This window comes from Tenrec ecaudatus, chromosome 4 (assembly GCF_050624435.1).
Source record: "Tenrec ecaudatus isolate mTenEca1 chromosome 4, mTenEca1.hap1, whole genome shotgun sequence".
Lineage (NCBI taxonomy): Eukaryota > Metazoa > Chordata > Mammalia > Afrosoricida > Tenrecidae > Tenrec > Tenrec ecaudatus.
The window spans coordinates 154,960,992-155,105,170 of record NC_134533.1 but is presented as its reverse complement, the minus strand read 5'-3'; the positions used below and the strand labels follow the sequence as shown (position 1 = coordinate 155,105,170).

The 144,179-nt window shown below is 43.0% G+C and overlaps 1 protein-coding gene, 1 non-coding gene and 2 pseudogenes across 2 annotated transcripts; 2 read left to right on the top strand and 2 right to left on the bottom strand.

Moving 5' to 3' along the window:
* Positions 1-31,609: 31,609 nt before the first annotated feature.
* On the bottom strand, positions 31,610-143,716 carry LOC142445281 (uncharacterized). The gene is made up of 8 exons (XM_075546959.1): positions 143,542-143,716; positions 119,115-119,196; positions 99,057-99,134; positions 96,921-97,124; positions 83,757-83,850; positions 66,474-66,638; positions 62,020-62,319; positions 31,610-36,228 (listed from the first exon to the last, which is right to left on the bottom strand). The coding sequence occupies exons 1-8, from the start codon at positions 143,660-143,662 to the stop codon at positions 35,821-35,823; spliced, it is 1,452 nt and encodes a 483-aa protein (XP_075403074.1). The 5' UTR covers positions 143,663-143,716; the 3' UTR covers positions 31,610-35,820.
* LOC142444584 (tetraspanin-17-like) lies at positions 64,705-66,014 on the top strand (annotated as a pseudogene).
* Positions 99,297-99,430, top strand: LOC142447650 (small nucleolar RNA SNORA42/SNORA80 family). Its single transcript, XR_012784315.1, has one exon. It is a non-coding gene; the product is annotated as a small nucleolar RNA SNORA42/SNORA80 family (small nucleolar RNA).
* On the bottom strand, positions 124,339-125,937 carry LOC142444580 (large ribosomal subunit protein eL42-like; annotated as a pseudogene).
* Positions 143,717-144,179: the final 463 nt, after the last annotated feature.

Sequence of the window (144,179 nt, the reverse complement as noted above, 5' to 3'; positions counted from 1 at the left end):
ACCCTGAGAGGAGTGAGAGGTTTCATGTACTTGGGGGAGGGTAGCAGTCCCTACACACCAGATATATAGGTTTTGGGTGTGAGTGCACGAGTCTGTGTGCATACGGTGGCGTTAGTGTGTGTGTATGTACGTACTTCAGTTAATTGGAAACTCGGAGGGACTCTGCTGATGCAGTGACGGGCTTTCAACCTCAACACTCTCAGCAGTTGGCCTGGCCTGGTCCCTTGTCGGGCTGCCCCGGCAAGTCCTAGGACGTTTGACGCCGTCCCTAGCTCCTCGTGGCATCCCTCCCCGAAAGCTGGAACAACCAAAATTGTCTCCAGACATGGCCAGTCTGCCCTGCGGGCTGAATCTCCTCTGGCTGCGAATCCCAGAGGGAGATGGTTCCTGAAAAAGGCCATGAGGAAGTAGGAAGGAGCAGGCTACCTCACCCAATGAGGTGCCTCCCCACCAACACCAAACCAAATGCACTGCCATCGGGCCCCTGCTGATTCATAGCGACCTGCTGTGGGTTTCCAAGGCAGTAACTGTCCAGAAAGCCCAGTCTTTCTCCCGAGGTGGCTTTGAACTGCCGACCATATATATCGCAGCCAGACTGGTAATCATGACACCACCATGGATCTTTAATCTGCATTCCAATACATCAGCACAAGGCAGCTATGGAGACCTCCATCCAACTCACTCAGCCTGATGGAGGCTGTCGCTGGGCCTGCTGATCCAAGTGCAGGCTTTCTGTTTGGCGAGTATGTTGGAGCGGTGAGGGCTCCCCGCCTTAACCTGCTAAGCACACACATCTCCAAGCAGTTGTAGTCTGGGAGGCAGCAAGGGCACAGTAGGTGCAGGTGTTCAGGGGCGACCCCAGTGTCTGCAGGCCCTGCAGGCTGGGCCGACAGTCCCCCGGGAGCAGCCCGAGCAGCTGTGATGAAGTGCATTTGCTCCAGCGGGGCAAACGGTGTTCGAAAAAGCCACGGACCTAATTTTTCGTGGAAGCGATGACACTGTCCTGCGCGGTGTCCCAGTGACCACCACAGACTCCCAGCCCACGGGCGGCCTAGGGGAAACGTGAGATAGTTTTCCTTCCTCACAGAGGCAGTGAGAGATGGATTTCCGAGGCTGTGACTGAGGCATTACTCATTAATGACTACACAGGGACGTTCACGTCTCCTGTCACGCACTGGCGAGGGAAACTGGAGCTGTTATGTAAGGCGCTGGAGGGGGGCCCCCCCAGGACTCCCTCTTCACCACAGCATCAACCTGCCACTCTCGGGGGCCTCTGAATCATGGGGATGAAAGGCCCGTGGCTTGGAACAGAGCATCACAGGCAGAGAAGCGAGCATGACAAGGCCGACAGGCTGCCTCTGCGGCTCCTGCTGAGTGGCGGTGTGGTGGGGGGTTCTGCCTGCCCCTGTGACCGCCACCTGGCTGCTCCCAGGTTGTACTCTCTGTCAGCTCAATCAGAACTGGGGGACCACCTGGTGCCTCTGGTAAGAAAAGCAGTCCCGTGGCAGCCAGCGGGAGGTTGACCCCCAGCTCTCCTCTCTACCCGCAGGAAGGGGTCTCTCCGGTGGGAAAGTGGCTGGACTGCCGTTCCACCAGGAGCTGACCGTCCCCACAAGGACAGGAATGACCACGTTCGCTCTGACGCACAGGAACCGGAGGAGTGTCTTGTGTCGATCCTGTCCTTCCAAGGGCAAAGCGGAGGCATCCTGGTGCCATGGTGGCTGCCAACCCCAGGGCAGCGGCTGGAGCCCAGCAGCCTGCTGAGGGAGGACGGGGAGACTGACGGCTGCCGTTGTCTCAGCAATGCTAGGGAGCAGTTCTACTTGGTCCTATGGGGCCACTACGAACCGCATGCCCTTGGTGGCAGGGGGGAGCTGGGGAGGGCCAATCGACCAAGAGCAGCACCCAAAGAAACAGGCACCGGCCGGAGTAGCCACTTGAGTCTGTCACTGATGGCCACCTGGACTGCAGGAGGGTTTCCATCTTCTTGGACCTCAGCTTCCCCATGGATATATGCCACAGGCCGCCGTCCCTGTGGCAGCTACCGTAGAGTGTGGAGCAGAGCGCTGGTTACAAGGGCTGCTCTTGGCGTGGGGTCAGAGGTCAACCGGCTCCCCGTTGTCCGCATGCATGTGCATCTTCCTGGGGACGGTGGCGCTCCCCTGGGTTCTCAAAAGGCACACTCACTCTTCAAAGATTCAGAACCATCGGTTTAAATAATATACGTGAAAGTAATGTATAACTGTACACACCCAAAAGTTAACATTCAACTCTAAGCACCTCAAAATCATCAGCCCCAGGCATTCTTTGGTTGTTGTTTTAAGGAGAAAGGGGCCCCGAGGAATTCCTACTACGTGCTCAGGGCTGTGTGAGGCACACAGAGAAAGCAAAATTCTTGGCCTCCTGGAGCCGCGGAGAGGTTTTCAGACAGACACAAACAAATGAAAAGCTGAAAAGACAGCTTCGATCTAGACAACACTGAGAATCCATAAGACTCTAAGTGCCCCTTGAAATTCACGGAGCGAGCCTCACTTCCGGCTGCAGGTAGCTGAGGCTTGGGTGTCCCAACCAGGGTGAGACCCAGGATAGGGAAGGGCAGAGAAGGTCACTGTGGGGGCTGAATGGCCAGAGGAAGCGCTGGTGGCCAAGCTTGTCTCGTCTGAACCCCTTCTGATCAGCAGTGGAGAGTCGGTTCCCAGGGGCGCCAGTCGGTTCCAGGCGTACTTCCAGACGCGAGGGCCTGTTTGTAGTCCTTCAGTCTTAGCTTGACATAAGGCCAAGCCGCTCCCCAGGGAAGCCGCGTGGTGAGATCAGAGGCTGCTCAGGACTGCAGTTTCTTTTCCTTTTTTCATAAATCATTTTATTGGGGACTCTTACAGCTCTTATAATAATCCATACATCCATTGTATCAAGCACATGTGTACATATGTCACCATCATAATTTCCAAAACATTTTCTTTCTGTTTGAGCCCTTGGTAGCAGCTCCTCTTTTTCCCCTTCTCCTCCCCCCACCCCCACCCTTGTGACCTCCTTGGTAATTTATAAATTATTATTATTTTCATATTTTACACCATCTGCTGTCTCCCTTCACCCACGTTTCTGTTGTTGGTCCACCTTGGGGGGGGTGCGATACATAGATCATTGTGATTGGTCCCCCTTTCTCCCCTTTCCCCCTCCATCTTCCCCCCTACTCTTGTGTTATCACTACTCCCATTATTGTTTGTGAGGGGTTAATCTGTCCTAGATTCTGTATGTAGAGAGCTCTTCTCTATACCAGTGTACATGCTCCAGTCTAGCCGTCTTTTTAAGGTAGAACTGGGGTCATGATAGTTGGGGAGCATTAAAGAACTAGAGGAATGTTGTGTTGTATCAGTGCTATACTGCACCCTGGCTGGCTTGTCCCTTCCTTGTGACCCTTCATTGAGGGGATGTCCAGTTGGCTACAGATGGGCTTTGGGTCTCCACTTGTTCTCATCGATATGATGGTTTGTTTTGGGTCTTCTGATACCTGATACTGGATCCTGTCGGCACCTTGTGATCACACAGGCTGGTGTGTGTCTTCCCTGTGGGCTTTGTTGCTTCCCCTATAGATGGCCACTGGTTTAACCTAAAGCCTTTAGCAGGACTGGTATTTTCGTCCTTAGGAATGAATTATGGTGAGTCACCTATTTCGAGCAGGAAGCTCTCCACTCTGGTCATAACTCTGCTTCTGCAGCGTTAGCAGAACCCCACAACCAGAACTAAGTTATCCCAGAGAAGACTCAACAGACTAAGCCATTAGAAAATGAGGGGGAAATGGGGCAAACCTTAGGATAATTCAATAATTATGATTGGGGTGCTCGTCATGGGAAGCATCAGAACTCTGTGACTGTCTCCATGCTGATTGCATGATTAGCAGTTTTAAGATTCTGCCTGTGGTGGGGTCCGTAGTCTCTTCTGTCCTGAGAGCCCCTCAGGTCCAGAGACCCTGGCTCTGCTGGCCGACTGACACCAACGTCCTTCCCCAACTCAGCAAACATTCTTGGGCAAATGACTTTCTCCAAGTCTCTGGAAGTCTTGGGATCTTGCCATGGTGCTGTGAATATAAAGATGCTACCTTTTTAGGGTTGTTGTTAAGAATTCACTCTTGAAGACGGCGATTGAGTCTGGCCACCAATGTAGGACCACCTTGTAACCCTGCACCTACTTACTAGGGGAGCAGTTAATCAGTTATAGGCCTGATTACAAACCCCAAACCAAACGCACTGCCTTCAAGTAGATATCGACTTATAGCAAGTCTATAGGACAGAGTAGAGCTGCCCCTGTGGACTTCTGAGACTGTAACTCTTTTTAGGCATGTTGTTGTTATGTGCTATCAAGTCAGTTCTGGCGCATAGGGTCCCTCTGCACAGCAGAATGAAACACTGCCTGGTCCTGCACCGTCCTCCCAGCAGGTCCTATGCCTGAGCCCATTGCTGCGGCCACTGCGCCCATCCACCCTGTTGAGGGTCTCCCCCTTTTTCACTGCCCCACACTCTTTACCAAACAGGTCAGTCTGGGGGATTAGTCTCTCCGGGCAACATGTCCAAATTACGCAACATCACGTCTTGCCATGCATGCTTTGAAGGAGCTTTCTGGTCATATTTCTTCCAAGACTTATCAGTTTGTCCTTTCAGCAGTCCCTGGTACTTGCACTCTCTTTCTCCAGCACCACAGTTCAAGTGCACTGATTCTTCCTCGTTCTTCCTTGTTCAATGGCCAGCGTTCACATACGCACGGGGCCATGGAAAGCGCCGTGGCTCGGTCAGGCACCCCTTGGTTCTCAAAGTCACATCCTTGCCTTTCAACCCTCCAAAGAGGTCTGTGCAGCAGATTCACCTGATACCATTGGTCACTTGACCTCTTGACTGCTGCTTCTCTCAGCCTTGATCGTGGATCAAAGCAAGACAAGAATCCTTGACAGCTTCAACCTATCTCCTTTTAGCACGACGTTACTTGTTGGTCTGGTGGTGAGTCTCCTCTCCATCAGGTCATAATCCGCAATGAAGGCTGTAATCCTACTTCATCAGCAAGTGCTTCCAGTCCTCCTTTCTCTCGGCAAAGCAAGGTTGGTTGTGCCATCTACATCTTGCAGGTTGTTAATAAGATTACCACATTCTGAGGCCACATTCTTCTTCACGCAGGCATAGAAAGCCACATCTTTCCCTCTAGGGATGCCTGGTGGTTTCGAACGATTGGCCTTGTGGTTAGGAGTCCAACATGTAGCCTACCATGCCACCATAGTAATCCTCCTGATTACTTTAAGGGACCTTATTGATAAGTCAAACCGCTGTATGTCATGATGGCTCTCCTAGGAAGACAGCGAGGAAGATCTGAGACCACAGCTCCTGGCCTCTTTCCAGAAGGAATGCCTCCTGGCATCTGCATTTCCTGGCCATCCTTCTTTTCCCGTGGGCGCCTCCTCCCGTTTACGGTCTCCCCCATCTTAGGATGTATGCAGTCCTGGTGGCACAGTGGTTAAGCACTCAGCTGCTAACCAATGGGTAGTGGTAGCCCCCGCCAGCTGTTGCTAGGGAGCAAGGTGAGGCAGCTTGCTTCCCAAGAGATTCACAGCCTTGGAAACCCAGTGGGGGCAATTCTACTCTGTCCTACAGTGTCACCAAGAGTTGTAATCGACTGAATGGTAGTGAGCGTCAACAGTTTTCTTCTCCTAAGAGAGCCCGCCCTGACTCTGTGACTCCTCTTGTTCCCCAAGTGAAATGTGGCCTGGGTCACTTTGTTTCTGTCCCTGACATGTACCGTTGCATTTTCATCCCGTCCATCTGGTCACCCATCACTTCCTGGCCAACCAATGGGCCGCCTGAGGGGCTCTCCTCTCCTATTCCCAGGCACCAGGGTAATCTGCGGGGGTAAACCGTCTCATCCACTGGGAAGGGGATGAGAAGTCATTCACCCAGGAGGGGAAGGGAGTCCCTGAGAGGCACAAATGGTTAAGTGCTTGATAGGCACTAAAGGTTGGTGATTCGAGTCCATCTAGAGGGTCCTAGGAAGAAAGGCCTGGCATCTGTTTCTGGAAGGTCACAGCCTCGAAGACCCTTTGGAGCAGTTCTGTCTGGCATCTGTGATCCTGCTGTGAGTCGGGATTGGCCCAATGGAAACTGGTGTGTTAGTCCGGGTAGACTAGAGAAACAAAGGCAAAGATACTCAAATGTGTCTAAGAAAGAGCTTTAAACACAAGAGCAATTGAACATCGAGAAAACATCCCAGCCCAGTCCAGATCAAGTCCATAAGTCTGATCTTAGCCCACATGTCCAGTAGCAGTCTATAAAGTCCTCTTCAGACTCACGAAATGCATGCAATGAAGCCAAATGCAAGAAGATCACAGGTCAGTGGGTGGGGAGTCTTGTGGATCCAGTGGCTTTGGAAACATCTCAGCGCTGGCAGGGGTCTCGACGGGGCTTCTCTGGCTCCAGAGGTCTGGCTCCATTAGCTTCTCTCCATGTGTTTTCTCCACAGGGATGTCTTGCAGGGAGTGAGCCTAGAGACAGTGTCTCCCGCCTCCAAGGAGGAAGACAGGATCGCACAGAATTCTCAGGAGCAGGCCATGCTCACACAGAGGCCTCATTGACTATGACCTGATTGACAAGCTAGACTCCACCCCTTCACTCTTAATCTTCTCAAACTTACAAATGATTATATAACTGCCACACTGGTTAGGAGGGAGTGACAGGCTGGGTGATATCCTAAAGGGGAGATTTCTCAGGGAGAGAAACTTCGCCTTGTCCTGGTCTGTTTTCAGGATCCCTCTTAGACCAGGCTCCAGGCTATGGTTTCTGTCGGCTTTGCTCTCTGGAGCCAGGCTCAGCAGCCTGAGACGGGGTCTCCGGTCAAGCAGAGACTTTGGCTTTGCATCAGGACTCCTTCCAGGCCACTTGCTCCCCAGTTGCTTTCAATCAGCCAAAGCCTGGATGTCGGGAAGAGGAGAGGGTAGCAAGGAGACCAAGTGCCAGCAAGATTGTTTATGTCAATTATTTATTCAAACCCGCCTCCAGCATGATGCCTCCCACATTGTAGACTGTTTAGAGTTTCTCCTTTGCACCGAACTTCAACGCTCCGTGGGTCTAATTTCATTTCCTCAAAAGTCTACGTTGATGGGGGCAGTGGAGGGGGGGGGGCATTGAGAGGAGGCAAGAGTGCCATATGGTAAATGAATTTGGGTTCAGGGAAGATTGAGTTTATGCTAATGTACCACTCCACCAGGTAGCATGCATGGTAAGCAGTTTCTAGTCTTGTCTGGCCGCGCCTGAGTTTCCCTCTGGGAATGACTTCTCCCCCAAATGGGAAGCTGTTGGTCAAGGTAGCTACCTTCCCTTGGCCCATGGGCAGACATGCAGATCACAGGAGGTCAGTCAGAGCCTCCTTCCTTGGAAGCATTTTGGTTTTATGCAAACATCGAAACCAGTTGGACTTCATTTGTTATTCACATGTATGCCCCTTGGTGACCTAGATAACCCAAATGACCCTGCTGACCCAGGTCACCCTGCTGACCCCACTGATGAGTTTCTGTGTCATCCAGCCTCGAGGAGGCTGCTCTACCTCCTGCCTTTGAAGTCATCCAGATTGGTGGGCCTTTCTGAGTCCTGGGTTCCAGTTCTGCCATCAGGAGCCTGTTGCTTGGGCCATGCATTTCTTTTCTCTTTAGATTATCCCAGGCCAGTGTCTGGTGCTCACCACCCAAGAGCCCCTGACACCACAATTAACTCGGGCTTCTGAAACTCTTTTAAGACACACCTGGTTTCAGAATGTTGCCCCAAGCCGTACTAGAATCAATGAAGTCTTTCCATTTACTCTGGACTCTGCTGCAATAATTTCCTTGAATCCCTTGACTTAGCTGACGTTAGCCCATGCTGGCCACTAGTTGAATGTGGTTTATAATCTGACACCCTGCCTCCACCCTGAACTGTCGGGAACGAGTCGGGAACGAGTTGGCTACGCACACAACAAACACTCCTCAAACACATGGGTGCGGAATGTTAGGCAGCCCAACCCTTCTACAGGTCAAGTTGAGTCTAACCGCGCAACAGTAGAATTAGGAACGGCTAGAAAACCTTTTCATATTATTAATCCAACCACTCCAGGACTTTATCCCAAGAAAATGATCAAAGAAGCACAAAGAACTGTAAGGATAGCTGTTACAACATTGTCTCGTGGTATCAAAAAATTGCCAACAACCTAAATGTCAGTAGCAGGGGAGTGAATAAATAACCAGTGGTATATTATACAATGATACAAGATGAACACGTTCAGAATTATGCTTCTGTAGCAGAGGGGAATCCTGGTACCCTCGTGCGTGGTGGGAGTGAGAGAGGAGGGGCAAACCAACCAGTCTGTACGGAGGAATCTCGATTAGTTTCATTCAAATTAGGAAGGATTGCATGGACCTGTCCACAGCGATGTCCTCCTGAGGAAGTGTGCATGTTGGTTTAGTGGCTGCCGGAGCCTGATGGTGTGGTGGGTTACACGGGCTGCTGCTAATGGAACCGTCAGCAATCAGGAGCCACCGGTCACTCAGCCAGAGAAAGACAAGGCTTTCAGCTCCCTTTAAATATTCTACTTTAAAGATCGAAAGTCTGGGAAACCCAAAAGTTTGGGAAACCCTGTTCTACAGGGCTGCTACGAATGGGAACTGACTCGATGGCAGTGAGCTCGGCTCTGTTTTGTGTCACTATGAGTTGAAAGGACCCGGTGGCAATGAGTTCGGGGTAGCGAGTCCGTGGAAATGCAGGAGACTCTCAGTAGATGGATTGACATTGTAGTTGCAACAGTGGCTCAAACACACAGATGACCTATGCAGATGGAGCAGGACCTGGCAAGGCTTCTTGCTGTTCCCGTGGAAATAGAGTGGGACAGGGTCTAGGCTCCTCTGATGAGGTCAGAGAGGGACATTACCATTAGCATTGGCTCTTGGCTGATTCCTATACAGAGGAAGTCCCTCCAGCCTCTTTCCTCCTTCATCAATTCTAACAGTACCTGTCCTTCCCAAGGCATTCACTGCCTCTCTGCTGGGCCAACAGCTCATTGCGATAGCCACACAGATCTCACAGACAATACCCATGATTATGGGGTTGATTGGGGAAGTTAATAGGTTACAGTTCAAGATCATAAATACTCAGGATACAGTTCTTCAGGTCAGGACCGCCTCAATTATGCCCACAGGCATGTCTGTCTCTGATTGTCCACTTCTCAGCCATGCAGTCCCTGGTCTCTGTCTTGCTCAGGCAATCTTATCAGGCTTCTCTAGCGCTGCCAATGAATGCCCAAAAGGTGCCCACTCCAAAAGTGAGCCTCCTGCCCAAAGACACTCAGCTTTACCTGCTTCGTGGGCCAGGAAGCCAACCACTCTCTTTGGGTCTGGCTCTCGGGCCTGCTGCTGCTCCGCTCAGTCCTCACATATCACAGCTCATTGGCTGAATCAAAGGGGTTCTGCGCTGGGCCCTTGGGGTCTTGTTGATGGCAGTGAGATCCCCTGTTCCTGCTTCTGAGGTGGCTCATTTTAAACACACTAAACGGGGAAACTATCCAACCCCCATGCTAGAATACCATGCACTCTATATGCACGGTCCCCTCTAGTCATTTGGTGTGAGTTACAAAGACTGTGACCAGAAGAGCCACAATTTACGGTACCATACCACAACGACACATCAGTCCCCACAGCAACTAACAACAATAACAGGAAGTCTTATGAAAGCAGGCACTAGGTCCCATTTTAAGGTTGCACCCACTTCCTCGTCCTGGTGCAGGCATAGAGCTTGCTTGGTGAAATAGTGAATGAGTCTCTATAGTTGCCATGGGTCAGACGGTAAAGACAAGCCCAACAATACAGTTTCGTGCATAGGTTTCTTGAAGTCCTATTCATGCCTTCAAAATCTTAGTGGCAGTTTTATCGTAGGCAAATATTTTCTGTTCCTTCTATGGAGAGGTGTCCTCTGTATTCCCCTCCTGTTCAATATATGTGAGTCTGAGACCGCTTTGACCAATAAGCACAGTGGAAATGATACTATGTGACGTCCAAGGCTAAACTATGAAAGGCTATCATGGTTCCTGCCTTCTACTGAAGTGCCCAAACACCATGTAAGAAGTCACCGATTCTGACGCTGCCATGTCAGAGAGGCTGTAGGAAGGTGTCTGGTTGATCTGTCCAGCTGAGTCCGTCTTTCAGCCAGGGTTGGGGGTGAAGAAGCCGTATTGGGAGTGAATACTCCATTCTCAGTCATTTCAGCCCTGTGTCACGTAATGAATTTCCAACCCTTTGAGATGTCCCAGATGAGGCCCAGACAGCACAGAGCACAGACCAGCTGCCCTGACTGTGTCCAGTCTGGACTCCTGAGCCACAGAATCCACCAGCATTATAAGACGCCTGTTCTAGGTCCCTGAGGTCGGAGAGATTTGTTGGGCAGCAATAGATACTAAACTGTCCTCATATGTTCCTTTTTTCTTTTCTGTTTTTTTCCCTCTAACATTTTCTTGATCTTCTCTGCCCTTCCCACAGTCTCAACTCCCAGATGAACTCTTGTTCCTCGATGTTTCTCTTTATACGTCTATCTGAGTTCGGACTGGTCTTTCTCCGTGAGGTGCTAGTTTCTTCAGGGAAACAACTCTCTTTTGTATTTCCAGAGCGGCGTTTGGTCCACTGACTCTCATTGAGGACTCCTTTATTCCTTTTAATTTAAAGGATCCCTGGTGGCGATGTCAGGTAAGCGCTGGGCTAACCTCAGGGTCCATGGTTCAAACCCATCAGCTGCTCTACAGGAGAAAGATGAGGCTGTGTGCTCCCAGAAAGATCTACAGTCTCGGCAGCCCTACATAGACTTTCTGTGAGTTGGCATTGACTCCCTGGCACGGGTGGGTTGTTGGGGGAATCCTTTGAAGGAGTCCTGAGGGGGGGATGATTATCTGTTAAACAAAAGGGCAGCAGAGGAAGGAAAAACCCAGTGCTTTGTCCCATAAAAAATTACAACCTGGGAAACGACAGGAGTGTTCTTCTCCTTCACGTAGGACCAGTACCAGCTGGAACCACCTTAATGGTACCTGACAGCAACACCCCTCTTGCTGTGTGCGCAAAGCACAGGGGGCAGGAAATGGACGGAGAAGCCACACTGGGTGTGTACTTCAGGCTTTTGATGGGACTCTGGTAAGCTCTCGAATTCCAGGCTGCAGCTTGATGTCCACGGATGGGCAGTTACCCATAAACAATCCCCAGGGATGCAGTGCTTCTGTCTCTGTATGCATGTCCTGTAGTTACGGGTGTCAGTGAAAAGAAGCAATAGATGCCATCATCCAACTTCTATCCATAAACATGGTCATGGAAGTCAAGTCTGGGCCCATGCTTTTCTTGCTTGATTGCCCTTTTATGCCATGGCCTGCTTGGGTGATGGAAGGAGGCCCAACAGGGCAGCAAAACAGGAGGTTGCTCATTGAAAGGCTGGTGGCTGGAACCCACCAGTCACTGTCTGCAAGAAAGACGTGAGAGTCTATCAGGAAGATGGCAGCCGTGGAAACTCTATGGGGCAGGTCTATTCTCCCGTAGGGCTCCTGTGCGGTGGGGTTGCCTGGAAAGCAATGGGTTTTCAGTGACTGATAGAAATCTGCAACAGTTTGCCCCTCTCCCTAGCTAACAGCAAGGCATGGTGCATGGGGGCTTTCATTTGGTTGTGCGTGTGTACCCAAGGCGACCTCAACCTAATTCTCAAGGCCATTGTCAGTCCACAGCACGGTGCTGTCTGCACAGCGGTGCGCAACATGTCACCTGTGTCCGAGAGGGTGCTCTTCAGTCACCACCCCATTCGTTTACGGAGGCCAAAGAGAGAACATCCACAAAGGGCTTTGGGAGAGAAGTTGCTAGAAGCAATCAGACAGTGGTTTAAAGATTTGCAGGGATGCCAGAGCCTAGGGTGGCTACGCATGGCTCCTTATATTTCTTCTTCTGAAAGGAAATTCTAGGCATTTCTCTACCCCCGTCACCCCACCACCCCCACCGCCAAATTAGTTTTTTTTTATCATCCAAGCTAGAGAGAAAGAGTGAGATCAAGTCTTCTGAGCGGATGCGTGTAAGCCTGTTTGTGGACAACAGTTGCTGAAGAAGGTATGGGGCAAATATGCAAGGCCACACACTTGCCCTTTGGGACTCAGATGAAAGTGCTCCCATCTTGCAAGGGTGGCCCTTCTTCTGGCTGGCCTTTGTCATGCCACCTCACTGTCACACCTGCCCTCTCCCTACCCCCTCCCGCCCTTTCAGCACTTCAGGAATGAGAAAGCAGTTCTTGCTCTGATTCATGCCTTCGCTACTGCGTGTTCCACACCCGGCGCTCAGCCCCTGTTCCCACACGATCACCCCCTGCCACGGCGGAATGTCCTAGCATGACCAAGTCCTTTCTGTGAAAATGCACGCTAACATACATTTATCTGCCAGTTGAAACTGGTGACGACTTCTGTTCCAGTCTCTAAGACGGCTTCATCTGTGCGCAGCACTGTAAAGCTCTCAAGACTGTATCCTTCTGGAATCGCCTGATGGTGGGAAGAGATTCAATTTGCTCAGGGTCCTAGCTTTTGACACAAAGACAAAGACCCTCTCCTGTGCTATACGTCACAAGCAATACTTCACTTAAAAAAAGCCTCTTGGGATCCTGGGGTCCAGCTAGCGAGCACGAACCCAAGTTTTGCTTCCTTTAATAACTGCAGCATGGTCCCTCCGTTACTGCACTTCAGAAAAGGGTCATTACCATCTTCATGAGTCAGGTGCATCGCCTAGCACCTGTTAGAAAATTAAAACATATTTTCCCTGTGTCACCTTATGAAGGGAGGCCCGTTGTTTCCACTCGGCTGCCTGTGTTCACTCATTTGCCGAGAGGCTTCGTGATCATGGAAAACAATGGCGAGCGACATTTCCAAATGTCAGGACGTAAAGATAGCAACATGAACTTGACAGACTCTGATCGCTATTCTTTGAAAACAGTTCGCACATTAATAAAGGCCTGTCAGTTTCTCCAGGCCACAGGGCGGGGCAGCCGAGGTAGATAGTTCAGAATTGTTTTTGAAACACCAACCCTCGGTAATTCCACTTAAGCAGCAGCTACGGAATTCAGTCAGCCACTTTGAACACCAGTCCCTGGTGAAGGACATCATTCCCGGGAAAGTCCAAGGGCAGCAAAAATTGAGGAAGACCCTCAAGGAGATGGATTGACCCCGTGGCTGCGACAATGGGCTCACGCCCGGAGCAGCTGTGACCGGCATTGTTTCATTCTGTGCATAAGGTCGCTGTGGGTCAGCAACGGCTCGATGGCACCCACACAACGGCCACGGCCATAGAAGGAGGTTCCATGTGCTCGGAGATCCTGGCTCGCAGGGATCTCTGTGGTCCTGAGACTGTAACTCTTCACAGGAGTAGAAATCTTTGTCTTTCTTCCTCGGAGGATCTGGTGGTTTAAAATGCTGGACTGTGCAGGTATCAGTCCAATGTGTAACTCCCTAGGCCACCAAGGCGCCGGGGGATAAAAATTTAAAGAATGGATTTTTAAGAAAGTCAAATTGATGTCATGACATAAAGACTTTACAGCCCAGGGTGTGATTAACAAAACTAAACTTCACACACTCTATTTTTTCCTTAGTGCTGTAGGCCGGAATGCTCTGTTCAGATGACAAATCCTGGTTTGATCCAAACACCAAAAAAAAAAAAAAAAAACCACCCCAAAGCAAAACAGTATTATTACCAACTCACCATTCTTTGCTAGTGACTTCAAAGGGTGTGTCTATGTAAAACAAACTTGAACTTGACTTTGATGAAGGAGCCATCGTGCACCCTATCAGGGTATACAGTGGGCCAAGTCCTGCTGAGGGGCATATCCTGTTCATCTTCGGCCTTCAGCACGTACTCGGAGGGAGAAGAACACACAGAGAAAGTGGCAAGTGTGTGATCCCCCTGATGCAAGGCCCATCTCTCCCTGGAGTCCCTACGTAGCGCAAATGGCAAAGGGCTGAGCTCGAGTCCAAAAGTTGGTGGCTTCACATGGAAGAAGCACACCAACCTGTGTGATCGCAAGGTGTCCATAGGATCAGGGATCAGGCATCAAAGACCCAGAACAAAAAATCAGGTCATCGTGAATGAGGGGAAGTACAGGGTGGAGACCCAAAACCCATCTGTAGGCAACTTACAGAAGGCTCTCAGGGAGGAAACGAGCCAGTCAGGGTGCAGTGTAGCAACAATGAAACATACAACTTTCCTCCAGTTCTTTAATGCTTCTTTCTCCCCACCCCGCTACCCCACTATCATGATCCCAAGTCTACCTTACAAATCCAGGCAGACCAGAGTATGTACACGGGTACAGATAACAGCTGGGAACACAGGGAATCCAGGACAGATAAACCCCTCAGGACTAATAATGAGAGTAGCCATACCAGGAGGGGAAGGGGAAGGTGGGGGGAGATGGGAGGAACCGATCACAGGATCTACATATAACCCCTTCCCTGGGGGACAGACAACAGAAAAGTGGGTGAAGGGAGATGTCGGACAGTGTAAGACGTGACAAAATAATAATAATTTATAAATTATCAAGGGACCATGAGGGAAAGAGGGGAGGGGAGGGGTAAAAATGAGAAGCTGATACCAAGGGCTCATAGTAGAAAGAAAATGTTTTGAGAATGATGATGGCAACAAATGTACAAATGTGCTTGACATACAATGGATGACTGTGTGGAGTGTGATAAGAGTTGTACAAGCCCCCAGTAAAATGATTAAAAATAATAATAAATAAATAAGTGGGCAGCTTGAACCCCTGCGGGCCCTTGGAGGGCAGGCTGCTGATCGGCTTCTGAAGGTCACAGCTTTCAGAACAGCGGGCAGCGGATCTTCTCTGTGCATGGGAGCTTGTCCTGCGTCAGCACGGACCCCATGGCAACAGATCTGGATTTTTTTGTTTTTAAAATCTAGGCTTTGGGGATTAAAGTTTTTTGCTCTTGCAATGAAATAATAGTCTTCTTCCTTTCCTGGAGCCAAGGGCCAGTACAGAATGAAATGGTAGCAAATGGCTTCAATAGGCAGGGTGTCATTTCTATATTTTTACATTAATTTATATTATATTTGTTTATTATATATATTAATTTGTTATATTAATTTTTATTATATTTATAATTTTAAAGAAAACTTTGCATTTCTTTGTAAGAGAATTGTGAGTTCAATTGCTTGGCGGTGACACAGTGTGCGTGGTGCTCCTGGGGCTCACGCGGACGGTGCTGGGAGTGGCTCAGGCGCTGTTTGCAGCAGGCTGCCAGCGCGGCGTCATTGACTCGGGCAGGTGGTTTCTGCAGAGCAGCATGGCTCCATCGTCCTTGCAAAAGTCAGTGGTTGGCGTAAGGAAGTTAAGGTCTGCTGGATGGACGAACAAGGTTATGAAGATAGCAAGATATGAAGAGGAGAGGGCAAGCATTTTACTTAAAGTCAGTACTACCTTTCCAGGCTCCTTGGATACAGCCATGCTAGTTCTGCTCTGCTACAGATGACAGTGGTCTGACGAATGGAGCATCACAATACATGTCCCAGAGGCGGGTTGCCCACAAAACCACCTCAAAACTTGGTTTGACATTGAGCGCTGTATCAGTTGGCTTCTCCTGGCAGCAGAGGACGAGAGGAAGTTGGTAGTCTTATGTTATTTAAAGAAAGGACTGGTACTTAACTCGTACCTTCATAAGCACAAACGTGGAGTAAAAATTGAAGACAAAATTAATAAAGGAAAGAAACAGGATGGATGAAACGCAGAAAAGGAAATAACAATGTTGAAGTTTGGGTACCTCGGGGAATCAGACACAAGAAAGAATGACAAAGAAATGCGGTATCTTGGGGGAGATTCCTAGAGAAGGTAAAGGGCAGAGGGAGCAGGAACCAGAGTAGGCAGGAGGCAGATCTGATCCTTGTGAAAGAGGCAGGAAGGCAGGTTGGGTGGTCAGAGCCCAGGGAGGTGCCCCCTCTCTCAGCAAGTCTCAGTTGGCTCAACAGGATGCTCCCAGGCTTGAATTACCCGTGGATTAGCCCTGCACTGGCCAGAGGACAGATCTGGCATCACGCCCACCCCTGCCACTGGTACGTGTCTTCCAGGGAAGCACAGGATCCCTGCCTGGACTCGCAGGCTGATCCTGAAGGTAAACTGCTGTTGGCTTGAAGGGAGATTTCAGCACACTGAGATGGGTCCCAGTCTATGCCGTGTGCTGCCCAGATCCAGCTATGAGGCCCGGGTTAGTGATCCAGTGCTGAGCAACCACACAAAGGAAAAAGGAAAGCCCTGGCTGCCGAGTTGGCTCTGCTCATGGGGACTCTAGATTTAGGCAAGAGAGCTGGCATTGATTCTCCGCTTCCAAGATTTGCACTGCCTGGCCTTTGGTTTGGGTCCCTGCAGATCACCCGCCTTTGCTGCTACCTCGGAAAGGTCTTTCAGAAGTGCTTTGATAGAGTAGGGGTTTATTGGCTGTAATCTGGGTGGAAGCAGATTACCAGATCTTTCAGGACCCTGGTGTAACCAACGACCTCTCTCTCCCCAGATTTATCCGCTTAAAGTACCATCATTCGTTGTCCCACAGTGTTTCTAAGAGCGGGGAATCCAAGGTAGCTTGGCTGCTTGGCTGTTTCAAGGTTCAGTTTGAGGATGCAGTCAAGCTGTTGGTCAGTCACGCTGAAGTCGCCGCAAGACTCTCGTGGGACTGGAGTCTGCTTCGGGGCTCGCTTGGGTAGGTGCTGGCACGTTTCAGTTGATTGTTGGCTTTGGCCAGAGGCCTTGCTCTTCTTCACCTGGGTTTCCTGCTGACACGCCTGAGCTTCCCCAGGACCATGAGCAAACTCTCAGATGGTCTGAAAGCGAGCAGGTGGGAGACACACCGAGAGAATGAAAGGCAGAAGTCACAGTCTGCTATAAGATGACCCATCACTTCTGTCATATTCTGTTGGGCACACCCCTGGCCACACGATGGGAGGGTGTGAATATCAGGAGGGAGGGATCCTTGACCTTGGGCCATATCTTGGAAGCGGACAACCACCACCCTCGTGGACTTTGTCTTGAGGGGAAACTGAGGAAATCAGTTGTTGTTAGGTGCTGTTGAGTGGGTTAAGCCTGTGCACAACAGAACGAAACACCACCCAGGCCTTTGCCATGCTCAGCACTGTTGCTGTCTTTGAGCCCATTGTTGCAGCCACGGTGTCAATGAACCTCATCGAGGTCCCCCATCACTGCAATTAATCTCGGGGCTCACAGCTAGCCCTTCTTGTCTCCCCCCTCAACTATCCACTCTAAGTGTCCCCACCCTCAGTTATCACCTGTGCTGTCTGGGTGGTTGCCAGTCGGGTGTCTACTTTTCTTGCCTGATGCACCCAGGCACAGGAATTAAAAATGCCTGGGTGGCACGGGCAGCTTCTAATGTTATGGGGCCTCCTCAGAGCATTCCCTGTGTTAGGGGATCAGGCCTCGAGCAGAGACCAGAGTTGCAGAGACAAGAAGCAAACCTCGTCTGTGGGTCACTGAAGTGATGGTCAGTAGGGTCACTATGGTTGGCAGCCGTTGTTCCTAGACCCACGATTCCTCTAAATGCTGCGGTGCTAGATAAGTGCCCCTGCCGCAGAGCGTAGATAGGTGTCCCTGCCGCAGAGCGTAGATAGGTGTCCCTGCAGCAGCACGCAGAGTACATTCTGGAGGCGGGGCCCTTCGGTATAGAGAATAGATTCTGGCTCGTTGAAGTAGGAATGCTAAAGATGGACGCAGTGACAGCCACGGAAGGGCCCCAGATAGTGTAACAAACCGCTTCCAGAGGCACGACCGAGAAGCACAAAAGGAAGACTCTGCAGAGACCAGGACTCCAGGAAAAGCAGCGATTTCTGGAGAGGACAAAGCCAGCAGCCTTGCCCAGACCTGGAAACATTAAACTTTTTGTTTTATGACACACCGCTGTGTAGAAGGGCCAGTGGCATAGTGGTTATAAGCCGGGCTGCTCTCTGCAAGGTCAGCAGTTTGAACCCAACAGCTGCTCCACCCGTGGGAGAGAGACCAATGACGGCTTTGCTGGGTGGAGGGCAGGGCATCTCACCTGAAGATTTCTAGCTACATGTGGCTTTTCATGGATCGTACATCACCTGGACCTAAATAATCGAAAGTGAAGACTGTTAATCAAAGCACTCCCTGAATGTTTGTTTAGTCAAATAGGAAGGGCAGTGCAAATCCTGGAGGTGTGCAATCTCAGCCAGGCTTCAAAGGACTGCTACAGATGCATTCTGAGGAACATGCGTGCGTGTTGCTCACCCTGTGACACGCGGGAAATGAAGCGCTGTAAGATCTCCTCCCAACAACCCCCCGCCAAGAGGTGACAGAATTAGATCTACAATGATGATCAAACACAGAATATGAAATGTGCATGCTTGATTATCTTTAAGGAAAAGTTCGTGACCAAAGAGTAAGAGAATCTTTTTTAGTTAAGTCAAGAAGATTGAGAAAAACGGAATGATTTTTTTTCAGAAATGGAAAACAAAGCAGTGCAAACTAACTGCTATGGGAAGAAAAAGCAAGAGGCCAGGGGCTAAAAGGTCTGAACCGCAAGAAGAAATTGTGAACGAAGACAGCGATAAGCATGCGGATAAAGTAAATACTGACCACCTATCACAACAACAACAAATAATGTGCATTTTATAGGGTTAAAAAACATTGGCCAAATATAATATGAACTGGGAGAAGGTGACGCATTTTATTCTAAGGTTCTTGCTTTGTTTGGGCAGGGCATGGAGATATTAACTTCTTAAGACGAGGGTAACTGCTAAAATATCGACACAGAAATGATTACTTTCAAAGGAGCCCAAGAGATAGGGCTGAAGATAAGCGAACGAAGGAGAGGAAAGAAAATCAGTCCCGAAGTCGGCACAATGGGAATGGTGGAGGGGTGGGAACCAGACAAGTAGAAAACACTAAAAGTGAAGAAATGAATAAAAAAAAAAACCAGAGTCAATGATAAACTCATGATTACTTTCCCCCAAACAAATAAAATGATCATTTGTACACATTCTAAAATGATAGGTGCTGATTTCTATACTCTTCCTAACAATGAAAAATTAGTATAAAACTATAAATGGTCTTGGAGGGGAAAATTCACAAGAGCAGTATTAAGCTTCTGAGGACATTTATCTCAAAAATGGACCTTAATAGGCAGTTTTCAAGAACGTGCTCATGGCTGCTAAATTGAGAACACATTCTTTATTCTTGTGAATTTAGTCTATGGTTTCATTGGGCAACTTTTGAGTGGGATTGTGTGAGTTCTCTCTCTTGAGTTGCACCTGTGTTGATACTGATCTTCCTCTGTCCGTATGTGGAACTGCCTGCTTTTCCGAGGCTAGAGCTAGGACATCACACTGAATCAGACCATGCAGAACAGGAGCAGTGTATATTAACTCTCTGCTGTAAGTTGGCTGAAGACTGACAGAGCACCTCATGTTTCCATTCAACAATTCATACGCGTTTATTTCCTAACACCGATGGCAGTTCCCGCAATGTAACGTCACCTATCCGACTTCCTTCCCTCTTCTATTCCGCCTTCTTTTCTACCCCTTCCTGCCCCCTGCACTTTGACACCGGGCACGTGCACCTCCTTTGACCTCCAGTGGTTCAGGATGCTGAGGCTGAAGTGTCTCTCTCATATTCTTGTTCACACGTCGTCCTGTCTATTGCTAGGCTGACACTGAGCCACGGGGATGAGTTCATTTCTAGACCTGAACGATGGTCACGGGAATTCCTCCAGGCACTAGCCAACCAGTCAGGCTGGTCTTGGTGATGACTTCGAGCTTTGTTTCACGTTCCCCCCTTCTATCCAAGACCCTCTCCTGTGGTCCTTGCTCAGCGTGGTCAGCAGTGAGACAGCAGATTTTCAAAAATAGTGTACGTTTATGGTATTCTGCTTTTAAAGGATGCTAAATAGCTTCCCAAGGAGCCTTGAAGGTGTGGTGATTATTCCTTGGGCTGCTAACTTCAAGGCCAGGAGTTCAAAACCATCAGTGGTTCAGAGGGAGAAAGACTAGGCTTTCTATTCTTGTAAAGCGTTGGGTGGTCTGGGAACCCCATCGGGCAGTTCCATCCTGTCCTATAGGGTCACTCTGAGTCAGCATCAACTCAATGGCAGTGAGTCTGAGTGTGAATTGGAGAGAGCCTTCCAGAAGCTTTTTGGAAAGGGGGGAGGACCCCCCATACTGTGCCTTTCCTTTGTTATGTTTCCTCTTTCTACAGATTAAACGCCCACCCCCTTCTTCCTTGATTGCTTATCTTCAAATGAGATGATTATCTTTATGTCAACACACAGAACTCCATCCAGTTCCAGGACGGGAACTCTCTCAAACCTCCACTGGGGTGAGGTCCCATCCTTTCTCTGAGACACAACCGAAGGACACAGTGTCCAGTTCCCAGCCGATTGTGCCTCTTTGCCTAACTAGGCTTTGCCGCAGAGGAGCTGTGCGACTTTGGTCGAGTCACTTCACCTCTCCTGGCCTGGTTTCACCATCAGTAAATGGAAAAATACTACGTATTACTACCTCGTAGGACTCTGGTGAGGATTAAATGAAATCCAGTCAAGGCTCTGAACACAGGCCTGGCCCTTTGTAAGTAAAAAGATGAGCTACTTTACAGCAATAAAAGCCAGATGAGGCATAAACAATAAAAAGACAGGCAGCGTGTGAAGGAGCATTTCTTCGCTGTGATTGTGCGTCTGTCTGCTTCAGACCCTGGCAGCAGCAGGACAAGGGGAAGGAGGACTGTGAGCCACAGACTCTGTCGGGGGGGGGGGGGGGGGGGAGGGGACAAGGGGGCTTAACGAGGGCTTCGTTTGTTAAATTCTCTGTGACGAACATGACTGGAACTGCAAGCCGTTTCGTTGCTGTCATCTGATCCTTGTGGTCCACACACTCATGCACTTAGAGAGATTATGCTCGCTTTTTTCATTTGCTCCCTGCACATAGTACCTTAGCAGGCAGAGATGACCCTGTCTGATAGAGGTGTTTTTTTCTTGGGCTTTTAATGCTATGACTCATGACTCAGACCCAGCCGTTCCACAACATTGCAGTTTGCTTTGCTTATGTACGAAGTACTTTTGAAAAAGCTTTGGCAAATCATCTGTAATTTGATTCTCCACGTTGGCCAAGGATGAATTTCAGCAGCATACACTCTCATATGTGCAGAGCCTTCGTATTGCTGGTTTCAGTGTCAGGGCTCGTGTCCTAAATGCTTCCAGTGACAACTTCATAGGCACACTCTTACTGAGACACGCACGCTTCCCAGATACCCAGAGTGTCTGCCAGGAGCCGCTGCTCTCCAGGGGCCTGGGCCGCAGCTCACTGACTTCCTGGGGCGAGTGCTTGCAGTTGGTGCAGTGGATGCTCCTGGCTCCATTTCAATCAACAAACCTTCACGACCTGTCCGTCTAATTAAAAAAAAAAATGCTGTTTATGTTTCATCTGGCTTTTCAACTGTGATGTAGCTCAGCTTTGAATGATCAGAATCATTTATTCATAAGCTGCTGAAACTCAGTTATTAAGATACACCTAGTTCTAAATTTAATACCGTGAGCTTTAGCGTACAGATCTTTCCATTTAATTTCCGCATTTTCCTGGCATATGGTCTGGGTCATTTCCCCTGGCCACCTTTGGATGTCGTCTTAGCACTGAGGGGTCACCAGGCCTCCGACCCTCTAACTAAATGCAGGTTCACAGGAGCTCTTACGCTACCTTACTCACCCAGCTGGGATCGGGGTCTCCCTGCAGGCCCAAGTGGGGTGTTTCTCATTCTCAAAGGGACACTAATACCAAAGGCGTGGTGAAAGGGTGGTCTTCGCGGGCTTCGTGCTTACACCACCATTTGTGTTCCCTAGCATGAAAGCGATACCTAGAGTTCAGGTACTGAAGGGTCCCTGGCACTCAGAAACCTTCCTGATCAGATCCGAGGCCCAGGAGGCTCGCGCAGCCCTCTCCTGACAGCCTGCCCTCCTGGCGGGAACGCCTGGACATCGGAGCACAGGCTCTTTCTCAGATCTGAGTTCTGGAGGCCCAGCCCTGTAACCTCAGGTGCTCCTCCCAGGAGGTCTTACACACAGATGCAAGCTGAACTCTGTTCCACCTGCCTGTGGATTCAGGATCCTTTCCTAGGAGTACGGTAAGGAATGTGTCATTGTAAAGAATCCCTTTCCCGATTCTCGACTTCCACACAGTTTACCTGCCTTCTTCCATTTTGTAGGAAAGCTCATAGGGATTCCTGTATTTTTCTGCTTCACAAATATTAGTCTCAAAGTCCTAGAATGTGATATTTTGGCCTACACGGGAACTTTCAAAGTTCAAATACCAGCCAGAGTGCAACAATGGGTGGAAGACAAATTTAGATGAATGGTTTTCTTCCTTATGCTGGCTTTGTTAAAGTCGGCATTTGGGGTACAATTTTGTGAAAACAAAGCAAAAATGACATTGGTAAGAAATGTTGACTGTTACAAATGTCTCCTCATCCAATGCAATTACATCTAAGCAGCCTTTTCCAGTTCTTGTTATTTATCCCTGGGCTTCATAATTAGTTAGAAAAGAAGGCATGGTTACAGAGCCAAAGTAGTAAAGGTTAACATCACTAACTCTTGTAAATGTTATCCAAATGTTTTTAAGTTATCAGAAATGTCAAGGTATATTAGACAAGTTTTCTGATTTTAACAGGTGCTATTTGAAATCCTAATTATGACACAACAAAGCTTTATTTTATTTCATCTTAAAAGTGTTGAATAGTTTCTATTTCCTATTTAAGGAAACTGGCGGCATAGTGGTTATGCATTGGATTGTTAACTGCATGGTCCGCAGTTTGAAACCACCAGCAGCTCCCCAGAAGAAAGACGGGACTTTCTACTCCCGTGAAGAATTACCGTCGTGGAAACTCACAAGGGCAGTTCCACCCTGTCCTGCAGAGTCATCATGAGTCAGACAAACTGGATGGCACTGAGGTTTCTTTTTGTTTTTAAGGTTTATTATTATTAATAGTTGGGAAAACTTAAGGTTATCAGCTCCTGTTAAGATTTACAATTTCAGGGTGCAGTGTAGCAACGATGAAACATACAAATTGCCTCTAGTTCTTAAATGTTTCTCCACCCCCCACCCCCACTATCATGATCTCAATTCTACCTTATGAATCTGGCTAGACAAGAGCATGTACACTGGTACAGATAGGAACCAGAAACACACGGAATCCAGGACGGATGAACCCTTCAGGACCAGTGGTGAGAGTGGTGATGTCAGGAGGGTGGAGGGAAGGTGGGGTAGAAAGGGGGAACTAATTATAAGGATCTACATGTAACCTCCTCCGTGGGGGATGGAAAACAGAAAAGAGGGTGAAGGGAGACATCAGACAGCGTAAGATATGACAAAATAATAATTTATAAATAATCAAGGGTTCATGAGGGAAGGGGAAGCTGGGAGGGAGGGGAAAAATGAGGAGCTGATACCAAGGGCTCAAGTAGAAAGCAAATGTTTTGGGAATGATGAGGGCAACAAATGTACAAATGTGCCTGACATACAATGGATGTATGTGTGGATTGCGATGAGAGTTGTACGAACTCCCAATAAAATGATTAAAAACATATTTACAGTCTCGAATTCCTATACACTAGTGAGGTCCTTGTGAAGTGGCAAGGACTCAGTGGCCATGAATTGGGTTTTATTAATAAATGTAAATAAGAACAAATGAACAGACCATTTTGACTGTATCTTTCCTTTTAATTAAATGTCAAGGAAATATTAGGTGCTAATCCATCTCATCTGTGTCAATAAACTTTAACATTCAGAGTTCATAATATAAAAATGCTTCTTTATGGTGCTTTAAATAGTAGTGCACAGATAATAACTGTCAGTGTAACTCAGTCTATAATTTGGTTATATATATATTATTGTAAAATATAAAAATACAATTATAAAAATATCTTAAAATATCATTTATAGATGTAAGGATTTATTATACAATTGCTATCCTTACAGTGGTATCCTTTTAAACTATTTAAACTCAAAATTATATATTTTGGATGGCAACATAAAAATGTGCAAGAGGTGTATAGAAAATTGGGAGTAAACCAAAACATTGACTTAGAATTCTGGTGGGGACATGGGGTCAGGTCCTTACCGGAAAACTAGGTTGAAGCAAACGTGTGGATTCTTTTTACCCTAACCTTAGCAAAAGTCCACTCCCCTGTGACTATGTGTATATCACTTGGGAAAGAAAAACGCTAGTAGTGTTGAGGCCATTTTAGAGATCCCAGCCTACATCTCCAACCCGCCACTGAACAATCTAACATTGGGATGAAACCTTCAAAGAAATCTTGCTCTAAATCAGGAAGCTGAATTCCCCAGGAACTTAAGGTTCCAGATAGAGAATGACAGCTGTGGGGCTCATTCACTTTCCCCAAGCTGGAGACAGAAGGGAGCTCTTTAGATTAATGTGTGAGACCGTATTGGGATCACTTGGGGGAAGTGTAGATCTATCAGCAATGTTACCCAGGCCATTGTTACCTAGGGTAAAGCCAGATGTTCATATTTTTCAGAAAACAAACATATTGCTTGGGTTAAATCTTTTCCCACATAGCTTCTGAAAGTATTTAAAAAGGCATCATGATTATGAATCTTGGGTTTGAGTTATTATTAATGATAATAACTATTAATGACAGTTAAGTTATTATAGGTTAAAGAATGGCATTAATTAGCTTATATTAATATAAGTTAAATAACCTTATAGGTTAAATAATGGCATTAATTAGATTAATAAAGGTTTTCAAAACCTTTTTAATGGCAAATAAAATCAATCCCTTATTTTCTAAATAAAAAATGTTTTTCAAGAAGGTGGCCACCTGGTAGTATGATGAAGCAAGTAGACAATGGTCACAGGTAAGTAAACACAAGGCCCCACAGTGTTAAGGACAGGTTTTGAAATGGAGAATCTGCACCAGATATCCACTCCACAGCTGTCAGTTCTATCTTTAAAATATCCAGATCTAGATGTAGCACCCTACTTTGCGTATGTTTATAGGTAAGTGCTTACGAGCCACTTCCTGGAGACAGACATCCACCGCAGTTAATCCCAACTGACAGAGACCTGTGTCAGGTCTCTGTCATTTTCACAAGCACCAGCTGGCACATCTTTCTGTTTCTGAGTGACTGGTAGTTTCACACCACTGACCTGTTGGTTCACAGCCATGCATTTAAATCACAGGGCCTTAAACCACGGTTTCTCCAGGGGAATGATAGTGTAATCTTTCCTTTGTGGTACAAAAAAGTTACCTAAGCATTCTAGTTCACAAATTCCAAGAGGCAGCCTGTCTCTTGGTTGTCTTTTCAAGGTTGGTGTTGTGCCGGATGAGTAAAGTAAGTTCCTACAGAACCCAGAGGAGATATTGTAGATCGCACATTGATCCTTTCTGGATCAAAAACAAAACAAAAACTCACGGACTCATAGGGACCCTATAGGGCTGGGTAGAACTGCCCCTATGAATTTCTGAGGCTGCAACTCTTTACGGGCATAGAAACCCATCTTTCTCCTGCGGAGTAGCGGGTGGTTTTGAACTACTAACCTTGTGGATTGTAGCCCAACACAATCATTATGCCACTAGGGCTTAAAAGTAGACTGTTGGGAGTATGAAGTTTAAGATTACTCAGTCATTTGTAAATAATCAAAACCAACGTTGTTTCTATTGTTGGTTTTCCCCTTTCTTTTACTGGTAAGCAACACATCTCCGATTCTTTTCCATCTGGGGGAGTAAAATGCTAAGGTTTTATAAACTAGTATTTATCTCCATTAATTCATTCGTTTTCCTGGAGTAATAGGTTCACAACCAACTGGGGGAAAAACGTAGAATCTGTGAGGGCACTGGAGATGAGCTGTTCAATGGGGAAACAAATACGGGCGTGTGTCCCAGCACACCATTGCTTCTAGGTAGGAATTGAGCATGGCCAGGTTATCCCTGTCCAATACCAGTGCACAGATCTTACTTGTGGGTGTAAGAGGGCCAACACTAACTTTGTGAGCAGTGCTCTCATACGTTAACGTGCTTATGAATTATCTGAGGATCACATTAAAATCAAATTCCATTCAACAGGTTTGGTGTGAAGCCTGAGATTCTGCATCTTTAACAAGCTCCTGGCAGATGCCGATGCTCTTGGACCACAGTCTGAGCAGCAGAAACAGAACACTGACAACCCTGTGCCCGGTAAGAAATGAGATGCCTAGGCAGAGGATGGACGTCCAGGTGCAGAAACTATGTGAATGGGAAACCATTCGCTTAGAAGGGAACTGATTACCTCCTTCTGTAAAATTACAGGTCCAGGTTTAGAGTCCAGCAGGGCTCTTCAGGACTCCACAATTTACAGATTTTTGAGTTAACTTTCATTTTCATTTTGGCTGCTATCTCCTATATTTCCCCCCTCATAAATGGTTAGCAAAAATCAGAAAGAAGTTTCATAGCATGGGATTACTCACAAAGATCCCCAATTAGTTATGCTCCGCAGCTTTTAAGCCAGATGAGTTAATTTTTTTCAATTTCCACACTCTTCTTCCATAATTCTTAAGAACGCTGTTCAGTTTTGTACTTTAAATTTGATTTAAATTTGTTCTCTTATAAGAACGAAATCTATAGTTACCTGTTGCATGAATAAAAAACATAGATCTTATTATTTTACAGTCGCCCTGGTGGCATCGTGGTTACACTGCAAGGTCAGCAGTTCAAAACCACTGGCCAATCCATGGGAGACAGATGAGGATTTCTATTCCCAGAAACGCACAGTGGCAGTCCTGTCCTGTATGGTTGCTATAAGCCAGAATTGACTGATGGCCGTCGATTTACTTATTTCACATTTTTTCCAGAAAAACTATTTGTGAAAAAAGGGTGATATTTTAAATGGAATCAATCTCATAAAACGTCCCCCTGCTAAGACAGCAATGACTGCTAATGGTTGTTAACGGCAGCTGATTCCATTGCATCTTTGAATAGAGTTTGAACTGGCTGCCTCTTATTTACTCTCAATAGCAGCATTTTCACTCAGAAATTACATCGTCTTCCCTGGACTACTCTACTTACCTGGACATACCAACTGGGGGTCATCGCTGGTCTGTTCGCATCACAATCACTCCGATGCAGCAGTGATGGGCCATGGTCTCCACATTTCAACCAAGTGCGTGTCACAATTCCTGTCACAAGCCTGCAGTGGCCTCTTATTCAACATCCTCTCTCTTTGGGGTCAACTTATCTTTTCAGGTTCCTACAACATAACATCCCTTCATCAAGTCTTCTCTGTATGTCTCATCTCTCTCTCTCTCTCTCTCTCTCTCTCTCTCTCTCTCTCTCTCTCTCTCTCTCTCTCTCTCTCTCTCTCTCTCTCTCTCTCTCTCTCTCTGTGTGTGTATGTGTGTATTCCTCCTCCTCCTCCTCCTGGAATGCCTTCTTATCCATTCAAAATCTATTGGAGATGTCAGTTCTTGTTGGAAGTATTTCTTCATTCAAGCCAGGAGCTGAACTCATAATACATCACTCTTGATTCTTATCTCCTTAACCCCTCTGCCCTAGATAGTAGTTTCTTCATATACATCCTCTCTGCCTCTGACAATACAATTCCTGGGGATCTGATATATGTCTTAATTATCTTTGTAGTTCTAACAATGCTTTTTCAATTTTTCTCTATCTATTGAAGAAATGAGTTAATGGATAATATAGCTTTATTGTTAAGTGATGAATCAAGAGACTCAGAGACTGCAGATGTTTAAACCTTCTCTGTAAACTTTACTTATTTGGGGCAAATTGCTTAATTTTTGTGATTTTCTTTTCTCTCATGTAGTTATTTTTTGAAGTGAAGGGTGTCTTGTCCATTTTATATTCATGTAATGGGCACACAGCACCACGTGACACAAATGTGAGAAGGGGGAAGTTTTTGACTTATTGGGTCAGGGTAAATACTTTTGGAGGAGAAGTGTGTTCTGGATTTGACTACAGTGTTCCTATGAAATTATGTATGTGAAAAGATTATATAATTTAAGATTTCAAAGATTTAACATGATAACATTGACCTCGGAATTTATTACTATACAGGCTTAATACTTTCAAGAGGAAAAGTCAAATTTCTTCCTTAAGATACCATGGGGACCACCTCGGGAATAGCACCAGACTTGTCCTTCATGATTTAGAGACCATTCAGGTACACATAAAGCACACTGCTTCCTTAAAATAGGACAGTCCAATAGTCCATAATCATTATCAGAGCTATGAACTTTGGGCACACACCACATTGATTTCCTGTCCTCTATAAAAGCAGAGGTTAACAGTTTGGAATTTTCAGCTGCAGTTCATTAACTCTTTTTAGGACATTAGGTCCTAAAAGTGCAGTATTAGTATTTTATCTATCAGTGCAATATTTTAATAGTCCAAAAGAATTTTAAAAGACAAAGCTTAAGAAAATTTGTTTTATAATCAAGTTAGCTATAAGTGATTTGTGATATTACAAAAAAATTAGATTAATTTAACATTAAAAGACTTCAATCTTACATTTTAAAAAATATTAATGTCTTTCAGTTTCATTGCCAGAAATATAACCTTTAAGCAGTTCTGACCAACTATAAATATAGTAATTTGACTAGACATTTAAAAACTCCTTGAGAAAACTGTGGTAGCCATCTACATTTCCCATCTTTATCCACAAATACTAGTTTACATAGTAAAACAAAGCTTGTTATAAATCTTTAAGAAATATTTTCTTTGATATTATTTTCTCTTGACACATGTCAATCCTTCTACTGAGGCCATAGAAAGAGTCTACCTCTAGAAACATTACAATTGTTAGACTCAGTATCTATTATAAACACAGCATCTATTATATACCTGAATGCTGAAGAAAAAATGGATGCATAAGCAAATGTGGTGAAGAAAGCTGATGGTGCCCGGCTATCAAAAGATACAGTGTCTGGGGTCTTAAACAAGTGGCCATCTATCAGGGAAGCCTACATGTAAGTATACCAGCCTGTGTAATCATGAGGTGTCAATGGGATCAGTGATCATGTTGGGAAGGTTATTAGAACAAAGTGTTCTTGTGTTGAGGGAGTGCTTGAGTAGAAACCCAATGTCCATCTGCTACCTTAATACTTAACATTTAAATATATTCCTAGACCCGTATCCCTATCGTTCAGTATTAATATATTTACATATGTACCTGCCTATATTTGTCTTTTGCCTTGTAGTTCTTTCCTCTATTTCCTTTTACTTTCCTCCGGTCCCACAGTCATGTTCAGCCTTCATTTGGCTCTCAGTAATCCCTCTCGGTTACACTGCACGTGAGCAAACCCATAGCTTCTCACTCCCTGTCATCGAATCGATGTGGACTCATAGAGACCCCAGAGGACAGGGTAGAACTGCCCCTATGGGTTTCTGAGACTGTAACTCTTTCTGGCAGTAGAAAGCACTGCATTTCTCCTGCAGAGCAGCTGGTGGTTTCGAACTGCTGACCTAGCTCTTAAGAGCCTAACTTGTACTCCAGTGTTAGCACATAGTTTAGAGCCTGCACTACTCAAATGTACTGGGATGAAATAAATGTAAATATCAATTCTGTTCATTTATGGAATGACGTCTCTGTCATAGGGATTGATTCTAGAATTACTCATTGTATTGCCAGAATGTAACAACAAACTCAGAACCCAGGCTTTTACTGATAGTCTTTATGTCAATTTTTGAAAAGCTAATATGACTTTCTTTACAGATTTAAATACACTCATAATTTAGGAAAAAATCAATGTCCTTTTCATTTATTTAATCAATAAAAATTTTTATTGGGGCTCATAAAGCTCTTATCACAATCCGTACATACATCAATTGATCAAAGCACCCTTATACATTCATTGCACTCGTCATCCTCAAAATTCGCCTTCCACTTGGGTTCCTGGAATCAGCTTGGTTACCTTTTTTTCCCCCTCTCCCTCCCTCCCTGCTCCCCCCTTCCCCCTGGTCCCTTAATAGTTTATAAATAATTATTTTATCTTATCTTACACTGCCCGGCGTCTCCTCTCACCCACCTCCCCATTGCCCATCTCCCAGAGTGGAGGTTACACATAGATCTCCAAGATTGGTTCTCCCTTTCTACATCCTCTTCCATCCTGGTGTCACCACTCCCACTTCTGGTGTTGAGGGGTTCGTCCGTCCTAGATTCCGTGTTTCCAGATCCCCACTGCACCGCTGTACATCCTCTGGTATAACCAGGTCCACAAGGTAGAATTGGGGTCATGATAATTGGGAGGGAAGGAAGCGTTCAGGAACTAGAGGAAGGTTTTGAGTTTCATTGTTGCTACACTGAACCCTGAGTGACTCATCTCCTCCCCACTACCCCTTTGCAAGGATGTCCAGCTGTCTACAGATGGGCATTGGGTCCCCGTCACGCACTCGCCCCATTCACGGTGATGTGATTCCCACCCGCCACCCCCACCCCCGCCTTTGTTGTTTGAGACCTGGTCAATGACCTTTTCTGTCCCCAGATCTTCTCCAGGGAGGGTGGAAATTTCAAGACTGTGGAAAAGGCATTTGTAACCCGATAAAAAAAAAACTAGTTGCTGCAAAATACCTTCTCACGCCTTCACTGGTTTCGCCATCCACTTCATGCCGCGAGCGCTTGCAATCAAACCTCACGACAACAGATCGGCGAGAGAGGCAGCCCTGCCAAAGCGTGGCACGGAGAGCTGGCTTCATACGTGGTGATGATTTTACACGGGGCAACAATGGCCGTCGCTTATTGTAATAGGTATGCCTTTACTTTACAGGTACGTTAGAAACAAAGCGGCAGATAAGCCTCATTCGTGGCCACTGCTCTCTGGGCACATTGACACAATGAACTCCAGCACACTAATGATCATGAAGATGGCGCAGGACCGGAAAACGCTTTGTCGGTTACACACATGAGGAGGCTTCAAAGAGTTTGTGCAAACACGAATTGTATGGAAATAATGGAGTTTTCCCATGAACCCTGTGAAGCCCCCTCACAGTTCACGAGAGTCAAAACTGACTCAGTGACAAAGAACAATGGCAGATAAGAATGATGATGATAATTTGGATAAAATTTCATTTTCACATGGATTTAAATTTAGAGACCCTGTGAATTTAAAGAAAAATCTTAATATGATGGAGCTTCAAAAAAAATTCATGGACAAAGAGAATTTCTCCACAAATGTTTTGAAGTCCCCCCATATCGTGTAGATGCTATAGACAAAGACGATGGAGGAGGCTGAGGCCACCCTGGTAAGTGGGTATGCGGGGTAGAAAAGGTAGGGGTCAGGTGACAGCGGTTCTGGTTCTAGGTTCATCCCCACCTAGTAATACGGGCCTTCTCCTCGTCGGTAAAGAGGAGGCTGTGGGGCAGCCAGGGGCCCGCAGCACAGGCCTCCTTCTGGGAGGTTGTGCTCGCTGGTCAGAGGCCAGTACAAGAACCACTCATCTCAGGAAGATGACAGGCAGCATCCCAGAGTGAAACACAAGACGTGATCACCGAACAAGTCAGGGGAGTCAGCGGACCTTGCGTGCAATTTTTTTTAAATCACTTTATTGGCTTATACTTCACATATAATTTTTTAATTGTTCAACCATGCTAAGAGTGCAATTATCACCACAAGCAATTTCAGAACATTGTCTTCTTTCTTGGTCTCCTTCTGTTAGCTCACCATTTCCCCCCAGCCTCCCCGGCCATTCCCCCAGGTAATCACTCATCCAGGGACTATCTCTACCGATTTGCCAATCCTGGGTCTCACATACAGAAAATCATAGAAAACAAAAAGCAGAAGTGAGTAAACAAAAACCAACAACAATGACAAGGCAACCGCAGTTGAGAAGCAGGAAGTGCTAAAAGCTGAAACAACTTTAAAGTAGGCTAACAGGGAGATCAAATGAGAAAGTGTTACATTTTTAAAGATCATTTTATTAGGGGTCTTACTCTGATAACAATCTATACACCAATTGTATCAAGCATATTTGCACATGTGTTGCCAGCATCATTTTTCTAACCATTTACTTTCTATTTGAGCCCTTGGTATCAGCTCCTCTTTTCCCATCCTTCCCACACTCTCCGCGAGATTGGGAAAGCATTACGTTTTCTCCTCCCTCCCTCTGCCACAATCGACTTTATAGGATGCGCTCTCTCTGATAGCAAGGTATTCACATCCTTGGATTAGTTCAGAGACTAATCCACATGGGGACGCTGCAACTGGATGTGGGGCTTTTCCTGTCATCCATGTTGTTGCCAGGTGCCTTCCAGTTGGTTCCGATTCATACAGAGAAATGAAATGACACCCGGCCCTGCCCCATCCTCACACTTGTTCTTAAGTTTGAGCCCATTGTTGAAGCTACTGTGTCAACCCACCTTGTCCAGGGTCTTCCTCTGTCTTGTTGTCCCTCCACTTTAAAAAACCTGATGTCCTTGTCGAGGAACATGGTCAAAGGACGTGAGACCAAGTCTCCTCCTCCTGGCCTTGAAGGGGCATTCTGGTTGTACTTCTTCCAAGACAGACCTGTTGGTTCTTTTGGCAGTCCACGGCACTTTTAATCTTTTTCTCCAGCACCATCGTTCAAACGCATCGATTTTTCTTTCATTTTTCTTCTTCAGTGTATGACTTTCACATGCATATGAGACAATTGAAAATATCATGGCTTCGGTCAGGCACACCTCAGTCTTCAAAGCAACATCCTGGCTTTCCAATACCATAAAGAGGTCTTCTGCTGCAGATTTACCTAATGCAAAGTCATGTATTAGTCTGACAGGCATGGTTCTGCCTTGGTGAAGGACTGTTATGGAAAGTTTTGCCCTATCACCAACCTCCGTTGTTTGTATCATACATAGCCTTCTTCACACTAGGTATTCACAATTTACGCTCTCTTACCATCTCTTCCTTCTGATTTGGATTTTATTATTTGTAATCCTTGGATCACACGGGTTATTGTCCTTCTTCCACAAGGTCTTAGTTGACACCTCACTTAGATGGCTACTGGCTTGAAGACAAGCCTTTGGGACCCCAGACGTGATTCTATCTGATCACTGGGCACCATTGGTTTCTTTGCCACTCTTGCTGTACCACTTACAGCTTCAGTGATATCTTCACGAGGGCAAGTAGCAAGCATATCGTAAGAACTCCTGTTACTATTGTCCATGTCACAAGAATGAATTGTTCTTAGATAGGGGCTAGAATTAAATGTGATCCCCAAATCTCTTCATATATTTTTGCATGTCTTTATGCAGGTCTCTCGTACACTTTAGAGACATCATTATCACTTCATGATAAAGAACCTTTTAAAATTATTCCACAGAGGCATAAAATAATTCCATTTGTAGTGTCACTCATTTGGCCACTGATAGAGAATTTAAGACGCGATTGACAAAAGGAAACGATGCAAGTATTGGCTGGCTTCAGACCACAATGCATACATGGTCGACTCGTAAGATTAAAAGCTTAAGTGACTGGACACTATTTATACAAACAAGGGGTTGGTTGGTGATGGGCACACTTTTGATAACACTTATTCTCCACGCAGAACCACAACGACTAGACTGATACATGTCATAAGCAAGCAAGGAGGACATTAAAACAGCAAATATATGGCAATCCCAACCACCATTCCCTGGGCACCCTCAAAGCAAGAGAGCCGAACCAAAGTCCAACCACCGCCAATTCCATAACCCTGGGGTCGCAGACCTCTGTTCCTCCTCACAGTAGGGTGTTTCAGCCTTGTCCAAGGGACTAGTTTGGTTCATTAAACCTGCTACAGGTGAGGTTGAGGTAAAGGCTCGTTCACTTAGTGGAGTTTCCACATCAAATTCTTCTGGTGCGGCTATGAAGCACGCGGTGTACTTCCACAGGAGAATCTGAAGTCCAGCAATCGACGGCACACGCCTCGGTTACCAAAGGGTGGGCAGAAACTAGGTCAAAAGGGTCCAACTAGAAGCACAGTACTGGGCGTGTTCTCCCTTTGGGCTTTTTTTTTTTAAATATCATTTTAGTGGGGGCTTTTATAACAATCCATACATCCATTGAATCAAGCATATTTGTATATCTGTTGCCATCAATATTTTCTAAACATTCACTTTCTATTTGAGCCCTTGGTATTAGCTTCCCTTTGGGTTCTATATAAGTATTCATAAGCATTTTTTTCTGGCTGCTCCACCCACTTTATCCATCACTAGAAGTATATGTCCCGCTCCCCCATCTTGACTTGAATTTCCAGTAATTTTTGCTCTTATTACTCTTGTAGGGGTGTCTGCTGAATGGCAGCAACTGGCTGGTCTTCTCCCTCTCCCCCATCTTGAGAAACTGACCCCAGCGGAGATGAGGTCTTCTACCTGTTGAATCATTTTATAAAGGGGGTGAGATGGTCATTTTGTTGTTTTAGGTCAAAACCTTCTACTGGTGGATGAGACCAATCCTTTGAAATATTGGAGATATACTTGGTTTGGCTTAAGAACTTTATTATTTTCCCCCCAAGTATGCTTGGATTCTCTCATCAATAATGTCGCTAAACAGCGGAGGATTCTGTGTGCCAAATTTTATGCGTTTGTAACATTTTAATCTGACTGATGTCCATGATGCAGTCAGATGGAGGATTTAAGTAAAGTCTGTCTTAGAAGAAAAGTACACTTTTATTAGATGGAGAAAAAAATAGAAGAACAGTACTGTCAGGAAAAGAGCTGGGTTTGGAGAACTGGGCAGGGCCTGGATCTTTTAGATACAAAACAGCTGGTCTGGTTTTTCCTTTCCTCTGTTCACTCTGAAATAGAATTCATGTCAAACAGTTGCCCCACTTTCAAGGGTAATAAATTTGAATGCTAACCTCACTCTTTGTGCCTTTATTAAATTGACTTGAATCAGGAGGACACAAGTCCAAATCAAAGCCTACCTCCTAGAATCAAAAAGTATTCCATGAGCAAAATCAATATCCAGTGATATTTTCATGACCAAGCTCTTTGTCTTCTAAAATAATATGATAGGATGACAAAGGAATTAGGGTCACTTTTTCTAGTCTAGAAGGTCTCCAGACTCCCAAGATATGTCACCTTCCTGAAGACTAGCTGTCAGTCCTTTTGCTTGAGCCTGGAAGGGATTTGGAGAAAGCCATTCGCCTGTGAGGTGGGACAGAGAAGCTGCTGCTACTGCTGCTGCACACGCTACTGTGCAATGTTGAACTAGGCATTTTGGAAATGACCTAATTAAGGAGTAAATTATTTTATTTTTCCTTCATTTGGGATATTTATTATAACTCCATTCAACCTATGTAGCTAAACAAACAAATAAATGCCAACAAAACCAAAAACCAATCCAATCTTTTCTTCCCCCCCTTTTTTTTCTATTGTGGAAGCACATCTACTTGCTAGGGTGCAAGAGAATTTAAAAGACTCTGTCTGCGACGAAATTTGGCTGTGATCTCTGAAAGATCATGTTCATAGAGCACATCCAAGTATATGCAGGGCCAAATGCACAGACAATGTAGAATCCGACCTCTGGGCTAGTTAGCAACGACTTGATTCTTTGTTGCAATTTCAAAGGTCTGTAGGAAAAGCTAACCTCCACATTTTATATCTATATACTTGTTAAAAATACCTTAAAAGTGTCTCTTTAAAAGTACCTACAGAGATGCATTTCAACTCCCATTCTTGATCTGTGGTAGTAACTGGATCTTTGTCTCCCCAGTCACAAGGACTCGATGGCTTTCTGCAGAAGACTGTGCGGGCTGTGTGGACCTGCCTTGGCCTCCTGCCGTGGGGGTCACTCATTGCTGACTCATTCTCCTTCGAAGAATGGCCGCCAGTCTTTGCCGGGTGTCAGTCACTGACGATGCGCGGCCCCTAGGAGGATGTGGTTGAGGGAGAAGAGGCAAAGCGGTGCTGCTCATCCTTGGGGGCCTCTCTGGGGAAAGGGCGGGCTTGGCCATTTGTTGCAGGCAAGGGGGTTTGATGCCTTTTTCAGAGTTCGGTCTTGCTAGGCTCTTCTCTCCATGCTTACCGGCTGCTACTGCAGGGGAGGCCACGCGGCCCTGGCCGAGGGGACAGGGTGACAATGGTAACCTTCCGCTGAGCTTCGTAAGTTCCAGGAGCTGCTCTCTGGCAAGGCTCAGAGCCTCTGTCAGTTCAAAGCGCTCTTCACACTCTCTACGCACCGTTTCCTGAAGAAACGTGTTCTGAAAATAGAGCGGGGGGGAGGGGGGGGAGAGAATCAAAGCACCTTTTAGTTTAAACAGTGTAACAAACAGTCATTGGCAATATAAACTGAGAATTGAACTGTACTCTTTGATTGCTTCTGCAGTTACTGGACCACATGGGGCAGATAGGTCAGAAGTGCAAACCCTGTTTTAACCAAACATGTGGCTCAACCCTTTTCATGGCCAGAAGAGGAACCAAGAACCAGAGGGAATGACTGACTGCAAGGGTGGTGACCTCAAGTGGTGGCAGTGGGCTGAAACCCAGGTCTTCTAATGCACACACGCACACACACACACTTTCACCGAGTTGATGCCGACTCAATCTATAGGATGCAGCAGAACTGTCTCTCTGAGTTTCCAAGAATGGGCTGGTGGTTTCGAACTGCTGACCTTGTGGATTGGAGCCCAGCGAGTAACCACTACGGCTGCCACCTGGGCGCTCCATGACTTGCACACGTGGTGTTTAATGGTAAATGCCCTCTAGGCAACTAAGTGTACTTTCCTATGGTGCCTCTGAGTCTGGAGGGGCACCGAAATGAACACAACAGGTGAAATTGCTTAATTCAGAACTTGAAAGAATAATACATATGTCAGCTACAGTCTTTAAACCACAAAAATCAGACACTTTCTGTGATACTTTCCAAAAGGAATTTAAATCTATCCACTGTTTGTTATTCTGTAAGCTCTCTCCCAAAGGTAAAGAACTCTCTTCAGCAATCGCTGGCCAAGTTACTGGAATGACAGTGGATACAGCTCCAGGCTTCAAGAAGCTTGCAGTGTCATGAGTTTAAGCAGAGCTTCCTGTTACAGCCGAGTAGAATCTAGATACCAGGGTACAAACTATGGGTTTAACATGAAAAAGGATTCCTTTAACAGAAATATTAGAGGGCACCTGATAATTGAATCTCACTCAAAAGGGAAGTGAATAAACAAATTTAAGCTTCAAATGTGTGATTGGGTTTGAGATTATTAATGCTCCTTTACATTTTGAGAGTTTATTTTCTACTTGAGGGGCTACCCATCTTTTATCTATGGAGTTCATACTATATTAATTTTAGCCCCGTGGTAAGAAGTAGGTCTTGAGTTTTCTCAGTCTTGACATTTGTGTCGGTAGGATGAACAAACAAACAAAAGCAAGCAACCCCCAAGCAAGCAGAATATTTCTGGAAAGATGGTTGCTTGAGCAGGTCCGACATCCCCGCCCTCTTCAGTGAATATTCAAAAAGCCACCCAGAAGTCTGTAGTCACGCCTGTAAGCATCCTGAAAGTGTAGACCAAATATGGCAGAAAAGGAGCAACCAACCGAAACGAAACAAGGGCACATTTTACATCGTCGGGGATCTTTTTTCCACCCTCTGCGCCCTTCTTTCTCTCCCAGTGCAGGCACCAGGCAGCTGTAGAGGGGCCTTGAAGTAGACTTCAGATACTTAAACTGCTGTTTTATCAGAGACAAAGAAGCACATTAAATGACGATAGTCAATTCATTCAGAATATATGACAATTATAAATAGATATATATCTAACATCAGTGCCCCCAAATATTGAAAGCAAACACTGATAGAATTGGAGGCAGAAATAGAATTGGATACTTCAATACACTATTTTCAATATTAGTCTGAGAATCTAGAAAGATCAATAAAGGAAGGCAGTACTTAAATAACTTTATAAATCAGCTAGATCTAACACACATATAGAACACTCTGCCCAATGACAGCATTGTTAGAGAAGAAGATACATTCTTAGTATCAGGGATATTTTCCATCTTAAAACGCAAGCCCTAAAAAATCAAGAAGACAGAAACCTTGCAAAGTATCCTCTTCAATAACAATGGAATTACACCAGAATTAATAATAGAAGGACAATTAGAAATTACAGAATGTGGAAATCAACAAACGGGTCAGGGAAGAAATAAGATAAATCAGAAAACAGAAGTTGAATAAGAATGCGAACACAGTATACTAAAATTTATGGGCTGCAATGAAGGTGGTGCTCAGAGGAAAACTTCTAGTAGCAAATGCCCATTTTAAAAAAGAAGCGCGATCTCGCATCAGTAACCTCGCTTGACTACACGAGAGACTAGAAAACGAAGAGCAAACTATGCCTAAAGCTACCAGAAAGAAAATAACTAAAATGAGAACCCAAAACTCAAGTGCAAACCTCACTGAGTCAATTTCAACTCATGACAACCCTCTAGGACAGAGTAGAACTGCCCCTGTGCGTTCCCGAGTCTGTAAATCTTCACAGATATAGAGAGCCTCAGCTTTCTCCTGTGGAGCGGCGCGGGGTTTGAACTGTTGCCCTTGCCGTTAGAAGTCTAACACATAACCCACTATGCCACCGGGGCTCCTCAGTAAACAAAATACATGATATTAAATAGGAAAAAAGGAAAGACCCACATTATTACCCTAGTTGACAATATCCAACACCCCTTCATGGTAAAATGTTCTTTCATGGTCAAAAGTATGAATTGAAAGGAAATTTCTTTCTCCTTTTTTAATTAAATGGGCTTTTATAAATTATGAATTAGGTGGGGGTTTACATTTCAAATAATCACTTTGGATTCAACAATTTCAACTCCTTATTAAATTCCTCAATAGCTTACCCTCTAGCTGCCTTTGACTTCTCTCCCCCCTCTTGTGATTTACTATTTTCCCTGAAGGGATATTTCTTAACATGAGAAGGGCATTTATGAAAAAAACCACAGCCAACATCATGCTGAATGAAGAAAGACTGAGATCGTCCCCCCCCAAAGTTCCTGTTTTCATCAATATACTCAATATTGTACTGGAAGTCCTAGTCAAAAACAAGAAAAAGAAACAAAAGGAATAGAAATAGGAAAGAAGTAAGGCTATCTCTATTTGCATATGACATGAGTCTATATGTTGAAATCCATAAAGAATGTACAAAAAAGCTACTAGAGGTAATAAGTGATATCAGCCAAGTATTAGGGTAGACCAGGTTAATGCACAGACACCACACAGGATTCTATACTTCAGCAACACACAGTCTGGGGAAAGAAACACACCAAGAAGTACATGAGGCAAAGTCTTGCCATCTTCACTTATAACGATCATTCTGGTGGCACTTCTTCAAAGACAGACTTGTTATTTTTCTGGCGATCTATCCTACATTCAATATTTTTCACCAACGCCGAATTCAAGGACATAACTTTTTCTTTACCTTACTTATTCACTGTCTAGCTTTCACTTGCATACGAGCCGTTGATGGTCCTGACAGCTTTGCTCCATCCACATCATTAAGTTACGTTGAGGTGGCAGCTCTTCCTCAAATGTATTCTGAGTGCTTTCAAACCTGTGGGGCTCATCTTTCAGCACTGTAGCAGGCAATGCTCTGGTGCTGGCCAATTTTCTTAGAACGAGGCCACCAAGTACTTCTTTCTATTATGTCTTAGTCTGGAAGTTCCACCGAGACTGTCCACCATGGATGACCCTGCTGGTATTTAAAATACTGGGAGCATAGCTTCTGAATCAGTTACACACAAGCACCTCCTGTACACAGGGAGACAAGTGAGTGGTGCAATTACGACCAGAAAGTTATTCAATTCAGAATTTGATCATCCAAACAGAGGGCTATGGGGGAAATCTGGTTAGCCAGTCAACACAGTAGTTTTCTATAAAATGAACTGCATAGTATAGGCTACATATATTATTTATATACATACATTATCCACAAGCCACATTAAAACAAAAATGAGGTGTTAATCAGTTGCTTTCGGTTAATTGTTGTTTTTGAGGAGCGGAAGATCAAAGATGGTGAGTGGACTTTATTACCTGATTCTCTATATCTGACTGACTTGTTGAAAAGTCAGGAGAGGGCTGGCAGAGAAGACAGGAAGGTACCACATCGGTGTCATCTCATTTCGTGCTCCTAGCAACTACATTTGATGATGCAAGACACTGAAGGTCAGAGAGGTTATGTTAAGTTGCTGGGAACGGCCCTGCTCTGAATTGCTGGAGTCCTGCCTGCCACCAGAGCCCAGCTCCATGCTGCCTAGGCTTAAATGAATTGTCTGATTAGTACACGAACTACACAGAGTTAGTTGGTTCCTAAAACGCATGCTGCTGCCCATATTTTCTTAAATCCTGGCAATCTAAATTTTGTTGAGGGAGGCTCATGGGTCATGTTTCTTGTTTAGGCTAAGCTTGCAAAATGTGTTCAAGTGATGATGTTTAAGTGATTTTCAATCAATATAAAAATACCCTCGATTCAGAACATTATGAGAAAGAGTTCATTTGGTTATACTTTGTCAAAGGAGAAACAGACTGTAGTGAATAATGAGGCCAATCAATCGATGACCTGAATAATCGGCATGACAATATGAAAGGGTGAAGTAATGTGATGAGAAGGACTCACCTTAAAAAAAAAGTCAATTTACTAAAATTAAATTCAAGCCTCCAAGGAAAGGAATAGTCCTTTGCAGGAAAAGCATCCATAAAGCAAGCTGCTCAAAAGCTATCTCAAGCAAGTGACAGCCCACTAACGGAGAACATGAAAAGGCAGTGCAATGGGACCAAACGGGCGCTGCCTGCAGGTTGACCTCTTGAGGGAGCGGCTCTTGGTCTGGAACTCCCTGCTCTGAGCTCATCCTTCTTTCAGGATAAAGGATTCATTGTCTTTCTTCGATTAGTGCCCAAACTAGAATCCCCCTCTGCTCTAAAAAAGGAGCCAAAGTGAGGACTTCTGTTTTTGTCTCTGCCACAGATCCGATGCAACACTGGGGGAATCTTCTATCTGCTCGGCCACTGTCACCCCCTCCTCTAAAACCCTGACGTCACTCAGCTTTGCCCAACAAACGGTTCTTAGATCTCCTAACTCCCTCACCCGTGGGGAAGAAATAGAAATGGAGGGTGGTGGTGGTGGGTGGTGCCTGGCGAGAGGGGGCATGGATGTGGCCAGAAGCAGCAGGCATGTTAGTGGGAAATCGTTCTACGTGGAAAAGGATTGTCTACTCACACTTAGAGTGTTTTCAGCAACATTTCGTCCTTCTGGGCAAGAGGAAGGTTGGATTGTTGCAGACATTTAAAAGGTGCCTTCACTGAACAAAATGGAAACATTTTCTAGATAAAATATGTTCAGTGGGATTGACAAACATGGACAAACACGAGAAGAGTGCGGGAAGCTGTAGCATTTTAAGTTCTGGCTAAAATCTCCTTTGGCTACGTTCACGCACTCACCACCATCAAGTGGGTTCCAGCTCAGAGCAACCCTATCAGACTGACGGACGGAGTAGAACAGCCCCTGCGGCACTCCGAGGCTACACATCTCCGTGGGAGCAGAAAGCTTCATCGATCTCCAACCGATCGGCTGGTGAGTTTGAATTTACTACCCTGCAGTTAGCAGTCTGACATAGCCCCCACCACGCCATCGTGGATGGCAGGTAAACGGGAAATCAAAAGAGAAGGGCGGCCTGGCCAGGTGACAAAGGGGCAATGGGCCTTTCTAGGCATAGTGGGTAGGGAGAACAAATGGCAGGCAGTTAGCTGGGGAGAGGCCCAGCTGGGGCCACACCTGCTCTCGGGAAGGGGCGGGTCGACCAGGAATGAGATGGGGAGAAAGGAGCAGGGCCAGATCAAGCAGCGCTGTGGGGACTTAATTCTGACGGCTGTGTGGAATCATTGAGAGGTTTCTTTCAAGCATCAGGCCGGCACGGTCAAATTGCTAGCTTTGTGGAAAATGCTCAGAGTGGGGCAAGGCGGGAGATGGGGAGGGCGGGGAGGGGGCCAGGGCGCCGGGCTGTAGAAGCCTGATGTTTCCTTACGCTCTGCAGGTGGGGGGAGAGCCACAGACAGATATCTCTGCAACACATTCAGTTGAAGGCCACTTTGGATGGGCTTCAAATGTGACTTACTTGTCTTCCCACTGGGGAGGTAAAATGTCAAAATGAAAATACAAATTATCTCACCATCTGTTTGAAATTTCTAATATTAAAATGCAGCCAACTCCCCCTACTCTTTGAGATGTAAGAGTGGTTTATTTTTATGTTTGTTTTCATTTCCATCCTTAGAGACAGCTGGGTTGCTTTGCCTTCCAAAAGCAGGGGAGGGACGGGAAAGAGGAGGCTTTGCTGGGTGGTGTGCTCTTTCTGCAGGTGAGACTCCCATTTGCAATGGGATGCAGCTGCGTTACGTATAATCCGGCAGTGAGGGGGGGGTCAGGAAAGCCAGTGTTCCGAGATGAATAAGCACAGATGGGTGGTTCGTTCATGCTTTATGCCCAGTGACATCTGAACCAGCCAGTCTCAGGATTATCAGATTACCGTATATAGTCGAGGATAAGCCGACCCAAATATCAGCTGCGGCACCTAATTTTACCACAAAAACGGCATTGAAAATGTGCTGCAAAACTCGGCGCATGCACGAGTATACACAGTATACAGTCTCCATCAACCCTAACTCGATATATGTCAGAGTCCATGCACTGCCTGTTAGGGTTGAGCTGGTGGGGTCGGGGTAGTGGGGGTGGTGACAGGGCTCAGGTCAAAGAAAACTTCAAAGAAAAGATGTGGGACTAAAAGGAAGCCCAACAGACACGCCCACCCCTCTCTCTTTTTTGCTCCCACCCCTCTTTTTAACTAATGTTCACTAACCAAATGGGTCCTTTAGGGAGGCCGGGAAGATGTAAAATTGATGTCAGGCAGGTTGTTTGTAAAACGGCATGTCCTTGCTTGCAAATGTAAAAGTTCGTGTGAAACCAACTCTGGCAGATGCATCAGAACAGAAGCCGTGGGAACAGGGCAGCCAGCCCTCGGCCCTCGGACTGCTATCCTCCAGCAAGAGATTTGCAAGATGGGAAAGGCCCAAGATGTGCTTTTCAAATTCAATAAATGGCTTTTAGTGACGATTTTACTGAAGCTTAAACAAAACAAAAACGATTCTTCCCAATTTCTTCTCATTCTGTCCATTTTCTGGCACTCGAAGGCAGTGAACGAAACCAGAAAACACTGCGTCAGCACTGACTGGGTGGCCAACATGGTACAGCACACAGGCTTTCCTGGAGGGCTTCCGGAATGAAATGTGAGCAGGGTGAAGCAGTCCGAGCCTCCTCGGCCCCACGTCCTCAGGCTCAGGGTCTCAGACTTCCACTCATCTTCCCCCTTTCACTTACCCCCCTCCCAACCCTGGTGCATTTCTGAGGCTGTAAATCTTTGTGGGAGCCCTACTCTTCTTTCTTCTTCTTCAGGTGCTCTGATTTATGATGTTCTAATTTATCAGGGCCCAACGTTGGGAACCACTTGTTTGGTAATTTACTAACTGATCTTTCCGTACCTCTGTTTCCATAGATTAAATTACCGTAGAAGTAAATGCATTTTCTTCTCTGCTTTGGTTTAATATACAAATGCAGCGACTACATTTTCCCAAAGCAAATCAAGCCCCTCTTTCAAATATTTGTGTTTCAAATTGCTGTATCCATTCTTGCCAAACTTATTAGCAAACTAAGTAGAGTTGTCTTCCTCTCTCATGAAATTTTACATTTGGAAATCATTGGAAAGTAACAAAAAAGTTAAAAATCACCATTGGCACCAATATTTTAAAAAAGTATTTAAGACGTGAAACCCTACGCATCTCTTCTTAGGCATCCCTGATGGGGATAGTTTGTTAAAATCACCACCAACCACTGCCATCAAGTTGAAAGTCCCTCCTAGTGAACTTAGAGGGTAGATTAGCATTGCCCGGTGGTCTTTCTGAGCTTTAAGACCTTCAGAGGAGCAGACAGCCTCTCTTTCTCCTAGGAGGGGCCAGTGGGCTCAAACCACTAGTCTGGGGCTAGCAGTTCAATGTAGAAACAACTAGGCCACCAGGGCTCTTTAGTTTGTTAATTGTTTGGGGAAAATATATCCTTAAATTTTCCCCCTATCATCTTTCTCCCTTGTTCTGTAATACAGTAATGCATATATATTCTCTTTTTTAAAACTAGACTCATGCTATGTGTGATTATTGTTGGTTTTTATTCTTGCTAATAAATGCAATATTAGGGTAAGTAAAAAGGTATTGCTACAAATCCAAAAAAAAACTCTTACTAAACAAAAACATCAAAAGGTGAGATTTCTTCCTTGACGTAGCCTCCATCTAGGTCTATACACTCCCCCCACCCCCCCATCATTTCATTGGGAGCTCTTACAGATATTGTAACAGTCCATCAATTGTAACAATTCAATTAGATCAAGAATAATTGTACAAACGCTGCCACCATTAGTTTCAAAACAATTTCTTTCTTCTTGAACTCTTTGATATCAGCTCCCCTTTATCCCCTCCTTCACCCTACCCCTAGGAACCCTTATTATTATGTATTAATAATATTATTTTGCCATCTCTGACACCATCCAAGGTATCCATTCACCTGCCATCCTGTGTTATTCTTATCCCTTGAGTGGGGTTACACAGTCATCATTACGATCAGTTCCCCTTCTCCCCCTCCCCCTTCTCTTCCCATACTCTCAGGGAATCATTACTCCCATTTCTATTTATGAAGGTTATATCTATCTTGGATTTCATGCATCGAACAGTCTTAATTATACAAATGAACATACACAGGTCTAAAAAGATTAATGAAGTAAAACTAAGACCATAATAGTGGGGAGGAGATATTAAAGATCCAGAGGATAGCTGCATGCTTTATCAGTGCTTTACTGTTCCCTGGATCTATCCCCCCTTCTATGTGGCCCTTCTGAGAGGGACTGTCCAATGATCTTACTCGTGGGTTTTGGGTCTTCACTTTTGTCTATGCTTTTTCATGTCAATTTGATTGTTTTTGAACTGATAATACCTATTCCTGTAGGCACCTCATGATCACACAGGCCGATGTGTTACTTTTCTCTCTCTTTTTAAAAATCATCTTATTGGGGGCTCATACAACTCTTATAATGCATGCATACATACATCCATTCATCGTGTCAAGCACATTTGTACATTTGTTGCCATCATTCTGAAAACATTTCCTTTCTACTTGATCCCTTGGTATCAGCTTATTTTTTCCTTTCCCTCCCTACTCCCCTCTCCCTCATGAACCCTTGATAATTTATAAATTATTATTATTTTGTCATGTCTTACACTGTCCGACGACGCCTCCCCTCACCCACTTTTCTTTTGTCCATCCCTCAGGGAGGGGATTATATGTAGATCTTTGTAATCAGTTCTCCCTTTCTCCCCCACATTCCCTCTACCCTTCCGGTATCGGCACTCTTACCACTGGTCCTGAAGGGTTCATCTGTCCTGAATTCCCTGTGTTTCCAGTTCCTATATGTACCAGTTCCTATATGTTCATATATGTACATCCTCCATTCTAGCCCGATGTGTTATTTCTGTGTGTGTTTTGCTGCTTCCCTGCTAGATGGCCGCATGTTTAACTTTACTCCTTAAAGACCCCAGATGCTATATCTTTTAATAGCTAGGCACCATCAGTTTTCTTCACCAAATTTGCTTATTCACCCATTTTGTCTTCAGAGATTGTGTCAGGAAAGTAAGTATCCTACATTGTCACATATTAGAACAAACATACATACACACATATATTTATGTGTGTATATAGACATATATACACACAGACAAATATACCTATCGTTCTACATTTACATATATGCATATCTAGCTTTATACCTATATATATAATTTTTACTTGCTTGTTCTTTCCTCTTTTTCTTTTTTCTTTCCTCCTCCAACATTATCATGTTTACCCACTCTTCCCCCTTCAGTAATTTCTCTCGGATACATTTCAATCAATCAAACATAACCAGGAATGCTACACTCTCCTCACCATCACTTTTAGATCCCTTGCTATACCCCCGTCCCTGTCATTATTTGCTCATCACTCCCTACCCCTCCCCAAACCTCCAGTCCCATTGCTGTCTCCTTGGGATTGCTTATCTTGCCCATCTTATAGAGATAGACACTGGGGGGGGGGGGGTTGGGGGGGAGAGAGACCATACAGATAGTTCCAAGTCTAACTGTTGTCCTGTTGGTCTATACTCTTCTGAAGGTAGTATTTCCATCTTCATAATCCTTCCTCCCAGGAGCCCTGGTGGTAGAGTAGTCATGCATTGGACAACAACTTCAAAGTCAGCAGTTCAAAACCACCAGCCAGTCTGAGAGAGAAGGAAGAGGTTTCTATTCCCATAGAGAGTTACAGTCTCAGAAACTCACAGGGTCAGTTCTACCCTGTCCTGTAGGTTACTATGGGTTGAAATCAACTTGACGGCAGAGAAAGAGCCCTTTTTCAAACAAGTCTGCACTCTTCAATTGGTCATGGGTCAGATGGTAGTTTGGGAAGCCTCAGGGACTCAAACTGTGTCCTTTTAGGTGTTCTTTGAGTTGGGGGGTACAAAAAGAAGTCGGAAGGGATGAAGTCAGGGTGGCTAGCTATGGTTTCCCAACAAGATCCTTTCAGAACCGTCCTTGCTACCTCAAAGGAAGGGCAGGCAGGTTGTTGTGACGGAAACAAACTCCTTGGCACAACTCTCCCAGCCTTCTCACCAGTGCAGCTTTCAGTTGTCCTAGAACTTCTTCCTAATACGCTGCTCAGATCAACCCACGTTCCCTGATAATATCTACCAAGTTTACCCCTATGAAAATTCCTAAGAGCATACTAAAGATAAAACATTTGTGTACATCAAAAGATTTCATCAAGAGAGTAATAAGAGATTCCACAGACTGGGAAAAAGTGTTTAGCCAGGATATAGCAGACAAAGGGTTTATCACTAAAATCTACACAGTCCTGAAAGCTTACAATAAGAAAAAATGAATTACCACTGAGGAGGTAGGCAAAAGACTTACACAGAAGATTCACAAGGGAGAAATCCTGAATGGCCAATCAACATAGGAGACAATGTTCCTGATCAATAGCCATCTGCAAATTAAAATAACTATGACATACCACCTAACACCCACAAAGATAGTCCAATGACAAAAATCAGGAAGCAACGAATGTTGGAAGGGGTATGGTGAGATAGGAACTCTCATTCACTGCTGATGGTCTTGCAGATGCATACAGCACTGTGGAAAGCAATATGGCGATACCTAAAACAGATGGAAACTGAGTTACTTTATGATTAAGCAGTTCCAACAGACCACGGCCAGACATCTGCACTCCAGTGTTCACCACTGCACGGTTCACAATCGCAAATAATTGGAAACATCCTAAATTTCCAGCAATAGACTAATGGATTAAAAATCTCTGGTATATACCCATAATGGAGTACTACACATCCATAAAAATAGGGTTGAAAAGATGAAGCACCTAGCTTCGTGAAAAGAGTTGGAGGATATTAGTTGAGTGAAGTTAGCCAAGCACAAAAGGACAAATATAACATGAGTCCACTGAGGTAAGTTCAAACAGCAGAAAGGGCGTAGGGGGAAATATACATATCACACAGTTCCTGGGCTGAGGACCAGAGACTCTGGCAAGAGCCAGACCAAACCTAATGATACATATGTCATATAAAAAAAAACCCCACAACCAAATAAATCAATAACTTAAAAAATAATAAAGATGTAGATAGTACCGGTGCTGAAAGGCAATCTCCCCTCCTCCCGACCTCATATTCCTGTAAGAGTGGTGGGGAAAGGAAAAAAGACGTTGAGGCACACCAAGAGGAGAGTGCAACAGACCAGCATAGGGCGCAAAGGCGCGAAGTCCCCGAGGACTTCAGACTCCGGGGTAGCACTTAGTACCTCACCCAAACTGTTTGGGGTTACTCACAAGGGGGCCACACCAAAAGTCTAAAGGTGTAATGGGGTGGGCACTACACCACACCATCCCCGACTGCAGGAAGGGCAATGGGGACTTGTAGAATGCGTAGCTTTGGGAGATGAATGCTGAGAACTAAAAGGGTGTAAGTGCTGTTAGGTAAGCGGGTCCTGGGGCATGGGATCCTGAAAGAAAGGAGGACTGAGCTGAGGGATTATCACAGGGCCTGCTCGCTATTGAACAGAGAGATACTCATCTACTCTACGTCAGGATACCAGTTAGACTTGGAACTATTTGTATGGTCTTTCTCTGTCTCTCCCTTTTTTAGGGTGTCTATCTACAGGCAGAATAAGCAATCCCATGGAGACAGTGATGGGACTGATGGTTCTGGGGGGTCATTGGAGGGGAGGAGACAGGGGTGGGTAATAGTGAGCCAATAATGAGAGGGATAGAGGAACAACAAGGGTTATAAGATTAATGGTGAGGAGGGTATAGTGGTTCCTGGTCATTTTTGACCAATTGAAAAGTATCTGAGGGGAATTACTGGGAGGTGAACAATGGGTAAGCATGATAGTGGAGTAGGAGGAAAAAGAGGAAAGAAGAAGAAAGTAAAAATTATATATATATAAATATAGAAAGATAGGTGTATTTGTGTATGTGTGTGTATATCCATGTATATTCAACAAGGAAGCAGATGGACTTTGGGCCTCTACTTAGATCTTACCTCAGCACAAGAGAGGTTTGTCCTAATAATGTGGCACTATATGATACATTCCCGACACAATCACTGAAGACAAAATGGGTGCATAAACAAATATGGTGAAGAAAGCTGATGATGCCCAGCTATTATAAGATATAGCATCTGTGATATTAAAGGCTTAAAGTAAAAAGTGACCATCTAACAGGGAAGCAACAAAGACCACAAGGAAGAAGCACACCAGTCTGTGAGATCACAAGGTGTTGATGGGAATAGGTATCAGAAGTTCAAAATAAGCAATGAAATTGATGTGAAGGAGTGTAGACAAAGTAGAGATCAAAAGTCCACCTGTAAGAAAATTGGCCAGTTCCCGTCAGAAGGGCCACACAGAGGGGATGATTTATCTAGTGTGCAGTAGAGCACCGACGGACCACATAATTACCCTCTGGGGTCTTTAAATTTCCTCCCACTAATCTTGTTAGATCTGCATATGTTTCATTTATATAGTTAAGATTGCTCAATGAGGCAGGAATGCTAGGGTGGAGGACCCTTCAGAACCAGCAATGGGAGTAATGATTCCCTGAAAATATGGGAAGAGAGGTGGGGAAAGGGCGGGAAGGGGGAGCTGACAGCAATGATGACTGTATAGCCCCACTTGAGGGGTTAACAGAATAACATAATTGTGGGCGAATGGATATATTGGATGGGGTAAAGCATGGCACTATAATAATAATAAATATATAACAACAACAGTAAGGGTTCCTGGGGGGGAGTGTGGGGTGAAGGAGGAGTTTAAGGGGAGCTGATATCAAAGAGTTCAAGAGGAAAGAAAATGTTCTGAAATACAATGTAGTAGGAAGTGTACAATTATGCTCAACTCATTTGAATGATGGTATGTTATGGCACTGGTAAGAGCTCCAAGTAAAATGATTAATAATAATAATGAAAATCCCTGAAAGCAGTCATCATGATTCTCTGAGGTGACCTCTGGCCCGGCAGAACCCCGTGCTGATAACTCCTGCTTTGATTGGTCCTTTTTTGAAGACCCTCTAACCAGGCTGTCACATGATTGAGAGAATTTGTATGCAGTTTCCCACTGATCACAGTGGCATGTTCAAATATGCTTCACTGGGAATGAACTCATTATGTGTATGAACTGGAATCCCAGAAGTGGTACTTTTAAACTTATCCTCATACTGACAAATTACTCTATCAAAAGGTATACCAATATTCACATCCACCAACATAATTACAAAGTAGTGAAAAAGAATCCATGCATTTGAATTACGGTGCTGATGAAAAATGTTGAAAGTATCATGAGCTGTTCAAAGAACAAGCAAATCTGTCTTGGAAGAAGTTCAAACAGAATGCGCCTTAGAAGCAACAATGGTGAGACTTCATCTCATGTACTTTTGAACGTGTTGTCAGGAGACCAGTCCCTGGAGAACAACTTCAAGCTCGGTAGAGGGACAGTGAAAACAAGGAAGGCCCTTGACTAAATGGACTGATCCAGTGGCTGCATCGTTGGGCTCAAACTTGAGAGCAATTGTGAGGATGCCACAGGGGCGGGCAGTGTTTCATTCTGTTGTACACAGAGTTGCTGTGGGTCAGAACTGACTCTACAGCAAACAACAACATTAAAAAAAATTAGGTGGGAGTTTATATTTCAGATCTTTAACTTTGTGTTTCCCAGTTGAAAACTATCAATCAAATCCTCTCTATTAGCTCACCGCTCCCCTACTCCTTGATTTCCCTTCTTTTTCCTGTGACTCACCATCTTCCACTTTACCAAATCAATACCCATGAGCCTATCTGCTCTGGCTGGCTCTCCCTCTTTGGCACACTTTAAAGTCTATCCATTCCCTTTGGTATGAAAATCTTTCCCCCCCAAAATCATTATTGGCAGCTAGTACAGACATCATATCATTCTATAACTCAATCACATCAAGCAGAGTTGTACAACTGCTACCACAATCAGTTTCAAATCATTCTCTTTCTTCTTGAACTCCTTGATATCAGCTCCCCTTTACCCCCACCCCCACCCCTGTTACTGTTCCCCCCCCCCCCCAGGAACCCTTGTACTACTTGCTGTCTCTACTTGTTCATCAGTCCTGGACTTCATATACTGAAAAGCAGAAAAACATGTCACACCACCTCAAGAGGACTACCCCCAGTGACAAAATACATCAGAGATGAACCCCGATATGAAGAAGAAAAAAACAGAGAAAATGTTGAAACCCAGATCAGGGCCAACATTATCAGAGTGGGGCAGGGATCAACTGACAAGGTTTTATCCATTCAAATCAGGCTTATCATTTTGATGTCCTATAGTCATCTCTCCAGTGCACTGTTTGGCAACCACTTTCCTGCCATCCCTCTATTATGGACGGAGGGAAATCACTGGAGGCTGACTTCCTGTGTGGATCTCCCAGATGGAACGTGGGCTTCCGCTGTCATCCACAGCCTCTGCACCCAGATTCTCACAGTTGAGGCTCTGATAGTATTTCCTCGGTTTGGATGATATGATTTACAGTCCTTCAGCCACTGATATTGGTGTGCTTCTTCCATGTGGACTTGGTTGACAACTCACTTGGACCCCAGATGCTGTTTTATCTAATAGCTAGGCACCTTCTAATTTCTGGCATGAAAGCCTTTATTATTTCCCCCCCTTTAAGAGTGATATTATATATTTGTCCTTTTGTGGTTGGCTAATTTCACGCAACATAATGTTGTCCAGATCTACCCATGGCATGAGGTGCTTCACGGTTTCATCACTGGTTTTTATTGATGTTTAGTATTCCATGGGGTATATATACCAGTTTCTTCTACTGGTGGGCATTTAGGTTGTATCTTCTTGCTACAGTGAACAGTGCTTCAGTAAACGTGGGTGTGTACCTGTCTGTTTGTATTAGGACTCTTATGTCTTTGAGATATAGACCCAGGAGAGGGATTATTGGATCCTATGGATTTTCTACTACTAGTTGTTTGAGGTAGACCCATGCCACTTCCCACAGTGGTTGTACATACTTACAGTCACACCAGGTAACCATGAGTCAGAACTGACTCTGTGGCATTAAGTCTGGTTTAGAGGATTGTATGAGGGTATGTCTCCCTCCAGCCTCTCCAGCTTGTTATCTTCCGTTTTGGTTTGTTTGTTTGTTTTGTTAATCTAGTTGTCATTGTTGGTGTAAGGTGGTATCTCATTGTTGATTTGATTCTCTTGGATGACTAGGGATCATGAGAATTATTTTTTAAATATGTTTGGATAATAGCTTTGGTGAATAATCTTGCTCACATACTTTGTCTACTTTTTAACTGGGTATTTGTCTTTTTCTTTCTTTATTTTCATAGTTTTCTTGGCATATAATAACCTAACATACAATTTAGTCACTCAGGCATATTAAGAATTGTTGTACAACCATCACCACCATCCATTTCAGAGCTATTTCTCCTCATATTCATTGTAATTCGCTCCTCTTTTGCCCCCAACATCCCCTGCCATCACTGTCTCTTTTGAGGTCTTGTAGTTTTCAATATACTTTAGATATTAGTCCCTTGTCCTTTGTGTCACTGTCAAGGACTTTTTAACCACTCCATGGTTTCTATTTTTATTCGTTCCACGAATCTCTTAATGCACATACGTGCCTGATTTAGTAGGTCCCACTCATCTATTTTGTCCTCTACTGTGTGTGTTTCTTCATTATATTTAATTAGTGTATCTATGCCTACAACGGGGCTCTCAAGTTTGTCCCTATTTTCTCATTGATGATCTTGATCCCTGGGATTTACGTTTAGGTCTTTGATCCATCTTGAGTTAATTTTTTGTATACTGGGCAATGTATGGGTCCTATTTTATTCTTCTTCTACAGATAGAACTCTGGCTTTAACAATAGAGTTTGTTGAAGAGGATCTATCTATCCCATTTAATGTTTTCTGGTTTTTTATTGAAGATCAGTTATCTGTAGGTGGATGAATTTATTGCTGGGTTTTCTATTCTGTTCCATTGGTCTATGCATCTATCATTGTAACAGGAAAAAGTACTATTTTCTCTGAACTTCACAACTGTGTATATTACCATTCTTTTAAAATTTTTGCCAACATTTTGGGTAGCTGTACCTTAAAATTTTAATTTTTGCTTTTCCTATTCTGTATGCTATCCATTTTCCAATCGAATATTGAATTAATTTTGATAAAACTATATATTTCAAAGGTATTATTGTACTTTGGCATGCATCAGAATTAGAGGAAGATTCAGTAACAACCTGTCATATTCAGATGGAGCGCCTTGCTTTTAGAAAAATAAACATGACTTGAAACATTTACAGATAAAGGTTAAAGAATGCAGCCCTAGGTAGGGATTACTGCTCAATATGAAGAAAACAAAAATTCTCACAGTTGGGCCTATGAACAATATGATGGTCAACAATACAGAAACTGAAGTTTCCAAGGATTTCTTCCTCCTTGGGATCAACAATCACCATCCACGAAAGAAGCAGTCAAGAAATCCAACTCCCTTAGACAATGAGTAGATCTGCTGCACAAAGAGTTTTAAAAAGTGAAGATCTCACCCTGGCGACTAGTCTGTACCTGGCACATGCCGTGGTCTTCTCAACTGCCTCGCACACACTCAAAATTGGATAGTGAAAAAGGAAGATCAAAGAATTCCAACTTTGGTGTTGATGAAGAATCTCGAGTGAACCGTGGGTTGCCAGAAGAAGGAACCAATCAGTCTTAGAAGAAATACAACCAGAATGCGTCTTTGAAGTGAAGACATGCTGATTTCAGTGTGCTGACATTGGACACCCCACGAGGAAGGATTAATCACTAGAAAAGAACATCGTGTTTGGTAGAGGGTCAGTGAATACTATGAAAATCCTTAATGAGATGGCTTGAAACCAGAACAATAAACTCTACATTACCCGTGGCCATGTAGATGGGCTCAGGCCTGGGCAATGTTTTGCTCTGGTAAACACACAATTGCCATGAGCCAGCGTCAATTGGAGAGCACTGAATGTTTGTGGCAAATATTTTCCCGTAGTTGGGAAAAAACCCTCGTGTTTTAAAATGCTAGTAACTTTTCCATGGGTTGTTGTATTGTCAGGTGCTAATGAGTCTGTGCCAACACTCAGAGCTCCTATGTACAACAGAAAGAAACACTGCCCAGTCCCAGGTCATCCTCACAATTGTCCCCAGCTTTGAGCCCAGTTCTGCAGCCACCATATCACTTGATGTTCTTGGAGGGTCTCTACCTAATATGATGCCCTTCTTCAGAGGCTGGTCCCTCCTGAGAACATGTCCAACGTATGCAAGACCAAGTCTCACAATCTTCATTTCTAAGAAGCCTTCTGAGTGTACCTCTTCCAACATGGACGTCAATATTCTTTTGTCTATACCCTCATTCCATGACATCAATGCTTCTTAAGCCTTTCTTATTCAATGATCAACTTTCCATGCATATGGGATGACTGAAAGTACTGTGGCTTACATAAAGTACACCTTAGTCCTCAAAGTGATGTCTTTGCTCTTTATCACTTTAAAGAAGTCCGTTGCTGCTGATTTGTCCAATGCAATACGTTGTTTGATTACAGCATGCTGCTGTCACGGACATCGATTGTGGATCCAAGTCACACGAAATCTTTGACAACTTCATCTTTTTTTTAAATTAATAAATCTTTTTATTGGGGCTCATACAGCTCTTATCACAGTCTGTACATACATCAATTGAGCAAAGCACCCTTAGACATTCGTTGCACTCGTCATTCTCATAATTCATCTTCCACTTGGGTTCCTGGAATCAGCTCGGTTTCCCTTTACCCCACCTTCCCCTCCCTCCCCACTCCCCCCTTTCCCCTGGTCCCTTGATAGTTTATAAATAATTATTATATCTTATCTTACACTCCCCGGCGTCTCCCCTCACCCACCTCCCCATTGCCCATCTCCCAGAGAGGAGGTTACACATAAATCTCCAAGATCGGTTCTCCCTTTCTACACCCCCTTCCATCCTGGTGTCGTCACTCCTACAGCGGGTGTTGAGGGGTTCGTCCGTCCTAGATTCCCTGTGTTTCCACATCCCTACTGCACCACTGTACATCCTCTGGTATAACCAGGTCCGCAAAGTAGAATTGGGGTCATGATAATTGGGAGGGGAGGAAGCGTTCAGGAACTAGAGGAAGGTTTTGAGTTTCATTGTTGCTACACTGAACCCTGAGTGACTCATCTCCTCCCCACTACTCCTCTGGAAGGGGACAACTCCATCTTTCTTCCATTTATCATACTGTTGTTTATTGGCCCAAATTGTAAGGATTTTTGTTTCCCGTACGTTCCACTCATAATCTGTACTGAAGGGTATATATAATCTTTGCTATTTATCAATAGGTGCTTTATATCTTCTTTGCTTTACCAGCAGGGTAATATCATCTGCATATTGTTAGTGAGCTGCCCTCCATTCCTAATGCTAGGTTCTTCTTCATAGAGGGTAGCTTCTCAGATGACTTGTTCAGCATACAGATTGGACAAGTATGGCGGAAGGATAAAACACTGCTACATGCCATTCCTGATTGAATCCATGTAGCATTCTCTCACCTCTTATTCTGTTCAAATGACTTCCTCTTGGTCTATGTATATGTTGCATATGAGCACAATTAAGTTTCTTTAATTCCTATTCTTTGTGATTTTACCCATAATTGAATGATCCGTACAGTCAAATGTCTTTGCATAGTCAATCAAAACAAGTGAATATCTTTCTGGTAGTCGCTACTGTGAGTTAAGGTCTATCTGATGTGAGTAATGACATCCGTTGTTCCATGTCCTCTGCTACATGAGGGCTTGAATTTCTGGCAGTTCACTGTTCATGTACTTCTGCAGCCATTTTTAAATCACCTTTAGCAAAAATTTACTTGCATGTGTTATTGACGATACTGTTCAATAATTTCTATATTTTCTTGGGTTAGCTCTCTTTGGAATGGGCACAAATATGGATCTCTTTTAGTCAGTTGGTCAAATCTTCCAAATTTCTTGTCATAGACCTGAGTGCTTCAGTGACTGCATCCGTTTTCTTGAAACTTTTGAAATCCCCCTCAACTCCTGCAGCCTTGTTTTTCACGAATGCCGTCAGTGTAGCTTGCACTTCTTTCTTAGGTACCATGCTTTTGAAAGCTGACCAGTTCTTTTTGGTAGCATGCCTATGTATTCCGTCTATCTTCTTTCCGTGTTTTCTGCCTCGTTCAATATTTTGCCCGTAGAAGTCTTCAGTATTGCTACTCAAGGCTTGGATAGTTTTTCTTCTTCAGTTCTCTCAGCTTGTCCTTCTCTTTGCACATTCCTTCATAATACTCTACTCTGTCTTCTTGAGCTGTCCTTTGGTCTTTTCTTGTTCAGCTTTTCTTACTCCATCATTTCTTATGTGCCCATTACATGAGTTACTCTCTGTTCAAGAGCAACTTTCAGTCTTGTCTGACATCCCATTTGATCTTTTCTTCCTGTCCTGTCTTTTTAACGGCCCCTCGCTTTCTGCAGATATGATACTCTTGATGTCTGATCGCCACTCATCTAGTCGTCAATCATTAGTGTTCAATTAACCAAATCTGTACTCAAATGGCTATCTAAATTCAGGCAGGATATATTTAAGGTTGCATTTTGGCTCCGAGGGACCTGTTGAATTTCCCAAAGTTTTCATGTGAATTTGCATAGAAGCAACTAGTAGTCTCTTCCACAGTTGTGCGCTGACCTTGCTTTGGCTGATGTATTGAGTTTCTTCATCATCTCCACCCACCAATGTAGTCCATTTGATTCCTGTATATTCCATCTGGTGAGGTCCACTTGGATAGTTATCATTTGTTGTGGGGGAAAAGGGTATTCATGATAAAAAAGTCTTTGGTAATGCAAAATTCTATCATGGGATTGCCAATGTTTTCCCACTACTGGTCCTTAGTCTTTGTTTCTAATTTTCACATTGTAATCACCAGTAATTATCAATTCATCCTCACTGTAGTCTTTTTGATCAATTACAGACTGAAGGAGTTGGCAGAAGTCTTCAATTTCTTCATCATTGGCTTTAGTGGTTGCTGCATACACTTGAATGATAATTGTACTCCCTGTTCTTCTTTATAGGTGTACAGATATTATTCTATCAAAGATGTACCGTCTCAGCACTACTTTTTCATCAAGGTTCTAATATTTGTTTACTATAATAGACTTCCACTATAGCTCCTTGCCTTCTCCCACACTTTGCTATGCTTTGTCCCCATGGTCAAAGCCTCTGTCATTCAGTTTTCTAGAAATTAATCTGGTTTTCTGTTAGGCTGGGTGTGGGGGCACTGAGGGCGGGGTTCAGGGAGAGGTTCTGAGCACGTATGTAGTCCTTTCATTTTCTTTCAAACAGTTCTATTTTCAGGCGTGCACTTCTCTTCCAGTGGCAAAGACAACTGCTGTGCCTAATTCCCGAATTTCCCCAGTGTTGTGTCACATCATAATTACACTGGATACTCTCGGTATCTTCCGACCCAATCCCACAGGCATGCTGCTGCATTACATGTTAGTCTGCTAAATGTCGTATCATTCATTTACTTGCATTTTTCCCCTTAAAAATTGGTTGGCATCTTTTTCATTCTAGACCAACTCCTCGTCCCTGTTCTCTTGTCCTTATGAAAGTATTCGTTCATCAATTTACTGACGTTTTAGTGGCATTTAAAAAGGAAGCTGAGACAGAGACGAACATATGTATTCAAACATCTGTGTTTCACCAACAACACTCCTTCCGATTTTGGAAGCTCACCTTCATCAGATGGTGACAAGAGTCCATAACATTTTAACTCTTTCTCTCTCTCTCTCTCTCTCTCTCTCTCTCTCTCTCTCTCTCTCTCTCTCTCTCTCTCTCTCTCTCTCTCTCTCACACACACACACACACACACACACCACTGCCATTTTTCTTACAGGCTTAGAATGACAAATACATTGAACTCTCCGGACTGGTTTTTCTCTACTTCTTTAAGGTGGCTGTCCATGAGTTGTCAATTTTTAATTTACTACCATCTTCCTCTGGATCACGACAGGCCCCTTACAGGAGGGGCCGCACTGTTTTGATGGGACCTAGCGGGAAGGAAAGCTGGCAGCAAGGAGCCATGGCCCAGGTTCTAAGTGGCCCTGCCCTAGTAAGTGATGACATTGTATAAGCTTTCTTTTCGCGCTTCCTTCCTGTTTGTTTTTATGTTCCACTGTTATGTGCGTGTTCCCTACCAGGCATTTTCAGGACCCTCCTTTGACACTTACTTTTTCAATAGAGCTTATTGTCAATTTTCTGTCCTCTAATTGACCTGGGCCTTCTGGGGGCTGCCTCTCACTCCCCCTTCTTGGTCCTGTTGTTTCGGATTCTCTCCTTGGTCCCGCTCCACTTAGGGGCGCCTGCTTGGCCTCTCGGAGGCTTTGGCTCGCCACGGATCCTTGAGAGCTGCCTTCGTACAATTAAAAACCAAGCCTGCCCACTCTTTGGCCTCTTCAAAGAGAGCAGGGCTTGTCTCCCCTTAATTAGTTTCTTTATTAGACCATCAATTTATCCTCATCCCAAAGGGAATTTGTTCTTCACATAAATGCATCTTTCTTTCTCCAGAATCTGAGAAATTTCGAGTGTCTAGAGTGTATAATCAAAAGCAGTAGTGTTTTTTTTTTTCACTTTAAACACTATAACTGCCATTTTCTCTGGTTCTTAAATCCTATCACTTTTATTATTTTCTGTGTTAAAAGAATATTCTGAACTTGGTAGACTTACTCAGAGAAGTCTTCTTATTTACTTTTGCAATTCAATCCTAATTATTTAATTTTGATGTGATATTTTAATTTCCTTTCTTCTTCTTTTTTTTAATCCACCTCCCCAAAGGTTAAAAATTCATGCTTTTATTATATGGCATTTCAAGTAAAAATATGCTCAATTCAATTCATGGAAGTGACAGTTACATTTTTGAAATGAAATATAATTTTTATATTTTAATAAAAAATGATCAAGGATCCATGCCCCAAAAGTGTGTGCCTCTGTATTTTTCTGTGCCTCCATGCGTGTTCTCAATATGAAACCATTGAGACACTGGATTTGTATGTCCACTTACAACCAGTCAGCTGCGCTCTTCTTCAGATGTAAGAAGATAGGCGTCAACATGGATCTGGTGGGCTTGAATAGAAGCCGTAGCCCCCTCCCCAAAGCACAGCTCTTTGCTTTGCAGAGGCTCCCTTCTCCTCCCTAGTGATCCAGGGTCTGCCTGACCCCAACCCTATCTCATGTACTCAACAGAAACCAAATCCACATCTGGAAAGGCGGTCTAGTTCCTTTGGTTATCTGTCCTTTAACATCACTATTTCTCCTCTGGAAGTGCAGAGGCAGCTGCCTCATTTGAGGCACTAAAACCTCATTACTACGTGGCTTCCTTTCATAACTAATGAGCAGGAAAGGCTCCAAATGTAGCTCCTTTTGTCTGAAAAAAAAAAAAAATTCGCTCTTCACTTTTGGTCTTGCCAAATTTCTCTCCAGAAGCCTTGTGGTTGCCACCTCTAGGAAGACCCCAAATGGTCCCTGCCTCCTGATATTCACACCAGTAGATAATCCTGTCACCTTCAGGGTGGGCTGCATTCAGTGACCCCTCCGTAATAAACAGAGTAACAGCAGAAGCAGTGGGATGTTACTTTCAAGATTAGGTTACAAAAAGTCTGTGGTTTCTATCTTAAGCATCCTCTTTTATTTCCTTACCCTGAGGGAAGCCAGTTGCCAGGCAGCGAGCTGTCTTATGGGGAGGTCCATAAAACAGCGTACTATCTTATGGGTGGCTAGGAAGGTCTCTGGGATCAGCAATAAACAAGGTACTGGGGTTCTCAATCTAACAGCCCTTGAAATTATAAATGTTGCCAACAAACCTGAGGTGAGACCAGGAGCTGATTTCCCCCTGGTTCAGCCTTTAGATGCAAGCAGGGGACACCCTGATGCCAACTTCATGAAAGACCTGGAGCCAGAGAGAGGCATTCAGCTAGATTCCAGACTTACAGAAACTGTGCAATAATAAGTTTATTATTTTGAACTGGTAACATCTCAGGGTTCGTTGTTAAACAGCAATAGATCACTCATGCCAGGCTCTTAAAGTCACTGTTCTGGTTTTCAGTCTATGCTTTTCGCACGATGCTTCCGATGTGTCATTCTGTGCTCTGGCTGTCAAGTGAAGTACTCAGGCAGGGTTTCCTTTGAAGTGCTCTTTCAGAACAGGGGACAGTGGTTGTCAAGTCTTGTTCATAAATGTTTCTCCAGTGTCTACAACCGAACCTGGCACCTAGACAGATGCTCAATAACTGCTTATTCTAGGCATCATTGTTTTCAAATTGCTTCTCCTTTTCTCTATTGTTCTTCCTTTTGAGATGTAAGAGTTAGAAACTCTGGTAGGCTAATTGGCATTAACTCTGCTATTCCTCCGCTAGAACTACGACAGAACCTGCGGTCTCACCGGAGGCAAATCAGCACCATCCCTCTCCTCATGTCCCTCCTGTGTTTGTGAGCCCGCGAGTACTCTCCCTCCTCACTCCTGCTGGACCGGGAGGCTGTGCCGGCATGCTCCAACAGGAGACCTCATAGATCTACAGGGATAAGTAGTGACTATTGTTATTTTCATTCTAAAAGCTAAACTATGAGGCCTGGAGATGTTAAGTTCTAAACCCAAGATCACCTTGAAATTTAGAAGCAGAACCACTACACCTTAGGCTTCCTGGAAAAAGAAGCATGTTCTGAGGGAGATTCCAATTTAAATTTGGTCCCTCTATGCTGTGCGACCTCATGCAAATTACCCAACCTTCCTGTGTTCGTGATCTGGAACGGGAAAATAATTTCTACATTATAGAGTCGTGTGGGCATTACTCTCGATCTAGCACGTAGGCAGCTTTATGTTTGAACTCTTATTTGCAGCTTCTTTGAATAGGATTGCCGTACTTAGAATAAGCGCACACCTCCATTTAAGGAGATGGCAAAGGAGACGGCGTATCTTCTTGTTTGTAATCCACATCATCACTAGCGCTCTCCTTTCAGTCTTTCAAGATGTCAGTAAAACCAACAAACTATCCCTTCTCACTGGCATTTAGACTCGTTATCTTTTGCCTTTCTTTGACATCCTGTCCCCAATGGGCTCAAATGCTCGTGACATAACTCCAATGATTAGCGAGCACGCGCGTCATTCCTCGCTTCTACACTGCCTGGCAGTTGTTCAGAAACAGGCGCTTCTTGGTGCAGGCAGCTTGCATTCTGAAACAAGGGTGTACCCCAGTTGAAATAAAATAAAGACTCCGCTGAACTACTCACGCATGGGGAAGACAGCAAAGCTGCGCATGCACTTGCCCTGTAAGTTTAGTTAACAGAAAGACAAAACCTAAAAAGAAATTCCGTCTAAAGGATCTAATCCAAATACTTTCTAAAGGTAAGCAGCCAGTACCCTAAACATTTCTTTGGCAAAGATTTTGTGTCAAAACAAATGAACATAAAGATTCATAGTCTAATTCTACACCCCACCCTCCCCCAAAGAAAACACACTCCACGGTTGCATTTCTCTTCCACAGAGTGGTCAAAGGTCAAACCAGTAACCTCACCGCTATCAGACCAGCACTTAACCCACTGCACTACCAGGGCTTCTTCCTAGACTAACGGGTTTCAAATACCACATGTACTCGAATATAAGCTGACCCGAGTATAAGCCGAGGTGCCTAATTCTTACCTGGGAAACCAGAAAAACTGATTGACTCGAGTATAAGCCTAGGGTGGGAAATGCAGGCTGTGAATTAACACAGAAACCAGAGGGGAGAGACGGAGTGCAGCCACAGACACGGCCTGACCACTTCAGCTGCCGGCCTAAGTGAATCACTGCGAATTGGAGACATCCATGTCATAGGACGGCTCTGATTGGTGAGATGTGAGTAAACAAACATCCAAAGCCCTGCAGTGTCAGTGGGGCTTTGAATGAACAGCGGAGGAACGGCAATCACCAGCGAGATGTTACACCTCGTTGGGGTACACTCATCCATGTAAAGACCGAACCCCAGTTTTTCAGCACATTTTTTTTGCTGAAAAACTCAGCTTATACATGAGTATATACAGTAGTTATTTGTAACATATTAATACCAAAGAGACCTTATTCATTTTTGTTTAACATATCCATTGTGTTCTGAGAACAGGAAGCCAAGTCCGGAGAAGTTAAGCACCTGCCTAGATTAAAGACAAGGTTAACGACGAGCAGGGTGTGCTGAGAGGAGGTTCTCATCACTATTGGGCCCTTTCCAGGACACCAAGCCACCGCCGTGCTTCTCTGGGTCTGATTTTAGAAAGGACACTGACCTTTGCCTCACCATCATCTGAAGCCTACCTCTTCCTGGGACTGCTGGAATTGCTGCTTCAGTTGTGCTTGTGCCAGCGTGACTCGTTCAAGTTCCTCTGACTTCTCCTTTACTTCCTTCCTCAGGTCCCCAGAGACGGAGCCATTACTGTCAATTTCCTCCTTCAAGCGAGATTCACATTCTGCAGCCAGGCTCCTGAGCTTTTCCATTTCTTTTTCTTTTAACTCAGCTTCCTGAGCGTATCTTGTGCGGGACTCGCAGAGTTTCTCCTGAAGACGAACTACTTCCCGTTTCAGATCTCGTGTGGCCTCTGCGACTAAGTCAGGTATCTGCAAGATGCATACTGGATTAGTATGCGGGCCACAGTAGCTAGGTAACCACATAGTACTTTCTTATTGAATAATGACATTTTAAATAATATTACTTTAAAGAAATACAATCTACTCAGAAACTTGATTCTGTTAAAAGCATTACTTGTAAGAATTGGGGATGAGATACATGTTGGAATGCCAGTTAGCATGTGATAAACAAGTCAACTCTGCGTAAAAGCGAGTCTGCCTAGGTATTCAAGTGGTTGTCAAGTGCTTAGCTGACAGGAGCACAAGAGGCTATTTTGTAAGATTAAACCACATTCATCTACAAGGAGCCCTGGTGGCATAATGGGTTATGCATTGGGCTGCTAATAGCAAGGTCCCCAGTTTGAAACCACCAGGCCATCCGAAGGAGAAAGATGAGGCTTTCTACTCGCATAGAGATGTACAGTCTCAGAAACCCACAAGGGCAGTTCTTTCCTGCCCTGTAAGGCCACCTGAGTCAAAGTCCACTGGAAGGTGGTGAGCTTTGTTTGTTTTTTTCCCTGAGAGTTACCAGCACAGGAACCCGCAGAGGCAGCTCTACCCTGTCCTATAAGGCTGCTGGGAGTCAGAATCAACGCCTCAGAGAGTTGAGTTTTTGAGACCACATTGAACTCGAGGAAAGAGCTAAATGAAGTCAGTGACCTCGTGGATCACCTGCGCTCGGGAGGGAAAGTCGTTTCCATTGGAAAGAAGTAATCTTAAGTTTCTAATTCTCTTTCAGAGGTAGTGGGTTTCTGTCTGCTTTATTCTTTTAATTTTGTTTTTTAAAGTATAATAAGCCCTCATAGAAGGAGGAGAGGACCTAAGAGGGCCAGGGCCAGGTTGACAATGAAGGGTTTTTAGATTCATTTGTTTTTTTACAATTCTTGGAAGGGAGAATATATTTTTGAGTTTAGAAAGGAAATCAAGTAGAATAAGGTGGTTTAAGGTATTAAGTTTTGTATGGGAAGAAACCAAACTACTCTAAGATGTCTAAATGTTCCAATCTCGTCCTGTATTTCATTGATTTGTTTGGAAAATAATATCTTTGATCCAATGCACTCACTGCCACCAAGCCAACGCCAACTCAAAGTGACCGTGGAGGACAGGGTAGAACTGCCCCTGTGGGTTTCCAAGACTGTAACTCTTTACGGAAGTAGAAAGCCTCATCTTTCTCTCGCCAAGTAGCTGGTGGTTTTGAACTGCTGGCCTTGTGCTTTAGCAGCCCAGCTCCTAATGCACTGTACCACCATAGACATCTATAAATTTGAGGGGTCTAGTGCAAAGTAAAAAGCCAATCTTCCCTTCCCATGAACCTGGTATCCCAACTCATGAAGACAGCGACCCCCCAAGGATTATAATTTCTGCCCTGGTACGTGCTCAATACCTGGATTGGAATGGGGTGGGGGGAGGGGGAAGTCCTTACCAATTTGACCACAAAACGTATTATAGGTTACTTTGCCCCACTCCAAGAAGCCACAGGACCCTGACCTTCCCCGTGTCCACGCTGAAGCCCCCAGTGGACGGCACTGGCAGGATACAGGCATTCCAGGTGTGGTGTGGTGGTAACTCATGAGGCACACAGAGGGCACCAGGGAAGGAGAAAACGGAGGGGGGAGGACTGGGGGTGGCTGAGAGATTTCCGGGAAGGCCGTACTGTGTGTGAGACTAGGCTCCAAGGCCAGGAACATGCGCCGTTGTGCCAATCAGACTCACAAAACATTAATCCAAAGATAGTATTATTGAGAACTTCAAACCAGTGTCTGCAGAACATTAAAATCACAAGAGTGAGGTTTTTCTGGATGAGTGTGGGGCCCCGTGTTATTAAACTGGGTTTGCTGGCTTTGCCCAGTTCTCATTACTTCCACAAGTCCTGGAGCTGAAGCAAAAGTAATTTAGCTCTCATGTGATGTTAAATTGACAGGGTTTCTCAGATGGCTTGCCCACCCAGTATGTTTGTTAAAGGAGTGAATAAAATGGGATTAGAGATTATCGGTTATAGGAACTAGCCAGTTTCCTTGACTAGTTAACAAAAAGTATTAATAGTTAGTGGCCTGCAACCAATCATTTGGTCTAGAAAATGGCATTTAACATACAAATAAAGTATATTGTTAAAAATTTAGGCAGGTTTAAAAAAATATAATTTCCTTCAAGGAAAAATGTTCAGAATTGAAAATAATTACTATAAAAGTGGATAACTTTAGTTATCGAGAAACCTTACGCTTGTTTGTATTGTCCATCACATTCTTTAAAAATTTTAGACAATGTTTTGGACACATAATTCACATATCATACACTGCAGTGGAAAAGGTTGTGCAAGCCTGCCGGCTAGGCCCGGCACTTGGCTCTGGTTCTCAGACCGGAGGGCGGCCGCTCACCATGCACTTCCAGGAACCCGAGGTTGGCCGTTGCAGGAAATACTTCCTGTTGGGCCTCAACATCGTCTTCTGGGTTCTGGGAGCCCCGTTCTTGGCCATGGGCCCCTGGCCAGGAGGGAGAAAGGCATGCTCTCCAACATCATGGAGCTGGGCCCCGTGTGGCTGTTGGTGGTGGCTGGAGGCGTCATGTCGGCGCTGGGCCTTGCCGGCTGCATCCGGGCCCTGCGGGAAAACACCTTCCTGCTCCAGTTTTTCTCCGTGTGCCTCAGCCTCATATTCTTCCTAGAGCTGGCCACGGGGGTCTTGGGCTTGTCTTCAAGGGCTGGATTCGAGACCAGCTCCACTTCTTCATCAAGAACAACGTCACGGCCTAACGGGACGACATCGGCCTCCAGAACCTCCTTGGCTTTGCTCAGGAACACTGGTCTTGCCACGGAGTCCGAGGGCCCCACAACCAGAACCTCAACTTCTGCTACAACTGCAGGGACTTGAACCCAAGCCAGGAGCGCCGTGCGGTGCCCTCCTCCTGCTGTGTCAGAGATCCTGCGGGAGGGTGTTCTCAATACCCAGTGTGGCTACGACATCGGCTCCAGCCACACCGAAGGCGACGTGGGCAGTTAGAGAAGTGGCTGCAGGACAACCTGGATCATCATGGCTGGGGTATTCGTGGGCCTTGTCCTCCTCCAGATCTTTGGCATCCTCTTGGCCCAGGACCTCAGTGAAGGCCAACTGGTGAGGCTGCCACACTGCCACAACCACTCTGCCTGGCCCAGGTCTATGGTGTGGGCTCCCCAGGCTCCCAGTACTGCGCCTGGGTAGGCAAGGCTGCAGGAGATGTTTCTACTGCCACTTGGACTTCCTGTGGGGCCCGTGGGTGCAGGGCACTGATGGTCCTCAAAGAACGCTGCCTTGGCCTTGCCTGCTGGGTATGCATGAGGGGGGTGAGGGCGGGTGTGCACAGGGGAGCCCCCATCTGATGGACTCTCTGGGGTCTAGGAAGGGCACACATATGAGGGTTCAGGTCTGGTGGGGTTGGAGGGTGTTGCTGGGCCAGGGGTCTGCCGGTGTTCCCCCTACCTGGGAAGGACGACCTTCTGTGCATGGCTGTGGGGGTAGGGAGTAGACTTAGGGGTGGGAGCTGTTGCCTGGGACCTGACCTCATGGGACTCCCTTCTCTCCTGGCTGTGACCTGGAGCCTGCCGGTAGCTCGCTGTGGCCTCACTGTTACACACTAAATGGGTCCAAGGGATTTCTCTCCCTTGCTTGCCTCTCAGGATCAAATATGACGATGGCTACAAACTGCTCAAATAAAACTTTGAAAACCAGAAAGAAAGAAAGAAAGAAAGAAAGAAAGAAAGAAAGAAAGAAAGAAAGAAAGAAAGAAAGAAAGAAAGAAAGGTGTGTAATCATTACCACAGTCAACTTTTAGAACATTTTCTTCTTTTGTGTACTCATTACATTTCATTGTTTTTTGATGCTACATATTGAAGGTGTACTATCTAGGCAAATTAGCAATTAACTGTGTAGTCCCTATTCTGGTTAAAGTACATATATTTTCATAGAAATAAATCCAGAGATAGCAGGATTGTATGTTCATGTCATCTATCTGAAGCATCAATTTTGGAGGAAAGGCCAACTACCTTATCTATGTGGTTAAAAGAAATGCAAGGCGCACAAGGAAAGCTATTCGCTTTGTGAACCTTTAGATAGAAATAACCATCTTCTTTAATTACAGACCTACTAAACAGCGATGACCATCATAATGCAGACCTTTGTTTGTAGTTCCTCTTGTTCTTTCTGGTATTTTTGGATCATTTCTTCATATTTTTCCTTTTCAATATCAAGAATCAATTTAGCTTCTTCTTTAAAAAGAAGGGCTTGCTCCTCAAATTCAACTAAATGGCGGGCTCTTTCCTTGGTGAGCTCAGCTTCAATCTAGAAAATAGCATTTAACACACATATAAAGCCATTTTCCTTAAGTATGTTAATTTTGCTTAGAGAATCTTAAAGTTAAATATCGAAAACAACAACAACAAAAACCCTTCTGATTTAGGCTTTGGGTCAGGAAAAAATGGACCTTAGACCAAAAATTCTAAGACTTTGTTAAAGTCTAAAATAAGTATAGAGAATAGAAGACATTTCATCATGACAGCTTTCAGAAATGTTACAAGATTAGTTTCTTGTGTGTATATGTGTATGCACAAATATATCTTAAATTTTATCCCTGTCTGCAGCTCCATAAGAGGGGTGGGGGAGGGGTATCTTGAGGCCCTCAGACTAAAATCGGCTTAAAATCCAGAGGGGATTCCAACGACAAATGTTGACGTCTCAAATGACATTCTGTTGTTGTTGTTGTGAGTGGTCAACAACTGTTGGATGCACAAACTGTTGTTTTAATGTGACAAGACTGGAAAAATGCCTAAAGGACAACCGTCTGTGATATATTCATTTTTAGACACAGCTAGAAACACAGTTGCAGAAGGGAAAGTCTTAGAAATCCACCAGCTAATCTCTTAATCTTCTGTGAACTGTGAAAGGAACCGATGAGGTCTTGGATTCAGATGCGGCCAACTTTAACTTCTGGCTCTCAATCCTGGCCCTGCCACTTGTGAACAGAGCGATCCTCGGTTTGTGACCAGCAAAGTGAGGCTGTAGCCACCTCCCTTGGGAGCCATTATGAGGGTGAAATGAGATGAAGCACGTGTGTAAAGCTGCAGCAGGAGCAGGAATTCAATGGTCTCTGGAGATGAGTTCTATGGTCTCTGGAGATGAGTTCTACGTGCTGATCTTTGGTCTCTATCGGTGAATCAGCATTAAATGAGTGTCTGTTCTGTGGCTCAGTGCTTCCAGAGACCATAATCCACCCCCCAGTCCTGAGCAGCTTTCAGGCAGTGCTACACCTTCACCATTTTCCCATTACTTCAGCCAACATCTTTTTCTCTGTGTGACTTTTCGCTATGGATTTTGGCTCTGCCTCCTGGAGCAATAGAGAGAACAAATCGACCATGGCTGGCCTGGGAGTTCATCTAGTGAGATTAGAGATGAGGCTCCAGGGATGGGCTGGCTCTAGACCGTCACTGTGAAGGGCCATGACCATAAATTCTAAGAGTGAATAAATGCAACGTAATTTAGGAGCAACACTGTCAAAGGGGGTTGACTCTGTGTGATTCAGGTTATTAAGAGGAGGAGGGGAGAGGTCAGCTTGGATTGGTCAAGTGAACACCCAGGAACTAAGCTCTCGGGAAACAGGAAGGCCGATAGGCCAGTTTATGTCAGTGGTTCTTAACCTTCCTCATGCCACAACCCTTTCATACAGTTCCTCATGCAGTGGTGACCACCCAACCATAAAATTAGTTTCATTGCAACTTCATAACTGTCATTTTGCTACTGTGATGAATCGGGCGACCCTGTGACAGGGTTGTTTGACCCCCAAAGGGGTTGCGACCCACAGGTTGAGAACCGCTAGTTTACAGGAAGCCTTTTAATCAAGTAGAATGCAGATAGCACACCAGTGCTGGTTCGGAGTCTATCCAATTTACTGCATTGGGTGTAGGAAGACTGAGCAAAATAATTATATTGATACACAATATAATTTGTCTCTGCTCTTTCCAAATACATCTCTGGACTGTCTGGGGGAACAGGCTACCGATCCGTCTTTTGGAAACATTATAGGATGTTTCAGATGCGCAACTTCCAGCCTGCTGTTTGTTAGGTGCCCTCGACTTGGTTCCGACCCATAGCAACCTTATGCACAACAGAAGGAAACACTGCCCGGTCCTGCAGCTCCCGCGCTGCTGTTCCTGTGCTTGCACCCATTGTGGCCGCCACGGTGTCACCCTCTCCTGCAGGTTCTTCGTGCCTTCGCCGCTCCTCTATTTGCCAAGCATGCTCTCCTTTCCAGGGACTGGTCTCTCTGGACAGCACACCCAAAGTACTTGAAGACCAAAGTCTCGCCATCTTTTCCTCTTAGGAGCACTCTGGCTGTACTTCTTCCAATAGAGATTGGTTTTTCCTTCCCCCCTCCCCGACCGGTTTATCCTTTTAGCAGTCCATGGTACTTACAAAATTCTTCTCTAGAACCACAATTCACATACATCGATTCTCCTTCAGTTTTCCTTGTTAAGTGTCCAACTTTCACATGCATATGAGGCCATGGAAAAGACCATGACTCGGGTCAGGTACACCTAGTTCTTGAAGTAGCCTCCTTGCTTTTAAATCCCCTAAAGAGGTCTTGTGCAGCAGACTTATCCAATGCAACACGTCTTTTGATCTTTTGACTGCTGTTTCCACGAGCATTGATTATAGATCCAAGCAAGACAAAATCCTCGACAACTTCTTCAATCTTTTCTCAGTTTATCATGATGTTACCTATTAGTCCAATTATGAGGATTTTGGTCTTCTTTATATTGAATTGTGATCCATACTGAAGTGCAATTACCGAACTTCAACAGCAAGTACTTCAAGGCCTCCTCACTCTGAGCAAGCAAGAATTGTGTCATCTTTATATCTCAAGCTGGTAATAAGCCTTCCTCGAATCCTGGTGCCTTTCTTTTTCAAATCACCCGGCTTCTCTGATGATTTGTTCAGCACGCACACTGAGCAAGTATGGTGAGAGGATACAATCCTGATGTCAAACTTTTTGAATTACCCTTTTAATAAATTGGATCTTTTTATTTGTTCAATGGACTCTCAACGAACTATATCAAAATGAAAATGCCCATACATGATCCTCTTTCTATGGGGCCACCTTTGTGTGAAGTCATAAACTCACGCCAGGGTACAGGACTCGGTGAGAAGAGTATAGGCTAGATGCCAGGTGTCTTCACACCCGCGGCCTGTGCCCTTGTGCAGGGTGGAGCCTGAGCACCATGACTTGACTACAGCAGCGCAGGCCCTCTCTAACCTGACTTCCATGCTTTCCCTTTGATCACTGTTCCCCAGCCGCACTGGGATAAACAAGCCCTAAGCACACGAACAAAGGCAATCAAATGGCAAACATTTGGGAAAGCTGACAGTTATAACTCAGGAGTTAACAACCCACAAGATGCTGTGACACCATTAAAAAGGGAAAACAAAGCAACCCAAACTCAACAAACGCTTTTTGAGAAGCTGGAGAAAAATGTGTGCCGAGGTACGGAAAGACTTGGTGTTAAAAAACACTCCCTTGTGTGGGTTAATTGGCAGATGCAAGTCGTTATTATAGGTCAAAAGGCATCTTTCAAAATATCGGCTGATTAAATTAAGAGAACGGGCTGTACACAAACGAACGAAGACAGGACAAAGTGAAAATCCGAGGTCAGCAGGGCTCTGGAAGAAGCTTTTGAAAAGCAGTTCTTTAACTATTTTATGAGGGAAAGGACACCCAGGGCAGCAGCAGGGTCGCTGGATGGAGATGAACAAAGGAAGCATTCAGGGGAGAAAAGCGGGGGCAGGGGGGCTGACTTCACTAACTGCAGAATGTTCTGTCCTGCCTGACTCAGGAAGCGGGGGATCCTCTTCACCCCAGTCTGTCCCTTGAAATGAACTGTGTAGACAAAGGGGAAGGGATGGAAGGAATGACTGGCGGAAGGGAGAGGAAAAGCACAATGGGAAAAGGGGAAAGAGTGGACTGACTTCTAAACTTTTTGCCTAACCTGAGAACGAGAAACAAACTGTGAGCCTCCGACGGCATTTCTGCACCTTCGGGGCAGTGGCAATGGATGCTAAGAGCCATGTGAGGGCCTGGATGCCATAGCAGAGATGAGGCTACCGGTCCCTTCCTGATATGATGAGTCTGAACAAAATGATGAGCCCGCAAACAATCCTTTGCTTAAATCAATAGAATATTTTTCATTGGGAAGATGAAGTTATGCCATGTTGTCATGTTTGTTTTCATGTGCTGATAACTATTAGGTTACTATGTCTTGACTAGCAGGGCTTAATTTTATGTAAAATAAATGAATTTTATTACAGCGCACATAGAACGCATGAACAACTCCACACTAAAAAATTTGATACTCACGGGGGGAATGTTTATTTCTCAAAGAGAGGCGTTAATAATATAGGCACTCTAGAATCACATAAAATAAATTCAATTATTCTCTCTGCATGTTCCAGGTTGTAATTTTTTCCCTTTTTATTTATTGATACCTCCTTCGGCTCAAATTCCATCTCCTTGGTCAAGACCTCCTTGGTGACTCCAGAGCATTTTGCATGTACTCTTCTTTAATTACTTTTGCACCTGGGCTTGCAGTGGATTCTGAGTATTTTATTAAGTCTGTGACTGATACTGATGTGTGAAATACTCTCTTTTCACTGGCTAGCTTCCAAGTGAGCTATTTGAGGCTGATCTTGGCTTTATTATTTCCCTCCTCATACGAAGCAATTACTGTGTCATAGCAGCCAGTTAAGCGGCCTGGTGGAACTGTGGCTGAGACCTGCTAACCTCACGGCTGGTGATTCCAACACCCCAGCTTTTCCATAGGAGAAAAAGGAGGCTGTCTGCTTCCATTAAGATGTATAGCCTCAGAAACCTTATATAGGGTTGCTTTGAGCCAGAATCAACTGAATACAACTTGTTGTATATAACATTCAGTTATTACTCACGTTTTAAAATTCCAATGGGAACTCCAAATGTCCGTGTGAGCAGATAATATATTACCATTTGATATTCAGTATTTTATTTTTAAAATAGAGCTCCACACCAAACTGACCCCCTCCCTAGAAGTATATGTTACAGAGAACAACTAAATCTGCAGGTTGGGCAAGAATGGCTGGCCTGACACACCTACACAGAAGCAAACCAAGAAGGATAAAGAGCGAGTGAGGCTCAGGACCCCCATATCCACACACCAAACCCTCAGGATGACGTCCTTGCAGGGAGCTGCTAAAGCAGAGGCCAATAACAGCTCGAGACACGACGTCCCCTCACTGGAGCATACCATGACAAAGGACAACACTGGGGATGCATGGTGGGGAGTGAGTCTGATCTGAACCCTCCACAGTGGATCGAACCAAGAAGGGAACATAACAGATCAGCAACGGGAGCAAAGCCAAGCCAAAATACCCCTAAAGAGCCCCCCAAAGAGAATTCAGGCTAGGAGTGGCAGTTGCCAGAACCCCCCAGGACCAGTGGGGAGATAGTCATAAAGGTCAGTAGACAGTCCTGGGATTATCTATGCTTTTTCGAGGGTTTTGGGGGTAATTATTATATATATTTTTTTAATTGCGTTTTTGGGGTTTCTTTTTGTATTGTCTACGTTATTGTTGGTTTGCCGACCTATATTAGATAGGCATGGGAAGCAAGCCCGAGGAGAAAGCAATAAGAACAAAGGTTCAGGAGGAGCCAGGGAATTGAGCAGTGAGCAAACAATGCCATAGAAAGAGGAACAACTAGGGAATTAAAATCAACAATGAGGAGGACGTAGAGATGCTGGGGCGTTGGAGCAACAGCAATCTACCTGAGAAGAATCACTAAGAGGCAGAAGAAGGGCGAGCATGATGGTGGGAAAGGAGAAAGATAAAAAGAAACAGAGGAAAGATCTAGGAAGCAAAGCTACAGGTAGAGGTATAAACATAGGTGTACTTATAGAAACATATTAATTACATAAAAATAGAGGTATTGGCATATGTACATATATTTATGTATATGGAAATACATTGAGGAAGTGGACAGACATTGGGCCTCTGCTCTAGCCCTCCCTTAACGCAAAAGCACTTTGTTCTAACAACCTGGCATTCTGTGATGCTCACACTCCCTACACAATCGCTGAAGACAAAATGGGTGCACAGGCAAGTGTGGTGAAGAAAGCTGATAGTGCCCAGCTGTCAAAAGATATAGTGGCGGGGGTCTTAAAGGCTTAAGTTAAATAAGCGACCATCTAGCAACTAAGCAACAGGACCACATGGTAGAAGCATCCAACCTGTGTGAGCATGAGGTGTTGATGGGATCATGTAACAGGCATCAGAAGACCCAAAACAAACAAGAAAACATATTGCTGAGAAGGAGGGAGGTTGAAACAGAGACCCAAAGCCCATCTGCAGACAATGGGACATCCCCTCACAGAAGAGTCAAAAGGAAGGCATGAGTCAACCAGGGTGAAGTATAGCGCTGATGAAATGCACAAGATTCCTCTGGTTCATTGACGCTTCCTCACCCACCCCCCCCTACCATGACCCCAATCCTGCCTTTCACTGTGGGCTAGGCCAGAGCATGTACACAGGTACAGATAAGAGCTCAGAACACATTGAATCCAGGTGGGATAAACCCCTGAGGAACAGAAATGGGAGTAGTGATACCAGGAGCGTAAGGGGAAGGTGAGGAGAGGAAGGGGAAGAAACCGCAGGGGAAGAGAGACAGCAGTCGGCAGAAGATATGAAAATAATAATAATTTATAATTTATCAAGGGATCACGAGGGTGGAAGGAGGGAGGGAAGGTAAAAAGAGGAGCTGATACCAAGGGCTCAAATACAAAGTAAATGTTTAGAAAATAATGATGGCAACATAAGTACAAATATGCTTGATACAATTGATTCATGGATTGTTATAAGCACTTTAAGAGCAAACAAAAGAGCTTTAAGAGCCTCCAATAGAATAATCTTAAAAAAATAGAGCTCCTAAAAAGAAATTATTATGTTATTTTCTAAAAGTTAAAAGCAAATGCTGAGGGCTTGGGGAGAAGTTACTGTAAACTAATACTTCAGATGATATATGAATTAATGACTACAGAACAAGTTATCTAGAGAACTCAAAAATAAAATTTATAATGAAAGATCACTCGTAAGGAGTCGGCAGGCCAAGTCCCGCCCAGAGCTGGGTGAATTTAAGGTAGAAGCGGCACCTGCTCATGGAGCGCCTGCTAGGGGCCACAGAGGGAGGATACAGGATGCTTTTCATGTGTTACTGTATTTCATCCTTACTGGGAAAAAGATACGGTAGTAATTTTTATGATTTCAAATGAGGAAATAGGCTCAGAGAAGTTAATTACCAATATTATAAAACTACTACAAGGTGTAAAGGGTGTGCACGCAGAGATGTTTCCTGCTGATCCCACATTTGTGTGTTTACCTATTCCACACAGCCTGTCTCCATACACATCTACACGGCACAGTTGTTAAAGGCTGGCCTTGATATTTTAGTTCCCAGATATTGGACTATTCCTAGAGATCTTTCTGTAAATGACTATAATTTAATTTAGTTATGGTTAGAGAAATTGCTTTGTATGGTTTGAGGTCTTTTATACATATTGACGTTCATTTTTGGCACAGAATATGGACTTTTGGGGTTGAGTATCCCATATAAACTTGAGGAGGATGTTTATCATGTGACTGTTGAGCGGAGAGGTCCTTGATTATGGATTAGGCTAGGCTTGCTAACAGCGTTGCTCAAGTTTTCTCTAGCTGGCTCTCCCCAGTGTGAGCAGCAGGAGGACTTTGTCAGGAGTGCCGGAAGAGGAGCCCCTCCCAGGACTAGGGAGAGTTCAACATCATGATATGGATGAAATAAAGCTCTGGAGAGTAAAGCCTTTGGGGTCTTTATTTGCTGATGAGACATGACTCTAAATGGGAAGAAACAGCTGCAAAACTCAATTTGTAATTGGAACTTGGAATGTACACAGCATGAATTTAAGAATATTGACAGTTACCCAAACTGTCATTTAACACATACACATTACTATCCTAGGCATTCATGAGCTGAAGTAAACTAGTACTGGCCACTTTGATTAAGAAAATCAGATGGTTTACTATTCGAGAAAGGACAGATTTATGCGGAATGCCATTGTATTTATTATCAAAAGTACAGCTCCAGATCTATCTTGAAGTACAATGCTGTCTGTGATCATCCTATCATATTTTACATCTATCTACATATCAGATGCAGATTATATCTATCTGCATACAAGGAAATTCAGTAAATACAACTAGTATTCAAAGTTATGCACCAACCATTAAAGTTAGTAATGAAGAAATTAAATAATTTTATCAAAATGCTCAGTCTGAAATTCACCAAACGTGCATTCAAGACGCATTGATAATTATGGGCAATGGGAATGAAAAAGCTGGAAACGAAGTGGAGAGAACAGTGGTAAGAAAACATGGCCTTGGCGATAGAAATGAAGCTGGAGGTCACGTGATAGTTTCACAAGACCAACAACTTTTTCATTACACATAACTTTTGCAACAACACAACACATTTGTGTTGCTGCAACAACACGACACATTTCTCCAAGTGCAATACACAGGGATTATAAAGATGAGATCTGGGGGAAGAGATGGTGGAGAAGCACCGCATCAGCAGCTACAACCAGACCAGGGGCTGACTGGGGAACAGACCATGACTTGCTCATATGCAAATTCAGGTTGAGGCTAGAAAAAATTAAAACAAGCCAATGCGAGCCAAACGATGACCTTGACTCTATCCTACCTGAAGCTTGAGAATATCTCAAGAAGAGATTGGATGCTTTGACCATTAGTGACAGAAGTCCTGATGAGCTGTGGGGTTCTATCAAGCTCCTCCTACATGAAGAAAGCAAGAAGTCATTAAAATGACAGAAAGAAAGAAAACACAAAGTGGATGTCAGAAGAGATTCTGAAACTTGCTCTTACTCAGAGTAGCTGAGGCAAATGGAAGAAATGGTAAAGCAAAAGAGATGAACAGAAAATTTCAAAGAGTAGGTCCGAGAGACAAATTAATGGCACCCTCTATAACTGCCTTATGCACCAGGAGGATGATTGACAATGTTCTCTGTCACGAAACAATAGTGAGTCCTCTAAAGTGAACTAGAGGTGTATGCAAACCATAGATACGCGGATGGATTCTGGGCTCACACTTAATTCTAGCCCTAATGTAAGAGCAATTAGTTCTCGTAACATGGCCCTGCTTGATGCGCTTGCTTATGAAGAGATCTCTGAAGCTCTAGGTGCTAGAGAAAAGTGTGGTGAGGAAAGCAGATGGTGCCTGACTATTAGAAACAACAGCATCTGGGGTCCCAAAGACCTGTCTTCAAACAAGCAGCAACCTAAGTGAGCCATCAACTAAGTCCATATGGAAGAAGCACACCAGTCTGTGTGATCCAACGATTATAAGTGATAAAATCCAAATCTGAAGGAGGGAATGGCATCAGAGCGTAAACTGTAAACAGCTGGATTGCAGAAGGCTCTCTTTGACCGTAGAAGCCCAAAACCCATTTGCAGGTTCTACACATGGGTTAAGCCTCTGGAGAAACCTCTCAGAGCATCGTAGAAGGATGAGCAAACTTGTTATTAAACAGAGAGCCTTGTCAAGTTACTTATGGCAGATGCAGTTAGGTTACAGTGTGATACCTTATCACTTGATCTTCTCTTGGACTCACTTTAATGTTGCTTCATAAGAAAAAGGAAAAGCAAAGAGGTGATATCAGCATGTGGACGGTGTCTCCAGTGAATTCCCTCTGGCTGTGGCCCTTCCTCTCGTGCAGAGTGTAATGGAAAGTGAGTTGTGACGGAACCAATTAGGTTAAAATCTAATACATTGTCACTGGATCTCTCCTTTGACTCATTTTATTTTATTTTTCTGGTTTTTAATATTCCCTACTTTCTTTTAAATTGGGGTTTCCCTCGGGTTTATTTTGGTGGCGGTGGTGGTTTAAAAATATTTTTTATTTTTGTTTTTTGCTATGTTTTTCAGTATATGCAATCCAGGATAGGTGATTCTGTAAGGACAGTAACCGGGTTGATGTCTTATTGGGGGGTATGGGAGGGGACGTTGGAGGGAAATGGGGAGCAAGTAGAAAATCCTGGCTGTGTTTCTTCCAAGACCGATTGTTGAGTGCGAGGAGGAGGAAAACGCTGTGACTGATTGTGGTGATGCTTGCACAATGATTTTTGATAAGAGAGAACGATTCTCTCCTTAGCTGGGGACATTTTCTCAAGTTGTGTCCAGAGGGTGACGACCAAGCAGCTGCTGCCATACGAAACTGTTCTCTGGTGAGCCCCAAAGCAACAGACACTTGGACAATGGGAATTAGTGAACCTTACTGGAGATTCAAGTCAAGATAGAGGAGCACATGTCTTGAAGAAGTACATCACATTTCTGTTGTTAGGTTAAGCAGGGGGCAAGCTGCCATTGGGGAAAAATGCTTCATAATACTTATCTGAAACCCAAGAGGTGAATACTCCCAGTTTATGCTTTTTGAAAAACTCCTCTTTACTGGGGGCTCGTACAGCTCTTATCACAATCCATACATACATCCATTGTGTCAAGCACATTTGTACATTTGTTGCCATCATCATTCTCAAAACATTTTCTTTCTACTTGAGCCTTTGGTATTGGCTCCTCATTTTTTCCCTTCCCTTCCTCTCTCATTCTCCCTCCCTCCTGAACCCTTGAGAATTTATAAATTATTATTATTTTGTCATGTCTTACACTGACCAATGTCTCCCTTCACCCACTTTTCTGTGGTCCGTCCTCCTGGGAGGGGGTTCTATGTAGATCATTTCTCCTCCCACCTCCCCCTTAATTGGATATATGTGACCTACTTTCTATCCATCCGTTAGGGCCCTGCCTACGTGCTACAGACTAGTAGGACTTTAGACTCTGGCCTTTCGAGATGCACAGTGTTCTTCATGGGCCACGCCAGAAGGATTTGATGGGGAAGCCCCACTAAGTATATCAAACGTACCAAAGACTGCTAAAGACTGTCCAAAGCATAATCGTGGGAAAAAAATATGGCCAGAATTCTCCTTAGAGGCAAGGATGGTGAGACTCCCAATTCCCATAAAGATGTGTAGTCTGGCTCTTCCCAGAGCAGCTTGAGGCGATGTGTCAAAATGGTTTCCTATTCACTTTACCCAGAAAATTCCACAAAATCCTGCTACTCAAGAAGAATGGAATCTTCGGGTCCATTTTAAGAACACCTGAGAAACTTCCCGGTCGTTGAGGGCACACATACCTGGAAAGCCTCCAAGTATGTGAAAGCGTTCACTTTGCAGAAGCAGTGTGCTGTCTGACGTCACCGTGGTGCAGCTGGTGAGTGTGCCCAGGCCAAACAGGGTTGCACTGGACACAGGGTAAGTGGCCCCAATTCAGAATGCTGAATTTTTGCTGCACGTGTTTAAAAATGTAGAAAATAATGCTGAACCTACAGGTTTAGACGCAGGTTCTCTCGTCATTGAGAACATTCAAGTGAAAAAAGCCCCCCAGATGCATCGGCTGGACTTTCAGCTCTCGTGGCCGGATCAACCCATACCTGAGCTCCCCCTGCCACACTGAAATCCTCCTTCCTGAAAAGGCACACATCGTTCCTCAGCCAGAAGAGGAGCTTGCACAGAAGAAAAAGATTTCTCAGAAGAAAACGAAGAAGCAAAAACTTCTGGCTCTCAGGTAAATTAAGCTAAAATAAAAGCTAATAAAAGTTAACAACAACAAAAAAGATTTACAGTCTTGGAAACTCATAACAGACAGTTCTACTCTACTGTGAACTGGAACTGACTCAATGAGTGAATTTGGTGCTTGTTTTGTTCTGAGTAATTACTTGTGTGCTTAGGTTTAAATCTGCTATCTTCTTGTGTGATTTAGTGATTCTGTTTGGGGCTGCTAAACCAGAAGGTTGGCAGTTCAGTTAGAAACTACTCACAGTATTGGGGAGAAAGATAATCCTATCTTATTTTTGACACATCCATCTTTATCTTTCCTGTTTTTAGTTTTTGAATCAAAATTTATCTTCTTTGCTATAATTTTTCCCCTCTGTTGTGATTCCCCTATTGGTACTGTAGGTTAAGCATTGGCTGCTTACCAAAAGATTGGTCAGTCTGTCCTCTACCTGCAGGTTTGCTGTGAGTCAGATCAACTGGACAACAGTGGATGTGGCTTGGTTTAAAGTTTATAGGATGCATCTCTGACGCAACACAATCTATCTTTTAATGACATGTTAAATTGTTATTATTTTAGTCAATAATATTTTAAAGAGATCTGAAATGATAAAAACAAAAACAATTTTCATATATTTACTCATACTGTTACCATTCCCATGTTCTACATTACTTTGGGTAAAATGACATTTCCATTGGGTGTAATTGTCAGTCTGACAGTTGGGTCTGCTACTGATAAATTCTTTCAACTGTTGTATTTCTGGAGAGAGAAAAAAATCTATTTAACTCTTGTTTTTGATAGTTATTTTCCGTTTGTATAGGATTCTAGGTCAATAGTTTGAAAAGATTTTGTTTCTCCTTTCTACTTTCAGTTCTACTTTCAGTTCCACTGTAGTTCTGTTTGCATCGTTTTCAATGAAACATCTGCTGCCATCTATGTAACAAAGCCCTTTCCTGGCCGCTCTTATAATTTTCATTTATCACTAGTTTTGAACAAGCTGGTGATAATGTACCTTGCTATGCTTGGTTTCATTTACTCAGAATTCATTGATATTTTTAACTCTGTGGGTTTATTCTTGCCATCAAATTGAAAATATTTAGCTATTAGTTCTTCAAATATTTTTTCTGTTCCCTCTTCTCCTGTACCTCCGGAGCTCCTGAGTGCCTCAGTGTGTTTTGCTGTTGCTGTTGAGTGGATTCCACCCATGGTGACTGCGTGTGTGAAGCGGAGAACTGCTCCCTGGGGTTTTTAAGGCCACAGCTTTCCAGAAACAGATCACCAGGTCTGTTTTACAAAGTGCTTCTGGGTGGGTTTGAACCGCTAATCTTTCAGCTAGTGATTACATACTTGACTTTGGGCACTACCCAGTCACTTACACATACATTGGATCACATGTGTAGATCACAACCCTCAGGGATTGTTTGGAATCTCCTTTCTCTTATTTAATTTAGATAGGTTCTATAGTCATGTCTTTAAGCTCATCAAGTTTTAAAATATATATATCTGATATGCCATAAAGTGTGTTTTTAATCTCAGACATTGTTGTTTTAATCCACAGAAGTTCAGTTTGGGTTTTGAAAAAATGCCTTCCATGCCCCTACTTAACACAGTCAATTTCCCGGAGCTTTTTGACCTATGGAATAGTTAGCATCAATGTTTTATGTCCTTGTTGTCTGCTGACTCAAACATAGATCTCAATTCTGAGTTAATTTTTAGTTATTGCTTCTTCTCATCCTAGTTTATATTTTCCCCTTTCTTTACAAGCTTGGCTATTCTTACTTGAGTCCAAGCATTGTGGATTTTTTTCTTGTTAAGTACTGAATATATTTTCCTTCTTCTGAATATTCTACAGTTCTGTTCTGGGATGTAATTTAGTTCCTTTTACATATTTATTTTAAAAAATCTTAGGAAGAACCAGGTCAGCATTTTACTTAGGCTAATTACTCCTTACCGCTGATTTTAGAACCTAATGAATACTCAATTTAATATCCTCTGAATTATGAGGTTTTCTAGGCAACTGGTAGGAAAAGTGTCATTCTTGGCCATGTGTAAGTTTTGGTTACTACTTTCTCAAATTCTTTCAGGTACTTATTTCCTCAGCTTTGGGTGGTTTCTCCAACACTAATGTGCTGATCATACACATACTCATGGAGGACTATTGGTCTTCAGAGCTGTGAGTGTGTGTGTGTGTGTGTGTGTGTGTGTGTGTGTGTGTGTGTGATACTCCACTCTTCTGTAAACTTTAGACTCAGATCTTTCTAGACTCTCATCAATGTCTACTCACTTTAGAGAATCTGCCAAACGTCACTTGAACCACGGTCTGGAATTTCTCTGAAAGTATCATGTCCCTAGTGATCACTGTCCTTTGCTGCTTAATGCCCAGGATCTTCAAATGATTGCTTCCTATCTTTTCTTCAGTGTTTGAGTTGTTTCATGGAGGAGGGTAAATATAATCCCTGTTACTCTAGCTTGGCTAGATGCCCATGATTTAGATTATGTGTTTATATACACAAATGTTAATTCTCAGCTGTCATTTCCTGTCAATATGACCTTGCTCAAACTGTCTAACTTCTCTGTTCCTTTGTTTGTTTGTTTTGTGTGGAAAACATCAGGATGATTTTAATTATATTTATGGAAACTATTCAGCACAAGGCCTGGCATATAATAAACCCTCTACTAATGAGGTTATGTTTTGCACCTAGAATAAGGAGTTAAATGAGATGATCTATATAAGCCATTTATTGTGCTTATTTGGAAATCATCATTTCAACTCTGACAAATTTGGTATTTTATAGTTAATATTTTAAATCTCATTAATGGTATACTGAAAGACATTAGGATATTAGACTCTATGTTCTCCCATTTCAAAAAACAATTAAGAGTTGCTTTTTGTCTTCCTTTAACTTTGGAATTGGCTAATTTATTAAATAAATTATCCCTTTCCCCATTTCCTTATAAGTCCAATTGCTTCATTTAGGAAGAAAAAGACTTTGTTCTAAATACTAGTTCTTAACAACTCTATGTACTATTTGAAACGAGGTCAACAGGGCAGTTAAAATGTTCCTACATGGGATGCTTTGGTAATATCTATCTAGAACTCGTTTACTGAACTGAAAAATGATAGGCAACAGGTAATGTGAGTTGATCATGCAGGAACTATAGCTACACAAAATTTAACTGCATAGTTTGAGCTGAAGAGCAATCACACCGTGCATTTGGAAATGATTATAAAGGTTCAGCATGAACATTAATTTACTTTACTCACATCAAAAAAATACTGGAAATAAACAAAAATTTATAATAATTAGTAAATCCAGTTATTTTAAAACACACCATCTTTGCTGCATAGCAACTATTGATTCTATTATGTGCCCGTTACATACTCTGAAATAATTAAGCACTGGCACAAACCAGTATCTAATTTTTTAACATTAAAGGCATTTAGTTATGAAGTCTATTCTAATATGTTTTATATACTTGCAAAGGGAACATTTCATTCCTACGCAAAGGCACAGTGACCTAAGAAAGAGATGATAATGTCAGATTAGCGATTCTCCTTTCTCATGAGAGGGTTTTTAGTCACAGTCTCAATAGCTAACACAGTCAAGACATAACTTTCATTCTTTGGCTTTAGTTGTCTGGATCTCGATCTACTGCTAAGCTAATAAGATGACATTTATTGATAAGAAGTCATGTCCTAATACAATGACATGTCCAGTTACACTATAGACAATGATACAGTTCCAAAAACACATCTGTGATATGATTAATCTGTCTGAAACATATCATGATCTTAGAATATAGAAACTCCTATCCAGGTTTATTTTTCACTATTAAATCAGCTTCAAAATGTAAAGCCAAATTAGTGTAGCAGCCTAAAGCATGAACACATGAACACCATCTTGCTCTCTTCACATGGGGCAGGCAGCAACGAAGGCCCAGGATAGTGAGCAGAAGTACTGGAGTGGTGTGTGCACCCAGAGCCTTCTTTTCTGGTCAGTGCACCAGAAGGCCTCGCATGGGATGGGGACTCGGCGATGGAGAGAGCACACCCACATGGCCACTCTGTCTGAGGAAAGGCAGGCAGGTGTGTGTAGGAAGGAACAAGCTGATAATCCTTGTCAGTCCTCCATCCCCGACGTTTCAGAGTCACCGGATGGAACTGCTGCAGTACCTTCTGACACACAGTGTCAAACTGCTCGCCAAAAGAGTAAGGATGTGAGAGACGACCTCAATTCACCACCGTGCAAAAAAATCATACTATCAACTGCATGAGTAAACACTTTCTCTCTCAGGGTTTAACTTTCTTTCTTAAAAATTTTTTTATTAGTAGTCAGGCTGAATATTTCACATCCTTTTGATTTTTCAAACATGAATTATTAAGGATAGGAGAAATGAAGAACAGACCAGCCATTAAGATACGGGTTGAGAATATCTTTGAGAGGAATTGAAAGGAGTGTTGCTCCACTATAAAACGAAACAAAGTAGGAAGGAGATGCTTATGGCAATGTTAGTCCGTATTTGACTTAACATTTTATGTCCTTATGGAATGTCTGTGATAGTGATCATGTTGGTCACAGCCAGAATGTGAATCCTGAGAAGAAAAAGAAGCCATTTACAATGGGTTAGGATTGGCTGAGAGTGGCCAGGGTGTGAAGTTTTGAAATGAAGGTGACACAGTTAGCCTTGACCTCAGCCAATAGCAATACCTAAATGGTTTCAATCTTCTGGGTGGAAGGGTGGGGAATTTTGTGTGAAGCTGTTCCTGTTTGTTGGAGTGGCCTCTATGGGTTGCTTCAGAGCCTAAGAAGAAGCATCTTTTGATAAGCAAACAGGGGGTTAGGTCTTTAGTTAAGGAATCTGAAATTTTCGGTGGATAGGTTCAGTTCTGGAGCCAAATTTAAGATGGAGGCGAGTGTTAGGAAGAGATAGAGATTGGGGAAGAAAAGGGACAGGGGATGTCTGTGCCCAGTGTGCAGCCCAGGGATCAGTCTACAAGTATCAGAAGTTAATGGCAAGGAAATGATGGCCAGCCCCCCAGCACCCCACTTACAGCAGTTAGGCCTAGTCTTGGAAGGAAGGACCAACGACTTTTAATACATTACCTGCTACATAATCTTAAAATTAATGAAAATAATATTCATTGCTGAACCTTTAAAAACAATATAGAAAAATCCAAAGACACACACACACACACACACACACACACACACACACACAAATCAGTGTCAATTTAAATACTTTGAGTGATTATTTTCTTTGTAAATAATATCCAGAAAGCTAAATACTCATGCATGGTTAATTGCTAGGATGCATATACTAAATGTTCACAATGAAATCTTTTCCAGTCATTTTCCATCCTCTCACCAGGGATGTTGTATAGGAATTAATATTTCCCTTCTTTGAAGAATGTGGTCAGAGGGCAGGCTTTGCCTCTGAGGAGGCCAAAATAAATTAAAGAAAAAAAAAGTATGCTCTGACCTGAAAGGGAAGGGCTATTTTCATCTGAAAAGATTTTGGACTTCTATTTTGATCATTTATTTTCCATTATGCTGTGTAATATTTTGGAAGAGATGCCTCATCAGCACGTTGACCTAGGAATTTCAGAAGGCACTAAAAGGGTGCACGGGAGCAAAGACATTCAGCTGGGACGCAGTCTCGTAGCAAAGGGCAGCCCTAAAGAAAGCATATAAAGCCCACGCTGAGGAGAACCACGTTGTCGTTACCTTCGCCCTCCAGTCGGCATCACTCAGCAGCTTCTGTCTAACGCTTTCCTGCAGCTGCTCGGTGCTTTTCTGATGGGAAACCAGCATCAACTCTCTGAAAACCACAAACCCGACACATGAGTCAAGACTCACTCCCAGCATTTCTCAAGTGGCAGTTCCTGACTCAGAGAATACTGTTTCATAACTTAGTCTATTTCTCCCTGTAGTACTCTCTACCCACGGCGCCGGGGCACCTGAGGAGCTGTTTGCGGAACTCAACTAGCCCTGCATATCATGGAGAGCTCAATTTTTGTTTAACAAGTTATAAATGGTTATGTTTGCATAAAATAGTAACATCTCTGGATTCACAATAGGAAAAAAATCAGCTGTGGTTCAGACAGTTGATAGCTAAATTCTAACAACAGACACTATTTTGCTCCATAAGGAGGAAAATAATTTGGGATATGCCATGAGATCAATAAATATTAGTAGTTCCTGCTGAATTTTTCATTTCCTCTCTCAAATGCTGATACTAAAACAAAAACAAAACCCACTGCCATGGAATGGGTGCTAATTCCAAGTATCTGACCAATCTTGTCTCATCTGCCATCTCAGCTTCCTCTGAGACCTCTCTCTCTCTCTGTTACTTTTCTGAGTGATCTTATCTACTCACTCAGCTTAAAACCAAAAACAGACCTACTACCATCAAGTCAATTCTGCCTCATCGTGATCCTCTATTGGATTCTCGGGGCTTTGCACATCTGTACAGGAGCTGACAGCCTGGCCTTCCTCCGTCCCCGAGGCTAGTCAGGTTGAATCACTGTCTTTGTGGTTCGTCGTACAATGCTGACCCGACAGCAGCACCTGAGCTCCTTTCCTTTGCTTCAAGTGCAGTCAAGATGCTGAAGACTTCCAAGTTCTAGTTCTAGTTATGATCTGCTCTGACTATCCAACATTTCAAATTTAATATTTGTAATCTCCGTGACTTAAGAGTATCAAAGCTCTATTTATTGCTCATGATAGGCGTCTACTATTGCTCTGCTCCATGTATTTCTTTCCAGCAGGGAGACCAAGCAGTGACTCTTAGTTATAACATGCTGCTCCTGTGAGAGACGGAAAGAAAGAGCAATCAAATGCAGGCTGTCTTTTAAAGCTCCTGCTCACATATAACCCTTCCACATTTTAGTGGCAAGAATCAGTGTCATAAATGACTGAGTCTAATTATAATCAGGTGCCTCACTCTCACTGCCAGAGTCCATTCACCTCACCGTGACACTGCAGGACAGGGTAGGATGGCCCTTGTGAGTTTCTGAGACTAGAACTCTTTCTTTATAAGAATAGAAAGCCTTCTTTCTCCCAAAGAGCGGGCTGATGGCTTTAAACTGCTATTGGGGTTTATGGAGTCACTTGGCAGCACCAACAGTTAACTGCGTAGCTAATAACTGAGAAGTTGGAGACTTTAATCCATCCAGCGGTGCCTAAGAATAAAGGCTTGATGATCTTTCAAAGTGCATAGGCTTTGAAACCCCTATGTGCATTTCTACTCTGAAACACACGGGCTCCCATGAATTAGAATCTACTCAATGATAGCATTTGTTGTTGTTGATTTACAGGGCTTAAAGTAGACATCCTTAATTCATTATGTAATTTGAATTCATTTTTTTGAATTTGAATTCATATAATTACTTAATTCATATTATAATTTGCTGAATACTAGCTACCCAAGATGTCCACGTCCCAATTCCCAGAATCTGTGAATAAATTCCCTTAGATGGCAAAAGAGAATTTACAGACATGATTAAGAATCTCAGGGTAAAGAGATTTTCCTGTGTTATCTGGGTTAACTCAAAATGTAATTACAAAGGTAAGGGGGTCAATTTAAGGGAAGACTATGTAACAATATGACAGTGTGGAGGGAGCAGAGATTAGATTAGTGGGGCCAGAAGCCAAGGAGTGCTGGAAGAGGCCAAAATGGTTTCTGTGCTGGAGCTTCCAGAAAAACCAGTCTTACTAACATCCTTGAGAGCCATTTAGATTTCTTGCCTACAGAACTGTAAAAGAATAAATTTGCTTTTTAAACCACAAAAATTTGTCGTAGTTTACTACATCAGCCAATAGTAAACTAGCATAGTAGGCTGCCTTCAAAGAATATCATACCATTTTACATAGATGAAATAAGAAGAAACATCTAATAGAAATAAAGTAGCACGCTGTCTGTTTTTCAATGTCAGGAGCACAGGATGAATATGGCTGGCCATGTGCTTGTACTTTTATCTGCTTTATTTCTTAACCTAGGTTTCCTGTTCCAAAGGAGGTCCCACCAATTTGAAAATTACAAGAAGAATTTCCCTATGGGTGCTTGTGAATGCATTAAGAGATACTTTTGCTAAAAAGTAGAAGACACCAAATACTTGTAATGCTAAAATGTTAGTCTTCCTGCAAATAGGTAAACTTTTGATACCACTAAAAGCAGAAACTATTCCAGGTGTATTCTTCTTGTGCTACACTGGTTTTTCTAGAAAAACAAAACCAGTGACACTCATGTCTGATCAATTTACATTAAGGAAGAAGTTTATATCATGCAAGTGCAGAGGGGCAAGCCCAGTCCAGCTCAACTCCATAGGTCAGATGTATAGCTAGAGGCCCCTCCCAATGCATGGAGGTCCTGGCTGACCAATTAGGAAGCAGGAAGACAGAGCAGATGGCAGAACAATGTCAACGGAGGCAGAGTTGAATGGATCCAAGGTAGGCGACATGGCAGACCATCAACAACTCCCAGGGCTGGCAGGTCACATGGTAGGCTGCTGGCCTAAGTCCCAAGGAATCTGACACAGGATCCAGGCCAGCAGGAGGAAGAGAGGAGAGAGCCAGTTCTCCAGTGTATTTATAGATATGAACTAGGCCACAGACCCAAGGCGATGTCATCAGGCTGTGACCTGCATTTTATGAGGGAGGTCTTTTTGCCCTACTACTGAGAATCCTAAGTCAGTCAAGTTGACACAATATCAAATCAGCACACCTCTGGAAAATGTAGTACAAACCACTACTATTATATGTATTACAAAAGCTATAAAAGTAAATTATGGTAGCTAAAACATAGTATGCCATGGTTAAAAGAATAGTAATAAAATTATGCTTTTTACTACTGGATTAAAAACGTTCTTTGATGACATTTCCACAATGCATAAGGTGTTCTGAGTGAATTGTTAAAAAATTCTGAATTTGCATCTGTCTTGAAATTTTGCTTGATATTGATTGGCATAATGTTGGATGGCACGTTTATACCACTTTGATTTACTGTAAACTCTGGGAGTTCCTGACTTAAGAATTACTCAGTGTAATTCTTTACTAAGAACAAAGAAAGAAAAGTTAATTGTATGCAATGCTAAAAACATTTACTGTCCTTATTAGAGTGGAATGGGCAAAGGTAAATATATACAGAGATGATTATATGTGGGAAAAAAGCTCATCCTGATCCGTGAAAGAAAATAATACTTACATAGTCCTCCCATGACCTTTAAAGTGCAACCATCTAAGACTTGGATAAGGAAAATCAATTTTACTTTGAAAGGCATTAGAAAGGATCATCATAGACTCTAGCAACCGTGTTCTGGTGAGAAATCAAAAGTAAGTGTGGGAAATAAAACGATTTAGAGGCATATTCCATCATTTTCCATGTTATAAAAAGGCGGAGAAGTGCAGCTGGTTTTGACTATCCTACAAGCAGGTGACATCCTCTTCAGAACCAATTTTACACCTGGTAAACGTTTGCAGTCACAGGAAACAATACAGATTTAGGTTCCCAAATTGGGAGTTTGCTAAGACTCTGATAAAGATTACCTCTAGAATCAAGGGATTTTGAACTTTATTTCCAGCACTGGTTTTTGGTACGTCAGAAGCTCTCTCAACCTGAGAGAAATAATAAGGCAGATCTCCCTGTTGGAAATCCTGTGATCAGTTGAATGGGATTCAATTCATTCTCACTTGTCCACTTAGTACATAGCTTTGAGGGCCTACCATGTGTTAGGCACCGTCTTAGTCTAGGGATACAATGGGGTTTAAATTTTTTATTCGGTCCTTGCTTACTGTTCTTTAGAAGTAAGATCATTTTTAGAAGAAGTGAAGATCCTGAAATGACAGTATGCACTGGCATGGTTCACAGTTGGCAGAGCTGGTGGGCACTTCTGCCCACGCAGGGCTCTCTGCAGTCTGCCATGCTGCCTTGTGATATCCGAGAGGGAGGCATGGCCATGTGTGGCATTGTACCTTGGGAGTTTACCCAATATTTAAAAAGAAGGATGTTTTGGGAGCTGGCAAAATAGGCTCCTACAAAATTCAGACTATTTGTTTAACATTGCTCTAACTTTTAAATTCCCAGACCCAAGCAGAAAATCATCTAACTTCTTATATACATGCACAAGCTCAGATTTCCTTCATTGTAGCTGAAAACTCAAGGCAAGCAAATGTGCCACCGTCATGCCCAAAACAACGGCTTAAAATCGTTGCACAAGTTGTTCTTTAGAGAAGTCTTTGCACTGTCCATGAAGGAGCTCCTTTTCCTTTTGCCACCACTCCCGGCCTCCCTTAAAGCAGTGAGTTTGGGACATCATTAAAAAAAGTCCAGCAAGTGCTTTGTTCTGAGAGCGACTGATGGCTAGCAGGACAGAAAGGCGACTCCGGGGGTGAACAGTCAGATAAGGGCTGTTTGTCTTTTATTTAGAATAATACTACTGAGAATATTTCATTTCATAGTGCTTTAGTTGAGTGGAATCAAAAGTGAATCACTCCCAAGATTAGTCTTGACATTTGGAAGGAAAGCTGATAGTTTTGATTTCAATAGATATTTGCTCCCCAACGCAGGGTGCACAAATTAATTTTTTAAATGGTGTTAAGCAACTTAAGAAAGGAGAGAGAGAGGGGGCACCACAACTTTCTGCAACCCTACAACCTACGCAGTACAATACTAGATATGTTCACATTCACAAGGTCTCCCTGCCATCAAGTAAAGACTGATTCACAGCCGCCCTAAGGGGACACATGGGCACAGCAGAACTGCCCTCGGGGGTTTCTGCGATGGCAACCCATTACAGTAGTATAAAGCCTCATTTTTCTCCTGTGGAATGGCTGGTGTTTTTGAACTGCTGACCTTTCTGTTAGTAGCCCAAGGCATAGCTATTATTAATATACCTGTTTTGCAGGGAAGGAAGATAAGCCTTAAAACGGCTAAGCTGTTCAAACTTAACGTTGGTCAAGTTTGGACTTAAACCTACCTTGCCTTCCCTAACGTCCCTCTATAACCACGGAACTCCAGATAGCCCCACTTCTGACTTTGCAAAGGCGGGGGGAGGGGTGCAGAAAAGAGATATCGCTATCTCCCTTTTATTGAGGTGCAAGGAAGAGGGAAGGCGGGGAGGAGAGGGCCACTCTGGGTTTTCCTGTAAGGTCGCGGGTCTCCCAAAGACACACGGTGACAACATGGTTGAGAGCAGAGTTAGAAGAGACAAGTTGAGAAAGTCTGCCGTTTGAGACAAACACTTGGAGAATTGTGCAAACCTGAGTGGAGGGGCTGCGGGCTTAATCTGTGTCAGACATCACGGAGCTTGAATTGCGCCTTTGCCAACTGTGACCCTCCATGAGAACTCTGCTTAACCTCGGTCCCTCACCTACAAGATGTGAACAATGCCGCCTTGTTCACTTGCTTCCCCTGAGAGGGTCACTTCTCCACTGTAGGCCCTCGCCTCTGAACATATTTGGAAATGTCTTTGACTTGCGAATTAGAAAGCGTGCTCCCTGGGGATGAAGGCAGATCAGAGGACAGCACGCATGACCAGGGGAGAGGTCTGGTAGGAGAGGCTACCAGAGCAGGATCTGGGCTGGTGTTCTGCCCCGCCGAACTTCACAATGGCATTTGGCATCGTGCATTGGGCGATGTCAAGACGAGATGAGCTCATGCCCACAGAAGCACAGAGAGGCTTCTATGGCTGTGGAATCTGTGGATTGTGGGAGAGAGAGCAGGAGAGGAAGGAGCAGCATTTGAGAGGAAGAGAGGATGAAGAGGAGTGGGAGGGATGAAGAGACCTGCCACATATGGGAAGCCAGGAAATGCTGTGAACTTCCTAACATCCTTTGCTTAATTGTGTGTGTGTGTGTGTATTTTATGAAGCAAGGATTTATAGCTCTGGGTCTATAAAAGCAAGATCTAAAGGCAGAGGAGAGGTGAGGAGAGGATCGGGGAATAGGAAGAGATATTCTTCAGGGGCGCAGGGGGCCAATTACGTACACGTAGTTTTACTGTAGACAGACAGACAGACGTTATCTCACAGAATATTTCACATGCAAGCAAGTTGCATCCAACTTTGTTTACAACTAAGCATTTCCTCTAATGCTTTTCAGTATTCTGAGGGGGTTTCTTTTCTCTATTTGTCCTCAGTTTACCAAGATATGGAGGCTCTCCTGGGGGTGGTATCTGGGAATGCATGGGGTGTGAGAACTTGCTACAAGCAGCTGAGTGTTCCAGCAGTTTGGTTCTCGGCCCCACGTGAGCACGTTGATGGATCTTTCCAAGTTTTACATGTGGGCAGTCATCAAGCTTCAACACACATCTTTTATAAGCATATTTGAAAGTTAATGACAGAACACATTTCACTATATAAAAAACAATGTTTGGCAATGTGGACTCAGGCGGCCGGGTCAGCCAGCCTATTTAAGCAGCAATGCCTGACGTGCTGTCCTGCACTCATGGTCCTGGAGGAGTTGTGGCCTTCGCCACGGAGACCTGTGGCCCAGGAGCAGGAGAACTGAGAACTCTTCACGCAGAATTTTAAAGCAGCCACATTTTCCTCTGGAACTGCCCCTGCGGTCACTGCCTTCCTGCGCCCCCCACCCCCACCCCAGGGGCCGCTCTCTCTAGCACCAAGGTCTCTGTGACCCAGCTGGCCAGACTTTCCACCTCTGCATCCCATGATCCTAAAGGGCCCACTGCCCCTCCTGTCTGGGAAACCGCTTCTCACCTAAAGAGAGTTTCTTCCACGTGGGAAGGACGGATACAGGGCTTGGGAGAAGAAAATAGTGTATGTTAATTGAACAGATGCTTACTACTGTATGCTTTCTCACTCAGTCACCAAGTTCCACCTTGTTCTAAATCCAGAAGTCCTGTCAGTCTTTTTCAAGCATCACTTCTGGTTTTCACATAGTCTCTTTCTCCTCTTCTGGACCAACACAGCTTTTAAATCCAGCCGCACATTTCTCACAACTGTCTCAATGACACCCCTGGAAGGGCTCTGCTGTGGGGTGGGGGCAGCTGGAGGGGCAGCGGGTATGTGAGGCACTGGCCGCCTGGGCGACTGACCGCACTACTCCAAGCCAGTGCTTTGTGACCTGGGTGCATGGCAGGTTCCTGGGTGCTACCCAGACCCACTGAAGCAGAATAGCTGGGTGCAGTCGAACCCCAGTGCTGTAAGAGTTTTCCTGAGCCCAGCTTCTGCCTCCTCTCTGCTTAAGAGCAACTCTGTTCAGAGGTTCCTTGAGGGCTTCAAGTTGAAGCTTCAAGAGCAAACTCACTCAGCTCAGAGACAGCTTACTGTATTGAAGAGAAGAAACATCACCCGTGGACTGTAAGGGATGTCTGGTGTCAGCAGGGCAGGAACGAGCTGGAACAGTCAGAAGAAAGGGGGTGGGTAACAAGCTGACTTGGAAGCCACGGGAAATCCAAATGTCAAGGCATGTTTGGGCAGCGATGCCAAAAGTATCCAAAGAGGGCATTTGCTCTTCAGAATGGCTTTTTAACCTGGCTGTCTTATGTCCCCTGTGGCTCATCACAGGTGAGTGGTGTAGTGGGCTGCTCCTTGAGTCTCTAATCGCAAGGTCAGCAGTTCGAACCCACCAGTGGCTCTTTGGGAGAAAGCTGAGCCCTTCTGCTCTCGTAAAGAGTCTCAGTCTAAGAAGCCCCCAGGAGGCAGTCGGCATGGACACGGAGGCAGTGAATTTAGTTTGGATTGAAATAAGACACTTAAATAATCCAAGAGGCAGTAGCAGGGGGCAGAGGCTTGAGATGTTCATTTTTCTTACCTCTCTAAGGCATAACTAACTATAAAGAAAATCATTTGACGTAACAAAAAGTAAATTACCTGACTTGCCTATGTCCAATACTTTCTCTACCCCGTAGCTAAAATGGTCTTTCTACGGCATCACTCCTCTTGTTAAATACCGCCAGTGGTTTCTTCTCTTTTCACCAAAATGATGCCCAAACACCTAGCCAAGGCCTGCGAGCCCTGAGTGACTTGGCCCTGCGTACTCCACGCACACTTGTTTAGCCTCTGGGCACACTACCCGCCTAGCATTTCACAGAGCCATCAAGCCCATTCCTGGACTGTCGAGCTCTTCTTCGACTCAGAACACGGTGGTCTCACTTGTATTCATTTACATATCACTTTGAAAGTCACTTTGATGACCACCTTGTCCCCTTCTATCTTGTTTTTCTGTAACACCCCCTTTATTTATTTCATATGCATATATGAGGGGGTATCCCCCAAAACAGATTTTTTTTTTTTTTTACAAAACAACCTTATCACCTTCAAAGTACTCTCCATTACGCTTAATGCATTTGTCAAATCTGCGATTCCATCCTTGGAAACAGTTTTCAAACTCATCTGTTTGGGTAGCTGACGGCACCTCCCTGGTTTTTTTTCCTTCGCCTCTTCTGTGTGTTTTTTCATGTCCTTCTTCATTCGGGGAAACAAAAAGAAGTTGCACAGAATGAGGTCAAGTGAGTAAGGTCCATGGGGCAAGAGAGGAATACTTTTTTTTTGCCAAAAACTAGCCCACTGAGAGCTTCATGAGCGGGTACACTGTCATGGTGGCAAAGCCAGTCCCCCATCTTCCACCAGTGAGGCCTTCTTTTGTCACATACTGTTACGCAATCTTTTCAGAACCTCTAAATAGAAAGCCTGATTAGCAGTCTGACCTGGTGGAACAATGAATTCCAAATACACTATAAGTGAACATTTTCGTCTGTTTGGGAAGTTGATGGATGTCCAGAAAATAAGGTTTGTTGTCAATCGACATTTCACTTTTTTTAAAACAAGTTTTTGTTTTCCCATTGCTCTGTCCTTATAAGCTGGGTTCAACATCACAATAGCGTCTGTGGTATGTTTCCTGAGCAGGAAATACAATTTCACAACCACACGCTGTTCTGTTAAATCACCCATCAGAAAAAACAAGGGTCGAGTGAAACTGCTTTTATGAAAAAATTCACTGTGACCAGAGAGAACCTTCCCAGGAGACACAACTGGGGGTACTAACTCAGAGCAAGTTGGTCAATACTCGCCCACTGGGGAAAATGCATACTACAAAAGCGCCGCTCTGCCCAGCGCAATTACTGTTTTTTTCCCAGGTACCCGGTGGGTATAACTGTTTTAATTAGTTCTCTGCTTTACATCTTACTTATTTTACTGTTTATCTCCTCTATTAGAATTCAAGCTCCATGAAGCCTGGGACTCTCAGAGTCAGTGTTGTAGCCCCCAAACCCAAACCCCAAACAAACAAACAAAATCTCTGTACTGCCATTGAGTCAATCCTGACTCATAGAGACCCTGTAGGGCAGAGCAGAACTGCCCTGGTGGGTTTCCATGACTGTAAATCTTCATGGGAGCAGATAGCCTCATCTCCCTTCTTCAGACAGGCTGGCGGCTTTGAACTGCCAACATTGTAGTTAGCAACCCAATGCATAATCCACTACCCCACTAGGGCTCAGTGTTTTAACCTTCAGGTCTAATAAAACCAAGCCAGTTGCTGCTAAATCAATTCAGACTCTTAAGTATTTCAAAGTAGGTTTTTCAATGGCCGTGATCTTTATAAAGTTGATCTTCAGGCCTTTCTTCTGAAGGTTATCTGAGTAGATTTGAACTGTGAACCTTTCCGTTCACAATTGACTGCCTATTCATTGCACCATCCATGAACTCCACACCACCCTGCATAGAGCAAATGCTCCCCAAATAAATGTTGTTGAATTTTCCAAAGTAAGTAATTCATTCACTCAACAGATGCTTATTGGGTGCATACATGTACCCTCAGGCTTTGTAGATGAGGCAAACAGTCTGAAAGTAGCTTGGGACAGACGATGGAAACAATGCTTTGCTTAGGAGAAACCCTATGATCTTATATAACTTGCTGGTCCACCAGCACATTTTTTTTGACAAATATCACGTCAATAAACTTAGAGTGACAAGATGATTAATATCACGCCAGCCTTTGTCTAAACTGTCAGATAGATAACTGTCAGAACAGTGGGGGTGGGGGATGGCATTTGACCTCCTCTCACGTCACAAGGCTGCAGGAGAATTAAACTCCCCGTCAGCCTGAAGCCAATTTCTGAGAGGCAGGAGTCAGGCAAGCCTCCATCTTCTGACCTTTTTAAAAACAATTCTGAAACCAATCATTCCTCCTGCTAAATTCTTTACTTCCCTTCTGGGTTCAATAATTCGTTGCAATGGCCACACAGAACTCATGACTGTGATTGTGGGCTTCTTTATTAATGGCACACAGAACCCAGACCCTCGCGAGTGTGGTCCTTATTAGGGACGTTAACAGATTACAATTCAGGGTCCGAAATGCTCCAGACAGACATGGCTGCAAGCAAGTCTCTCTGGTCTTTGGGCTCTCAGCCACTTAGCCCATTGGCCTCTACCCTGCTGGCCAATGTCACAGTTCTGATAAATTCCCAAAGGAAGTTCCACTCCACCATAAAACTCAGCCCAAAGGCACTCAGTTCTAGCTTTGTGGGCACCAAGTATAGTTCCCTCAATTAAGTGCCTGGAGGCACCCCAGTCTGCAAGTTTCCTGCCCACAGGTACTCAGCTTTTCTCAATCTTGTAAGCTGGAAGCCCACCACTCTCTCTCGGTTTTGTTGCTGTTGTCCTCTGCCCCTCTTCTGTGAGGAGTTCAGTGTGCACCGATCTTGGGGTCCAAAGGACACACACTACTCCTGGCTCTTCTCTCTTGATGGTAGTGAGATTCCTCATTTTGCTGCCCAAACGGCTTGCTGTATACCCAGCAAAGGGGCATCAAAAGACAGGAAGGGTTTGGATGAGCTGGATGGACCCAGTGACTGCAGCAAAAGGTTCAAGCACAGGAACAAGTGTGAGGATGGCGCAGGCCCAGGCACGTCTCCCTCATTGTGCATGGGGTTGCCATGGTTCAGCCCTGACTTAACGGAGCCTAACAACAACAGACAGGCAGGATAGCAAAACTGAACAATGCTTTTCACAACTGCGATTAGCTCTGAGAGCAGTCTGTGAATCAGACAAGTGAATCAGATACTCCTATCAAATCTCCCCCCAGCTTCTCTTACACAACCCAGCAGGAAAAAGTCTTTGGTGAGAGTTAGAAAACCAAAAGCTAAAGAGCCTTATTCAGTAACTCACTGCACTGCCAACACAAGGAACAGAAAACGGGTGAGACATAAGCAAAGAGGGGGGCGAGAAAGGGACAAAACTAGTTCAGGGATGTTTCTCTTTTCTGAAAGCTTATAGAAATTGCTTTCCTCATTCAATATTTATAACAGAAGGATGTGATTGTAATCATACTAAAGAAGAGAAAGTAATAATACATATTCATTCAAGGGGATATACTATTTCCAAGCGCCCCCCTGGGATGGCTTTAGATTCATTGTAATGATGTTGCCAATCAGCACTTCATAAAATTCACCTCTTAAATTGCAGCTATGGATAGCTTATTAAGCCTAAAAAACAGAAAACATTTTACTTTATATTTTATCCCAAATGGTATTTTCCCAGATTAATTTTCAATCATATTAAGTGGACTAACTTTCACTTGGCCTGCTTGAGACTATTTTAAAATTAAATCTATTTCTAAAGGGCAAAGACTTGTAGTATTTTAAGGAATAGTTTCTTTAGATGTCATTAGCTAAATCATATAACCCCTTCATATAATTGATCTGATTTTGAGACCTAAGCCAGTCCTCTGAGGAGTTTCATCAACATTTGAATAAAGGTAGAATCTTCTCAATGACCTCTGGGAAGGAGATAATAGTCATTAGATAAGCAGTTAATCGAGCATCATTAGAAATGAGGTAGTCTAGACAATATGTTAATTACTCAGAAAACGAATTATTTTTTCCTTTTTCATTAAAAAATTATAGAATTCCACTCAATTATTGACTCAGGTGAAATTCACAAGAATAAGTACAGTACATAGCTCAATTTGGCTCTTTTAAAGAAATATCTAATATTAAACCTAATATATATTATTTAATATTATAAGATATAATATAATCAATATTAAATACTGTTAGAGAAAATGTAATAATATTATAAAATAAACTAAACATTAGAAAAAATCTAATATTAAAGCCAAACACAATTTGGCTTCCATTCTTCCTTGTTTCACTAGCTAGTTTAACTCTTTGGGCTTCGGTTTACTTCACTGAAAAATGAGGTGGTTGGATGTAATGGACTCTAAGGAGAAATACATCTTGTGATTCTATTATTATAATGTACAGGGGCTTGATGTTTTAAATACATATGGAATTCAACCCCATTGTTCTCTAGATTACTCCCACTCAGGGGAGCCCACAGTACTTCCAGTCCATGTAGATCTTCATGGACGCAGACTATAAAGAAGCTGGTTGAGTTTGAACTGCTAACCTTTTAGTTGACAGTCACACACTAACCTCTTGAGCCACGAGGGTTCCTCATCTATGGCATACTCACTGGTATGGTGTCAATTCTACCTCAGCTACCCTACAAGGAGTAGAACTGCCCAGGTGGGTTTCCGAGAATATACCTCGCTATGGTAGTAGAAAGCCAAGTCTTTTTCCTGTGGAGTGGCTGGTAGGTCCAAACTGCTAATTTTATAGTTAACAGCCCAACGCATAACCATCACACCACCAGGGTTTTCTAAAAGAATTTAAACCAAACAAATCGCAAGCACACACTGCCATCGAGTCGATGCTGACTCAAAACAACCCAATAGAGCAGAGTAGAACTTCCCCTGTGGGTTTCAGAGACTGTAATTCATTATGGGAGTAGAAGGCCTTGTCTTTCTCCCAAGGAGAAACTCGCTGGTTTCGAACTGCTGACCTTGCAGTTAGCAGCCCAACACTACACCACCAGGGCTCCTGTGGTGACGTAAAAATAAACATTTTAAACATGAATTACTGTTTATCACCTTTCATTTTTCAGTGTTGCCATCTCTTCCTTTGTCTGACTCAGAAGAGTTTTGGTTAATTCAAGTTCCTTTTCCATAAGGTTAATTTGCCTTTTCATGTCTTCTTCTTGCCCTTCCTTGGCAGCCAGTTGTTCCTGTAAAGTTTTGCATGATTGTTGACAATATGCTAACGATTCTTCTTTTTCTTTAAGTAGTCTAGTGTGACTAAAAGAATTAAAAAAAAAACCCTATTAGTATTTTTGTGTTTATCAAAGATCTATGAAAAGGCCATTTGGAATAATAAATTTTAAATTAAATATGTTAAAAAATATATCTTTCCTCTTGTCCCACCATCATGTTCGGCCTTCATTCAGGTTTAGTAATTCCTCGCTGCTTAAGCCCACTAGGCATCCTATGCCCTCTCTCCATTGATTTTACTTCACTTGTTGTTCCCTTGTCCTTGGGCTGGTCCCCCACCCCACCCCCTTCCTTTCTCCTACCTCCCCTTCTCTTGTATCCCCCTGGACCCATTGGTCCCATTCTTTTCATCTCTGAATTATTTATCCCACCCATCTTATCTAGATAGACATACAGATACATTAATAAGCTCAAAAACCAGGCAAAGCCAAATAAAACAACAAAGGAAGTCAAGACCAACAAAACAATAAAATAACAACACAACAACAAAAAGAAAGGCACTGACAAGAATGGAAAAGCCTATAAATAGTTCAAGGTACGTTTGTTGGTGTTTACAAGTGTTTTCCAGTTGAGTCTGATGGGGTGCCGCACTCTGTCTCCAAAGTATATTTTTGGTATCCCCGGGGATTTCATCATTTTGCTCCCTTTGCTGCTCTATTGCATGTCCTTAGTGTTTTGCCCAGCATGATGGGGTCAAATTGTGTGCAATTCCTGCCCTTTGTCTCCAATGAAAGAATGAGGAGGCAGAGGATATTTATAGAGGTCTAAATACAGGCATGCACATATGTAAATATGTTTATATATGAGGATGGGGAAATAGATCTATGTGCATATATTTTTAAGTTTAGTATTAAGGTAGCAGATGCACACTGAGCCTCCACTGAAGTACGCCCTCAATGCAAGAACACTTTGTTCTATTAACCTGGCATTCCATGATGCTCACCTTCCCAACACAATCGCTGAAGACATTATGGGTGCATAAGCAAATGTGGTAAAGAAAGTTGATGGTACCTGGCTATCAAAAGATACAGCCTGGAGTCTTAAAGGCTTGAAGGTAAACAAGCCTCAGCCTCTAGCTGAGAAGCAACAAAGCCCACATGGAAGAAGCACACTGGTCTATGTGATCATGAGGTGTCGATGGGATAAGGTGTCAGGCATCTAAGGCCCAGAATAAAATACCCAATGGGAATGGATGGGTGGGGAGTGAAGTGGAGACCCAATGCCCATCTGTAGACAATTGGATATCCCCTCACAGAGGGGTCACAGGGAAAAGATGAGCCAATCAGGTTGCAGCAGAACACCGATGAAACACACAACTTTCCTCTAGTTCTTTGGTGCTTCCTTCACCCCACTATCATGACCTCAATTCTACCTAACAAATCAAATTAGACCAGAACATGCACACTGGTACAGACAAGAGCCTGCAACACAGGGAATCCAGGTAGGTAAACCCACCAGGCACAACAATGAGAGTAGCGATACCAGGAGGGTTAAGGGAGGGTGCGGGGAGAAAGGGGGAATTGATCACAAGGATTAATTTATAACCTCCTCCCAGGGGGATGAAAAATGGAAAAGTAAGCGAGGGGCAACAGAGGATGATGTAAGATATGGAGGGAGGGGGAAGAAATGGGGAGCTGATATCAGGGGCTCAAGTGGGAAGAGAACACTTTGAAAATGATGATGGCAGCATATGTGCAAATGTGCTTGACACACTGGATGAATGTATGGATTGTGATAAGAGATGTAAGAGCCCCCAATAAAAGTATTAAAAAGAAAAGAAAATACATCCTTTGCCAATTTACACATGAGGCAAAATTAATGAGCAACTTCAAGACATACTTACTCTAATTATGTATTCACATATAAGCAACACAATGAGAAAAGCTAAATATCTTTCATGTAAAATTTGTTTCAAGTTCAATTATTACATTTTTACTGTAAAATGTTTGCAATATATACCGTGACTCAGAAATAACAGATTCAAACTCCAGCTTTCTAAGTTTCCTTTGACAGTCATCAGCTTCATTTGATTTAGTCCTAAAAAATACAAAATAGATATACGTAAGTATATTATTTAAAAATAGCTAAAATATAATTTATATCATTGTTTAATCATAGCTATTTTTGTTCCTACTTATTCATCCATAGAAAGTAATTACCAGCATCATCATGTGATTTCCTTAAAGAAATATCTGTGCGGCATGGGTTTGGATTTATGGCAGGTCCCATCCCATGGGCCTCTCATAGAGTCCCGTGCCAAAGCAAATTGTCACCCTGAACCATTGCCTGGCTTTACCCCATGGGCTTCAGGCACTGAAGCGGGTTGCACAGTGAAAGAAAGGAAAAAAAAAAGAAAAGAAATATCTGTATGTGTATGTATATACACATATATATATTACTGTTGTTTTTCTATAATAGCCAAATAAACTCCAATGGATTAGTTTCTCAGGTAAAATATTACATTGTGGGCAATATTAAAAACGAACAAACAAATCAGAATCATGTAAAGGTACTAGAAAGTGAGCGAAAACAGGACAATTCTGTAGGAGAACTATGTGCAATGAAGGGACATCCTGGGACCAGTTTGGGGTTTTGTATTTATGTGTGTGTATATTTTAATGGCTTCAAAGGGCAGGCTCCGGTGTACATCAGACACGACAGATCAAACTCGTAAAGAAAACATTGTCTTTCTGATCTAAAAACCCAGAGGACAAGGTTTAGGACAATTACAGCTGCTAGAAAGTGAAGGGGAATCCTGAATAGAAGAGACGGGGAGTGGAAGGCTCAAGTACTGCATCTTGGCTCTACCCAAATCTCTGACTGAGTCCTGAACTACACACATGAGGAAGACTCTAAGTCTCTTCAAAATGTTTGTGGAAAAATGAAATTAAAAAAAAAAAATAACGGGATTTCCCCACGAACTTTCCGATGTCTTGTAAAATAGTGGAGAGTTGAGTTGCTAAGCTAGAATCAGAGTTTGCCAAAGCCAACTCACCTAAGTGCTTGCCTAAAATAACAACATTCTTTGAAAGACTATAAGAAATTAATCTCTACCACCTAACATTCACAATGCACACAATACAATGAAAAAATTATTCACCATACAATGAAAGAGTATGACTCAGTTTCAAGAAGGAAAGTTAATGGCCCAAATATTGAAATCAGAACTTAAGGATTTTTGAAGGAGTAATTATAACTCTGCTGAGAGATATAAAAGAAAATATGCGCTAATTAATGAAAAGATAGGAAATCTCAGCAGATTAATGAACAGGAAACAACCTAAATGTCCATCAACAAGTTCATGGCTAAATGAATTACAGTATATCCAGACAATGGAATGCAAGTCAACAATTAAATGTGTTGAACTAGTGATACATACAACAAAAATAATTGTGCTGTAGGGAAGAAACTTGATATAATATATATAAACCATTAAAAGATCCAGATAAAAATTCTAAAATTGAAATATTTGCTTTGGTTTTATATGGTTAGAGATTTGTACCAAAATGCATAAATTTAATGTACCAGAAAGATGATTATTTCCACTCAAATTTCAAATTAGTCTGCTCATTAGTAAGTTGTCATTGTCTGAACACATAAAAATCTTATAAACTGTACAATGGATTATGTTAGGTTATCAATGGCTTTGTCCTACTTGCTGAATGACTTTAATTTTCTAACAAATAATTTTAAAGGCATCGAATGCCTTGACTCCTATAAATAACTGCTTTCACAGATTTTATGGTGGTCACTGTTTGGGTTTTCTTTGGGGTTTTATCACCCAATTTTTCATTCCTGAATTCTATAGGTTAGCTTTGCCATTTTTATTATCACTGCAGTTTGAGTCCATTGTTGCGGCCACTGTGTCAATCCATCTTGTGGAGGACCATCCTCTTTATCACCGCTCCTCTACCTTATCAAGCATGACGTTCTTCTCCAGGAACTGGTCTCTCTTGACAACATGTCCAAAGTACTTGAAGCAAAGTCTCATCATCTTTGCCTCTACGGAGCATTCTGGCTGTCCTTCTACCAAGGCAGATTTATTTATTCTCTTTTCATTCTATGGTACTTTCTATTTTCTTCACCAGCACCGTAATTCAAATGTATGTATTCTTTTTTCGATCTTCCTTATTGTCTAATCGTTTTATTGAGTGGGTGGTCCTATGCAAACACTGAGGGGATGGGTTAGTTTTTGTTACCACGCCCCTGGCTGTAAGAATGAACCATCTTTGAAAGAGCAGAGGAGGGAGAAACCTGGAGGGTCTTGGAAGAGCACCTTCCAGCTCCCTGGGAGGCCGCTGAGACCATTTGCACGACAGATTGTGGCATAGAGACCTCCAAGGGCAGCACTCAGATTGTGGAGTACCTCACCTCCATCTAGCCCAAGACTATGGAACTGGGTGGCTGAATGACAGTTGGCTGCCTTCTTGGACCATGGAGGCAAAGGTCATGGGACCATGTGGCTGAGAGACTAGAAATCGTGGAGGCTTGGCTGCTAGCTTGAGGAGGCCAATGACTGCATCCTGTTTGCGGATCTTGACTTGTGGTGGCCTATTAACTACCCTAGTAAGCTGCCTTAATTGTGAATGTTGTCTGTGAGTCCTGGTGGCCATTGCAATGAATCTTCAAGCCCAGCATCGATGAACAGTGGTATGGGAAGAATGGCTCCTGTCAGAGCAAGTCGAGGAGGATACAGTGTAAGGCATGGGCGACCCCTGCCTCGTGGCAATGGGGAAACCAAAGGTCACACAGATCTCCCTTCTCTGAAGTTTAGTGCACACATAATTTCAACTCCTCTGTGGTTGGGTGTTTTTCAAACAGTGTATTTCAAAGAACATAAGTTCTTAATTTTTACGAAGTCAAATTTAACAATTTTTTCCTGTTAGGGTTACAATTAAGAATTTTTTAACTCCAAGATAAAAAAAATGTTCCCTATGTTTTTATCTTGAAACTGTATAGCTTTAAGTTTTACATGAGGATGTGTGAGATCTTTTTAATTAACTTTGTAAATTGGTCAAAATGAAACCAAACCCGCTGCCATTGAGCTGATGCTGACTCATAGACACCATAGGGCTTCTGAGGCTTTGCAAATCTTTGCAGGATCAGACAGCGTCCTCTCTCTCCCTTGGAGTGGCCGTAGTTTTGAACTGCTCACCCTGTGGTTACCTAGCAGCACCAGCAGAGCTCCTTGGGTCTAAAGTAATCTTTTTTGAGGTGAATAGTCAATTTTTGCAGCACCAACTTGAAGAAATTATTATTGCCTCCACTAAATGATTTTGACATCGTAATAAAAACTCAGCTGACCACAGTTTAATTCTGCACTCATGGTTTCATTTCATTGATCTACATGTTTAAACTTATACTAGTATCAAACCAATCTGATTAGCGTACCAAGCTATCTTGATTAGAGTAGCTATGTAGTAAGTTACAAAATGTTAAACTTTTAAAAAATTTTAAAGCGCTTAAGTCCTCAAACTTAATTATTATTTTCCAAACTTCCAGTCAATGTGCTTCAAGTGTAGTTACCAGCTGTTTTTCAGTGGTGGTTTGTGTGTTCATATGACGCAGAACAGGTTTTAATGGCGCTTCTGGGCTGACACGGACTAGAACGTGAGGCCTGAATTGCAGGTAGTGCAAACCATGTGGCCACGACGGGCCTATCTGCAGCCCACCATGATGAGGGCAGGGTGGGCAGTGCTTCAGTCCATCGTGTATGGGTGGACATAAACTGTGGGCTGACGAGACAGCAGCTAACAAAAACATGTCTAAGTACTTTTTGGATGGTACTGTGAATAAAATTATTAAAGATTCCACATTCATCTTATTGGCTGTTTATATGAAAATATGCTGTTGTGTGTATGTCATATATAGCCCTCTTGATTTTGTGACCTCGCTGAACTTGATTAGTTCTGGAGGATTTGTGTGAGTGTACATTCTTAGGAACTTCAAACATGTTCTCACCTGTCCCAGTGGCACAGAGATACACATTAGGCAGGCAAACTGCAGGTCAGTAATTTGAATTTACTAGCTTTTCCTCAGGAAGAAGACGAGGCTTTCTACTCCCACGAAGAGTTACAACCTTGGAAACCCACAGGAGTTTTACCCTCTGCTTTAGGATTGTAATGAGTTGGAATCAACTCTATGGTGGTGAGCTTGGAGTTAAAAAACATTTTTTTTAATCTATGGTGTTTAGCTGTGAATTAAGACAGTTTCATTTTTCAATTCAGTCTAAATGCTTTTTATTCTTTCTTTTTAAATTTTTCCTTGTATAACTAGAAGCTTTCACTAGCTAGAAACTTAATAAAGAGAATAGAAATGGAACAGAGCTGCTTGCCTGGTTCCTGATTACCAGTGATCACTTATGTTGTTATGTGTCGGTTTTGGCAGATGCTTTTTGTCAGCTTGAGGACGTCTCCTTCTGTCCCTGTTGGCTAATGCTGCCATGATAAAAATGCCCCAGTGGACGGCTTCAGCAGACAGAAATGTGCTTTCTCCTAGGGTAGGAGGCCAGCAGTCGGAACCCCTGGCATCGGCACTCAGGGAAAGCGTTCCTCCTTCCTGGCTCTCACTAGGAAGTCCCTGTCCCTTGGTTTCTTGGCGATCTTCATGTGGTATGAAATCTCTGCTCGCTTGATCTATTTTTATAATTTGAAAGAGACTGGTTTAAGTCACACTCTATAATAATAATAACACAGCATTAATGTTAACAAAGAAAACCCATTTCCAAATGATATGATAAGCTAGGTATGGGGGTTAGGATTTATAAGACACTTGAAGGGTACACAATTCAGTCCACAGCATCTTCTCTCTTTTTTTAAAAAAAAATCATTTTACTGAATTACAGTCCATATCACCTTCCATTCCTAGTTTGCACAAAGTTTCTAGCAGTGAGAGATACTATATTCTGTCAAGTGCTCTTCTGTGTCTACGGAGACAATCACCTTTTTCGATTTTTTTCATATGATGAGTTGCATTGATTGACTTTTCACTTCAAATCAGCCTTGATTGAAGCTGAATCGACTCAATGGCAGTGAGTTTGGTATTTTGGTCTTGCATTGGAAGACCACTGGGTCAGAACATATTCTCTTTTTCATACAATGTTGGATCCAATTTGAAAAATGTACATTTAGAACTTTTGAATCTACATTTATGGGGAACAGTGGATTGTAGTACTATTTTCTTGTCTTTGTCTGGTTATTTGGCAAGTAATGCTGGCACTTCAGTGACACTTAAAAACCAGATGGCAATTAATCCTAAGGCTCACTTCATTTGTTTACCCTTTCTCAGGTGTCAATGCCCTGCATGGTCTGATGTCAAATGAAAATCATGGCTTCATGTCGTTTTCTATATTCTTAGTTGTTTGTAGTCCCTGTTGCTTTATTTGCACTAGAATCAGAAGTCTGTTCTGTGTCTTGATTATAGTTCTGGCTACATGACTGTATGCATTTGTCAAAACTTTACACAAGTGTATATGCTGGGGGGTGTAGTGTTTCTGCTCTGACTCAGTTATCCCTCAGTAAACTTGACTTGAAAACAATATAGCATTTTGTGGCTCTCCTATACTTGTATTAAATCAAAACCCCAAACCAAACTCACTGCCGTTGAGTCGATGCCAGCTCATAGGGACCTCACAGCAACCCTGTGAGTTTACGGCACAGGGACTCTTTATAGGAGTAGAAAACCTTGTCTTTCTCCCTCAGAGTGGCTGGTGGTTTTGAACTACTGATCTTGCAGATCACAGGCCAACACAGAACCACTATGCCACAAGGGTATAAGTTAATTGTAATTAGTACTATTTTCTTTGACTTTTTTTTACATTGAAGTTTTAAGGGGAAAAAGTATACTTACATACAGATAATGAAGTGCTAGGCAGCTGCTGAAAATATTTCTGTGCCTTATATGTATGAGGATGACACACAGGTGTGCATGCATACATGTAGATGCATGTACAGACATATGTTTGTAAGTATATCTATGTATACACACAAACTCCTATTACCTAGGTCTGTCTGCAGAAAGGGACAGGTACAAACACAATTAAACCCACATCTTCTTCTCTAATGGCATTGGCCATTAAAAGAACTAGAGCGATTTGGATAAATGCTGGTTCTTGGGCAGGAGCAGATTGTAGATATCATAAACATCTCATATGTCAGAAAGCACCTTAGTGCTTAAAAGTATGATGGAGTCGCGTTTCAAGGTCACCTTGAAGGCTCTCCTACTAACTAAACCTGCAACAATTTGTGCGCCCAAATCATTAAGTACACGCATGAAGGTTGCAGAGACAGCTGTGAAGATCTCTAGGCAATCACTGCGTTGTCAAACCTTCACTGCCCATGGAGGTATTTGCTGAAACAAAATGTGAACTTCAAAAACAACAACGACAAATCATTCAGCACGGTAATAAATGTAAACTCTTGAAAAAATAGGAATTTGTAAGTTCAATTGATGGATCAATCAATCAATTAAAGAAGGAAAGAGTAAGATGTTTGCATGGTCTCAAGGTGTCTCTTATAAATTGCTGATCAGTTGAAAGGAAGGGGGAGAAAAGCAGCAGTGGTAATACAGTGAAAAATGTGAGCAACATCTTGGCCAGGTGATCAAAACTGGCATCACCTGGGAGGGGCAGACGGTCCTTGGCTGCTTCCAGATGCGATACTCTCAGCAAACATTCCTTGCGCAGTCTACTCTCCAAGCATGCCTTTCCTCAAGCCCATCAGGATGTTCCATCAGACAAATACAAGTGAGGGGAAAAGCGCTATATTTTAAAACAGTGTAAGGGGCTCTGTATTCTTCAGCAATGCTGATCTCATTAAAGACAAAGGAGGACTGTGGAAATCTTCCAGATAAAAGGAAGACTGACCCCGGTCTAGGCCTTGTACCAAGAAGGAAAATAGCAAATCCCAAAGATAATGAACCTAACTCACTGCCATTGATTCATTTCTCACTCATAGCAACCCTGTAGGGCAGAATAGAACTGCCCCGCGGGGTTCCCGGACTGTCAGTCTGCACAGGAGTCGAGAGGACATTATCAGACCAACGGACAAAATCTGAGGACGCACGGTAGACTGAAGGATGTTATCACCGTGGCTCCATAGATGATCTCTGTCCTGAGGAACTGCACACAAAAAAGGAAAGAAAGGGCTGCGCTGACTGTCATGGACCCTTGTTGGTTCAGGAGAAGAATAATAGGTGTCTACTTCTAGATAGAGAAAGCAAATAGGTGGAGATGTTAATAACAGGTGAGTCTGGGATCGCAGTATTTAGGCGCTTTTTGTACTATTACTATAAATTAACAAATTTGAAATCATTTCCAAGTAAACATGAAAAAAGGAAGAAGAAAAATATTAACCTACTATTAGAAAAGTAGGCAAGGAAGCTCAAGTGAATCGCCAAAAGAAAACGACAAGGAACCGAAAATGCAGGGGTACAATCTTCCATCAACTAAATTAGGTGGATTTTTTGTAACCCTACAATACCTAGTATTGGTTAGAAAGTAGAGAAATGAGTATTTATAAACAGGGCTAAAATTGTAATGTACTTTAATCTTATTAAAGGGCAATTAGTCATATGCATTAAAAGCCTTAAAAAATACAAATTCGGACTTCACAAAATTACACTAAGGAAATAATTGTGTATGAGTAGAATTATTTATCCCTATAGATTTTCAAAGTATCTTATGGGGGGGGGAAGTTGATATTCTAAAAACAAGGAATTAGTAAGGAAATGATGGTTCACCCATAGGTTGGGATATTGTGTAGTCACTTGTAATTACCTATGTCGGGTAATGGCATGGCAAAATGTCCAGAATAAGTGAAAAAAAAAAACTACAAAATTGTATATAAAATATCCTCCTAAATTTGCCAAAAATACATATACCTTAGGAAGATGAACTAGAACAACACATGAAAACCTAGCTGTGATTTTTTTTTGTCGCTTTCCATATTTGGCAACTTTTATACATTGATTTTGATGTCAAACAGAAGAATGTTGCTTTTTAAAAATGCCTTGAGATTCAGCAGCCCCAGCACAATTTTCACAGCTAAGTCCCAGACTTTCTAAATGTAGAGGCAGACTGACCCAGTGGCGACAATGGGATGGCCCATTGTGGGGAGGGCCCAGGAGGGGCAGTGTTTCCTTCAGCTGCACACAGGACGCTGCCATGAGTTGGAACTGACTGGGTACCTAACAGCAGCAATAGCAAAGACCGAGACTGGAACACATATTTCAGTCGATATGTTTACTATGCAGATAAATGACCTTGATTGTAGATTTTTAAGGTGAGCTCTTGCTCACAAGGGAGCCGCCTACCATTCCAACAGTACCATTTGGCATGCCAACACACACACACACACACACACACACACACACACACACACACATACACACACACACCACCCCTCTTTCTAAGGCTTACCCTTTCCTACCCAATAGCTATCTTCACCCTCTTTAGGACTAGAGGAACTAGAGACACAGAAAGGCCTACTTCTCTTTAAGCACTGCATTCTTTCTTTTCCTCTTAGCAAATAGTGTTAATCCTCTCTTTTCAGGGATGTGAATAAGCCTTTGGAAAGCCCCCTGCTGCTCCTGTCAATCAAAGCAAAGGAAATAAGATAAAACAATAGGATATTTCCCTTCAAATTTGAAGGGCCATGTCCATGCCATTCCACTTAATTAAATGAAATAGCCATTCTGAAACTGCATCCATGAAGTTTCCACGTTAGTGTCCAAAAGGCATACCAAAACAACAGAGTAAAAAACAAATAATTATCTTTAAATTTCCTGACCTCATCCCACAGTTGCATCTTACACTGGTTTTGCCACGTCTGTAAGGGGCAACCACACAAAAATGAGAGCGACTGGTAGCGCTTCACATATTCACGATATTCTTAGAGCAGCCCTGTTCCCATGTTAACTGCTGAGAAAACAAGACCATATCTTACCGTGTCTTTCTCACTGCTATCACGTGGATTCTGACAGGGTAGAACTGTCTCTGTGGGTTTCTGAAGCTGCAACTCTTTACGAGGGTAGGAAACTTCATCTTTCTCCCAAGAAGTGGCTGGTGGTTTTGGACTGCTGACCTTGGGATTAGCAACCCAATTTGTAACGACTACACCACTGGGGGTCCTTAATAACTTGCCTAGTCAAGTAGCATGATTACCAAGTGTAGTGCTGGGATTTGAACCTCAGCAGTGAAGACCAAAAGTCTACATTCTACTGACTCTCAGTCCACACTGAGACTAAAGCCTCAAGCCCTATCCTTTATTGTCTTTTCATTTCAAGTTCCCGTCATCCCGAAACCTCATCTATTCCATCAGTTAGATCCTATCTAATTGTCCTCTGACATTCCTCTACACTTTCCCCCACCCCTACAGCTTTAGAGTCAACCACGTTCTCTTCTCACTTGCATGACTGCAAACATCCTCCCCAGACCCCTGGATTTCCCTTTGTTAGAACTCCAGCCCATTGTTTGAGTTACACCCACAGTGAAGAGAGAGTGGAGCACATCCTGGCCCACCAGCCTTGATGATGATATGCCGGCTCAGAGCAGCCAATGCACAGAGAGGATCATATGGCTGGCCCCACTACAAGACATGACATTCCTCACTAACCCATAGCCCTACGGGGGGCAACACTGGAGACACATTGTGGGAACTGTGCCTGATTTGACCCCACCACACCAAGGCAAAACACTAAGGGTGTTCAACAGCAAAGGGAGCAGAGCAAGGAGGTCCTAATGGAGCACCAAAAATAGACTGGGGTGAGGGCATGGCACTTCATCAGACTCAAACAGACCTTGAACTATTACAGACTTTTCTCTTTTTTTGTCAGTTTTTTTTGTTGTTGTTTTGTTTTGTTGCTGTTTGCTCTGTCTTGTTTTGATGTACATTATCATCTCTGCAGGTCTACCTGGCTCAGATAGGCTGGATAGACAATCTGGAGAAGAAAACAATGGGACTGACACTTTTGGGAGACATGGGAGGGGGTGGAAGGAAGTGGTATTAATAAACCCAGGGATAAGGGAATAACAAGTGATCTAAAATCAGTGTCAAGGAGGGTATAAAAGGCCTGGTAAGGTTTAATCAAAGGTAATGTAACTCAGAGGAATTACTGAAACCCAAATGAAGGCTGAGCATGAAAATGAGATAAGAGGAAAGTAAAAGGAAATAGAGGGAAGAACTAGGAGGCAAAGGGCATTTATAGAGGTCTAAATACAGGCATGTTCATATGTAACTATATTTATATATGATGATGGGGAAATAGATCTATGTGCATATATTTTTAGGTTTCGTGTTAAGGTCACAGATGGACATTGGGCCTCCACTCAAGTACTCCCTCAATGCAAAAATACTTTGTTCTATTAAACTGGCATTCCATGATGCTCACCTTCCCTACAAGATCGATCATTGAAGATAAATGGGTGTATAAGCAAATGTGAAGAAAGCTGATGGTGCTTGGTTATCAAAAGATATATCATCTGGGGTCTTAAAGGCTTGAAGGTAAACAAGTGGCCATTTAGCTGAGAAGCAACAAAACCCACATGGAAGAAGCACACCAGTCTGGGTGATCACGAGGTGCTGAAGGGATCAGTTTTCAGGCATCAAAGAACAAAAAAATCTTATCATAGTGAATGAGAAGGGGAGTGCTGAGTGGGGACCCAAAGCCCATCTGTAGATAACTGGACATCCCCTTATATAAGGGTTGGGTGGAGGCGACAAGCCAGTCAGGGTGCAGTGTAGCAATGATGAAACATCCACCTTTCCTCTAGTTCTTAAATGCTTCCTCCCCGCCACTATGATGATCCCAATTCTACCTTACAAATCTGGCTAGACCAGAGGATGTACACTGGTACAGACAGGAACTGGAAACACAGGGGATTCAGGACAGATGACCCCTTCAGGACCAGTGGTGAGAATGGTGATACTGGGAGGGTGGGAGGAAGGTTGGGTAGAAAGGAGGAACCAAATTAAAAGGATCTACATATAACCCCCTCCCTGGGGGTCGGAGAACAGAAAAATGTGTGAAGGGAGACGTCAGACAGTGTAAAGCATGACAAAATAATAATTATTTATGTATTATCAATTATTTATGTATTATGTATTCATGAGGGAGAAGAGCCAGGGAGGGAGAGTTAAAAATGAGGAGCTGATATTAAGGGCTCAAGTACAAAGAAAATTTCTACTTGAGAATGATGATGGCAACAAAATATAGACATGCACTTGACACAATGGATGGATGGATGGATGGATGGATGGATTGTGATAAGAGCTGTACAAACCCCCAATAAAATGATTTCAAACAAACAAATAAAAAGTATACGGCAAATCAGGTCATTCTCTTGCCTAAAATTCTCCAGTAACTTTCCAATGGCCTCCCAATTAATCCTAACTCCTCTCTGGCTCTGAGCACATGGCCAGTATTCTCCCCTATCCTGTAGGGTCGCTAAGAGTCAGGACCGACTCCACAGCAGTGAGTGTGGTTGTTGGGATTGGAGGTGGTGTGGTAAATAATCGCAAATTTCGTGGTTTGGAACAACACACATGAATTATCTTACATTATTTGGAGGTCAGAAGGCCTAAAATGAAGGTGCAACCACGGCCAGGCACCTCCTGTAGTAGACAGGGCGGAAGACTCTGGTTTCTTGCCTTTTTCCAGTTCCTAGAGGCCACCTGTATTCCTTGATTCAGAGCTCCTTCCCCCATCTTCAGAGCACCCACTGTCTCAACGCACCTCAGCCTCCAAGTCCACATACACTGTACTTTTCTGACTGTGACCCTTTTGCTTCACTACAGAAATACCACTGTGATTATATTGGGCCCACCTGAATAATCCAAGATTATCTCCCTAACTCAAAAGTCCTTAATGTCATCATATTTGCCAAGTTATTTTTGTCATCAGAATTATATAGTCTCGGAAAACACTTCTAAAGGCCAACAAACAGTCCTTGTACTAACTATAAGGTTTTCTTTCCTGTTGTGTTGTGTTTTGTTTTTGTCATTGGTTTGTTGTATATTGTTGCTTGGTTTTGCTCTGTCTTGTTTTTGTTCATGTTATTATCTCTGCAGGTCATCTAGCTCAGAAGCAACAAAGCGGAGTAGAGACCCAAAGCCCATTTGTAGGCCACTGGACATCCCTTACAGAAAGGTGTTGGGGAGGTCTGAGACCAGCCAGTCAGGGTGTAATGTAGCAATGATGAAACATACAATTTTCCTCTAGTTCCTAAATGCTTCTTCCTCCCCCACTATCATGATCCCAATTCTACCTTACACAAATATGCCTAGACCAGAGGATGTATACTGGTACAGATAGGAACTGGAAACACAGGGAATCCAGGGCGGATGATCCCTTCAGGACCAGTGGTGTGAGTGGCGATACTGGGAGGGTGGAGGGAGGGTGGGTTGGAAAGGGGGAACCGATTTCAAGGATCTACATGTGACCTCCTCCCTAGGGGGACAGACAACAGAAAAGTGGGTGAAGGTAGATGTCGCACAGGGCAAGATATACAAAATAATAATTTATAAATTATCAAGGGTTCATGTGGGAGGGGGAGCGGAGAGGGAGGGGAAAATGAGGAGCTGATGATGCCAGGGGCTTAGGTGGAGAGCAACTGTTTTGAGAATGATGAGGGCAATGAATGTACAAACGTGCTTTACACAATTGATGTATGTAAGAATTGTGGTAAGAGTTGTATGAGCCCTAATAAAATTATTTTTAAAAAAGAATAACATAGTCTCAGATTCCAGGAATTGGAACATAGACATCTCTGTGGCCTCATTATCCTGCTACCACACTGGTGCTCTTCCTCATTCCTGAATTTGAAAAATTCATCCATGAGATCTTAGGGCCTTGCCACTGATGCCTTTGATCCCAGATCTCAGCATGGCTGGTTCCTGCCTGTTAATCAGGTCTTAGCTCCTAAGTCATCTTCTCTGGGAGGCTATTTCAACCATTCTTACACTGCCGTTCCTTATCACTCACACTCTATTAGGCCCGTTTTGCAGAATGTTATCTGAGAAGCTCTATGGGAGCTGGTCCACCTTATTACCGTAGCAGCTAGCACCTGTACACACAGTCCTGACAAATAACTGGCTCTCAGTAACATTTGGTATTGAATGGGCCAATGAGGTAATCTCAGACTGATTAAGCTGGAATCATGTGAAATGTGGAGCCGTACTCTTACACTGGAAAGTCGATCAGGTCATCTGTTTGTCAGGCAACCAATTCTGAGTGACCAGAGAAGTAAGAGGATAACACTGTATCTTGGAAGAGAATGCTCCCAGAGGAGACTGATTAACTGTGTCAGATGATGTTGAGGGGTTAAAGTAAGGGCTTACCAATCAGTAATCTGTGCTGGTGTTTAGCATACTAGCACTCAAATGATAAGACTTGAGTATAACTACAACTGCAGAGATCACTAAATAAGAAAAATTTGTATAACCACTTTAGATATTTATTAGTAATTAATAAACTACAAGCCACTTTATTAGTTTCTATTTTATTACATATGTTAAAACATTTATGCTCTAAATGATTTAAGCAATACTTAAGTTTACATAGTAAAAATCAGAGTCTCCACACACCCTACATTTGCATTTCCATAGGTAACTCAAAATTTTACTAGGCATTTATTCAGTGCATTTAAATCTACAATGTAGAGGTGTATATTCGTATACATTTTGAACATGAATGGTATCATTTTGATGATGATGTTTCTAATTTCTAAAATTCATAATCAATTATTTATTTTTGACAGCCTTTTTCCTTTTATGGGCACAAATATGGCTATGCTTTCAAGGATACTGATTTTGCTTATTTTAACATCTTCTATTAACTATTTGAGGAAAGTCCTGGTAGCACTGTGGTTATGCATTGGGCTATCATCCATAAGGTCTGCAGTTCAAAACCACCAGATGCTGTGTGGGAGAAAGACAGGCTTTTCTACCACCATAAAGAGGTACAGACTTAGAAACCCGCAGGGGCAGTTCTACCCTGTCCTATATGGTTGCCATGGGTCAGAATGGACTGGATAGTAGTGGGTTTGGTTTTTAATTAGCTATTTAATGATTTGTTTGTGTGTGGTTTTCGTTTTGTTTTGTTTCTGGGTGAGTTTGGGGCTACTTATTTTTCTTGTGGGGTTGGTTTTTTCTCACACTGGCAATTTCTGGTTTGTAAGCCCATTCTCAGCCTTAAGATCACCTGTTTGCTTATCTGAATTGCTATCCATTTTTGCCCTAAACTGTGACTAGAGGTTGTGGTGAGGGGCAGAGTATGGGGGCACTGGAGGTTTGTCTTGGGATATGAGAGCCTCAGCCTTTTCTGAATTCCATTAGCCTGCAGTTTCAGTGTTTACACTCCTTTAGTCTGGGTGTAGCTCCCTCGGCAAAAGCTACTTCACACAAAGCCAAATGACTGGTGGGGGTGGGGGAGGCGAGGCTAACTGGCCTAAATATGCCAAATGTGATTTCTCAGGGTGGCTTTCATTGGACCAGCTACATCAGAATCACATGAGAAGTATATTAAAAATGCAGATAGCTCAGCGCCAACTTAGACCCAACTGTAAAATCAGAATGAGTATCTGTGAGCTGGGGCCCAAGGGGGCACACTGTAATACAAGGTTCAAGCAAGCTCCCAGGATCCCTACGTGGACTGGCATCTGAGGACCACTGTTCCCATGATCCTCCAGAATCTACTTTCTATTTGTGTTAACCTACTCCAAACCTGGTCCCCACCACCGGACACTTTGTGTTCACTGGTTTATTTCTCCTACACTGGCCGTCTTATCATCCTTTCTACTTACTCTCTCTCAGAAGTTCTTTAACACTTCTTGTCACCTATGGAAGCCTGTCTTGTTTCTTGTTAGCTTTATTTATCTATCTTTATTTTGGTGTACACACATCTGCATACATTTGAAAGGAATTAAATTGCATTTCTTAGGTATACCTCTATTTGAAAGTATATATAGCTGTGTTTCATAGCATCCGTGTAGTTATTATTACAGGATGATCTTCCCTTAGTTAAAATCACATTGTGATTCAAAGAACAGATGCAGAAAACTTCCTCATCAACTTGCCAGTAAGACTCCTTAGCAAACACTGCTGGCGGTCTTTTGGACACGCTAGCCCACAGCTCTTCTTAGTCATCCAAAGCCTCGTTAACTTCTAGGCTCAGGATAATGCTGCCTGCTCTCAACCAGCGGTGGTAGGCTGGGTCTCCTTACACTGATCCAACGTTGCAGTTGTCAAGTGGCACTGAGTCGGTTCCAACTCATAGCGACCCTGTATACACAGAACGAAGCCCTGCCCAGTCCTGCACCATCTTCACAATTGTTCCTGGGCTGGAGCCCATTGCTGCAGCCTCTGGGTCAATCTGTCTCCGTGACGGCCTTCCTCTCTTTTGCTGCCCCTCTACTTTACCAAGCATGAGTCCTTCTCCAGGGAATGTGATTCATTGGAAGAGATGAAAAGAGATGCTGTCCTGAAATTTTTTTCTCACTTCTAAGGCGATACCTTAAAGAGAACAAAAGCCTTTCCTGCCTCTGAAGCAGCTTCGTTTGGATGTGGTGCTAGGAATGGCTGTCATCTTGTGACCACAAAAGACCTGGCCTTTGGGCCAGGCCAGTGCAGAGGCAGCAGGATGCGGGCAGGAGGCACAACAAGACCCCTGTGCTTCTGCTTAGCCGCTGGATCAGCTCAGCTTGGAATCACCCCCTCTGTTAGCTGTAACTCCAGGCATACTAACAGATAAAGTATCTCTTAAAATACACGACTAGTTCTTGTGAACCTTAGAAAGTGGGTTCTTATACACTTTATTATAAATAAATAACTCCAGTTCTATTAATTTATAAATTGCCTCTTTTACTTCTGTCAAAACCTGGAAATTTTATATCTATGTATTAAAAAAACGGTGAAAAACAAAATGTTTATCCCAAGTAAATTGGCAAAATCCATTCCTACCTCCATACCCACAAAGGGTGAGGATTAGCTATCGAAAGGAATCTATTGTTAGAGTGTCTTCCAATTTCTGCAAGTCTGAAGAGATTTAGTTAGGTATGTAGAGTAAATCTACCATTATCCAAATCTAGTATTATCCAAGATATTTTAGTTATTTTGACTTCAAACTTAATTTATCATAAAGAAAAAAAAATCAAGCCTCAAATTTGGTTTTAATATGTAACTAAAACGATACTTCTATGCTACTGAGGATCTCCTGAGCTCCGAATACCCTTGAGCATTGGGGGCCAAAGGCCACATTCTCACTGTAATTCCCGTGATAAAGGAAGATAGATGGAGTATAGATGAAGGAACTAGACAGAGGCACACACAGAAAGGTCTCTAGCAGTTGAAGCTATTTAAGTGGCTCTGTCTTTCATAATGCAAAATTTCTATAATTATCCACTCCATCCATTTTTTTTAATTCTAAGAAGTTCTTACAGATGTTTCAATGGCTAGACAGCACCAATTGCATAAACTGATACAGCAGCATCACCATTTCTGCAATGTATAGTGATTTCCTGCAGGTTATTTAATGAGGTAGGGCATTTCTCCCTTCGGCTCCATCCTATCATGACTGATTTCAGCATTCATGTCATAAGTTATATTTAAAAATATGAATGAAAAATTACTATAAACTATGTGATTATTAAATGATAAACTCTTGCATGTATGGACTTATGCAAACATACTCTGTAAAAATAATTCATGAATTAAAAGCACACCATTTATATTCACACCCCAAAATGAAATATTTAAGTATAAACCTAATAAAACATGCATAGTGTCTAAATGAGGAAAATTTTAACACAGTGATGAAAGAAATCAAAGAAGATCTAAATAAGTGAGGAGAGATTTTCATGATCTTGAGTTAAAAAGACTTGGCGCTATCAAGATGTCAATTCTTCTCAAATCAATCTACAAACTCAATGCAATCCCAATGTGCAAAATCCCAGCAATTAATTTTACAGATGGAAGCAAATTAATTATACAACATTGTACTAAAGAGCAGACTGACACTACCAGACTTGAAGACTCAGGATAAACCTACAGTGCTCAGGCAGTATGTTACTGACAAAAGAATGCAAAATGGATCCGTACATTGATAAGCGAGAGTTCACATAACCATAAATAGAGTAAACCAATCTTTTAACCAAGTGGTGAAGACAACGCGATGGTGGGAATATAGTTTTTCAACAAACGGCAGACAACATCCACGTGCAAACAAGGAGAAAGAATCCAGACACAGATCACACAGCTTTCACCAACATTAACTCAGAACGGATCATCAAACGCCAGCACTGGTCCACATACCCACTGCTGTTGTGTTAAATTCCAGCTCATAGAAACACTGTAGAGTAGAGGAGACTGCCTTATATGGTCTCCAAGCCTGTAAATCTTTCTGCAAGCAGACTAATACATCTTGCTCCCACTGAGCAGCTGGTGGGTTCTCCACATGGACCTACCACGATGCAGCCCTGGGTGCTGGAGCAGCCATGTGGAGACCCCTGCCAGTGCTGAGATGCTTACACATTCACTGATTCGGTTTTCCTCCTGCAGTGGGCATCACAGTGTGTGTTTTGTGAGATGGAGGAGGACTTTGTGATTGGTGTTGGACTTGTGGGCTTGGGAAGCACTAGGTTGGGATGTTTTCTTGATGTGCACTTAACCTTTATATAAAACTCTCTCTGATAGGTGAATTTCTATGGATTTGTTTATCTAAAGTACCCAGACTAATACACATATGTTATGTATTAGGATTTATATCTAAATTATTAAAAGAACCCTCAAGGTTTAACAATAAGAAAATAAAGAACTTGATTTTTCAAGTGGTCAAAAGAGCTTAACAACATCAAAGCAAAGAAAATATTTAGGTGGCAAATAAGCATCTGAAACATCCTATGTCATTAAGGAATTTCACATGAAAACAATGATAAGATACCACTACCCATTTAGAAAGGCTAAAGTAAAAAACACTGACCACACCAAAGGTGGACACACAGAAATTTTCATTCATTGATGACAGAAATACAAAATGGCTTATTTTGGGAGGCAGTCTGGTAGGTTCTTACAAAGTTAAATATGAGCTTACTCTTTGAGCTGACGGCAACCACACTCCTAGGTATTGTCCAAATGACCTGAGAACTATGGCCACACAGAGACCTCCACACAAATGTTTATAGAGAGTTTATTAATAATTCCCAATAATACATAATTGTTATACAGAGTACTCATACTACATTAATAGATCCATATAATAGAATATCATTTAGCAATAAATTGGGATGAGCTATCAAGTTACAAATAGATACAAAGGAAAAAAATAAGTCTGAAAAGGTTGCATGTTTCATGTGATTCCAACTATGGATATAACATTCTGAAGTTGGTAAAACTATAGCAAGAGCCCAGAGGTAAGTGACTGCTAGGTGGTGAGAGGGCTAGACGGCTAGGGGAATCCCTGGGGTTTTTTAAGCTGGTGACACTGTTCTGCATGAGTCTATCCTTGAAGACGCCTGGCATTATGCATTTACCAAACCACACAATACTGACCAGCACAAGGAGAGAATCCCAATGTAAACACACACTTTTGTTAAAAAATAGTCTCTCAATATTGGCTCATCAGTTGTAACTAACGTACCACATTAATGAAGATATCAATAGGAAAAAATGTGGGCAGGCAGGGAAAGGAACGTAGGTGTTGGGGAATTCTATTCTTTCTCCACAACTTACCTGTACAACCAAAACTGCTCTAAGGAATAAGATCTATTAAAAAACAAACAGAAATAAAGCATTTCTGAAATTGATTTATGTCACAACCCACATGCTTTGCTCATTCTCCCCCATGTGTTTCTCTGTGTATGGACCTGCTCCTCGAGTGTCCCAGCACTGCACTCCATGTCAAGTCGTGGAGAGTCCTCAGCTTCATCCGTGGCCAGCCCTCCCGCCCAATTCCTAGACGGAGCTCTCTTCCCCTTTCGCTCTCCAAGAAATCATGATCAGAGCAGCGGTGGCCTGAAAAGGCTGTTTCCACTCGAGACATCCAACTCCTCCCTGATGTCGCCGGAGGGAGAGGGGCCAGGAATTGTTCTGGCAATCAGCACCTTGGCTCCCCGGGTCCTCCTTTCCCTGTTGCTCAAGTTCTGTTATTGCTCATCTCCCAGAGCTGTTTGCTGGGCCCACTGGGTCTCCTGGAGACCCGTCTGGCATTTAGTTGAACCTCAGCGATCATACCCTTGCTGTGTTATTACTGATAAAGCATAAATATTTGGTTTCCCTTGTTTTTGAAAAACAAATTTCTTTACTACAAATAATCTCAGTGTACTTTAATTTGATAGAGAATTTCTGGATTGTCAAGGATTTTATTAAACACATTGCTCGTAGGAGGAATTCACAGTCAACACAAATAATTGGTTGCTAAGCACTCAAAATATTTCTATGTCTTATGAGGTTTGTGCTTCTACAATGTAGGCACTAAAAATCAGTTACTAGTTCATATAGCACAAAGTTAAAAAATAAAACTTATCAAAGACTATGCAAATTCGATTCTAATATTATTATGAAAATTTCTGTAACAAAATTCATTTTAAGAAGAAATAGTGCTGTGAATATTTTACAAGGGCATCTTCTCTCTCTCTCTCTCTCTCTCTCTCTCTCATTTCCTCTATCACTACATAAAGCATATGTACTTTTTAGCATTTCAAAGCTTTCTTTTTGAACCGAAGGTTGATAGTTTTAAAATCTCCAAGGATACTAAGGACAGAACTTAAAAGTGCATAGAGTAATTTCATCTTAGGTTACTATATCAGATCAATCAGGACAGGTTTCGAATTGAGGGAAAGAAATATACTGTGTATTTAGAAATCTTTACAGGCCCTTCAAAAAGCAGCCAATGAAAGCAGCAGTCAACCATACCCACACAACTGAATCACAGGCAAGGCAGTCTCAGGAAGATACAGGGCATCTCTCTAACTTCATCCTACGGCATGCACTGCCGTCTTAGAGCAAGGCTCAGTGTTCACCCTCTTACCTGAGCATTTCTTTGTAGTTGTCCATCTCAGTTACCGCCGCCTGAAGTCTTAGCCCAAGTGTGTCTACTTGACTGTGCAATTCTGAAATGATATCATGCATAAATTTAATTAATGACTTTAAATCTTCAAATATTCCTGTACCCAAAAGCAAACCGAGTGCTGTCAGGTCCTTGCTGATTTGTGATGGCCACACGTGTTAAAGAGTAGACTGGTTCCATAGGGTTTTCTTGCCTGTGATTGAAATGGAGCCCCGGTGGAGTAGTGGTTATGCCCTGGGCTGAGACGTGCATAGTCAGCAGTTCAAAATCACCAGCAGCTCTGCGGCAAAGACTGGATTCTGTATATCATTACAGTCTCGGACACCCACAGGGGTCACTATGAGTCAGTGCAGACTCAATGGCAGTGAGTTTGCTGTAATTAGAATCTTAAGAGGAAGCAGATCACCAGACCTTTCTTCCACAGTATCTCAGGGGGCTCAGAGCAGAGTGAGTCACGCTCTTGTGGAGATGTGTCTCAGACCTCCTGAAGAATAATGCAGTTACTTAGCCGACGTTGCCTGTGTGACCTCACAGGGCTCTTCAACTGCTCAGTGCTCCCCGTGCTGACACCCCACCGAACTATTGGGCTTCTGCTCACCCCCACCATCAAGATAATTTCCAAGCAGCTAAGATCCTACGGTGTCTTAATGTCTTCAAAGGAAATCTGTGTTGCCTACACACATCTGCTACTGCCGGGATGGCAGCATAGATTCCGGCAGTGTTTCATTTGGTTGTGCACAGAGTTGCTATGAGTGAGTCGGAACCGATTCACCGACACCTGAGAACACATCTATCTTCATTTCTGATCACGTGGCACACTCTGACAACACGTGATGGCCTGAATCAAGAAGCCTGGCAAGGCCTTCTCTCAGAGCTCAGATAAGGAAACCATGGCAAGGGTCCTGGGAAAGACTGTGTTATCCGGGTAGCATTTAAAAGGCATTTTAATGACTCCTAGAAATATAAGCAAGAAATTGGCTTCCATAGAGTCTTAAAGTGGGAAATTCAAGCAGGGTTCGAAGAAGATTGTTCAAGCAGTCATGTCTAATTTGTGTGGAGGCAGAACTGAGATTAAAGCAGAAAGAGCAAATGGCTTGAATTATCCAAGTCCTGACATTAGCCTATGGATGTGAACTGTGGTCTGGACCCCAGTCCCAATGACAGGCTTTGCTGATGCTTTATGGAAACAAGGAAGACCAACACACACAGACAGACTATCAGGTATAAACTCCAAACACTGTTTAATACACTGGAATTATAAAGTTTCTATGCTACATCTACTAAGGGATCTTCAGAACTTGTTTCTTTATACAAACCTCTAAACCATTGCCATCTAGTCGATTCCAACTCATAGCAATCTTGTATCGGGTTTCTGAAGCTTTAAATCTTTTTTTTAAAATATAGCTTTACTGACATATGGTTCACATATCATACAATTCCATAGTTTAGTCGTATTAAAAAGAGTTGTACAATTGCCACTACAATCGGCCCCAGAACATTTTCTTCCCTCCTGTATTTATTACTGGTTCCCCATTTCCCTCCAACCTACCCTCCGCCACAACCATGGCCCCAGTGAGACCCTAATCCAGTTACACTCTATACAGCTTCACCCATCCTGGACTTTACAAAAATAAACCGGAGAAAAATCTCTAGTTGTGACAAAAGCCAGAGGTATCAAAAACTACAACAAATATAAAATGGGTCAAAAGGAGATCAAATGATCAGGTGTCACATTTTCACCCAATCACATCGGCCATGATTGAGTTTACAGTACTCTCTATGTGATAGTAAGGCTGTGCACAGCCTTCAGCTATGGTCAGAGGGAGTCCACCAGAGGCTGAATCCATGTGGGGACAATCCTGCAAATGGATTTGCCATGGGGGTTCCCGTTGTCATCCACTGTGAGGCTGTAAATCTTTATGGGAGCTGACAGGTTTCAACTTTCTCCTATGGAGTGGCTGGTGAGTTTAACTCACCAATGTATGGTCAGCAGTCTAATGCTTAAAATCTGTACGCATCTATATAAATACAGATTAAGTTTCTATATACATCTACATTCAGTCTTAGTAACTTTGGTTTAAAAGGAAAAGTCAATGCCTTAAATCAGAAAATAAATCCATTCTGAATATTTTAATTAGGATTCATCAGGCATTTGTATAAATATTAGCAAATATTTTCACATACACTGTTTACTTTGTCTCTCAAATTGTCAGGTAGTTGCCAATGGGGATGCTCTCTGGTGTTAAAGTAAGGTTCCCCCACCCCACCCCCAACACCCACAAAAATCATGGCCAAACTCACTGTTATCCAGAGAATTCTCGCTCCTAGCCACCCTCGAGGCCAGGAATAGAACTGCCCCTGTGGACTTCAGAGACTATCATTCTTTAGGGGAGCAGAAAGCCTCATCTTGTCCCATGGAGCACTCCAGCAGTTTTCACCTGCTTGAGCTTAGCTCCACCAGGACCCGCAGGGTCGCACAGATAGTACACACAGGCGCCAGCAGTCACCCAGACTGACGATTTTTAAGGTTGGCTGAAGAAATGTGTTTGAAGGGGTGAATCCTCTAAAGATTAGATATGGACTTGATAGAAAATCTTTGTAGGATGAATCTGAACCTTTTATCAAGTGCTGGCATTACATATGAGAAAAGATAAAATAATAGAGACTTTTTGACCATAGCCTTGTCAAAACAAAGTAATGTCCTGTAAATGTTCTGTAAGGTCACTTTGTTATTAAATGCAAATGCATTTTTCAGACACAGACAATGGGGCCAATAGTCTGAAGAATCACTAGTATCCTGGAGACTATTTTGAAGAGAAGAAGCCTGGTGTTTGTGAACGGTGTGCTGGGTCCAGGCACTGTGCCGGGCGCTTTGTCTGACATACTCCACTTAGTGATCACAGTGACCTTAAACCTGGAGAGACATTTGTCTTCGTGGGTAAGGAATCCAAGGGTTAGGGTACTTACTTATCGAAGGTCACCCATTACCTAGAAGTGGTGCTGTGAGGTCAAAGGGACTGACGTACTCCCTGGGACGGAGACTGAAATGGCCTCGTGTGACAAGAACCGGATGACTGCTATCCCAAGGTTATGGATTTGGAAGTCACTGGACTTTGACCAAATCTCTTGCTTTGCAGGGTGCCCAGTAAATGGCAATTATTTGTTTGGTTTGTTTCCTATGGGCTCTTATATTCGGTCCTATGGGGTCACCATGTGCTAGAGTTGACTCGATGGCAGTACGTTGTTTTTAAATGTACTCTTCTATCTGCCCCCCCTATTTTCCCTCTCTCTCTAAACATAATGGCTTAGTCTGTAAAGCACAGTCCACAGTGAGCAGAGACACCAGGCTCTCCAAGCCTGTTCACTGTGTTGCTTACAGTTATCAATGAGCAAATATGGGGAAGGGAGAGAGAAATGTTTTATTTTAAAACAGGAGAAACTCCAAAGGCTGTCATGTGAAGTAAGTGGAGTTACAAGTTTATGTATTCCCCTGGCTTTTTGTTGTTGTTGTCGTTGTAGTTTCTCTAATATAAAGTGCTGAGCTAGTTATTTTTTTAAGTGAAACACATCTTTGCTGCTCTGAGTGACTAAGCATCCCACTGGTTTATATGGGCTCTCGTCGGTGAGTCGTGTCCTTCTGTTTTGGAAAGCAGAGTGCCCAGTTCCTGTCCTACACAAAGGAACTTAAGAACAGCAGCAAAGATTAAGCCACCTGCACAAGACAGCTCCTTCAGTTTCTGAGGCAAGGAGTTCTTTGAAAAATGTATTGTTCTGTGCAGTCCGTCTCTGTAGTTAAATAAATTCAACTTCAATTTTCTGTCATTCAGCATGACATTGGATTATGAGGCAAAAGGGCCCTGAATGCTTACAAAAAGAAAAGAAGGCTTGGCTTTGAACACCATGCAGATGTAAGGCGGGACCCGTGGAAACAATCCAAAATTCACAACGGCAAGTTCTACTATGATGGGATGGCGTTCTTTGCAGATATTAAAGAAGAAGCAAATGATTTTAAATGAACAAGACAGGAAAGAGCTCTTAGCCTCTCTTCATACGCAGCCAGCTGCTGGCTGGATAGCATTACAGAGGCTCCAGATTTGGGGTAATTAGACATTTAAGAGAATCCTATTATTGCAAAGATTTCTAGAAACTAAATACAAAAGATATTCATGTTACAAAAGGATATAAAACTTTACTGTCACTGGGAGGGCAAATTAAGTTGGGAGACTGTTTGAGAAAACAATTCATACGACCTTTTCAGTGACATGGTATTTCCAGCTTACCACTTTCTATACAAGGACAACACCAAGAATTCAAACATACAGAGGGAAATGACTTCACGTTCAGGTTGCAAGATGTACGGACAAGCAGGCAGAAGACGTGACACCCAAAGACCAGAGAAACATAATTTTTAAATGAAAAATTAAAGTCTGCCTTTGGAAAAAATAGTAATAAAGATAGCTGAAGGAGAGGAAAGCTCATGCTCAAACTCTGAATATACTCCTGCCTATGACAGGCTGGCTCTACAGTTACTACTGGCGTGGCTTTCAGGGCTTCCGGTTCCTTCTCTGTGAACACTTCCACTGCTTTGAGAAGCAAGTCACTGTGTGTACCGTAAGGACAGAGCGGGCTCTGTCACTTCTGCTTGGAGCCTCATCACTTTTCTTGTACTCAAAGAGCTCATTCTTGCAGTGGGACCCTGGGTCAGTGGTGCTTATCTCTGAATGGGAAAGCATAAAAATGGAGCCTTCTGCTGTGACTTTCTCTTCAAAACAGCTTCATACTAAATAAAGCAAAATGCTAAAGCTTGTTAAGCACAGATGCAGGCTCATACACATTTGCCATATGAGTCTCTGTGTTTTTCTAAAATATTTTAAAGGTATACAGTTAAATCAGAAAGTATTGCTACTCGATTCCAGTTCATATTCGCAAGGGTTTATTCCTGACGAAGCTTGTTACATGTGATTCTGACCACTGGATGACTGCAGCCCGCTTCTTGACTATGATACTTGTCTTGGTCTGGTGGGGTACCTCTCACAGAGGCTACTTTTTGTACTATGAAAAACAAAATGATTCTGAGGGCAGGACTATGATCAAAATTTTTTTTGATTAAGAATATAACTATATTTTCTTCCAGATAATTCTAATATTGATTCAACACTTTCAAATTTACAAGATAAAACAAGGCTTAGAACTGGATCACTTGGCCCTTTCTCCTCGTATCACCTCCCAGTTCAAAATGCTTATATCTTTTAATGGCCAGCATCCTCCTGGACCTGCAGTTAGGCTCCACACATTCAAGCCTCAGCATGATCTTCTTTGTGATGTTAGCCTTCTTCCGGAAAATTGGCTTTGTCTGCCCACCACAGCCACTCTGCTTCTTCCGGTCATAGCGCCTCTTTCCCTGAGCATACAGGGAATCCTTGCTCTTTTTATACTCGGTCACTTTGTGAGGTTGATGCTTGCCGCACTTCGTACAGAACGTTCTTCAGGTTTTTGGATACACTGACCATCTTTGCAGAGATATGGTCTACACAGTGTAAACAGGAACCCGAGAGTCTGTGATCATTGCCTCACTCCACCCACAAATTTTTGACAAAACTTGAGTGGGCATCTTCCAAAATCATTGATGTCTTGCAACTTCAATTTACCGGACTACCGGTCCATTAAAATGTTTTATTAATTTAAAATGTATTGCAGTTTTGTAGCAAACTTATGGGAATGCTGCCTCTCTCTCTCTCTCTTACACACACACACACACACACACACACACACACACAGCAACAACAACAAAACAAACAAAACAAAAAAACCCAGTTTTTAGATGGATCAAATGGTTTCAGATACAATGGGAAGCTGAGTTCCAGGTAGAGAGGTTAGCTCAGAAGATTTAAGTGACTGATTGGGGGAATTTCCAAAGAGGTGAGCTTCATAGATTTCTCTCCATGGACACATGGGGCTTACTATAAAGTTTTAAGGGCATTCCAAATTGCAGTGGTGAGAAAAAGCCAGGAAAGTTGTGCTGAGGAATTTTTCTATCACAAATGCACCCGCTTGTTCTTCCAGGGCAGAAAAGGCAACTCGACAAGAATCTCACTAAGAAACCTTTCCCCATGCAACCCCAGCCATGATTTCCCCTTCAGATTTCCTTTTGTTCCCCAAACTCAAAGCACAGTTTAGGAGGACAAGAATTTAATTCCTTGAGGATGCCAGACCTTCCGTTTTGACTTAGTGTAAAACAGAAGAGTGCAGAGTTCTTCAGGAAGGGTTCAAACTCACTGCCATCAGTCAAATGTGACTGGGAAGAACAGCCCTGTTGGGTTTCCAAGACTGTAACTCCTTACAGGCATAGAAAGTCTCATCTTTCTCCCTGAGAGTGGCTGGTGGTTTCAAACTCGTGACCTTGAGAATCACAGTCCAACAAGTAACCACTACGCCACCAGGAAAAGTTAGAGACATGGAAACACTGACTTAAGAACTGTATAAGCATAGATGGAGAATATGATGAAAACCAATAGCTTCAGATTTGGGTATTTGTGTTGAATAAAGGTGTCCATGATTTTGTATTAATATTGTTCAAAGAGGGACCTTGCTCGAACATGCCAAGAGGGACAGTCTGCATGTCTGTTCAAATTCCACAGGAACACAAGCCAAAAAACAGGATAAAAATTATAGGGCGTGGGGTGGTTGCATAAAGTAGAAGCAGCAATTAAAGGCAAACTGATTCTGGAAATGGGAGGCAGAAAACACTAACAGCAGCAAAAATCACCTGGATGTCTTCCACCATCACCACGGCTAATAAGTCTAGAGAGCTTAGTATTTACCAGTCACAGAATGCTTTGCATTCATTGACCGCCACAACGTAAACTCACTGCAGTATAAGCTCCAGGAGAGCAGGAACTTCAACTGTGATAGTCACAGTGCCCGAGACACTGAGGGTACTCAAAAATAATTGCTGAAAGAATGGCAAAATTAAAAAACATATTAAAAATAAGAATCTCAACAGATAAGTGTTTAAAATCATGTACTTAAAATTAAATTACGGTATGTACTCGCGTATAAGCTGACCTGAAAATCAGCTGAGGCACCTAATTTTACCACAAAAACTGCATTAAAAATGTGCTGAAAAACTCAGATGGTGCACGAGTATATACGGTATATGAAGCAGAAATAGTTGGTCAATGTTCATTGATCTTGGCATTAAATATAACTTTATTATACATTTTATTATAAGATTTTAAAATTATAAAACTTCATTTTATTTCAACAATTCTTACTAAATACTATTCTCTGGGTATAGCTAACCCCCATGCTAGCTACATTTAGTAGGAAACTGTCAATAAAATATTTTCTTTTGTCCTTAGAGAATTTCTAATCAAGTATACTTATTTGGCTTTGGTGAATAATAAAGTTTTTAATAATAAGTCTTTTCAAATAAAGTTTATTTATTAATTTCTTATTTTTCAAGTGATTTAATTTAGTTACATGGTTCTGGGATTTATGATTGGAAGAAAATGATTTGAATAAGTATAATCAGTCTGATCTATCTAGGTATATACATATATGTATAGTTTATATACATAATTATCAGTTTGATGATGAGCTCTTAGCCCTTTATGAAAGTAATATCTCATATAAGTTGCTTTTTTAATGAGCATTCATGGAAGAAGTCATTATATAAAAATATATGTCAATGATAAAAGAATGTACTTTAGTGTGTATTCAGCTACATCAATTGAAAATTAACATATTTTAACGCTAGCACACACTTTTCAAAGGTTGGATGATGATACAGTCACTTGGGAAATTAATCTCATCTTAGAGTTGATATTTCAGAAATTTGATTCACATCTATTTTGAAACAAGTATCCTTGAAGTACAGTTAACATTTTCTGCATAATGCCAGGAGGGTTTGAAATAACATTTGGAGGTTTTTATAAATCAGATGGTACAGCAGGTGTGAACATACAGCTAAAAAATTGCAATTCGGTCCAGATGTAGTTACATTAAAACCAGAAAATTATCTGGCTGGGTGTACCCTGGTGCTGAGGGGAAGTGGGTTAAATAACATTAAAGAGATAATCAGAATACATTTACATTTTTAATGAATTACAGTCTAGTATTAAGAATCAAAACTTTCATGTCAGAATGTTTCAAGGAAAAAATACAGCCTCCGCTATCTTTTTAAAAATTCAGAACATGAACACCATCCAATATAGCATGAAGACAACTTATAAGAGCTTATAAAATATAATAACGGGTGCATAAGATAAACCCAAAGCCTACTGCCTCAAGTCACTACTGACTGATAAGAGTCTCTATATACGGTTTCTGGGGTAGTTAATCTTTATGGGAGAAGAAGGCCTCATCTTTCTCCCATAGAGTGATTTGTAGGATTGAACCACCAACCTTGCAGTTAGCGATATAACGCTTGCCAAGCCTTAATTCTTTTTTAACCTTGGTTAAATAATTTAACCACTCTTTCCATTAATTTACCAGCTGGTAAATGAAGATAACACTTGGTTTAGTTTATAAGAATAATCCTGATGAATTCAGAAATTTCTCAGCATGCTTTCAGAATATCCCTTTGCTTTCTGATCAAGTTGCACAAATAGCATTATGTAATCACATGTATTTACAGACTATCAGGTGACTTTTGAGAGTGAAAAATACTAGTAATATTGTGGAGACAATCTAGAATTAAATAAGCGGGAAAAGTCAGAGATCTACAATAAAAGGAACCTAATATTAGCTAAAAACGTGTACGGGATGAAAAAGGGTAAGACAGTGAATAATAAAATAAATGAAAGGAACAGAAGTTTCCATTTTAAAATATTTAAGATGTTTTCTGATTGAGTCATATGAACATCAACTTAAAAAATTGGTATATTTTACTAGGGCAGTGTGTGAAAGATTCCTCTTCACAAGGCTAATTGAACAGTACTCGGCAGATAGAGTGTGTCTTCGATCACACACACAGGGCTGGTTCTTCTCTCTGTACCTTTCCTTGCTCGGATGGTAGTAAAATAGGCAAAGAGTAAGCAGCTCTTGGTTTTAGTATTTAGTGCTACAGAATTACTTTGGGCTATTTGTATTATTTTTTTTTAAAAAGAAAAGATTATAGCACACAACTACATAATTTAAAAACAAAGGCAGAAAATACAAACCCATTTTATCATTTTCAGATTGATGAGATCTTAGGGCAATACCCATAGATCTGTGAAAAAAAATTAGCAAGGATATTTATACTATCCAGGGTGTGTATGTGTGTGAAAACAACAGGGGACGATTAACTACATTATCATGAAACAAAAAAAGGAACATTATAAATATCATTGGCACACAAATATCTTCCTAACAGAGTTAATGGGATAGGAACAGTTCACAAACCCTGGTGATGTACTGAGTTACGTGTTAGGCTGCTAACAACAAGGTCAAAAATTCAATAATACTAGCAGTTCCGAGGGAGGAAAATGAGGCTTTGCATTCTAGTCCAGATCTTTAGTGTGGGAAACCCACAGGGACAGTTTTCAGGTTGTGAATCAGAATCAACTCGATGGCAGTGAGGCCAGGATGTTGAGGATTATCCTGTTTTTATAAAAAATAAATATATTCACAAAAGAAGAGCTGAGAAGACATACACTAACTGTATGTAACAGATCTGAGTGTTGGGATGGCTAACCAACCGTGAACATGGCTCACTTGGTAAAACCCAAAATTCACTGCCATCGAGCTGTTTCCTGTGAATAGCAACCATATACAGGGTTTCTAAGGCTATAAATCTTTATGAGGACAGATAGTCTCAACTTTCTCTAGGGGATCCTTGGATAATAGAAAATAAACAATCAAAAGGCAAAATCACATTCTTAGCCCAACAATGAATAACCGTGTTCCTTTCTTTTTTAAAAATAATTTTATTGGGGGTTCATACAACTCTTATCACAATCTAAACATCCATTGTGTCAAGCACATTTGTACATTTGTTGCCCTCATCATTCTCAAAACATTTGCTTTCTATTTGAGTGCTTGTTATCAGCTCATTTTCCCCTCCTTCCCTCTCCCCCCTCCCTCATGAACCCTTGATAATTTATAAATTATTATTTTGTCATATCGTATACTGTCCTCGTCTCCCTTCACCCACTTTTCTGTTGTCTGTCCCTCAGGGAGGGAGTCACATGTAGATCCTTGTAATTGGTTCCCCCTTTCCAACCCACACTCCCTCCACCCTCCCAGGATCACCACTCTCACCGCTAGTCCTGAAGGGATCATCTGTCCTAGATTCCTTGTGTTTCTGGTTCCTATCTGTACCAGTGCACATCCTCTGGTCTAGCCAGATTTGTAAGGTAGAATTGGAATCAGGATAGTTGGGGGGGGGTAGGGGGAAGATTTAGGAACTAGAGGAAAGTTGTATGTTTCATCATTGCTACACTGCACCCTGACTGGCTCCTCTCCTCGAGACCCTTCTGTAAGGGGATGTCCAGTTGCCTATAGATGGGTCTTGGGTCCCTAATCTGCACACTCCCCCCCCCCCGCATTCACAATGATTTGATTTTTTGTTCATTTGTGCCTAAAACCTGATCCCTTCGACACCTCATGACAGCACAGGCTGGTGTGCTTCTTCGATGTGGGCTTTGTTGCTTATGAACTAGATAGCCGCTTGTTTACCTTCAAGCCTTTAAGATCCTAGATGCTATATCTTTTGATAGCCAGGCACCATACCACTTTCTTCACCACTTTTTCTTATGTACCCATTTGTCTTCAGCGATCATATCAGGGAGGTGAGCACACAATGATAGGATTTTTTGTTCTTTGATGCCTAATAACTGATCCTTTCAGCACCTCATGATCACACAGACTGGTGTGCTTCTTCCATGTGGACTTTGTTGCTTCTGAACTAGATAGCCACTTATTTACCTTCAAGTCTTTAAGACCCCAGACGCTATATCTTTTGATAGCCAGGCTCCATTAGCTTTCTTCACCACATTTGCTTATGCACCCACTTTGTCTTCAGCCATCGTGCAGGGAAGGTGAGTATCATGGAATGCCAGTTTTATAGAACAAAGTGTTCTTGCATTGAGGGAGTACTTGAGTGGAGGCCCAATGTCCACCTGTAACCTCAATACTAAACCTATAAATATATGCACATAGATCTATTTCCCCATTCTCATACATTAATATATTTACATATGTACATGCCTTTATTTAGACTTCTTTAAATCCCCTATGCCTCCTAATTCTTTCCTCTATTTCCTTTTACTTTCCTTTTGTCCCACTATCATGCTCAGCCTTCATTTGGGTTTCAGTAACACCGTGTTCCTTTTATAAGTAACATAACCTTTGTCATAACACAGTGATGGCTCTCACACCCACCATCTATTGTTTACTGTCCTCCTGATCTTTTCTGCCTTCCTCATATGAAATGTTCCTTTACCACCAGCCAAAAGGAAGTATAAATTAATGATACTCATGCATAAGATTTTGTGCTCAGACATTTAGAGCCTAAATTCTGGCAACACAGTTCAGCACTGAGGGTTCAGTTTCGATGGCTAGAAGCTGTGTGGCCTGGGGAAAACGATGACATTCCTCCAAATGTCAGTAATTTCCTTTGATACCAGAGTGTCCCAACTGGAATCTATAGTGCACTTTTATAATGCCTTTGTGCTTCTCTGCTTTTGACATTTTAGCTTGAAATTTCTCTACCCATCCCAAGAAAACAATTTTTGTGTGTGTTCTCCATATCCCTCAGTGTCCTAATACCAATCTGGTCTCTTTGGTATAACTAAGGATCACTACAAACCTGAGTTTTTCTTTCTTTCTTTTTTTATCTTATTAGATCATTTTATTTGGGCTTCTTACATCTCTTATAATAGTTCATACATCAATTATATCAAGCAAATTTGTATATATGTTGCCATCATCATTTCCGAAGCATTTTTTTCTACTTGAGCCCTGGGTATCAGTTCCTCTTTTTCCCCATCCTTCACCCACTCTCCAACCCTCGCGAATCTTTGATAATTTATAAATTACTACTTTCATATTTTACACCATCTGCTATCTCTTTTTACCCACATTTCTGTTATTCAGGGGCGTGTACTGTGAATATTGCGACCAGTCCCCTCTTTCTCCTCCTTTTTTTCCCCCTCACCTTCCGCCTACCCTTATGGTATCAGTACTCTCATTATCGGTCCTGAGGGGTTTATCTATGCTGAATTCTGTGTGCTGAGAGCTCTTGTCTGTACCAGTGTACATGCTCTGGTCTAACGGGAGTTGTAAAGTAGAAATGGGGTCATGATAGTGGGGGAGTTGGGGGTGGGGAGAGGAAACATTAAAAAACTATAGTGATGCAAACAGGGCAAAGACCCCACAGGTACAGAGAATTACAGACCAATATCTCTAATAAACATAGATGAAAAAAATTCTTAACAAAATATTGGCCAATAGAATACAAAAGTACATAAAATATATCATCCACCACGACCAGGTAGGATTTATCCCAGGGATGCAGGGATGGTTTAACATCTGAAAATCCATCAATATTATATACCACATTGAGAAGAAAAAGGATAAAAACCATATGATAATATCCATAGATGCAGAAAAAGCATTTGACAACATCCAATACCCATTCCTAATCAAGACACTCATGAAGATAGGATTGGAAGGTAAGTTCCTCAAGCTGATACAAGCTATCTATGAAAGACCAACGACCAACATCAGAGTCAATGGAGAAAAGAAAATAAAACAATCCGACTGAAAAAGGGTACAAGACAAGGATGCCCCCTGTCCCCACTTCTATTCAATATCGTTTTGGAGGTTCTGTCTAACAACACAGGACAGTAGAAAGACATCAAAGGAATCCAAATGGGAGAGGAGGAGGTGAAACGATTGCTATTTGCAGACGACATTGAAGACCCCAAAAGCTCCACAGCTGGAGTACTTACAGCGATAGAGGAATATGGAAGAGTAGCAGGATACAAGAAGTAAATAAACAGAAGTCGGTAGGTTTTCTATACACATCGGACAGAGCCATGGAAGAGGGGATTAAGAAGGAAGTACCCTGCACAGTAGCTAAGAACAAAGTGAAATACCTAGGAATATATTTAACAAAAAAAAAATACTACAGACCTATACAAGGAAAACTATAAGATCCTACTACAGGAAACCAAAAGTCACCTCCACAAATGGAAGAACATCCCCTGCTCATGGATTGGAAGGCTCAACATAGCAAAGATGACAGTCCTACCTAAAGCACTTTATAAGTTCAATGCTATACCAATTAAAATACCATCAAACTTCTTCAAAGAATTGGAAAAATTGACCACAAATTCATATGGAGAGGGAAGAAACCCAGAATTAGCAGAGAACTCCTCAAGAAGAAGGACACAGTTGGAGGACTCGCCTTACCTAATTTTAATGCCTATTAAACAACTACAGTAGTCAAAATGGCATGGTACTGGCACAATGACAGACACTCAGACCAGTGGAAAAGAATAGAAAGCCCAAGAATAAAACCATGAGCATATAGATAACTGATCGTAGACAAGGGTTCCAAAACCATCAAGTGGGAAGCGGATGCCCTTTTCAACAAGTGGTGCTGGAAACAATGGATATCCACATGTAGAAAGATGAAACAAGACGTTTACCTTACCCCATGCACGAGAATAAACTCTAGGTGGATCACAGACCCAGAAGTCAAACCCCAATCCATCAAGGAGGGAATTGGGACTAACCTCAGAGCACTGGCCCAGGGAACTCATAGGTTCACTGCAATAGGGAAGGATACACACACAGGTGAACTGGAAATGGACAAATGGGATTTAATAAGAATAAAGCACCTGTGCACCTTGAAAGATTTCACCAAGAGGATGACGAGACAGACTGGGAGAAGATTTTTAGTAATGACACATCGGACAAAGGCCTCATTACTAAAATCTACAACACCATCATGACCTGCAAAAAGAGGAAAACAGTTAACCCCCTAAGGAAGCAGGCAAAAGAACTGAAAGGAACTTTCACTAAGGAGGAGACCCATATGGACAATAAGCATATGAGAAAGTGTTCCAGGTCCTTAGCCATAAGAGAAATGCAAATCAAAACAACCATGAGTTACTATCTAACACCCCTGAGGCTAGCCAAAATCAGCAAATCAGACAGCAACAAGGATTGGAGGGGCTGTGGTGAAGTAGGAACCCTCCTCTACTGCTGGTGGTTGTATAGATTTGTACAGCCACTGTGGAAAGAAATCTGGCGATACTTAAAGAAAATGGAAATTGATTTACCTTATGACCCAGCCATCCCCCTGCTGGGCATATACCTGGTGGAAGCAGGAAATAAAACACCACCAGTAATCTGTGCTCCAATGTTTATTGCGGCACAATTCACAATCGCAAAGACTTGGAAACAACCTAAAGTTTCCATCGATAGATGAGTGGATTAGTAAACTCTGGCACATACACACAATGGAGTACTATGCAGCACTGAAAAGCACGGACGATCACATGAAACACGCAGTTTCATGGGAAGACCTGGAAGGAATTATGTTAAGCGAGGTAAACCAAACTCAAAAGGTCAGGTATAACAGGAGTCCCCTGAGGTAAGTACAATCAGCATGCCAGGAATAGAAGAATAAACATCTATCTCACAATAAAAGGGTGGAAGCATAGATAGTTGGAGGGAGGGCAGGCCACACCTAGGGAGGTACATGAGAGCCCAGCATAAAGAAGAGGAAGTGGGGCAGGTGGAGGGAGAAGCGGGGTGGGGAGAAACTGAGTGGATGGCATGGGGGGAACAGGGCACTAACCCACCCTGGGGGACAGTATTGGTTGTGTCCCCACAGAACTGTAACATGAATACGGACCCCACCATAACACACCAAACCAGGAGGGCAACGTAACGCGCAGAGGAATCCATAAAGAGACTGGACCACACACAGGCCCCAACCAGAATTAGCCTGGCCCCCACCATGAAAGAGAGTACCACAGAAAATGAAAATAGATCATCTGGTATGGGAAAGGAACTGACCTACCACACCACACCCAGTAGGAAGCCAAAGCAAAGGAAGGAGGTAGAAAGGAGCGGAGCACACCTGGGCCCACCAAGCTCAGAGGATGATAGCCTGGCTTGAAGGGCCCAATGTACAGAGGAACATATAGCCGGCCCCACGGCGAGATGCGACATCCTGCACTGACCCATGGCCCTACACGGGACAGCACTGGAGACACAGTGGGGGATGTGAGACTGAGCTGACCCCACCACACTGAGGCAAAACACTGGGGACATGCAATGGAGCAGTGGGGGAAGCAGAACAAGGAGGTCCTGAGGGAGTACAAAGAATGGACTTTGGGGCCAGGACGTGGCACCCCATCAGACTCGTCCAGAAAACACTTCTAAAGGTCAACAAACAGACCTTGAACTAAGGCTTTTTTTTTTTGCTGTCTTTTTGTTTTGTTATTTTCTTTTTTTCTCTTCTTTTAAATTTTGTATGTCAGTGGCTCTTTTGTTCATTAGCTTGTCAGTGTTGCTGCCGTCGACGCCATGTTCTTATGTGCTACTTTGGTGCTGTCAAAGCCATCTGCATTTTTATGCACATATTACTATAACTGCAAGTCCACCTCGATAAGATAGGCTGGACAATGTGAGAAGAAAATAACGGGACCAACAGTCCTGGAGGGACATGAGAGTGTGGGAGGTAGGGGAAGGAAGGAGGTGTTGGCCAACACAGGGACAAGGGAACAATGAGTGGTTCAAAACCAGTGGAGGGAGGGGATGAGAGGACCGACCAAGGTCAAGGTAACTGAGAGGAATTACTGAAACCAGAATGAAGGCTGAACATGGTAGTGAGACAGGAGGAAAGCGTAAGGAAATAGAGGAAAGGGGTAGGAGGCAAAGGGCATACAGAGAAGCCTAAATACAGACATGTACATATGTAAATATATTTATGATTATGGGGGAGATAGACCTATGTGTATATATTTATAGGTTTAGTAGTAAAGTAGCAGGTGGACATTGGGCCTCCTTGAGAGCATTCCCTCAATACAAGAGCACCTTGCTCAGCTAAATGGTCATTTCATGATAGCCACCTTCCCAACATGATCGCTGAAGACAGATGTGTGCATGCGTGCATAAGCAAATGTGGTGAAGAAAGCTGATGGTCCCCGGCTATCAAAAGATATAGCGTCTGGGGTCTTAAAGGCTTGAAGGCAAACAAGCGGCCATCTAGCTCGGGAGCAACAAAGCCCACATGGAAGAAGTACACAAGCCTAAGTGAACACGAGGTGTTGAAGGGATCAGGTTGCAGAGACCAAAGAACAAAAACCATCATTGTGTGATCACCTTCCCCACATAAATGCTGAATTCGAATGTGTGCATAAGTAAGTGTGGTGAAGAAGGCTGATGGTGCCCTATATTGAGAGATATAGCATCTGGGGTCTTAAAGGCTTGAAAGTAAACAAGCAGCCATTTGGCCAATAAGGAAGAAAGCCCACATGGAAGCAGCACATCAACATGATCGAGGGGACCAGGTATCAAGCACCAAAGGTGGGGGGGGGGGGGATAGTCATATCATCGTGAATGAGGGGAGTGCATGATGGGGACCCAATGCCCATCTGTAGACAACTGGACATCCGTTGCAGAGGGAGAGTGGGGAGGAGATGAGTCACTCAGGGTTCAGTGTAGCAACAATGAAACTCAAAACCTTCCTCTAGTTCTTAAACACTTCCTCCCCCCAAACTATCACGATCCCAATTCTACCTTGCAGACCTGGTTAGACCAGAGGATGCACAGTGGTACAGATGGGATCTGGAAACAAAGGGAATCTAGGACAGATGAACCCCTTAGGACCAACAGTGAGAGTGGCAATACCAGGAGGGAAATGGCGGTAGAAAGGGGGACCCGATCACAGGGGTCTACATATAACCTCCTCTCTGGGGGAGGGCAACAGAAAAGTGGGTGAAGGGAGACGCTGGGCAGTGTAAGATAAGATAAAATAATAATTTATAAATTATTAAGGGTTCATCAGGGAGGGTGGAGCAGGGAGGGAGGGGGAGGGAAAAAAGGAAAATGAGGAGCTAATTGCAGGAACCCAAGCAGAAGGCGAATTTTGAGAATGATGAGGGCAACGAATGTATAAGTGTGCTTTACACAATTGATGTATGTATGGATTGTGATAAGAGCTGTATGAGCCCCAATAAAATGATTTTTTTAAAAAGAACTAGAGGGATGTTGTGTGTTTTGTCAGAGCTATACTGCACTCTGTGTGGCTCGTCCCTTCCTTGTGAACCTTCTGTGAGGGGATATCCAATCGTCTGCAGATGGGCTTTGGGTCTCCATTCCAACCCCCCTCGTTCATATCTAAATGGTTGTTTGTTTTGGTTCTTCTGATGCCTGATACCTGATCCCATCAACACCTCATGATCACACAGGCTTGTGTGCTTCTCCCATGTGGGCTTTGTTGTTTCCCTGATAGATGGCTGCTTGTTTACCTTCAAGCCTTTAAGACATAGATGCTATACCTTGTAATAGTTGGGCATCATTAGCTTTTTTTTTTTTAACCACATTAGCTTATGCACCCATTTAGTCTTCAATGATCATGTTGGGAAGTTGAGCCTCACAGAATGCCAGGTTATTGGAACAAAGTGTTCTTATGTTGAGGGAGGAATTGAGTAGAGGCACAGCATCCATCTGCTACCTTAATACTTAACCTATAAATTTATGTACATAGATCTATATCCGAATCATTATATATTAATATAATTACATGTGCACGTCTGTGTTTATTCCTTTATAAATGTCTTTTGCATCCTAGTTCTTTCCTCTATTTCCTTTTACTTCCTCCTGTTCCATTATCATGTTTGACCTTCATTTGGCTCTCTGTACTTCCTCTCAGCTACATTATATTTGATTGAACCCCGCCAGGCATTCTATGCCCTCCTCGCCATCGATTTTAGATTTCTTGTTGTTCCCTTCTCCCTGGGTTTATGAGCTCTCCCTTCCCTTTCCCCCACCTGCTCCTTATCCCTGTCCTCTGGATTGGTCCTGTTATTTTCTCTTCAGGATTGTTTATCCTGCCTATCTTATATAGATAGACATGAAAAAAAAAGAGGAAAACAAAACAAAAAATAGTCTATGAGTAGTTCCAGGTCTGTCTGCTGACCCTTATGTATGCTTCCGATTTGGTTTGATACAGTGCCTCCTGAATCTGAAGTCTATTTTCAGAATTCCTCAGGGACTTTATTGCTTTGCTCCCCTTGCTGCTCTGTTATGTTCCCTTTGTGTTGCGCCCTGGTGTAGGGGTTCACACCGGGTACAATTCCCACACTGTGTCTCTTGTGCTGCCCCCATAGCACTATGGGTCAGTAAGGGGATGTTGTGTCTCGTGGTGCAGACGACCCTAAGGTCCTCTCTGAGCATTGGCTGCTCCAAGCAGGAATGTTGTCCTTGAAGCTTGGTTGGCCCAGGATGCTGTGCACTCTCTCTCTCTCCTTCTTAGTTTGCTCCCATATGGTCTGGGCAGACCTGCCACGCTCCCCGGGCTGTATTCAGTGCTGTCCTCTGTAATGCACTTCTTCTGGGATAGAGGCCGCCTCCGCAGACCTCCCTGTGAGCTCACTGCTTCATGCCGGGATGTTGCTCTCCAGGCTTGGCACACAAGTGAGGTCTGGTCCCCTTTCCTGTGGAGACATAATCAGTACCCTCCCTGTGGAGGTTAGTGCCCTGTTCCCCGATGTATTTGTCTCCACTGCCCGCCCCCCTGCATTTTTTGCCTCACCCCAGTCCCTCTTTACCCCTTTTTTATGTGGGTATGCTGTATGCATCATTGGGTTTGGTCTGTTCTCTATCTGTGTGCCTGTCCCCCAATCTGTAAATTACATATTTAAAAGTTTTTCTTCTGAGTTTTTCTGAGGATAAAATCGGCAACTTTTCCCCTTTTACTGGCTACATTATTCCTACAGAAGTCCAAGGGTTCAACTCATAATATCAAGTGATAAAGTCCATTGATTTAGCATGGTGAGCTCCCTCTGGAAGTTATTTTGTAGGTGAGTAAGCCTACAATAGAACATTGTTCACAGACTTACTCACCCAACAAAGAATAGACGGCTCCTGAGCTCATCATGGCAACAGTGAACTGGAACAGAACAGTGACTGACTGTGGAGATGGTGCGGTACCGGGCAGTGCTTTGTCTCGCTGTTTCATAGGTGGAATCTATTCAGCAGCACCTAATCACAACTGCCTCCTTTAACAATCTCTTCCCAGGGCAGCTGGACTACAACTAATCACGGCTGATTGTAAAACAAACTAGTGGAGGCAAATTGGTCTTTAGGGGAATAGGAATTAAATTAAATGACTTTCTTTTGTGACTTAAGTAGTATTTAGGAGATTCTAATATTTTTATTATAAATTCAATCACATAGTTTGTAACTCTTAAAGTACAGTCTAGCATTCTATTTTCTGATGATTTTTTTAGGTGTCCAATACTTCATCTTGCTTATGTCCTTACTGCTTTTAAGGCAGATGCATTTAAAAAAGGCTCATTGCTTTTAGTGAGCTGCTTTCAACTCGCAGCAACCCATGCACAACAGAAGGAAACATCGGCCTGCACCACTCACACACCTGTTCTTGTGTGTGAGCTCATTTTTGTGGCGCTGTGTCAGTCCATCTCACTGATGGTCCGTCCGCCTCCTTTACACTACCCTTCCACTTTACCAAGGATGGTGTCCCTAGATATATAGATGAAGTAATGAGGCAAACAAGTTAATAACTTGCCTGAACAGCCTGGAAATGGCATGCGCAGAAGTAATTGAATCATGTATCAGTATTTTCCCCCAAAGAACTACATCACCCATTTTGATTTTTTTCACTGTAATTTTCAAAACCTGCTAATTCAAGAATTGAGCAATGAGAGATGTTACAATATGGATGAAACTCACGCACATGCTAAGTGAAAAAAGGCAGACATAAAACATCATACATTGTATGCTTCTTTTTGTATGCACTACCCAGGATGGGCAAATCTACAGAGGGAGAAAGTGGAGGGGAGGGGAAGGAGATTTAAGACAGGAACTGCCGGTGGCCATGAGGTTTCTCATTAGGGTGATGGCTGTCAGCTGCCTCCACAGAATGGAGACGGTCTCAACTCTTGACCATGGCGACGTATGCCCAAATCTAGCAATACCCTAAGAACTACAAGCGTACACACTTAGAGGAGGGGAACTTTATGGTATATACATTGTATTTTAAGAAAGTATATTTAAGAAATTGAATTAGAATGGTAAAATGTCATATGCAAAAGAGTTTCATCAAAATATGTGTGTATTATATCAAAAAGATTACTAAAGGAAAAAAAATCAAAATGTTTTCTCTACTTGGAATAAGGTTGAAAGTCGGCCAGACACATTTAAAGAAGGAAATAAATACTGAAATGATTTACGTGAACTCTGCCTTCAAAGTTTGTGATTGCTGACAGGCAAGGACACAATATTCTACCAGGGGAGGGAAAATCACTTAAGTGAATTACTTGGTGAGTGGTCACAATGACCTTGAGAGGAAGATTATCAACTGAGATAAATTATGCATTTGAAAATTATATTAGTATAAGAAAACATGAAAGTATTAAACACATGTAAATAAATCTCCAAAAGATAACTTTGTCGTCGTTGTTGTTACGTGTCTTCTAGGCAGTTCCCACCCTTACAGGCCCTAAGCACAATGACACGCTGCCTAGTCCTGCGCCACCTGCACAGTAGTTTCTGTGCCAGAGCCTACTGGTGCTGCCACTGTGTCAGTCCATTTTGTCCAGGGCTTTCCTCTTTTTTGCTGCCCCTCTACTTTGTCAAGCATCATGTCCTTCTCCAGGGACTGGTCTCTCAAAGTGTGGAAGATGAAGCCTTGCCATTCCTGCCTCTAAGGAGTCGTCTGGCCTCACTTCTCCCACCGCAGCTGTGTCTGTCTTTTTATCAGGCCAAGGAACTTCAATATCCTTCTCCAGCTTTTCATTTTGAATCTGAATTGTAGTGCCAGAGAAGAGAGCTTTAGCTCTGCCTTTAATACTGTACACTCCACATTTACTTTTCCAGGAAAGACATTCCATATTATCATGTAGAGTTACTATGCTTTTGACATTGTTAACTTATAAATCATTATTAAACTAAATGGCCCACAATTACCATATGCACTGAAAATTTTTGCATGTCTGCTTCAAAAAGCAGAGAAAACATGGAGAAACGAACATAATGATTTTTTATGTAGAAAAGTAATCAGCATAACAATAATGTACTTGAATTAAAGTTGGAATTATTTTAAAGAAAAAATGGGGGGATGTAAATGAACACTAAAAAAAAAAAAAAAGAATGAGATGTTGCCTGATCCTGAGCCCTCTTTGTGCTCTCAACGCTGTCTCACCAAGGCCTCCTCAGTAAAGACCTGCTGAAAATAATGCAGTCAACCTCAGGACAAAGTCGGTCAAGGGCCAACAGGGGAGAATAGATGAGTTGTGGGAAGAGGCTGTTAGTTTGGTAGGTGCCCTTGAAGTTGATGCTGATTCATTGTGACCCTTTGTTCAACATAACAAAACACTGCCTGGTCCAGTAACATCCTCACAATCGTTGTTATATTTGAGGGACTGTGACGTGACTGTGTCAATCAACTCCTTGAAGTTCTTCCCTTTTTTCACGGCCTCCGACTCTTCACTTGACCAACCATGATACCCTTCCCCAGAGACAGGTCCCTCCTGATGGCAAGCCCAAAAGACGTAAGATCACGTCTTGCCATCCTCACTTCAAATGAGCATTCTGGCTTCAAAGACATAATTTGTTTATTGTTCTAGCAGTCCATGCCATATTTGATATTATTTGATAACACTATTATCCAAATGCATTGATTTGTCTTTACTCTTCCTTATTTACTGTCCAGGATAGTTTCTGGCATAACACAGACCTGGGTTTGAACTTCATCTGCATGACTACGGAACCACAAGAACAAAGTGTGATATGCAAATGACACAACCTTGCTTCCTGAAAGGAAAAAGAACTTGAAGCATTCACTGAGGAAAATCAAGGATTGCAGCCTTCAGTATCGATTATTACTCAAGGGAAAGAAATCCCCAATCGTCCCAAGTGGACCAAAGACAACATCATACTAAATGTATTAAATGAAAAAAAAGATTGAAGTTGTCAAAGATCTCATCTTGCTTAGATCCCCAATCAACATTCATATCAAGAAATCAAATCTACACAAGACCTCTTTGAAGTGTTGAAGAGTACTTATGTCCCTTATCTAGTCAGACAGGTGTTCACCTCCCCAGTCCTGGGTAGTCCTGTCAACCCTGAGTCTACCTGAGCCTTTGTACTGGAGTCATGGGAAAAAGCCAAGTAGACAGAGTGGGAAAATCATGAGCTGGGCACTCTGACTCAATTTACTTTCACTGTGCGACCATGCAGGGCATGATACCAGTTTGAACCTCGGTAAGATAGGATAATCGTGCCTGCTTTTTATATTCACTCTAATATCAGTTGACAGTATTTTATTTAAAATGCTTCTATGATGTCTAATGCAAATAGTCTCTAATGGTTAGGCTTGGAACTGAATTTCCAGAAAATAATTTTTTTAGTTGTTTTATTAGGGGCTCATACAATTCTTATCACAAGCCATGCATACATCAATTGTGTAAAGCCCATCTGTACATTCATTGCCCTCATCATTCTCAAAAAATTTGTTCTCCACTAAAGTCCTTGGCATCAGCTCCTCAGTTTTCTAAAAGACTACCTTGCTCCAATCCCTTGATGCTTGGAACATTCCCACTCATTGCTAACAGATTAACTTAGCTAAAATACTGCTCTTATTACATCTTTCTCCTGATGAACAATTCATAATAATTCCTGACTATTTTTAAGTGTAAGTACTGACTCCTTAGCTTTATTTGCCAAGACACTCTTTCCCCTGAGTCACGGATAAATTGAAAACATTTCCAAAGTTCCCCAAAATAAAACACTGAATCTTTCGGGAAAATGAATGACTGCTAAAACTCTTGATTTACCTTATCCAACATCATATCCAGTGTTTTCCCTCAGCAATTCAAACCACCCATCCACTGGGAATAAGCATATACAAAGTCAATTCCATTTTATTCTCCTGAAATCTTACTATTAACTTGAGATGTCTTTAGAAACAAGGGTGAGCGAACACATGTTGCTACACAGGTATAGAGACCTTCATTAAAAAATATCAAACTATGAATCTATGTTATGTCTCACTATATCCTCCACTTCTCTGAACCTGCTTCAAAAACTGCTTCACTCTAAACTTACACCACCACACACCGGTAGCTTTGGCATCCTTAAGGCTCAACTCACGCTCCTTTTCCGTATCCTTTGATTTTAAGGGGCAGAGAGAAAGCTTAAGGGGCAAAATCAGGGTTGTGGGGTAGATGTATCAAGTTTCCCAGTGGAAATCTCAGAGGACAGCCCTTGCTCCCCCTCTAAAAGCAGTGCATTGTTGTGATAGAAAAGTCTTCAGCATAATTTTCTTTTCTTTTTTTGTCCCACCAAGGCAGTCTTCAAATTTCTTCAAACATATTCCTAATAAGACACTGTTTCATCCCCTGGCCTTTGAGAAACCCTAACCAGACTGCCCTTTTGAAATTCCCAAACCAGTGGCCGTAACTGTCTGAGTTGAACTCACTATCTGGGCTTCTATGGGCCCAGCAGACCCCTCAGAGGACACTATTCTCCTTTCTTTGAAGGTGCCCCAAGGAGACTGAAAGAGTGCGCTGCTGTGAGAGCTTTACTCAGAGACACGAGTGCACCCACCTGGTTTGGAATAAATCTGTGCATGTATGACCTGAAGCCCTAGGAGCAATAAGTCTCTATCGACTTTCATATACTAACTTACATCTTAATACTGTAAACATGCACAACTCTTTGATGAACCACTGATTTGGAATGATATGTGAATTAAACGTCAATGAAATGGTTAAAAATACATGGGAGTACATTATTTAAAAGTTAAAAAGCATTCTAAAGAGCAGAATGTAAAGTGGTGAGAGCGAACACTGATCAGAGACACAGCTGTTGCCCCCAAACAAACAACCCACTGCTCTCAGGTTGATTTGGCTTATAGTGATCCAACAGGGCAGAGCAGACCTCTTCCTGGGGTTTCTGAGACTGCTAATGTGTATGGGGGCGGACAGGAGCGGCTTTCTTCCCAGGAGTGGCTGGTGGCTCCACACAGGACCCACTACGCCACTGTGGCCAGCTATTGCCACAGTCCTCGATGATGATGCACAGTTATAAAACAAAATAACTACATATTTTTAGGGCTATAAGAGAGACTGCGATTTAGACATTTTCTTATACTAACTAGTTGCTAATAGCAGCGAAAAAAGTCACTTTCTCTTACCTAGCGCTTCCTTTTGCAAAGTAGAGCACCTGGTTTGTAAGTTCACCTCTTGTTTGTTGGATCTCTGAATCTGCTGTGCTGTCAGAACGGCTGCATTTGACACCACTTTCAGATGCCGCATTTCCTCTTCAAGGCGCGCCTTCTCCCTCTGGGACGCTGTCAGAGTTTTATTTAGTGTGGCTATTTCTGCAAAGAAACAGGCACGTTTGTCAATATGCAGTAATAAGTCGTGAAATATTGCACCCCGAACCCCAGTGTATCTTTTGTAGGCTTCATGGGCGCGGGCCAGCACAGCATGCCTTCTTGGAAGGTGTGCCGCCCCCAACTAAAAGGCTGAGTTTAAATTCAGCAGTGAGCCTGAGGAAGAAAGGAGGACATGGGTAGTGTTGCTAAAGGATACGTGAAACATTTTAGTACATGTTTCAGCCTTTAAATGGTATTAAATGTAAAGTCAGTCTGTTTTTAAAAGACTCATTTAAATCAATAATATCTGTGCAATGTTCTACATTTTATTGAAATGAAATTGGTTTTTTTTGGTAACATGATTCAGAAATGTAAATTGAAATGTACTAGCAGAACGGATCGGGGCATTGCCAGCAGAAAAGCTAGAATATATGGAATAGAAGTATACGGGGTCA

Coding starts and splice junctions, on each gene's coding strand:
- LOC142445281 (XM_075546959.1), bottom strand. CDS start 143,662: ATGCGGCATCTGAAAGTGGTGTCAAATGCAGCCGTTCTGACAGCACAG. Junction 119,197..143,541: donor TTTGCAAAAGGAAGCGCTAG/GTAAGAGAAAGT, acceptor ATATCATTTCAG/AATTGCACAGTCAAGTAGAC. Junction 97,125..99,056: donor TCTGTTATTTCTGAGTCACG/GTATATATTGCA, acceptor TAATTCTTTTAG/TCACACTAGACTACTTAAAG.